The following is a 129,348-nucleotide window of genomic DNA, read 5'->3' on the forward strand; positions in this document are numbered from 1 at the left end:
GCAGAAATCCACCCTAAAGCATCCCTGACAGATGGCTGTCCAGCTGCCTCTTGAAGGCCTCTAGTGTGGGAGAGCCCACCACCTCCCTAGGGAACTGGTTCCATTGTCATACTGCTCTAACAGTCAGGAAGTTTTTCCTGATGTCCAGCTGGAATCTGGCTTCCTTTAACTTGAGCCCATGATTCCGTGTCCTGCAGTCTGGGAGGATCGAGAAGAGATCCTGGCCCTCCTGTGTGACAACCTTTCAAGTATTTGAAGAGTGCTCTCATGTCTCCCCTCAATCTTCTCTTCTCCAGGCTAAACATGCCCAGTTCTTTCAGTCTCTCTTCATGTTTGCCCCTGGCTGCAAACACCCCTCCATGAACGGTGATGAATTTTCACGCGTGCCCATGAATACCAAAGGTGTGACTTCTAGTGTGGCAACTCTACTTTGGTTAAAGCCAAAAATCTAAGGCGGATCTGATTCCCTGCATCTGGGAATCACCTCAGGAACTTCAAGACGAGCAAAAATAGGGAGCAGAGCAGAAATTAAGTGTCATGCTTCTGCACACCTCACTTCCTGGGACACTCAGGAGTTCCCCACCTCTAGCACCAAGTCATGCTCCACATAAAAATGCAAAAGCGACGATGTTATCATAGAATAGAAGAGTTGGAAGGGGCCTATAAGGCCATCGAGTCCAACCCCCTGCTCAATGCAGGAATCCACCCTAAAGCATCCCAGACAGATGGTTGTCCAGCTGCCTCTTGAATACCTCTAGTGTGGGAGAGCCCACCACCTCCCTAGGTCACTGGTTCCATTGTTGTACTGCTCTAACAGTCAGGAAGTTTTTCCTGATGTCCAGCTGGAATCTGGCTTCCTTTAACTTGAGCCCGTTATTCCGTGTCCTGCACTCTGGGAGGATTGAGACAAGATCCTGGCCCTCCTCTGTGTGACAACAACATCCCACCCCCGATGGATACAGAGCTCCTGAGGAGCTCTGTGCCCCATGCCTGGCTCCCGGCTCCTCACGGTTACTCGTGAGGAGCCAGGATAAACCGCAACGCCCAGCCACACGTTCCACGGTCTCAGGATGATCCTAAGACCATGGAAAAAGCAAGTAGAAGTGTAGGGCAATATCCCAGGGAAAGGGAGGGACCATCTCTCCCTGCTTCCGGGATCCCCTGTGCGTCATGTGAACGCACAGGGACAATCCTGGGCTGATCCCCAGGATATAACCTCGTCTAGCTATGGCCTCAGAAAACATCCATGCTGGCTATTGGTCAAGCCAGATGGTCAGTGTAATCATCTATCAATCCCGCAATAGCTCTGGGATTTTGGGGGAATTGATGGCTGGTGGATAAAAGTAGAGCACCCTACTCAACGTTGCTCAAAGTGAAATCATAGACTGCTAGAGTAGGAGGGTCCTTGTGAGGCCATCAAGTCCAACCTCTTGCTCAGTGGAGGAAATCCAGAGATTGAGCCCTGGTAACGGATGGCCTCCAATAAAAGAGAGGCCAACAGCTGCCTGGGAGATTAGCGGTATCATTGAGGGGGAGTTGGAAGTCCTTCAGGAAGAATCATCCCTCAGTTGTAGACCATGTGCTTTGCATAGCGGATGCCCCAGGTGCAATCCTTGGCATCTCTAGTTAGAAGGATCATGGGGCAGGTGAGGGTCTACCTGAGACCCCAGAGAGATGACCTGGATGGACCAATGTTCAGACCTGGTGTACGGCAGCTTCCACCAGTGGAGGCTGGTGGCTCCAAGTTCGGATTTCAGTCAGAACCAGTCAAATCTCTAAAGGAGCTAGCCAACGTGCTGAATAGACTCCTTTAGAGACGGAAACCCAGAGCAGGTTCACTACCACATTGACATTGGAGCCAACAGCCTGGCCTCCACGGCTCACAATCCATGGTTGAAGAGTTCCAGAGAAAGCAAACTTTCGCAAAGACAAGTGAAATTCCTCTGGAGGTCCTCCACATCTCTAGAAAGTGATGCTCAACCCACATCTGGCGGTCCTCTGGAGGTCCTCCACATCTCTAGAAAGTGATGCTCAACCCACATCTGGCGGTCCTCTGGAGGTCCTCCACATCTCTAGAAAGTGATGCTCAACCCACATCTGGCGGTCCTCTGGAGGTCCTCCACATCTCTAGAAAGTGATGCTCAACCCACATCTGGCGGTCCTCTGGAGGTCCTCCACATCTCTAGAAAGTGATGCTCAACCCACATCTGGAGGTCCTCTGGAGGTCCTCCACATCTCTAGAAAGTGATGCTCAACCCATATCTGGAGGTCCTCTGGAGGTCCTCCACATCTCTAGAAAGTGATGCTCAACCCACATCAGGAGGTCCTCTGGAGGTCCTCCACATCTCTGGAAAGTGATGCTCAATGTTCAGGCATTTCTGAACATGGTGTGTACTTACCTTCTGTGCCGTGAGAAGTCAAGACGAAAGATCTCGCTGCATTTCAGCCATCAACAGTGTGGGAGGCATATGGGGGTTCCCTGGCAGGGTCAGGGGGACCCTTCAATGCTGCAGAGCTCGGGGCGGCTTGGAAAAGCTGCACACACATTGCATCACCTACACTGTGCAAGTTGCACACCTCTCTTTGACGTGGATTGATTCCTTATGGATCTGTGCCCAGGACAGTTCTCTGCCCTGAGAGGTCTACGAGTCGAAACGTTGATAGCAAGAGGCGATAACAGAGGAAGAGCAGGGAGCAGAAAGCCACAGCTGACTACGGACGATGGCTGGGTTCTTGCAGCATGGAAGCAATGACCTCAATGATATTTTTTTGGGAGGTGGGGCAGGATTGAATGCCCAAATGATTCTCCCTGTTCCTTTCGTGCTGATTCCCTGCTGCTAACCAAGAAGTGGATTTAATCAAGGCTATATGGTAAGGAAACTCCTCAAATAACTCCTCAAATAGCTTCACCCAGGACTTGCTTCGCGTGGACAACCTTCGCAGGTCAAGGGCCACTAATAGGTCCCCTCCCCCCTTCCTCAGAGGCAACGCTTTGAGAGTGGGGTGGGTCCCTTCACACACCGAGAGGCAGAAAACGGTGGCGTCGCCACTGACCTTGGCCCAGATGGGTCAATGGCCTCTCAGAAAAACAAGATGGCGGCCCAACTGGCACTTCCAGAGGAAACTAATCCATAAGGGCCTCACTCACGTGCACGGCTGAAGCCTCCAGTGGTTTTGTTGAGTATTGACATGCCAATCATCCTCTCCTGTCAACGTTAGCTGCAAAACAGAGGCAATACAGTCCCAGGAAGCCACGATCAATTGCAACTCAATGGACCGAATCACGGTTGCTCCCAGTTACAGACACTCTGTTTTAAACATTTTTTTAACCCAACATCAACTTACCCCCCAGAGTTTTGAAATAATTAGCAGGAGAGGCAGGTAACCCTGCCCACGAAGCTCCACCTCCAGATGGTCAGGCCACACCCCCTTTGGGAAGAATTCATTTCCCCTCCCCCTCCGAGGACAGAGCCAATCAGAAATGGGTCTGAGAACCATATTGTATTGTTCTTGTTAGGAGTGCAATATGACAGGACGAAACACACACACACACTCATACACAAAAACACGTTTCACATTACTGGCTGCCTCCTGAATGGAGGCTCAGCGTGACAGCATGACACACATTTCTATAACTATGGGGGCGCAATGCAGCATTGTCATTTCTAGCAGGTTACCCACATTTCTTATAATAAGTAGTCCCATCCACAGTCTTTCCTTGTACTGGGATTTATAGGCGAGAGAGAGAAAGAGAATTAAAGCAGAAAGAAAGATTAATTTTGGACAGAACGGAAATACCTGAGTATGGCAGAAATGAGCCCAGGTGACATTTTCAAGATACCACCAAAAAGCCCCGACCGAATAACGTTTAGTGATAGCAATGGGTACATTCCATTTAGGATTTTCAAACTTGTGGGACAGAGGGGTTTTTTTTAGCCTCACTTTTGCAATCGAAGAAATCTTTCACATTTTAAAAGGGCCAAATTTCGAAACGGCCAAAGTTTGTAGCCATTCCTTTAGAAGCAAAGGGACTCAAAGTACATCTGAGGGAGGAGGTGAAAAAAATCTGGTGTGGGGGGTTTCGTAATGCCCCATTCACGAGACCTGGAATTTTGGCAATGGAGTCCATGTTTTGTCCGCCAAACCTGTGCTGTGCAATTCAAGTTTTGTTCCTTGGGGTGTGGGGGGGGGGGTGTGGAAGCTGGCCCTAGCAACATAGATGCCCAATTTTAAAGTTATGTTTGTCAGAAACTGACTCAGCTTTTTGTTCTGACATGGATCACAAGTTTTAATTGCCATTTCTCTTTTTTGGTGTGGTCTGAGGTTTTGTTTCATGCCCTTGGTAACATGCAGTGGCTATTCTTCAGTGTCTTTGCAATTCTAGACTTTGGTTCTTTTTAAAACATTGGTTTAATTTATTAGTTTTTCGCTTCTTTTTTTTTAATGACATGTGTTGGGCACTTTATGAAAGCCAAAACCTAAAAACCAAAATAATAAAAGTTGTCTGCGTTGTTTGGAGCATTCGGTAGCTTTGCTACGTCCGTCATCTTGACCAATTTTTGAAAGGCATCCAAAACAAACACACACACCCAAATCAAATCTCTTTATTCATGTTGTTATCTACTGTTCCATGACTGTGTTGTACGTTCCTATAGCTTTCGGGTTCTTCAATAAATTATTTTTTGTCATTCACCTTAGCTCCTGCACCCTATGCATGTCATCAATCTGCTGCAAATGCTACTCTTAGAATTCCCCACGTTTCTAAATGTGAAGGTGCATGTCATTCTCGTTAATGGGAAAGGTTTCTCTGAATGAATTATAGAATCATAGAATAGTAGAGTTGGAAGGGGCCTATAAGGCCATCGAGTCCAACCCCCTGCTCAATGCAGGAATCCACCCTAAAGCATCCCTGACAGATGGTTGTCCAGCTGCCTCTTGAAGGCCTCTAGTATGGGAGAGGCCACACCCTCCCTAGGTCACTGGTTCCATTGTCGTACTGCTCTAACAGTTTTTCCTGATGTCCAGCTGGAATCTGGCTTCCTTTAACTTGAGCCCATTATTCCATGTCCTGCACTCTGGGAGGATTGAGAATCATAGAATAGTAGAGTTGGAAGGGGCCTATAAGTTTTTCCTGATGTCCACCCGGAATAGGGCTTCCTGTAACTTGAGCCCATTATTCCATGTCCCGCACTCTGGGAGGATCGAGACTCATAGAATAGTAGGGTTGGAAGGGGCCTACAAGGCCATCAAGTCCAACCCCCTGCTCAATGCAGGAATCCACCCTAAAGCATCCCTGACTGGTGGTTGTCCAGCTGCCTCTTAAATGCCTCTAGTGTGGGAGAGGCCACACCCTCCCTAGGTCATTGGTTCCATTGTCATACTGCTCTAACAGTTTTTCCTGATGTCCAGCTAGAATCAGGCTTTCTGTCACTTGAGCCCATTATTCCGCGTCCTGCACTCTGGGAGGATCGAGAAGAGATCCTGGCCCTCCTCTGTGTGACCACCTTTTAACTATTTGAAGAGTGCTGTCATGTCTCCCCTCAATCTTCTCTTCTCCAAGCTAAACCTGCCCAGTTCTTTCAGTCTCTCTTCATAGGGCTTTGTTTCCAGACCCCTGATCACCCTGGTTGCCCTCCTCTGAACGTGCTCCAGCTTGTCTGCGTCCTTCTTGAAGTGTGGTGCCCAGAACTGGATGCAATACTCTAGTTATGGTTACTTTTGAAGTATGGGAAAAGTCAAGAGCGCCAAGCCTCAAAGGAGACCTTCACTAATCAGACGCTGGGCTAAAAATCCTCCAAGCACAACAGGCAAACGAGAGGGGCAGGGGGGGATTTGTAGACAAAACCGCCCTCTGCTTTTTCGCCATCGCTTGGTCTTTTGCTACTGTTGTCCATTTTGCAGGAGTAGCTGTGATGCTTCTCCTGCAAGCCAGAAGCCATTTTGCCCATTTGGAAGATGCTACGAGCTTCATCACACCAGCGTTACACTGTGCAATCACTGCGAATTGCATGCAAAGGACTCAGAAGTTTCCCACTTATAATCTGCTTTGATTGTGAAGGATTCCCAGGCATTCTGCCTTAATTGTGCTTCAAAGCCAAAAGATTCGCCGTATTTAGCCCCTACTTTTTGAGCGCATCTCCCGAGCCGCCGCTGGGGCGCAGGAGCAGGATTTAAAAGAAATGCTTACATCTGCGTAAGCTTTAAAGATAAAGACACCAAAATTGGCACAGTAATAGATATTAGGGAGAGCTTTAAGCACACCAAATTTGAATTGAAGTGAGTCATCCGTTGATTTTTTACATTCCCTCCCCTTCAACTCACTTCCTGGTATGCAAAGGATCGCTGCCTCCCGGTAGCAAAAACAACAACAACGGTGAAAGCTTGGCGCTACGAGGATAATCCGAAAGAAGCAGGTAGGTGGGATGAAGCTTTCTGTCACTACGGCAAAGTGTTCCAGGCTTCTGAAGACCAGACACACCCAATGGACCCCTGCTCCTTCTCTCTACAATGATTGTTCACTAGGCCAGAGAGAGACGGCTGTTTAAGCAGGCTACCACGGCAAAGAGGACAAACTTCAGCAGCCCCGGATGGGGTGCGGGCCCTCGATAGGTGCCCAACCAGGCTTATTTTTGACGCTGGTCCTGGTACCGAGGGGCATTTGGGAAAGAAACAGCACCTAATAGTCAGAAGTTGGGAGCCTCAATCCCCCACTTCCACCCCAAATCATAGAATCGTAGAATTGGAAGGATCCTATAAGGCCATCAAGTCCAACCCCCCCTCAATGCAAGAATCCACCCTAAAGTAGGGTGACCATATTTGGGAAACCAAAAAAGAGGACACCTAGTGTGTGTGTGGGGAAGCAGCTTTCTGAGTCCTGCAGAAAGTACGTTATTCCCCCGCCACCTTAAAGAACCCGATTGGAGTGGAGGAGGGGAAAGGATTTCATTCTGCACCACCACCATCCACTCCAATTGGGGCCTTTTCTATAATGTCCACGAATGACCCACTTTCCCCTTTAAGACCTCAATTGGAGCTCGGGGTGGGGGAATGATGTGCCTCAAGAAAGCATGTCATTCCCTCCTGCCATGCTAATGGCAGCCTTAAAGGGGAAGGTGTGTCGTTCCAGGACATTATTGAAAATTATAGAAAATCCCCCCTCACACCATGGAAAGAACAAAAACCAGAACAAATCCGGGGAAATCCTGACAGTTGGTCACCCTAAAGTTAAAGCATCCCTGATAGATGGTTGTCCAGCTGCCTCTTGAAGGCCTCTAGTGTGGAAGAGCCCACAACCTCCCTAGGTCACTGGTTCCCTTGTCGTACCGCTCTAACTGTCAGGAAGTTTTTCCTGAAGTCCAGCCGGAATCTGGCTTCCTGTAACTTGAGCCCATTGTTCCATGTCCTGCACTCTGGGATGATCGAGAAGAGATCCTGGCCTCCTCTGTGAGACAACCTTTGAAGTATTTGAAGAGTGCTATCTGCCCCTCAGAGATGCTATGTTATGACCATCTCCTTTTAAAAAACGAAGTGCATAGCAAATGACAATCAGCATATCCCCTAAGATTGACGCTGAGCCTGAAAACAAGCAAATTGTCCCCTAACTGTGAATGGGGTCCCACAATGGGCCTGTTCAGAAGACCCCTTAAACCATGGCTTTAACCATGGCGGTTAAGCCAGAAAGCCAGGCCGTGTTCAGAAGACACTTTAAACCATGGTGAAGAAAGCTTTTTGCTTTATTCACCATGGTTAAAGCGGTGGTTTAAGGGGTCTTCTGAACACAGCCTGGCTTTCTGGCTTAACCACCATGGTTAAAGCCATGGTTTAAGGTGTCTTCTGAACACAGCCTGGCTTTCTGGCTTAACCGCCATGGTTAAAGCCATGGTTTAATGCGTCTTCTGAATGGGGCCATAGCCTGATTCAACAAGCAACCGTTATTTTTAGTTAAAGCCGAATGCCCAGAGGTGTCTGTGCGTGTGTTGGGGAGGAGGAATCATTAGTTTTTGTGGCTGCTGCCATTCTCTCCCCCAGTCCCCCAAACATCTCCGAGTTTTGGGAAAACCCAAATGGGGTCCACTGTCTGGTCAGAGTGGCAAGGAGTTCCCCACTGTTAGCACCAAGTCATGCTCCACATAAAAATGCAAAAGCGACGATGTTATCATAGAATAGTAGAGTTGGAAGGGGCCTAAAAGGCCATCCAGTCCAACCCCCTGCTCAATGCAGGAATCCACCCTAAAGCATCCCTGACAGAGGCTTGTCCAGCTGCCTCTTGAAGGCCTCTAGTGTGGAAGAGCCCACAACCTCCCTAGGCCACTGGTTCCATTGTCGTACTGCTCTAACAGTTAGGAAGTTTTTCCTGATGTCCAGCTGGAATCTGACTTCCTGTAATTTCAGCCCGTTATTCCATGTCCTGCACTCTGGAAGGATCAAGAAGAGATCCTGGCCCTCCTCTGTGTGACAACCGTTCAAGACTTCGAAAAATGCTATCATGTCTCCCCTCAATCTTCTCTTCTCCAGGCTAAACATGCCCAAATATACATCCCATCTTTCTTGCAGCAAGGAATTCAAGGCGGGCACGCAATAATGAGAGTTAAATTAATGATTAAACTAATGATACAACTGCGACATAAATTTATTTGTTTATTGATTTATAAAAGCCACCTGAAAATTATGGTATAGAGCAGCTTTTCCCAACCTGATGTCTTCCAGATGCTTCAGACTCATGTAAGTCCCATCCAGCTGGTAGGGAATGAGTTTAGTTCTTCAGTGCTGCCAATATCAAAAGAATGAAGGGCCATAACTGTGAAATGAATCAAGGCAATCTACCTCAGATCACAAGGTGCTGGGAAAAGCGGTGTGTGGGGTGTGTGTGTGGGGTGTGTGTATGTGTGTGTGTCTTCACCTTTATGCCTGGCCTCTCTTTGAAACAGGATACTGATCTTTGAAACGGGGACAGACTGAACTTTGGTCTGAGCTACCAGGGCTCTGACATCAGTCCTAGCTGAATGGAACCTCCAGGTTCATCTGCAATCTACCCCCGAATGCCGGTTGCGGAGAAACAACGAACAGAAGGGCTCCTGCCTTCCATGCTTGCCTGGCGGCTTCTCAGAGTCATTTGCCGTTGGTCACTATTAGGAGGCAGAAACTCGGCTGACAATGTTTGGGGTGGGGTGGTGGGGTGAGACATAAAATAGCACCAAGACTTGGCTTTGAAAGTTAATCCAGGACTCACACCCTTGAAACGTGTATAAGCAGCCCTTTCCTTGATCTGAATGCTCGCTGTTTGCCCCACCTGTAACTGGAATTTGGGGAGCAGGGCTTTGGCACCCCCTCTTTCAGCCAGCCCGGGGTGCTGATGTCTCCCACTTAAAAACGCGAATAACTAGCCTCTAGGCTGCACATTGGAAGACCCCGGGTTCGCCTAGGGGAGGAAGTCTTCCGCTCAGTCCTTCCAAGCCTTCTAAATGCAGGCGCACGGGAACAAAGACTATGATGGTAAGAGCATGGCGGATATGGCCATGCCACTAACTCCTTCCCCTAAACCTACGCAAAAAGGTTGGCACTTGTGAGAGTAGCACAGAGTCCTGTTCAAAGACCAGGAGTTCAACTGGAGGCACCAATAAGTAAAACAGTGGGGCAGAACCACAGGCCTTGGTTCCAATCCATTTCCACCCAGAAGGCCCTGCCCCCTTCTCCTGGCCCCACCCCCTTTCCCCAAGCAGCCAATGGTTTGGCAGTGAGGAGACCGCTTAAAATGAGCTCTTGGGGACTGTGGCTGTGCCGGGTCTCACGAGTCCTCTTCAGATGCTGAAAAGGAACAGTCTCGTCCGACATTAGTCCCTAAGACACGTTAGCACAGGCCACATCTGGGGTAAATACTGGGAGCCTGGCTGTCCCCTGGTCAACAGGGCTGGCCGTTTTGCACTGCAGAAATTTCAGGAGTGGAAGGGTTGGATTCGGTTGGCACGGGGCTTTCTTTGCTGAGCAAAGGACCTCTCGGGAAGCCATTCACTTGGCTGCGGGAGCAGGGGGCCTTGATCCGCAAGCTGGCTCCTCTGGAGATGAGGTCGGCGTAACCTTCCTTGTGAGAGAAGGCGTAATTGGAGTGTCTCTGCAGGGTGGTCCTCTGGATGTGAGATGTCAGCTCCACGGTCTTTTCCTTGGCTTGCATGTCTCGAGCCAGAAACGTCTGGAAAGAAAGGAAAGCAGATAATAATAATAATAATAATAATAATAATAATAATAATAATAATAATAATAACAACCTCATCGACATAGCAATACCGAATGACAAAAATGTTGCTGAAAAGGAAGAGGAAAAGAGAGAAAACTATACACCACTGGCCATGGAAGTCAAAGAACTATGGCAACAGGAAAAGGTCACAGTTCTTCCGTTAGTCATATCGGTCACCAGCATCCCATCAAAAAAACGATGCAAAAAACCTTCAGGAACTGGGCCTCCCAAAATACACCCACACCAACATCCAGAAAGCTGTCATACTTAAAACATGCTCAATGGACAAGAAATTCCTGAATCTGTAAAAAGACGGCATGACTTGGCAATGCCCGTCATGTCCGTCTAGAAAAAACGCCATGAGTGAGAAATAATTATTATTAATAATAATAATAATAATAACAATAATAATATATTGATTACCAGCCTCTCCCTATAGATGAGCGCGCCAGTGTGTATCTGATATAGCAGCCATCTCCAATCAGGTGGCCTTCACCTCTGCTGGACTACAACTCCATTACTCGGTCCAACGACACTCCCCAAACCATACCAAACTCACTGATCTCCGTCTCCAGTTAACAAATCTCCCCAACATGGCTCCGCCCAAGCCTTCGCCCTCAGGCCTCAACCCGTCCACACTGTGGAGCCTTAAACTGAGATGGTTCAAACGACCTTACCTCCGACATGGTGGCTGAGCCCAAGGTGCCGTGCACGAAACGGATGACAAGGGAGGGCACCATGTTCACCACCACGCAAAGCAAGACGACAAGCAGAGCCAAAGGGTCGGTCAATGCGTTCCTGGTGGCGTCTGGGGGCGAAAGGAAGAAGGTGGAAGACGGACCGACGGGTTGGGGCATGAGTGGGAAAGCAGGGGTGTCAGTACACGGGACAGCAGAGTCGCCCGTGCCTATTGGTCTTCAAAAGATTCCATGATAAAGCAAACCCACATGGTGCACTAGGGAGAATGGGCATTTCAGAAAATAATATATCACAGAATCATAGAATAGCAGAGTTGGAAGGGGCCTACAAGGCCATCCAGTCCAACCCCCTGCTCAATGCAGGAATCCACCCTAAAGCATCCCTGACAGATGGCTGTCCAGCTGCCTCTAGTGTGGGAGAGCCCACAACCTCCCTAGGTCACCGGTTCCATTGTCGTACTGCTCTAACAGTCAGGAAGCTTTTCCTGATGTCCAGATGGAATCTGATTTCCTTTAACTTGAGCCCATTATTCCGTGTCCTGCACTCTGGGAGGATCGAGAAGAGATCCTGGCCCTCCTCTGTGGGAGAACCTTTCAAGTATTTGAAGAGTGCCATCATGTCTCCCCTCCATCTTCTCTTCTCCAGGCTAAACATGCCCAGTTCTTTCAGTCTCTCTTCATAGGGCTTTGTTTCCAGACCCCTGATCATCCTGGTTGCCCTCCTCTGAACACGCTCGAGAAGAGATCCTGGCCCTCCTCTGTGTGACAACCTTTTAAGTCTTTGAAGAGTGCTATCATTCAGTGGAGTAGTATTTACAGAGAAAGCTGGAACCTTATTCTTAACCAAAAAAACCTTCTCCCCCATTCCTACAAATTCCTTCCTTGAATCCGGGAAATGGACAGGTATTTGGAGACAATAGCCCTTCTCTGACCTTAGCTAGACCTCAGGATTATCCCAGGCAAATGGAGGGGTCGTCCCTGCCTGCTCCCGGGATCCCCTGTGTGTCATTTGGATGCACAGGGATGATCCCGGGACAATCCCATGATATAGGCCTGGTCTAGCCATGGCCTCTGTTGTTAGTTCCTGGCATTTACTACTGAAAGGAATAATAGCTCCGTTTAGTGATTATGCTTAATTCCCAACCTCCGTATAATCATAGAATCATATAATAGTAGAGTTGGAAGGGGCCTACAAGGCCATCAAGTCCAACCCCCTGCTCAATGCAGGAATCCACCTTAAACCATACTTGACAGATGGTTGTCCAGCTGCCTCTTGAAGGCCTCTAGTGTGGGAGAGCCCACAACCTCCCTAGGTCACTGGTTCCCTTGTCGTTCTGCTCTAACAGTCAGGAAGTTTTTCCTGATGTGGAGCCGGAATCTGGCTTCCTGTAACTCCAGCCCATTATTCCGTGTCCTGCACTCTGGGAGGATCGAGAAGACATCCTGGCCCTTCTCTGTGTGACAACCTTTCAAATATTTGAAGAGTGCCATCTTCTCTTCTCCAGGCTAAACATGCCCAGTTGTTTCAGTTTTTCCTCATAGGGCTTTGTTTCCAGAGCCCTGATCATCCTCTGAACACGCTCCAGCTTGTCTGCGTCCTTCCTGAAGTGTGGAGCCCAGAACCTCTAGAGTATTGCGTGAATTTGTCTAACTGTTACCATGGGCAAAATGGAACCGTGGAGGTCACGTTGTGTTTCATAGAACCTCATTCATCTCGATAGGAGGAAGTTGTGCGCATGAGTTGCTATGCGCAAACTTTGTAGCCACTGGCTCCAAGGTTTGGAGATTTTGGCCCAGACCTTGTCCAAGAAAGATGGGCACACGCACACAGGATTGTGATTGTACACTGCCCTGAGTTCCAAACAGGACGAAGGCCAGCATAGAAATGATGTAATAAGGTGATGCCCAACTAGAATCCTTGTGAATCTCTTGAGGCCATGACCATCCTCATCACCCTCTGGAGTCCGCCTCAGTTGCAGTCTGAGGTTGCATGTGCCTAGAAATAACGGAGTATTAAACTGGGGATAGTGCAGAAAAGGGCAACAAAAATGATTAAGGGGCTGGAACATCTCCCCTATTAGGGAAGGTTACATCAACTGGGATGGTTTAGCTTGGAGAAGAGGAGGCTGAGGGGAGACATGATAGAGGTGGACAAAATGATGCCTGGTGTGGAGAATGTGGACAGGGAGACATTTTTCTCCCTCTCTCAAAATACTAGAACCCATTGAGGTCATCCCATGAAGCTGATGGGTGGGAGATCCAGGACAAAGAAAAGGAAGGACTTCTTCACACAACACACAGTTACATTATGGAACTCACTACCACGAGATGTAGTGATGGCCACCAATCTGGATGGCTTCAAAAGGGGGTTGGATCAATTCCTGGAGGCGAAGGCTATCCATGGCTACCAGCCCTGATGGTTGTGTGGTACCGCCAGTATTTGAGGCAAGAAGCCTGTGTGCACCAGTTGCTGGGGAACATGGGCGGGAGGGTGCTGTTGCACCATGTCCTGCTTGATCCTCCCTGGCCGATGGCTGGTTGGCCCCTGTGCGAACAGAGTGCTGGACTAGATGGACCCTTGGTCTGATCCAGCGTCAGGGCACTTCTGATGTTCTTATCTTGAAGCATCTTACCGAAGAATGGGAAAATCACAGGAGACGTTTGGAAGGCCTGGATGCTTTGAGTAACGTTGCTGAACAGGCAGTAGAACACCAGGCTGACTAAAATAGCCAGCACCGAGAAAATGGTCCAGAATTTGATCTCCATCATGATCTACCCCAGGAGACAAGGAGAACAAGGCTGTGAAACAACTACTGCTCAAACCTGCAACCACAGCACCCGCTTTTTCCTCTTGGTGTCTTCCGGCACCCACAAGCCAGGCAATCATTTATCATTTTATTTTATTAATTTCATACCTTTAAAGAACACTCATCACAGCTTTCCCCAACCTGGTGCCCATCAGATGTATTGAACTACATTTCCTAGAATCCCATAACCAGACATTCAGGTGGCAGGATGCCGGAAGTTGTAGTCCAACACATCTGAAAAGCACCAGGTTGGGATAGACTGGCTTCCCATATCTTAAAAATCACATAATTAACAAACTGGGCAGCTAAAGTGATGGGTCTCTAACAGGTGATGAAAACTTCCCTAATAATCATTGACTTCCCTAATACCAGGAGAGGATACTCCATAAGGTGGGTGCCACCACAGGGAAGGCCCTGCTGGTAAGATGATTAAGGGGCTGGAGCATCTCCCCTATGAGGGAAGGTTGCAACAACTGGGATTGTTTCACTTGGAGAAAAGGAGGCTGAGGGGAGACAGGACAGAGGTGGACAAAATGAAGCATGGAATGGAGAATGTGGAGAGGGAGACATTTTCCTCCCTCTCTCAAAATACTAGAACCCATGGGGGTCATCCCATGAAGCTGATGGGTGGGAGAGCCAGGACAAATAAAAGGAAGGACTTCTTCACACAGCGCAGAGTTAAATGACGGAACTCACTGCCACAAGATGTAGTGATGGCCACCAATCTGGATGGCTTGAAAAGGGGGTTGGATAAATTCCTGGAGGAGGAGAAGTCTATGCAAGCCTGTGTCCTTTTGTATGGGCAATGCTCAAGGGGTCCTCCTGCCCCCTGCTGTCACCACCCTCCTCTCCCCCCCCAAATGTATTTCCTATCAGCAGTCCCACCAGCTGATTTCATAGAATCATAGAATAGTAGAGTTGGAAGGGGCCTATAAGGCCATCTAGTCCAACCCCCCACTCAGTGCAGGAAGAATGTCGTATTTTCATATTCCACCATATCAAGACCCATCCAAGCATCCCCCATTGCTCATCACTGTCCTCACAGTGTTGTTCCAGAAAAGGCTCCTCTGCCCTCAGCTGCCGCCATCGGCAGCCGTTCCGGGAGGCTGTATGGAGGGCAACGAAACAGTAAAGTTTTGTGAACCGCCCAGAGAGCTTCGGCTATTAGGCGGTATAAAAATGTAATAAATAAATAAATAAATAAATAAATAAATATAAAGCAGAGCCATGGCACCAGCCCTGCTGAGATACGTTTCTTTTTTCCTCTTCCCTCCCCATTCCTTTTTCCTTGTGTGTCGTGTCTTTTTTAAGATTCTAAAAGCTGGAGGCAGGGATCCACTTGTTTTACTAATTCCAGTTAAGCAGCTCCAAGAGGCTTTTTGGCTGGGAAGCAGGAGAAAAACACAAGAAAGGAAGGAAGGAAGACAGACAGACAGACAGAAAGAGAAAGAAAGGCAGGCAGGCAGGCACTAGGAGAATGCACGGTTGGAGGGAGGTCCCAATTCAATTTGGGAGAAAACTGACACAACCCCACATTATCTCATTCCCTGAGATTGCCCCCCCCCCGCCCCCCAAACTCACCTCAACAATGACAGTCAATATGGCCGAAGTGGCTATGGTTATGGCAACAGACTGCAAGTCACCAATGACCCGGATGCCGGCTCCGTCTCCCATGGCCCACAACGTGATGTAGAAGTTGGCCAAGGAGACGAGGGAGCCGTGAATGAACGAGAGGAAGAATATCCGGAAATTGAAAAGCCGGTTTTTCTGACCAGCCTTGTAGAGCTCGGGAAACTGCAAGCTTTTCTTGGCGGTCACGTCCTATTCAGGAAAGAAACAGAGGGAAAGTGGAGGAAGGGTCAAGCCCCATCCACGTCAAGCCCCATCTGAGCAGGTGGCAGCGTTGTGGCTGCCTTAGGCAGGCTGTGATGGTTATGCCAAGGTGAAAACAGAAGAAATATATTCAGGATACGCACTGCTAGGCTGTGAGCTTACTGATCATAGAATCATAGAATAGTAGAGTTGGAAGGGGCCTACAAATGCACAGTTACAAGATGGGGGATACTTGGCTCAGCAATACTACAAACGAGAAGGATCTTGGAATTGTTGTAGATCGCAAGCTGAATATGAGCCAACAGTGCGATATGGCTGCAAGAAAGGCAAATGCTATTTTGGGCTGCATTAATAGAAGGAGAGCTTCCAAATCGCGTGAGGTCCTGGTTCCTCTCTATTCGGCCCTAGTTAGGCCTCATCTAGAGTATTGCGTCCAGTTCTGGGCTCCACAATTCAAGAGGGACACAGACAAGCTGAAGCGTGTTCAGAGGAGGGAAACCAGGATGATCAGAGGTCTAGAAACAAAGCCCTATGAAGAGAGACTGAAAGAACTGGGCATGTTTAGCCTGGGGAAAAGAAGATTGAGGGGAGACATGATAGCACTCTTCAAATACTTAAAAGGTTGTCACACAGAGGAGGGCCAGGATCTCTTCTCAATCCTCCCAGAGTGCAGGACACGGAATAACGGGCTCAAGTTAAAGGAAGCCAGATTCCAGCTGGACATCGGGAAAAACTTCCTGACTGTTAGAGCAGTGCGACAATGGAACCAGTGACCTAGGGAGGTTGTGGGCTCTCCCACACTAGAGGCAGATGGACAACCCTCTGTCAGGGATGCTTTAGGGTGGATTCCTACATTGAGCAGGGGGTTGGACTCGATGGCCTTGTAGGCCCCTTCCAACTCTGCTATTCTATGATTCTACGATTCTATGATACAAGGCCATCCAGTCCAACCCCCAGCTCAATGCAGGAGCTTCTAGCTTCCAGCTTCCACAATCCACTATGGAGCAGTTTTACTGGAGCAGGCCAAAAACCATTAACTAGTTGGGAATTGCCCCCTGCCCGGGAAATCCCGGAGGGGGCTCAAACCCCCCCCCCCCATAGTTTACACCCCTGCACTGATGATGGAACCCTGCACAAGTTGGAGAGGGAAAATGTGTTTTGTTGCACACGGAACAAACCTAAGAGCCACCTATGGAACTTCACCAATTCAGGGCTGTGGCTACCCCCACAGTAGGATATAGCATCAAGTTGTTAAAGGGCTGTCGCCTAGAAGAGGGCAAAGGTGTGTTTTCTGCTGCTCCAGACAACAGGGCTTAAGTTACAGGAAGGTAGATTTCTGTTAAACCTTAGAAGAAACTCATAGGCCCCCGTTCAGAAGACACCTTAAACCATGGCTTTGACTATGGTGAATAGAGCAAAAAGCCTTATTCACCATGGTTAAAGCCATGGTTTAAGGTGTCTTCTGAACACGGCCTGGCTTTCTGGCTTAACCACCTTCGTGAAAGCCGTGGTTTAAGGTGTCTTCTGAACACGGCCGGGCTTTCTGGCTTAACCACCATGGTTAGCCATGGTTTAAGGTGTCTTCTGAACACGGCCTGGCTTCCTGGCTTAACCACCATGGTTAGCCATGGTTTAAGGTGTCTTCTGAACACGGCCTGGCTTTCTGGCTTAACCACCATGGTTAGCCATGGTTTAAGGTGTCTTCTGAACACGGCCCGGCTTTCTGGCTTAACCACCATGGTTAAAGCCATGGTTTAAGGTGTCTTCTGAAAACAGCCTGGCTTTCTGGCTTAACCACCATGGTTAGCCATGGTTTAAGGTGTCTTCTGAACACGGCCTGGCTTCCTGGCTTAACCACCATGGTTAGCCATGGTTTAAGGTGTCTTCTGAACACGGCCTGGCTTTCTGGCTTAACCACCTTCGTGAAAGCCGTGGTTTAAGGTGTCTTCTGAAAACAGCCTGGCTTTCTGGCTTAACCACCATGGTTAGCCATGGTTTAAGGTGTCTTCTGAACACGGCCTGGCTTTCTGGCTTAACCACCATGGTTAGCCATAGTTTAAGGTGTTTTCTGAAGACGGCCTGGATTTCTGGCTTAACCACCGAGGTTAAAGCCGTGGTTTAAGGTGTCTTCTGAACACAGCCTGGCTTTCTGGCTTAACTGCAGTGGTTAAGGTGTCTTTTGAATGGGCCCACCGAAAGCTGTCAGTTACGTGTAACAAGGATGGGGGAATGACGGATTGCAGAGGGAGGGGGGGTTTCTAAATACATCTGTTTGAACCCATGAGATGTCGGCAGGCGCCGAGGCTTACCTGTTCAAACAACCCCAAGCACAGCACTGGATACGAAGTGTAGAAAACGTTGTAAAGGGCAAGAAACCAGCCCTCCAGCAGAGGCTGAAAAGTAAAACCACAAGGTTAGCGTTCTTGGGTCTGTGTAGCCCATCACTGAAGTGGAAGCAATGCACCAAGACCCCTCCATCGTCCCTTTGGAAAACACGCACACGAGCCAACCTGAATTTTGTACCATGCACCATTGCCCGCACCGTTTGGCACCGTGATCAGCTCTTTCAATTCATAGAATCATAGAATCATAGAATAGCAGAGTTGGAAGGGGCCTACAAGGCCATCGAGTCCAACCCCCTGCTCAATGCAGGAATCCACCCTAAAGCGTCCCTGACAGATGGCTGTCCAGCTGCCTCTTGAAGGCCTCTAGTGTGGGAGAGCCCACAACCTCCCTAGGTAACTGATTCCACCGTCGCACTGCTCTAACAGTCAGGAATTTTTTCCTGATGTCCAGCCGGAATCCGGCTTCCTTTAACTTGAGCCCGTTATTCCGTGTCCTACACTCTGGGAGGATCGAGAAGACGCAGCCTGGACCAGTGGGGCGATTTCCCAGCTAGGAGTCAGCCCTCTCCGGAGCTTATCTCCTCAAGGCCAAATCCTACACACTCGGTGGGAAGTGAGCCTTCTTCCAGAGGAGAACACCCCAACAAGCTAGCTGATGCTAGGGTCCACCGGAAGCTCAAACGCACAGGGCGGAAGGAAGGTGTGAGAAAGTCAGTTCGATTACACCACAACCTGCCTCCGCACCAGGCTCTCAGAAGTTACAGGCATTTGGGAAGTGGCTTCCTAGTCTTCTTGAGTGGACAATTGTCTTGCTTAATTTGCATAGTTTTAGCTAGGGGGACGTTTCCAAGAGTTTAGACTCTTTTCAGGTAGAAGAGACGTTTGTTGCTTAATAAAAGCTTTGTGGATTACTTAGCAAGCCGCGTCATTTGCCTCCCTTCGAAAACAGGAGTTTTGCTGAGAAACGCGACAGTTATGAAATGCAGGAGGGGAAAACACACACCACACTTTTAAAGTCACCTGTGCCGTGAAGCCTGTATAGAAAGCAAACCAGATCTGCACCATCATGCCGGCAAAGGTCTTGAAGAAGAAATAGCGGAGGAACTTGCAGATCCGGAGGTAGGACCATCGGCCGTGGACGAAGAGCAGCCGCTGCAGGTAGCGGAACTGGGCCAAGGCGTAATCGCTGCACTGCACGGCCTGCATCCCCTCCTGCCCGCTGATTCCAATCCCAATGTCAGCAGCTAGAGAGAGAGAGAACAAGAACAGAGGGTGGAACGGAGCAAAATTCTGGCCCTGGCATGAGGAATCCAACCCTTTGCCATGGAGCGAAAGGCTTGGGAAATTTCGTGGAAGGGTGGGGCAGGAGGTGGGCCACAAGCCGGGGGTCCCTAGGGCTGGTTTTGCAGCTCCTCAGCCCGTTCCTCCCAATTTAAGAACATAAGAACATCAGAAGTGCCCTGATGCTGGATCAGACCAAGGGTCCATCTAGTCCAGCACTCTGTTCACACAGGGGCCAACCAGCCATCGGCCAGGGATGAACCAGCAGGACATGGTGCAATCCTCCTCCTCCTCCTCCTCCCCCTCTCCTCCTCCCCCCTCCTCCTCTTCCTCCAACCCCCTCTCCTCGTCCCCCTCGTCCTCCTCCCCCCCTCTACTCCTTCTCCTTCTCCTTAAGAACATCAGAAGTGCTCTGATGCTGGATCAGACCAAGGCTCCATCTAGTCCAGCACTCCGTTCACACAGTGGCCAACCAGTCATCATCCAGGGGTGAACAAGCAGGACATAGTGCAAGCCTTCTCCTTCTCCTTCTCCTCCTCTTCTTCTCCACCTCCTTCTCCTCCTTCTATTTAAGAACATAAGAAATGCCCTGATGCTGGATCAGACCAAGGGTCCATCTAGTCCAGCACTCTGTTCACACAGGGGCCAACCAGCCATCAGCCAGGGATGAACAAGCAGGACATGGTGCAACAGCACCCTCCCACCCATGTTCCCCAGCAACTGGTGCACACAGGCTTACTGCCTCGAATACTGGAGGTAGCACACAACCATCAGGGCTAGCAGCCATGGAGAGCCTTCGCCTCCAGGAATTGATCCAACCCCCTTTTAAAGCCATCCAGATTGGTGGCCATCACTACACCTTGTCGTAGTGAGTTCCATAATTTAACTCTGCGCTGTGTGAAGAAGTCCTTCCTTTTCTTTGTCCTGAATCTCCCACCCATCAGTTTCATGGCATCACCCCAGTGGGTTCTAGTTTTTTGAGAGAGAGAGAGAGAGAGAAATGTCTCCCTGTCCACATTCTCCACACCAGGCATCATTTTGTCCACCTCTATCCTGTCTCCCCTCAGCCTCCTCTTCTCCAGGCTCAACAACCCCAGCTGATGTCACCTTCCCTCGTAGGGGAGATGCTCCAGCCCCTTCATCATTTAACTTGCCCCTTTCTATATTTTTTCCAGTATAGGGCAGCTTCCTCTGTTCCTAAGCTGAATCTTCACCCCCTTAATGGGAAGCGATGAATTGTGGGGTCAAGCAGGCCGGCAACGAAGGGAGAAAAGCTGGTAAATATATGGACCCCACATGCCCTCGTTGGCCAAGATCTGCTCCCACCATGCCCCCAACCCATCAGGTCCCTCCCATAACTGATCCAAACCCAGCAGGGTCCATCCCATGACCAGTCCACACGCCACGAGGCCCATCACCCAACCAGATCCAACTGACCAACTGCCCCCCTAGACCTCCCAACAAGAGACCTCACTTTTAATCATGTTGACATCGTTGGCTCCGTCTCCGATGGCCAAGGAGATGGCATCCTTGTGTCTCTTCACCATCTGGACGATGAGGGCTTTCTGCTTGGGCGTCACCCGGCAACAGATCACTGCTTGGCAGTCAGTGGCTAGCTCCACAAAGGCCTTTTCCACCAAGCTGCGGTGGTCCTTCTCAGTGTCTGTGCCACGGCAGCGAAAGCGCTGCCAGAGGTCCTTCGCCCTCTTCGCCTTCGTCTCTCCCTCCGTGTGAAAGATTTTGTCCTGTAACGAAAGCGCCAACGCACCCAGTCTATTTATGAGGGACAGTCCTGAGTTTAGGGCACCAGAGACCCACGTAAAAATCTCTGCCCCAGCTTGGCCTTTGGGAAGGATTTCAGGGGTACCTGAACAAACAGTGGGCACTGCACCAAATGTTGCCGAGTGAAGCAACCCTTTTCAGGGTTCCAGCTGGCGTGGACATCGGTGTGGGTGGAACTCCACCGTTCCACACGCTGGCCCCGTTCAGAAGACACCTTAAGCCATAGCATTAACCATGGTGGTTAAGCCAGAAAGCAGGGCTATGTTCAGAAGACACCTTAAACCATGGCTTTAACCATGGTGAATAAAGCAAAAGGCCTTATTCACCGTGGTTACAGCCGTGGTTTAAGGTGTCTTCTGAACACGGCCTGGCTTTCTGGCTTAACCACTGTGATTAAAGCCATGGTTTAAGGTGTCTTCTGAACACGGCCCGGCTTTCTGGCTTAATCGCCATGATTAAAGCCGTAGTTTAAGGTGTCTTCTGAACACAGCCCGGCTTTCTGGCTTAATTGCCATGATTAAAGCCGTGGTTTAAGTTGCCTTCTGAACACGGCCCGGCTTTCTGGCTTAATTGCCATGATTAAAGCCCTGGTTTAAGGTGTCTTCTGAACACAGCCCGGCTTTCTGGCTTAATTGCCATGATTAAAGCCATGGTTTAAGGTGTCTTCTGAACACGGCCCGGCTTTCTGGCTTAATTGCCATGATTAAAGCCCTGGTTTAAGGTGTCTTCTGAACACGGCCCGGCTTTCTGGCTTAACCAGCATGGTTAAAGCCATGGTTTAAGGTGTCTTCTGAACACGGCCCGGCTTTCTGGCTTAATTGCCATGATTAAAGCCGTGGTTTAAGGTGTCTTCTGAACACGGCCCGGCTTTCTGGCTTAATCGCCATGATTAAAGCCATGGTTTAAGGTGTCTTCTGAATGGGGCCACTATCTATTTATCACTAATATTTATATACCGCCTTATTTGTTTCTTTTTAAAAGCCACAAGGCAGCCTACCACAGTTTAAAACAATAAGACCTCAACACAATAAAAAACAAGAAAAGCAGTAAAAGCATTAAAATAGCGACATCATTTAAAAGGCTACATTAAAAACAGGTGTCTTCATTCCCTTTCTAAAAGCCAGGAGAGCTATTTAAATAGTATTTATTTAGGGTGACCCTATGAAAAGGAGGACAGGGCTCCTGTATCTTTAATTGTAGGATGACCCTATGAAAAGGAGGACAGGGCTCCTGTATCTTTAATTGTAGGATGACCCTATGAAAAGGAGGACAGGGCTCCTGTATCTTTAACAGTTGCATAGAAAAGGGAATTTCAGCAGGTGTCATTTGTATATATGGAGAACCTGGTGAAATTCCCTCTTCATCACAACAGTTAAAGATGCAAGAATATGGCTCGGCGGGGGGGGGGGGGGTTCTACACTACTGCTTTAAAGCGCTTTATAACAGTTTTGACAACTATTAGGGCCCAGGACACACTGCATATACAGGTTTCAAAACGTTTTCAAAGTGCTCTAAAGCGCTTTAAAAGCAATAGTGTAGATCCCCCCTCTAGTGTGTCCAGATACAAAAAGGGCGGGGAACCTGCAGCTTTAACTGTTGTGATGAAGAGGGAATTTCACCAGGTTCTCCATATATATAAATGACACCTGCTGAAATTTTCTTTTCAATACAGCTGTTAAAGATACAGGAGCCCTGTCCTTTCATATGGGCACCCTAACTCACCCATCTAATTGGGACTCTGAAATGGCATTCCTATCAACATAGAGTGACCATATGAAAAGGAGGACAGGCAAAAGGCGGGATACAAATTATTATTATTATTATTATTATTATTATTATTATTATTATTATTATTATTATTTCTGCACTGCCACTGATTTTATCTGAGTTGTGCTTTTATATTGTATTTTATGGGAATTTCAGCAGGTGTCATTGTTATGCATGCATCTGGTGAAATCCCCTCTTCCTCACAACAGTTAAAGCTGCAGGAACTATACTAGAGTAACCAGATACAAAAGAGGACAGGGCTCCTGCAACTTTAACTGTTGTGCTGAAGAGGGGATTTCTCCAGGTGCTTCATGCATACAAATGACACCTGCTGAAATTCCCTTTTCTACACAACTATTAAAGATACAGGAGCCCAGTCCTTCTTTCCATATGGTCACTCTATTTGAACGTGCCTGGGATTGGGCAGCCCTCAGATTTCAGTAGTAGAGCCTGTGCATAACTGCACCTGCCTATGCATAGGGTGACCATATGGAAAGGAGGACAGGGCTCCTGTATCTTTAATAGTTGTATTGAAAAGGGAATTTCAGCAGGTGTCATTTGTATATATGGGGAACCTGGTGAAATTCCCTCTTCATCACAACAGTTAAAGCTGCAGGAGCCCTGCCCTCTTGACCAGATACAAAGGACAGCAGGGCTCCTGCAGCTTTAACTGTTGTGATGAAGAGGGAATTTCACCAGGTTCCCCATATATACAAATGACACCTGCTGAAATTTCCTTTTCATTACAACTGTTAAAGATACAGGTTAAAGTATTTTCATAGGGTCACCCTGCCCTACACATAAGAGCAGGTTTTAGGGTGACCATATGAAAAGGAGGACAGGGCTCCTGTATTGTATTGAAAGGGGAATTTCAGCAGGTGTCATTTGTATATATGGGGAACCTGGTGAAATTTCCTCTTCATCACCACCGTTAAAGCTGCCCTCTTTTAAATCTGGTCACTCTAGTATAGCTCCTGCGTCTTTAACTGTTGTGATGAAGAGGGAATTTCCACCAGGTTCCCCATATATACAAATGACACCGGCTGAAATACCCTTTTCTATGCATCTGTTAAAGATGCAGGAGCCCGGTCCTCCTTTTCATAGGGTCACCCTAGCAGGCTTCTTACCTGGAACTGTGGTTCTTCAAGTGGTCATCTGTGCAGTCACACATCTGGGCTCTGCGCCTGGATGGAGCTAATTTGGGAAATCTTCCATAGCTGGGATTTTTTGGGGGGTGGGGGGACCCTCCCTCACCATCCCACTGCATATGTCTAGGAGGGTACCTGCCCCATCCCTCCCTCTGACCAAGGTCCAGTGTGCCTGCTTTGAAGCAGGGGTTAGCACGGCAAAGCTTCCATGTTTAGGGGAAAATATGGTACGTTTCACCAATAAAGTACTGGATACTAGGAAAGAAGGAAGAAAGGGGGTAGAGCGGAAAACCATCTTACTAGGAAGTCCCCAGTGACCACCAATGCTGTCTTCCCATGCCTTGACGGTGCTTGGAACGGTAAGAAAAAGCCTCCATTACAAAGGGCTTCTCCACTGCCCTCTAAGCTGCTATTGCCGCACCAGGACAGTTCAAGGATCTCACTGAAAAATAAGGAGGGTGGAACAAGCCACACAAGTCAGCTTATAAACACAACGGGATAGAGAGACTGGTTTAACACTGTCCAGTTATAATACTCCCTTCCCTGCAGCTGCTGTGATGCCAAAGAACGTTCACTAACACTCTAACTTCTACGTGGGAAGGGTCAGGGAAAGGATACAGGCAAATGCTGTGCAAGAGAAACTGGGAGGAGATGGCCGAAGTATGCTGGGAGAGGGACCTCACCTAAGGGGTGGAGAACATACTTGGCACACAGAAGTCAACTAACTTAAGTTCCATTGATTTCAATGAGCCTACTATTAAGCATTCAAGAGGCAGCTGAACAACCATCTGTCAGGTATCCTTTAGGGTGGATTCCTGCATTGAGCAGGGGGTTGGACTCAATGGCCTTAGAGGCCCCTTCCAACTCTACTATTCTATGATTCTATGAAGTATGACTATGTCTGAATCCAGCCTCTCTGTTACTTAAGGCCCATTAATTTCAATAGCTTTACTCTGACTAGGTCTGGCTCTGCCCATGCTCTGAGATCTTCTAGGGAGGCCTTTCTCTCAGTCCCACCAACATCCCAGGCATGCCTGAGGGGTACGCGGGACAGGGCCTTCTCGGTGGCTGCTCCAAGGCTCTGAAACTCCCTTCCCAGGGAGGCCAGGCTGGCTCCTTCTGTGCTACACTTTCAGAGGTAGGCAAAACCGTTTTTGTTTCAGCAGGCTTTGGGAACTATACTGGACCTGTGTTAATGTATTGGTCCCCCCCACCTTTTTAACCTGTATTTAATTTTTAAAAAACGTGTTTTTAATTTTACTGTAGGTTTAATTCTATTTTAACTTTTGCAATTTATATTTGTATCTTTTAATTATACATATTTTAAACTTGTAAACCACTTTGAGTCCCATTACTGGGAAAAAGGTGGGATATTATTATTATAAATCATCATCATCATCATCATCATCATCATCATCATCATCATCATCCAGAATTATTTCAGAGTCTAACCAAGATCAAACTCTATCCTCTGTCCCTCCCCCACACCCCAAACACACCCCTCAATACCTGATCTCACTCTCCTCCATGATGGTCATGTCGTCTGAAAGGAGTTGACAGGCGAAACCAATATTAACAGCAGTTTCTGCAAACACGGTGAAGACCAGAAATTAGATGCCGAAGTCAGACAGGGTGGAAATAACACCGGGGCTTGCCTATACTAGGGTGACCCTATGGAAAGGAGGACAGGGCTCCTGTATCTTTAACAGTTGCATAGAAAAGGGAATTTCAGCAGGTGTCATTTGTATGCATGTAGCACCTGGTGAAATTCCCTCTTCATCACAACAGTTAAAGCTGCAGGAGCTATACTGGAGTGACCAGATTTAAAAGAGGCCAGCTTTAACGGTTGTGATGAAGAGGAAATTTCACCAGGTTCTCCCTATATACAAATGACACCTGCTGAAATTCCCTTTTCAATACAACAGTTAAAGATACAGGAGCCCTGTCCTGCTTTTCACATGACGCAGGGACATTTTGAACGGCCACCGGGCCGGATCTACACTATTGCTTTGAAGTGGTTTATAACAGTTTTATAGCGCTTTAAAGCAGTTAAAGCGCTTTATAACTGTTATAAAGCGCTTTAAAGCAGTAGTGTAGATCCGGCCCTGGTGCCAATGGTCAGGAATGCATGGAATTGAAGTCCAAGACATCTGGAGATCTACTTTCTGCCCACTCGTGCCCTATACCCTGCCCTGCCACACCTTGCTTGTCTCCGGTCAACATCCAGACTTTAATGTCTGCTCTTTTGAGCAGGTGGATGGTCTCAGGGACTCCGTCTTGCAGCTTGTCCTCTATGGCAGTGGCACCCAGGAGCTGAAAGAGAAAAAGCAGACCACAGGGTTATACAGCTGAAATTAAACTTTGTACACACGAGGAAAGGTCTTACTCATAAACTAAGTCTTTACTCACAAGAAGTCTTTTTTTACACCAGCCAATTCAGCATCTTTAAGGTGCCTGTATTCTTCTGTAGGGTGACCATATGACCAGATTTGCCCGGATTTGTCCAGGCTTTTGATGACAAATCCGGGAGGGGGAGGGAAATCCGGATTTTTCCCCAAAGAGCAGCTCTAATGGGAATTAACAAAAATGCTTATAACTCCATCGTTTTTTAAGATAAAGACATGAAACTTGGCACGATGGTAGCTCTTAGGAAGGGCTTCAGCCATCCCAAATTTGAAACAGATCCGTTCATCCATTGATTTTTTTAGGATTTTTTTTAAAAATTGAGCTTTTAAAATTATTATTTTTAAAATCGTCATTTTTAAAGATAAAGAGATGAAACTTCGCACCATGATAGGATTTAGGTAGAGCTTTAGTCACACCAAATTTGAAACAGATCTGTTCATCCATTGATTTTTTAGGAATTTTTTTAAAATTGAGGATTTTAAATTATTATTTTTTAAACCGTCATTTTTAAAGATAAAGAGCTGAAAGTTGGCACCATGATAGCTTTTAGGTAGAGCGGCTCAACTTCTGTCCCTAAATCAGAAAGGGGGCTCTCCTTGCCACCGTCTCCTCCTCCTCCTCCTCCTCCTCCTCCTCCTCCTCCTCCTCCTCCTCATCTTCAGGACTTCTTGGTCCATCCTCTCATCCACTATATTACACTGACTCATAAATAGATCTGAATTTTGAACAATAGGACCGATTTCATTCCAGTTCCCAGGGAAGTTCTCCAGGGAAGTTCTCCAGGGAAGGCGGCACAACAGGTCTCTTGAACACCCGTAGACTCGGCCAACCGAAAGAAACTCTTACCCTGAGATCCTTCTCAATCTCCTCGTACACCCGGTCAAGTTCTTGGGCACGATCCTGCAACAAGACGCTGGCATCATGGTGCTTCTTGCTCCATTGGGCGTATTCCTGTTCATTTACCTCTTTGGTAGCCAGGCACAAAGTCCTCAGGGTCTCTGTAGCAAAACTCTGGGAGAGAACGCAAGATTGGGCTGTCATGGGGAGGACATTGCAACAAATTTAGGCAGGGAGAACCCGTGGGGTACTGGATAGAGCAGCCATTGCTAGAGCCTGCACTAGGATTCTGCCATAAATAAGTTATTATTAAGGAGTAATACAAATCAGACTTCCCAAATTTGGTGTGTTGGGGTTTATGAGAATTGTAGTCCAGTACATCTGGAGGACACCAGGTTGGAGAAGACCGAGAGAAATAATTAATGCTATTTAAATAATGATCAATAATAACAATCCATGCTAATTAACTAATAATTAATGTTAGCTAGTGAGTAATTATTTAATTAATACTTAATACATACTAATCAAAGAATCATAGAATCATTGAATAGTAGAGTTCGAAGAGGCCTACAAGGACATCGAGTCCAACCCCCTGCTCAATGCAGGAATCCACCCTAAAGCATCTCTGACAGATGCTTGTCCAGCTGCCTCTTGAAGGCCTCTAGTGTGGGAGAGCCCACAACCTCCCTAGGTAATCGGTTCCTTTGTCATACTGCTCTAACAGTCAGGAAGTTTTTCCTGATGTCCAGCCGGAATCTGGCTTCCTGTAATTTGAGCCCATTATTCTGTGTCCTGCACTCTGGGAGGATGGAGAAGAGATCCTGGCCCTCCTCTGTGTGACAACCTTTCAAGTATTTGAAGGGTGCTCTCATGTCTCCCCTCCATCTTCTCTTCTCCAGGCTAAACCTGCCCAGTTCTTTCAGTCTCTCCTCATAGGGCTTTGTTTCCAGATCATCCTGGTTGCTGTATCATCCTGGAGAAGAGAAGATTGAGGGGAGGCATGATAGCAGTCTTCAAATACTTAAAAGGTTGTCACTCTGAGGAGGGCCAGGATCTCTTCTCGATCCTCCCAGAGTGCAGGACATGGAATAACGGGCTCAAGTTAAAGGAAGCCAGATTCCGGCTGGACATCAGGAAAAACTTCCTGACTGTTAGAGCAGTGCGACGGTGGAATCAGTTTCCTAGGGAGGTTGTGGGCTCTCCCACACTAGAGGCCTTCAAGAGGCAGCTGGACAACCATCTGTCAGGGCTGCTTTAGGGTAGATTCCTGCATTGAGCAGGGGGTTGGACTAGATGGCCTTGTAGGACCCTTCCAACTCTGCTATTCTATGATTCTATGATCCTCTGAACCCCCTCTAGCTTGTCTGCACCCTTCATAGAATCATGGAATAGCAGAGTTGGAAGGGGCCTACAAGGCCATCGAGTCCAACCCGCTGCTCAATGCAGGAATCCACCCTAAAGCATCCCTGACAGATGGTTGTCCAGCTGCCTCTTGAAGGCCTCTAGTGTGGGAGAGCCCACAACCTCCCTAGGTCACTGGTTCCATTGTCGTACTGGAATCAGAAAAACGAAATCAGTTTTTCCTGATGTCCAGCTGGAATCTGGCTTTCTTTAACTTGAGCTCATTATTCCATGTCCTATACTCTGGGAGGATCAAGAAGAGATCCTGGCACTCCTCTGGCACACCTTCTTGAAGTATGGTGCCCAGAACTGGACGCAATACTCAAGATGTGGACTAACCAGTGCCAAATAGAGGGGAACCAGTACCTCGTGAAATTTGGAAGCTATATTTGTATTAATGCAGCCCAAAAATCGCATTTGCTTTTTTTGCAGCCACATCACATGGTTGGCTCCTATTCAGCTTGTGATCTACAACAACTCCAAGATCCTTCTCGTTTGTAGTATCGCTGAGCCAAGTATCCCCCATCTTGTAACTGTGCATTTGGTTTCTATTTCCTAGATGTAAAACTTGGCATTTATCCCTATTCAATTTCATTCTGTTGTTTTCAGCCCAGCGCTCCCCCCTATCAAGATCCCTTTGAAGTTTGCTTCTGTCTTCCAGGGTATTAGCTATCCCACCCAATTTTGTTTCGTCTGCAAATTTGATAAGCAGGGGGCTCTCCCTCGCTCTCTCTGCCCCCACCTCTGAGTCATGTCCTAACTGCAGTTCAGGACTTACATCCAGCGCCTTGATGGTGCAACCCTCGGTCGCCCGGTCACTGTGAAGCCTCTCCAGAATCATGGTGTCTGCCCCTTTGGTGTAAAGCTTGATACGGCCTTCGTGGTCTCGCACTGAAGGGAAGAGACAAAAGCCTTTGAGCAGCCTTGTACCAGGAATCGTAAGCCATCCTTCCTCATCCAAGCCAAGCAGGCTGCCAGAGGAGGGAAGCCCACTCCTCTGCCTCCATGCAGGCTGCTGTGGGAGGCGGCTCCGGGACTGAGGCCCCCCTGAGCAAAGGGCTCTCCTTTGCCAGTGAGCCCCGTGAGCCCCAGATCCCATCTATATGACAACGGGATTGCTCCTCATTAAATACAAACCTGAATTTGCGTTGATTCGAATCTACGCAAAGAGCGTCACGCTGCAATAGCAGCAGCTATTTATTTCCTGATAATTATTTTTTATAGTGCAGTTATAAATGCGCACGTGCGCATCTGCGCATCTACGATGCTTCAGAGTAGAGACGATGGAAACTATAAATTTTATACGCGGAGCTCCACAGATTCATATAACAGACAAACCGGTAGCGGCAGGGTGGAGAGAACAAGGCAGCAGAGAAGGATGCCTGTTTGCCCTCTTTGTTTTAATAAGCTCTCTCTCTCTCTCTGCAGAGCTCCGCAGAATCAGAGAATTCAAACTAAAAATGTCACGAAGGGACGAGGCAGCTGATTGGTGGGAAATCGGCCAATCCCGTTGTCCTGCCCTCAAAGCTCCGCCCACATGTCCAAATGCGATTTAACTCCCCCAAGGACACATCGCCGTAACGCGGTGCAAACTCAGACGTGACCTAAAAGTCGCGGTCAATCGCGGATGCGAAGACGCGCATTATCGCGGTTAAAACCCGGCGTGGCGACGAATGGACGGCTGCGTCAGGTGTCCTGAAACGTGAATCTGTGCATTTACTTCGGGGAAAAGAACCTGTATAGACAAGCCCCCAGACCTAGGGCGCTGCTCCGAGGACAGAAAAATAAAACATTAAAATTTTAAAAAGGTAAAATTAAAGGAGGGCCCCAGGACAGCCCTCTCAGCTCCCGAAAAGTGCCCGGTGTTGATAAGAACATCAGACGAGCCATGCTAGGATCAGACAGCACCCTCTGCTCATAGAGCGGCCAACCAGATGCCCCCATGGGGGAGGAGTGCATGAGGGCAACAGTGCCTCCCTGCGTGTGTTTGCGTTCAGCAACGAATGCCGCCCCCGGCTCTCCAACCCTCCCCTGCAATTTCCTAGCAGACGAGCCTGTTTTCGTTTATTTATTTATTGCAGGCTATTAACGTTTGCAGGCTCATTTGAAGTTGGGGTAAACACCCTCCAACCACAAGCACGAAAAACAAATAGTCACAGAAACTGTTTAAATCTTGTTCTCATTGGCAAGTTACATTACACTGCCCCAAATTCTATTTCACAAATCTGTAAGTGCATATATATCCATGTAAGTGGCGTGTAGCATGTGCGTAAATAACGCTGACAATAAAGTACATTGAAACCGATCATACAATATTTGGTAACCATTCAGTATATGTATATAATATGGTTATTTTATATATATATATTTATGTTCTATAGCGTGTTCCTGAGGAAGCAGTCCCTGGCGAAACAGGTTAATGTACCGGACTCCTGTTGTTATTGAATTTTTCACGCTGCAAAATTGTTTTGTTATTGAACGATTTTGTTGTTTATTTGTTCAGTCATTTCCGACTCTTCGTGACTTCAAAGACCAGCCCACACCAGAGCTTTCTGTCGGCTGTCGCCACCCCCAGCTCCCCCAAGGTCAAGTCTGTCACCTCCAGAATATCATACATCCATCTTGCCTTGGTCGGCCCCTCTTCCTTTTGCCTTCCACTTTCCCTAGCATCAGCCTCTTCTCCAGGGTGTCCTGTCTTCACGAACAATTACACACTGCAAAACTGTTGTTATTGAATTGTCCTATGTTACAAAACTGTTTTTTTGTTACTGAATGACTACCAAACTTATTGTATAATTGGTTTCAATGTACTTTGTTGTCAGCATTATTTACTCACATGCTACATGCCACTTATATGTATATATATCATAGAATCATAGAATAGCAGATTTGGAAGGGACCTACAAGGCCATCGAGTCCAACCCCCTGCTCAATGCAGGAATCCTCCATATGAAAAGGAGGACAGGGCTCCTGTATCTTTAACAGTTGCATAGAAAAGGGAATTTCAGCAGCTGTCATTTGTACATATATGAAGAACCTGGTGAAATTCCCTCTTCACCACAACAGGTAAAGCTGAAGGAGCCCTGCCCTCGTTTAAATCTTGTCACTCTAATATAGCTCCTGCAGCTTTAACTGTTGTGATGAAGAGGGAATTTCACCAGGTTCTCCATATATACAAAGGACACCTGCTGAAATTCCCTTTTCCATGCAACTGTTAAAGAGACAGGAGCCCTGTCCTCCTTTTCATAGGGTCATCCTACAATTAAAGATACAGGAGCCCTGTCCTCCTTTTCATAGGGTCATCCTACAATTAAAGATACAGGATCCCTGTCCTCCTTTTCATAGGGTCATCCTACAATTAAGGATACAGGAGCCCTGTCCTCCTTTTCATAGGGTCACCCTACTATTAAAGATACAGGAGCCCTGTCCTCCTTTTCATAGGGTCACCCTACTATTAAAGATACAGGAGCCCTGTCCTCCTTTTCATAGGGTCATCCTACAATTAAAGATACAGGAGCCCTGTCCTCCTTTTCATAGGGTCATCCTACAATTAAGGATACAGGAGCCCTGTCCTCCTTTTCATAGGATCATCCTACAATTAAGGATACAGGAGCCCTGTCCTCCTTTTCATAGGGTCATCCCACAATTAAGGATACAGGAGCCCTGTCCTCCTTTTCATAGGGTCCCCCTAAGTAACGAGTGTGTGATAAAATGCTCGTCTGACGGTGCTCAAAGTGTTGCAACGTGGAGTGTTTCTTTTCAGGGTGCCAGCCAGCCAAACCCTCTTCATGGACATTCCTTTATTTATTTATTTATTTATTTAATTATTATTGCATCTATATCCTGCCTTTTTTTCCCTCCAATGAACCCAAGGCGGCGTACATAATCCTCCTCCTCCATTCCATGTTATTCTCACAACAACAACCCTGTGAGGTGGGTCGGGCTGAGAGTCTGTGACTGGCCCAAAGTCACCCGGTGGGTTTCCGTGGCCGAGTAGGGACTAGAACCCAGATCTCCCGACTCCCAGTCCAACACTCTAACCACTACACCACACTGTTAAAAATACAGGAGCCCTGTCCTCCTTTTCATTTGGTCACCTTAGATTTAATATAACATTCGCACAAATGTCCATGAGAAAAACAATTCTGGGGCTCAAAACACAGACTTCCAGAAGTATCCACAAATACTCACCCAGAATTGACATCCGTTTGCGCACGCTGTTAAAGTCCAGCAAGGCCAGCACCTTGTACGTCCTCTCCACACCTAGCTCACTAATGGTTATCGTATCTTGGGACCGGGAGAGAAAGACGTACCCCAGGTTCCTGGCTGCTGTCACCAGGGCTTCTTCATCTGGGGAAGCTGCCTGATAAACCAGCTGACCTAGGAGAGAGAAATATTTAGGGGCCATTACTAGGATTGTCCCCAAATGTTTGGGCCAGGATTGAATTTTTTATGCTATGTACCTATGTACCCTGACTTTCCAAATTTGCCAGAGAGCTTTCAAAATCTCGGATGTATAGAATCATAGAATAGTAGAGTTGGAAGGGGCCTATAAGGCCATCGAGTCCAACCCCCTGCTCAATGCAGGAATCCACCCTAAAGAATCCCTGACAGATGCTTGTCTAGCTGCCTCTTGAAGGCCTCTAGTGTGGGAGAGCCCACAACTTCCCTAGGTCACTGGTTCCATTGTCGTACTGCTCTAACAGTCAGGAAGCTTTTCCTGATGTCCAGCTAACATCTGACTTCCTTTAACTTGAGCCCATTATTCCGTGTCCTGCACACTGGGAGGATTGAGAAGAGATCCTGGCCCTCCTCTGTGGGAGAACTTTTCAAGTATTTGAAAAGTGCCAACATGTCTCCCCTCAATCTTCTCTTCTCCAAGCTAAACATGCCCAGTTCTTTCAGTCTCTCTTCATAGGGCTTTGTTTCCAGACCCCTGATCACCCTGGCTGCCCTCCTCTGAACACGCTCCAGCTTGTCTGCATCCTTCTTGAATTGTGGAGCCCAGAACTGGAGGCAATATTCTAGATGAGGCCTAACCAGGGGCGAATAGAGAGGAATCAGGACCTTACACAATTTGGAAGCTCTACTTCTATGAATGCAGCCCAAAATAGCATTTGCCTTTCTTGCAGCCATATTGCACTGTTGGCTCATATTCAGCTTGTGATCTACAACAATTGTTGTTGTTGAGCTCCATTACACCAGCCTCCACGCCACCACTCTATTCCAATGTGTGAAGAGTTGGGCCGGGCTCCGGGCTCCGAGGCGCTCGTTGGGGGCTGCCGAGGGAAGCCCTGCTCCTCGTCTTCCTTCCGCGCCCCCAGTGGCCTTTCGGAGTTCATGAAGAATCGTACTTTCCGAGGGGCAAAATACGTCGCCAAGAGGGGGAGGAAGAACCGCAATCAAAGCAGGACATAGTCGACGTCCAGGATGATCAGGGGTCTAGAAACAAAGCCTTATGAAGAGAGACTCAAAGAACTGGGCATGTTTAGCCTGGAGAAGAGAAGATGGAGGGGAGACATGAGAGCACTCTTCAAATACTTAAAAGGTTGTCACACAGAGGAGGGCCAGGATCTCTTCTCGATCCTCCCAGAGTGCAGGACACGGAATAACGGGCTCAAGTTAAAGGAAGCCAGATTCCAGCTGGACATCAGGAAAAACTTCCTGACTGTTAGAGCAGTGCGACGGTGGAATCAGCTACCTAGGGAGGTTGTGGGCTCTCCCACACTAGAGGCATTCAAGAGGCAGCTGGACAACCATCTGTCAGGGATGCTTTAGGGTGGATTCCTGCATTGAGCAGGGGGTTGGACTCGATGGCCTTGTAGGACCCTTCCAACTCTGCTATTCTATGATTCTATGATTCTATGATAAGAGCTGGCAGAAGAACTCTCAGAACCACAGTCTTTGCAGGGTGAAGTTCCAGACGACTGGAGGAGGGCTAATGTTGTCCCTATCTTCCAAAAGGGCAAAAAGGAGGCACCTGGGAACTACAGATCAGTTAGTCTGACATCCATCCCTGGGAAAATTCTGGGGCAGATTACAAAGAAGTTAATCTGTAAGCACCTTGATTACAAAGAAGCCAGCATGGATTTGTCAAGAACAAACCCTGCCAGACGAATCTGATCTCATTTCTTGTTCGGGTAACCTTCCTTGTGGACTGTGGGAATGCAGTGGACGTAATATATCTTGACTTCAGCAAAGCTTTTGACAAAGTGCCCCATGATATTCTGATCAGCAAACTAGCTAAAAGTGGGCTTGGTGGAACAACTACCAGGTGGATCCACAGTTGGCTACAGAATCAGACTCAAAGGGTGCTAATCAATGGTACCTTCTCAAACTGGGGGGAGGTAACTGCTTCCACGCTGCCGTTAGCAACGTGGAATCTGCCAGCAGCTGAGGGGAAGAAGCAACTTTAGCCTCCTCCTTCAACCAACAACCGTAATAGCTTCCAAATCATGTGAGGTACTGGATCCTCTCTATTCGGCCCTGGTTAAGCCTCATCTTGAGTATTTCATCCAGTTCTGGGCACCACACTTCAAAAAGGATGCAGACAAGCTGGAGCGTGTTCAGAGGAGGGCAACGAGGGTGATCAGGGGTCTGGAAACAAAGCCCTATGAAGAGAGACTGAAAGAACTGGGCATGTTTAGCCTGGAGAAGAGAAGATTGAGGGGAGACATGATGGCACTCTTCAAGGACTTGAGAGGTTGTCACACAGAGGAGGGCCAGGATCTCTTCTCGATCCTCCCAGAGTGCAGGACACGGAATAAGGGGCTCAAGTGACAGGAAATCAGATTCCGGCTGGACATCAGGAAAAACTTCCTGACTGTTAGAGCAGCACGACAATGGAACCAGTTACCTAGGGAGGTGGTGTGAAGCCCACACTAGAGGCCTTCAAGAGGCAGCTGGACAACCACCTGTCAGGGATGCTTTAGGGTGGATTCCTGCATTGAGCAAGGGGTTGGACTTGATGGCCTTATAGGCCCCTTCCAACTCTGCTATTCTATGATTCTATAATTGGCCTTGCTGCTTCATGCCATCACCAGCGTGCAGGGTGCAGAAGCAGGGTGCAGAAGCAGGGTGCAGAAGCAGAGCCCCTGAATGGGGCCCACACAACAGGCTTTTGGTATTTCTACGGAGCTCACAAATCATGAGCTGTACACTTATTTTACTCCTTATATCACTTCCCATGCCAAACCAAGATGTGCTTTCAAGCGACATGTGTGGTTTCCAACCGTGGCTGATTGCCACTGACAAAGCTACAGCAGAGGTTCCTCACACTCGAGCATTTAGTTGCCTTTGGAGTTTGGAAGAACGGGAGACTTTGCTTTCAGAGTTTCTGCTGAACTTTGTGCCTAATGTTAGAAAAGCAGTGCGTGACATAAACACCAACGGATTTGTGTTTACAAAGGCAAAGTAGGCATATATGCACTCAGATTTTGTCATGGAAACCTGCACTACTTTATCCCAAACAACATAATCTGTAGGATATCATTTCTAGAATTAAGATCATTCTTAAATCAGGGACGTGCCCTGAATTGCTTTGTCATAGCTTAATGGCACACTCAAAGGGATTCGAATGAAGGAGGAAGGATAAACTTTCCTTGGGTTCATTCCAATTTCAAAAAAAGATTCTTAATCCCTCCATATCCAGTATCAGGCCTTTCTGGGCTCCATCCAGTGTTTAAGAGTGTTGGCCTGGGCAGGTAAATATAACAGAACTACTCGGGACATCAGAGATGTTAGGGTGATCCTATGAAAAGAAGGACAGGACTCCTGTGTCTTTAACAGTTGTATTGAAAAAGGGAATTTCAGCAGGTGTCATTTGTATATATGGAGAACCTGGTGAAATCCCCTCTTCATCACAACAGTTAAAGCTGCCCTCTTTTAAATCCGGTCACTCTAGTATAGCTCCTGCAGCTTTAACTGTTGTGATGAAGAGGGAATTTCACCAGGTTCCCCATATATACAAATGACACCTGCTGAAATTCCCTTTTCAATACAACTATTAAAGATACAGGAGCCCCGTCCTCCTTTTCATATGGTCACCCTAGAGAAGTTAAAACAACAGCAAGCCACCATTTCTTCAGGGAGATGGGTTTCACCAAGAGGTATGCTAGTCCTCATGATTCTGAATGCCCACTGTCAAGTCTTTCATTACTCCTGTATGGTGATTTATTACCAAGCTGAATGACATTACTTCTAAAACTTAGAAGGTTCTGAATACCCCGGGTAACTTAGAACGGCAAAAAAACCGTAGTTGTCCACAGATGACTGAATGGCTGAAGGAAAGGTGGTGGGGACAGGAGGAGGAGGAGAAGGCCTATTCCCCTTGGGAACCCCAGGGGACAGGACCTGTACTCCAGGATAGGGTGACCCTATGAAAAGGAGGACAGGGCTCCTGTATCTTTAACAGTTGCATTGAAAAGGAAATTTCAGCAGATGTCATTTGTATATATGGAGAACCTGGTGAAATTTCCTCTTCATCACAACCGTTAAAGCTGCCCTCTTTTAAATCTGGTCACTCTAGTATAGCTCCTGCACCTTTAACTGTTGTGATGAAGAAGGAATTTATTTATTTATTTATTTATTTATTTATTACATTTCTATACCGCCCAATAGTCAGAGCTCATTTGTATATATGGAGAATTTCACCAGGTTCTCCATATATACAAATGACACCTGCTGAAATCCCCTTTTCTATGCAACTGTTAAAGATCCAGGAGCCCTGTCCTCTTTTTCATAGGGTCATCCTACAATTAAAGATACAGGAGCCCTGTCCTCCTTTTCGTAGGGTCATCCTACAATTAAAGATACAGGAGCCCTGTCCTCCTTTTCATAGGGTCATCCTACAATTAAAGATACAGGAGCCCTGTCCTCCTTTTCGTAGGGTCATCCTACAATTAAAGATACAGGAGCCCTGTCCTCCTTTTCATAGGGTCATCCTACAGTTAAAGATCCAGGAGCCCTGTCCTCTTTTTCATAGGGTCATCCTACAATTAAAGATACAGGAACCCTGTCCTCCTTTTCGTAGGGTCATCCTACAATTAAAGATACAGGAGCCCTGTCCTCCTTTTCGTAGGGTCATCCTACAATTAAAGATACAGGAGCCCTGTCCTCCTTTTCATAGGGTCATCCTACAGTTAAAGATACAGGAGCCCTGTCCTCCTTTTCATAGGGTCACCCTACTCCAGGAGGACCATCCCTGGCTGCCAGGCCTGAGGCTCTCCACCCCGACAGAATAGCATCCAGTTGCTTCTCTGCAAAACATGGCCCTAGGGTGGTTCTTGGCCTAATACACACTCTCTGAACGCAATATAACCAGTGGAATTTTAGGATGCTTTTAAGATTTTTTACGATGTTTTTAACAGTGTATACTATCGGCTCATCTACACCAAGCCGGATATTCCACTATGAAAGCAGTATATAAAAGGCTGGAACCACACCAAGCAGGATATAGCAGAATGAAAGCGGTATATGGTCTGTGTCCATGGGCGCCTAGAGTTGACAGAGCACTTCAATGCTGCTATAAAGCAGTCATGTGGCTCCTGCCTCTTATATACCGCTCTCAATAGTGGAATATCCGGCTTGGTGTAAAGCCCTATGTTTTAAATCAGTATTTTATGTATTTAATGGTTCCTGTTGTTCCCCGCCACGGCAGTGGTGCAAGGCAGATTAGTAGGAATTCCTCCTCATAGCACACGATTCGCGACGGCTGAATAAACCTGAAAAACTTGGTACGTGTATAATCCTGTTTCACAATAACTGCTGCTTCGGAAATTAAACGAAAAAACGCCTCAAAGACAAGCCACGCCGTGGGAAGAAGAGCAAGATGGGAGACTCTTCTTTGATTATGCGGTGTTGCTTCTCACCACAAAAGCTAATAAGGCTCACCCCACAGGCAGCTGACTCACTCGCTGTCCTGGAGGTGAGTATAGAATAATAGAATCATAGAATGGTAGAGTTGGAAGGGGCCTCTAAGGCCATCAAGCCCAACCCCCTGCTCAATGCAGGAATCCACCCTAAAGCATCCTTGACAGATGGTGGTCCAGCTGCCTCTTGAAGGCCTCAAGTGTGGGCTCTCCCACACCCTCCCTAGGTCACTGGTTCCATTGTCGTACTGCTCTAACAGTCAGGACATTTTTCCTGATGTCCAGCTGGAATCTGGCTTCCTGTCACCTGAGCCCATGATCCCGTGTCCTGCACTCTGGGAGGATCGAGAAGAGATCCTGGCCCTCCTCTGTGTGACAACCTTTTAAGTATTTGAAGAGTGCTAACAAGATTTTGTTTTGGCAGGGGTAAGGCGGTGGAGGCAGGGCAGGGAATTCTCTGAACTCAAATATGCTTGCAAAAATATAGCATCTATTCTCTGGGTCTTATCCGCCCCGCCCCGCTCTCCACCCGCCCTGGCCCTACAAACATTCTAGCTTCATTCACAGCCAGCTCCTGAGAAGTTGTGGTGACATAAGTTAGAGACAAACTTACTCTCTTTCTCCTCCACCATAACTGTGTGGCAGAGGGCCAGCAGGCGCAGGAACTCCCGCACCACAGGGTCGTCGTTTTTTTGGATGGTATCCAGGAGCAATGGATCGTAAAACTCTAGTTTCCTGTCGAGGTATTTGTTCCATTCCCAAAAAGCATCCTGGTAGAAAATGCAAGCACGGGAGATGGAACTGTCCAATATTTCACCCATCCATTTCTCAGAAGTTGTATATTTTGAACTCTCTCTCTCTCTCTCTCTCTCTCTCTCTCTCTCTCTCTGTGTGTGTGTGTGTGTTTGTATAGTTGGGGCAATTTATTCTCTATTCCTACATTGATTTCCATCCCCTAAGCTTTCCCCTGAGTTAGCAGGGAAGCTCAGAGAATGGCAACCAGGGAGAGGGCCTTTTCAGTGGTGGCCCCCCAATTATGGAATGATCTCCCCGATGAGGCCCGCCTGGTGCCAACATGGTTATCTTTTCAGCGCCAGGTCAGGACTTTTCTCTTCTCCCACGCATTTAACAGCATATGCTGAGTTTTTTAACTGACCCCAGAATAGTTGTTTTTACATGGATATTGTCTGTTTTTTGTTTGTTTTTTATGGTTTTAAACTTTGTATATTTCTTTTTAAGGTTCACTGTTGGTGAACCGCCCAGAGAGCTTCGGCTATTGGGCGGTATAAAAATGTAATAAATAAATAAATAAATAACTTCTGTAAACTGCCCAGAGAGCTTCGGCTATGGGGCGGTATATAAATGTAAATTATTATTATTATTATTATTATTATTATTATTATTATAATAGCAGCAAACTCCTTTCCTGGGCTACACTCTTTGATCAAATATTTTTGCAACTGTAAATGTGTAACACTTGAAGAGCCACTTTTTCGTGAACTCTGGGAAGTTTACGAAAAACCCCTAAAATATAAGAACATAATAAAATATAACCGAAAAAGAGGGGGGAAAGTAATATTAAAATAGCCACAGAATAAAACCAAAGTAAAGCTAACAGCAGTGCAAAGATCTGAAAAGCATAATAACTTGGGGAAAAAAACACAGGAAAAACTAAAAGGTGTGGGAGAATAAAAAGGTCTTAATCTGGTACAGAAAAGTGTGCAATGTAGGCGCCAGGCAAGCTTCTCTGAGGAGGGAATTTTCAGTGCCACCACTGAAAAGGACCTCTCCTTAGTAAAGTTTATCTAAGATAGGGTGACCCTATGAAAAGGAGGACCGGGCTCCTGTATCTTTAACAGTTGCATAGAAAAGGGAATTTCAGCAGGTGTCATTTGTATGCATGCAGCACCTGGTGAAATCCCCTCTTCATCACAACAGTTAAAGGCACAGGAGCTATACTAGAGTGACCGGATTTAAAAGAGGGCAGGGCTCCTGCAGCTTTCACTGTTGTGATGAAGAGGGAATTTCACCAGGTTCTCCATAGATACAAATGACACCTGCAGAAATTCCCTTTTCTATGCAACTGTGAAAGATACAGGAGCCCTGTCCTCCTTTCCATAGGGCCACCCTATCTAAGACAAGTAAATTGGTTTAAATAGATATTGTTGTTCTTTATGCTTTTGTTGGTATTCAATTTTTGTATATGTGTTTTTAACGCTCACTGTTTTTTAACCTTTGTAAACCGCCCAGAGAGCTTCGGCTATGGGGCGGTATATAAATGTAATAAATAAATAAATAAATAAATAAATAAATATGGAAAGAGGTTATCCTTAGGCTAGCCTGACTCGAAGCCATTTAGGGCTTTAAAGGTTAAAACCAGCATTTTGAATCAGGCCTGGAAATGGATTGTAAACTGTCTCTGATAAATCACACAGTTTTCACCAGAGATCTGCAATGCAGTCCCTGCTATTTAAATCAATGCCTCTGCACCCATAAGTGTAAGCATATAAACCCTTGGTCAAGACCTTACTAGGCAGATCCGTTCCACTGCACAAACACAGTGCAAGAGAGGACCGCCCTGTCGCCTTTATACTGGCCAGGCAGGGTCACCTGGTCTCTCATGCTCCGCCCCCTCTCATCACCACAGTGTCTTAAAGAGCCCATGTAATCTACAGCAGAAATAGGTGACGTACCGTCAAGTTGTCTTTGGTGCTCTTATCTGAACCTGTAAATATTATCAAAGGGGAGAAAACAGTTTTAAGGACAACGTTTTTGGAAGTGAAGCAGACTGAAGTCATATGAAAGCAAAAGAAAACCGACAACATAAATTAAGAACATCAGAAGTGCCCTGATGCTGGATCAGACCAAGGGTCCATCTAGTCCAGCACTCTGTTCACACAGGGGCCAACCAGCCATTGACCAGGGATGAACAAGCAGGACATGGTGCAACACTACCCTCCCGCCCATGTTCCCCAGCAACAGGTGCACACAGGCTTACTGCCTCGAATACTGGAGATAGCACACAACCATCAGGGCTAGTCTTCTCCTCCAGGAATTTATCCAACCCCCTTTTGAAGCCATCCAAATGGGTGGCCATCACGACATCTTGTGGTAGTGAGTTCCATAATTTAACTCTGCGCTGTGTGAAGAAGGACTTCCTTTTCTTTGTCCTGAATCTCCCACCAATCAGCTTCATGGGGTGACCCCTTGGTTCTAGCGTTATGAGAGAAGGAGAAAAATGTCTCTCTGTCCACATTCTCCATTCCATGCATCATTTTGTCCACCTCTATCATGTCTCCCCTCAGCCTCCTCTTCTCCAAGCGAAACAACCCCAGCTGATGTAACTTTCCCTCACAGGAGAGATACTCCAGCCCCTTCATCATTTGAGTTGCCCTTTTGATGTTTCACCCATTGGTTTTCTTCGCTGCGGTACTCTCAGACTATCAAGAAAGCTAACAAGTGATACATACTCAGTCCAAGTCACCCTGATTACTAGGAAAGGCTGGAAATGGCCCAGTTGGGTATCTAACACTCAAAACCTTGAGCATGAGGCTTAACTCCTAATAGTGGGCAGCTGATGTGCAAGCCAGGATGGAGGATGGAGCGTTCTGGATGGCGGATGGAGCACACAGGATGGAGCATTCAGTCGTACGAGTTCCATTGCCACATCAGGACAAATGGACCCTGCCAGAAGCGTAGATTTCTGCAGTGTGGGGCAAGGTTGAAAGCAGCCTACCCAAACCTGGCGTCCGACATGTGCTGGACTACAACTCACAGCACGCTGGGAGTTGTAGTCCAATTCATCTCAAGGGAACTAGGGAGGGAGGGGTTGGTATAGAATCATAAAATAGTAGAGTTGGAAGGAGCCTCTAAGGCCATCGAGTCCAACGCAGGAATCCACCTTAAAGCATCCCTGACAGATGGTTGACCAGCTGCCTCCTGAAGGCCTCTAGTGTGGGAGAGCCCACCGCCTCCCTAGGTCACTGGTTTCATTGCCGTACTTCTCTAACAGTCAGGATGTTTTTCCTGATGTCCAGGAAAAACTTCCTGACTGTTAGAGCAGTGCATTTTCTGAATGTTTAGCTAGGACTGGGGAAGACATTGGCAAAGCAGAGCCAGGGTGCAGAACCTCCAGACGTTGGCCAAATCCTGCTTTCCTGGGGTTCCTCAGTTACACGCCCCTGGCCCCTCCCCCTTTCCTCCAACTGCCAATCATTTGGTGGGTTTTCCCCCATTCTAAAATATTGAAACGCCTCTCTTAAGGCTTAGTTACTAGCAGTAAGAGCGTGAAGATCAAATAGGTTAGTATTTTTGGCCTCGCCCCTTTGCCTCCTGGCCCCGCCCACCACTTGAATGTGACCCCTCCCCTCCCAAGAACTGGTATGCCTGGTGTGGAGAATGTGGAGAGGGATTCCCTAATAATCATTGACTTCCCTAATACCAGGAGAGGATACTCCATAAGGTGGGTGCCACCACAGGGAAGGCCCTGCTGGTAAGGTGATGAAGGGGCTGGAGCATCTCCCCTGTGAGGGAAGGTTGCAACAACTGGGATTGTTTCACTTGGAGTAAAGGAGGCTGAGGGGAGACATGATAGAGGTGTACAAAATTATCCATGGTATGGAGAATGTGGACAGGGAGACATTTTCCTCCCTCTCTCAAAATACTAGAACCCAACGGGGTCATCCCATGAAGCTGATGGGTGGGAGAGCCAGGACAAATAAAAGGAAGGACTTCTTCACACAGCGCAGAGTTAAATGATGGAACTCACTGCCACAAGATGTAGTGATGGCCACCAAACTGGATGGCTTGAAAAGGGGGTTGGATAAATTCCTGGAGGCGAAGGCTGTCCATGGCTACTAGCCCTGATGGTTGTGTGCTATCTCCAGTATTCGAGGCAAGAAGCCTGTGTGCACCGGTTGATGGGGAACATGGGTGGGAGGGTGCTGTTGCACCGTGTCCTGCTTGTTCATCCCTGGCCACTGTGTGAACAGAGTGCTGGACTAGATGGAGCCTTGGTCTGATCCAGCAGGGCACTTACGTTCTCATGTTCTCATTGGGCTGAAAAAGCTTCAAACACCCCTGAACTAGGACGTGTCCAGAGGAGGTTGAGCAAGCGGCTGGACTAGATGACTCTCAAGATCTTGCCAACTCTCAAATGTTATGGTTCTATGAGACCTGGGTTCAATCCCCCATGAGGCTCACTTGGGCAACTAACTCTCTCTCTCTCTCTCCGTGTCAGTCTAATTCACGTCACAGGGTTGTTATAAGGATAAGATGGGGTGAGGAGGTAAACCAAGTGCATTGTTTTCAGGTCCTTAAAGAAAGGGCAGGATATAAATGTAATAGAACAATAAATAAACCGTCACGCTCTTACTAACAAGATTAAAAATGTGGTTAAGAGGGTCTCTGTTGACATTGGAACGCCTTGAAATTCTAAAATTTCCAACTCAGTTGCCAAAACCCCAGCCCAGGTTTGGCAAGCCGACATTACCGTAGATGGTCCCATTGATGCAACACTTCTTGAAGGTCATGATGTTCTGCGTCAAGGTGCCCGTCTTGTCTGAGAAGACGTATTCTATCTGCCCCAACTGGTCATTGAGACTCGTACTCCGGGCTTTGGCTGGAGTGTCTTTCGCTGCGTAATACATTTCCACGTCCCAGTTAATGAAACGGCTGTTGACCAGGTAGATGAACTCCAACCTTGAGGAGGGAAGGCAGCCATGATCACAGAAGCAAAGGTGACTTTAGAAACCCCCTTTGTCCAATTAAACCACTCAGGCTCTGGAAGGGTTCCAGAAGGCCACAAACAACAAAGGCACATGCTTTGGATGCTAGAAGTCCCAGGTCAAGCAAAAAAAGAGTTCGCCAATAACAATAACAGAATCGTAGAATAGTAGAGTTGGAAGGGGCCTACAAGGCCATTGAGTCCAACCCCCTGCTCAATGCAGGAATCCACCTTAAAGCATCCCTGACAGATGGTTGTCCAGCTGCCTCTTGAATAGGGTGACCATATTTTGGAAACCAAAAAGGAGAACAACATGGTCGCCCCCAAGGGGGCGTGTCCAGTACCAACGGGGCGTGCCCACCCGAACATAGCCTTGGTCACATGTCTGATTTTACAGCACGCATTTAAGACAAATCTGTTCTTCATAACATCTTAATGTTAAAATCACTGAAATAAAGAATAAGTGAGAGATTCAATGTTATTTTGATTTGTGGATGCCTAGCCTCTGCTGAGCTCCAGGTACCCGACTGCCCACCAAATCTGCAACAGGAAAGGTGCCTTGCTTGCCCAAGACTTCTTACCTAAAGACTGGAGATCCCCTTAATGCCAAGGGCTGAAACTGCTCAACGTGCAACACCCCAAAGAGGAGGTTTGACAACCTCAGTTTGAAGGATATGGCTCTAGCAGTTTTAAAACACAATAATTTTAAAACTTTGAACTTTTAAAAAAAATCCTAAAAAAAAATGGATGAACAGATCTGATTCAAACTTGGCATGGCTAAATCTCTCCTTAAGAGCTATCATGGTGCCAACTTTCTGCCCTTTATCTTTAAAAATGTCATTTTTAAAAAATAATTTTAAAACCTCAAACTTTTTTTAAAAATCCTAAAACTCAATGGATGGACAGATCTGTTTCAAACTTGGCATAGCTAAAGTCCTTGTTAAGAGCAATCATGGTGCCAAGTTTTATCTCTTTATCTTTAAAAATAACATTTAAAAAAAATCCTCAAATTTTAAAAAATTCCTAAAAATCAATGGATGAACAGATCTGTTTCAAATTTGGTATGGCTAGAGCTCTACCTAAAATCTATCATGGTGCCAACTTTCAGCTCTTTATCTTTAAAAATGACAGTTTAAAAATAATAATTTTAAAACCTCAATTTTTAAAAAATCCCTAAAAAATCAATGGATGAACAGATGTGTTTCAAATTTGGTGTGGCTAAAGCTCTACCTAAATGCTATCATAGTGCGAAGTTTCATCTCTTTATCTTTAAAAATGACGATTTTAAAAATAATAATTTTAAAACCTCAATTTTTAAAAAAATCAATGGATGAACGGATCTGTTTCAAATTTGGTACAACTAAAGCCCTTCCTAAGAGCTACCATCGTGCCAAGTTTCATGTCTTTATCTTAAAAAATGACGGAGTTATAAGCATTTTTGTTGTCCCATTAGAGCTGCTCTTTGGAAAAATCCGGATTTCCCCTCCCCCTCCCGGATTTTTCATCAAAATCCCGGACAAATTCAGAGGCTGAAAGAACTGGGCATGTTTAGCCTGGAGAAGAGAAGATTGTGGGGAGACTTGATAGCACTCTTCAAATACTTAAAAGGTGGTCACACAGAGGAGGGCCAGGATCTCTTCTCGATCCTCCCAGAGTGCAGGATGCGGAAGAATGGACTCAAGTTACAGGAGCCAGATTCCGGCTGGACATCAGGAAAAACTTCCTGAGTGTTAGAGCAGTATGACAATGGAATCAATTGCCTGGGGAGTTTGTCGGCTCTCCTACCCTAGAGGCCTTCAAGAGGCAGCTGGACAACCATCTGTCAGGGATGCTTTAGGGTGGATTCCTGCATTGAGCAGGGGGTTGGACTCGATGGCCTTAGAGGCCCCTTCCAACTCTACTATTCTATGATTCTAAGTTACAGGAAGACGGATTCTGGTTGGACATCGGGAAAAACTTCCTGACTGTTAGAGCAGTATGACAATGGAACCAGTGACCTAGGGAGGCTGTGGGCTCTCCCACCCTAGAGGCCTTCAAGAGGCAGCTGGACAACCATCTGTCAGGGATGCTTTAAGGTGGATTCCTGCATTGAGCAGGGGGTTGGACTCGATGGCCTTGTAGGCCCCTTCCAACTCTGCTATTCTATGATTCTATAAGTGTAATAAATAAATATAAATAAATAAATAAATTGGATAGAATGGACTCATGAACGAATACATGCAAAACTAAGATGGAGGAGCAGAAATTCACAGATTCGCTCATCCATCAATCTGGGGGAGGGACTTCGTTCTGGTGTTCTAGCCAAACCCCACCTCTGATCACATTTCCGTAGGAAAAAAAGAGGTTGAGACGTACGTGATTAGCATGGACATCGGAAGCACGAGGCTGAGGAGGATGAGGAATCCCCAGAACGCCAAGAACGCATGTGTGGCAGCGCTGGAGTGGGTGTAGAAAACGAAGAGGTAGCTGTGGTCCTGGTGAAACGTATCGGCCCAAAGACCACAGCCAACAGCAAGGCCAAAGGAGATCACGAAGAGAGCCGCGGTGATCTACGGAGAGAGAGAGAAACGGAAGGGACTTAATTTGTGGAGTTCAGTTTGGGAAAGGAAGGACCTCTAAGTCCCAAGTTTCATGCCTGCCTCTCCAGGTAGAGGTTGGGAACGACCCCTGCCTAAAAGCCCGGAGATCATCTGTCAGGGGCGTTGCTGATCCCGGACCGATGACGCCCCAGTTCCAAAGCTATTTTCCAGAGCTTTTTTTAATTGAGCATTCCTTCAAAAGTCGTACAGTTTTTGAGTCAATCAGGGTTAAACGTCGCACGTAACCAACGTGAACACTGATTTTACACCCTCAAATGAAATTATCTCCAAAACGAATGGAGTTAACAAAAACGTGTAAGTACAAAAAGTATTTGTCATTAAATTTGAAACATTTCGGGGGGGGGGGGGAATTCATCGCTGTAGCATAAACGGGTGAGAAGTTACGCATGTTTAAATGTGGCAACTACGTAATAGCGTGGCAGCCATGTTGATGATGTCATCACGCAACCCACCACCACGGGAATTTTGTAAGACTCAATTTTCTGAGACACTTATGTCATATACTAAGCTTTTGCACTCTTTGGGTAAATAAATCCTGCTCTGGCTATTGGACTATGTCCATTGTTGCAAATAGGAAAAGTTGCTTTCTACAGTTCATTGTCATGCAAATAATAATAATAATAATAATAATAATAATAATAATAATAATATTAATAATAATTTATTTGTAACCCGCCTCTCCCTCTGGATCGAGGCGGGGTACAACACAAATGCAAACCCCATAAAATACATATAACTAATTCAAACATTTTAAACTAACACATTATTAAAAGCAGCACATTATTAAAAAGGCATCTTAAAATTCGACTGGGTAGGCCTGCCGGAAGAGATCAGTCTTTATGGCTTTCTTAAATTCCGGAAGACTGTTAAGTTGACGAATCTCTCCCGGCCGGTCATTCCATAATCTGGGCGCGGCAGAAGAAAAGGTCCTCTGGGTAATAGTCAACAGCCTAATGTTGGCAGGCTGAAGTAGAGGGCGCTGTCCCATTCAGGGCTATGAGCAGCAAGAGGAGGTTTTCCATTATAGACCACGCGGTCATCCCTCTTTGCCCATGTAATGCAGCCCATTACAACTGTGCAATAGAAGCAGGAAGCAAAGCCCTGGTAAAGCAACACAATTTCCTCTTAATCTAAAGAAGCCCGTTACCAGTAGCACGAGACGGTCCATAAGATTGCTGAGTTTGGTTTTCTTCAGTTTGATCTTCCCACAGTTTTTCATTATTTTGGAATCAAAACCTGCATGAGAGACATTTGAGAAGCCTACGTTCAGAAGAAACAAACTCTCAGCCTTCTCCAATTGGACAGCTGGTAGAGTCACACCCATGGCAAAAACAGATTAAAGCACACGCAAGTGGCACCTGGTAGAGTCACACACTACTGCCAGAAAGGAAAACAAGCATGACGTTCTATTATTATATAGGGACATTACTAGGGTGACCATATGAAAAGGAGGACAGGGCTCCTGCATCTTTAACAGTTGCATAGAAAAGGGAATTTCAGCAGGTGTCATTTGTATATATGGAGAACCTGGTGAAATATCCTCTTCACAACCACAGTTAAAGGTGCAGGAGCTATACTAGAGTGACCAGATTTAAAGGAAGGCAGGGCACCTGCAGCTTTAACTGTTGTAATGAAGAGGAAATTTCACCAGGTGAAAGCAGCCACTGTGTCTACCCCTCTGACAGCCATAGGCATGCCCCTGCCATGGTGTACCCTTCTATTCCCCTGAGGGGACCTGCCAGTCGTGAGGGGGCTTTCTGCTCCTGGACATCCCAATTCCACACACCCCAGCTTCAAATTGTATGGACACCAAAGCAATGTGCTGATTAGGCAGCTGGACAGGAGGCAGCTGGACAACCATCTGTCAGGGATGCTTTAAGGTGGATTCCTGCATTGAGCAGGGGGTTGGACTGGATGGCCTTAGAGGCCCCTTCCAATTCTACTATTCTATGATTCTATGATTCTAGACAGTTAGGAGATCTGAGTTCTAGTCCCCACTCAGCCATGGAAACCCACTGGGTGACTTTGGGCCAGTCACAGACTTTCAGCCCAACCCACCTCACAGGGTTGTTGTAAGGATAAAATGGAGAGGAGGAGGATTATGTATACCGCCTGGGGTTCCTTGGAGGAAAAATGTGGGATATAAATGTAATAAATGAATAAATGAATAAATGAATAAATAAATAAATACAGCTCCCCAAGCAAGTGGAGACATGATAGCACTCTTCAAACACTTAAAAGGTTGTCACACAGAGGAGGGCCGGGATCTCTTCTCGATCCTCCCAGAGTACAGGACACGGAATAACAGGCTCAAGTTAACAGGAAGCCAGATTCCGGCTGGACATCAGGAAAAACGTCCTGACTGCTAGAGCAGTACGACAATGGAACCAGTGACCTAGGGAGGTTGTGGGCTCTCCCACACTAGAGGCCTTCAAGAGGCAGCTGGACAAGCATCTGTCAGGGATGCTTTAGGGTGGATTCCTGCATTGAGCAGGGGGTTGGACTCGATGGCCTTAGAGGACCCTTCCAACTCTACTAGTCTATGATTCTACAATTCTATGATTAGGGAAGTCTTCTCCTAGCAACTGAAGGGGTCACAGCAGGCTCCAACCTCAAATGAACTAAAATTAATGTATTTTTTATAAAATAAAATAACCCCAAGGTGCACCACCCTAGAGTCCCCTTAGAATGCATGCCACATGTGAGGCGCCTAGGTTGCACCCACCCACCCTTTCATGACAGATGAAACACAGGCCCGGCCATGCTCACCCACCTGCATAGATCACAAGGCCATAGCAGACCTCCGTGTTGCGTATCCTGCAGCCGCGCAACAAGACCTTCTCGCTGTCAAGAGAGAATTTCTCCCCACGCCACGCCAGCGTGCCGATAAAGCTGTGCAACCGGCAGTTGGGCTCTTCGCACGTCACTTCCCCTGGGGGGCCGACAGAAGGGATGAGAATTGGGGTTTGGCTCCTTGTCAGCTCAACTCGGGAGATGGTCTCCATTCCCCGCAACCTGGCCCCCGTCTATACGACAACGGGATTGCTCCTCATTAAATATAAACCTGACTTTTCATCGATTCAAATCTAGCTAAAGCGTATCACACTGCAGCAACAACAGCGATTTATTTCTTGATATATTTTTTGTAGTGCAGTTATAAAGGCGCGCATGCGCACATACGCAGATTAGATGCTATGGAGTAGAGACGATGAAAACTATAAATTTTATATGCGGAGCTCCGCAGATTCATATACAGTCAAACCGGGAGCGGGGGGGGGAAGGAACGAGGCAGCAGAATCAGAGAAGTCAAACTAAAAACAGTGCGCAAACGAACGTGGCAGCCGATAGGTGGGAAATCGGCCAATCACATTGTCCTACCCTCAAAGCTCCGCCCACATGCCAAAACGTGATTTAACTCCCCCCCCCCCAAAAAAACACATAACCATAAGGCGGTGCAAACTCGATCTAAAAATCGCGGTAAATCGCCACTACGAATATGCGCATTATCGCGATAAAAACCCGGCGCTGCGGCGACCGGACAGCTGCGTTGTGTGTCCTGAAATGCAAATCTGCGCATTTAGGTCAGGGTAAACAAGCCGTATAGACAAGCCCCTGCAGACTGGGGGCACACAGCACCTTCCCCCCTCAAGACTAGAGCCATGGTGGCAGGTCTGGCCGCCCACCCACTCGCCTGGGATATTGCATGAATTCAAGGTACTTCCCCTTATAAAATATCTAAAACAGTTTGCAAAACTCCAGAGAAGTTGCAAAGAAAAAGACGCTAAAACAAGCCAATTGTGGCGGCAAAAGCAATCTGAACATGCTCAAAGGCCGCAGGCAATAAGAGTCACAGAAAGTTCCAATCACCCCGAAAAGCCTTTGAGAATCAAAAGGTAAACGATGGTGGTGAACTCTCACCGTCAAAGGCAGCCAAGTCCTCCTCGCTGGTCAGCTGCTCATGGGTCACCAGGAGAGCTTGTCTGTACTTCAGATTTGTCTCTCTGAAAATGGCAGAAAAGAGGCAGTTTAGAAGTGGGGTGACCAAACTAGGATTCCGTTACTTTATTGTTCCTCTGGGGTGTTCTGCATTGCTTCCTATCCCTCCTCAATTGCAGTTTGACTTCAATTAAAGGTATGTCGAGACCTCCCAGCTTTCCGGGAGGGAAGGGGGAGGATTCATTGATAAGTACTCTTATCCATTGATTAGAGTACTTATCAATGGAACCTTCTCAAACTGGGGAGAGACACCGAGTGGGCTACCGGAGGGCTCAGCCCTGGGCCCAGTGCTCTTCAACATTTTTATTAATGATTTGGACGAGGAGCTGCAGGGAACGCTGATCAAATTTGCAGATTACACAAAATTGGGTGGGATAGCTAATACCCTGGAAGACAGAAACAAACTTCAAAGTGATCTTGATGGGCTGGAGCGCTGGGCTGAAAACAACAGGATGAAATTTAATAGGGATAAAAGCCAAGTTCTACATCTAGGAAATAGAAACCAAAGGCACAGTTACAAGATGGGGGATACTTGGCTCAGCGATACTACAAACGAGAAGGACCTTGGAATTGTTGTAGATCGCAAGCTGAATATGAGCCAACAGTGCGAAATGGCTGCAAGAAAGACAATGCTATTTTGGGCTGCATTAATAGAAGTATAGCTTCCAAATCACGTGAGGTACTGATTCCTCTCTATTTGGCCCTGGTTAGGCCTCATCTAGAGTATTGCGTCCAGTTCTGGGCTCCACAATTCAAGAAGGATGCAGACAAGCTGGAGCGTGTTCAGAGGAGGGCAACCCGGATGATCAGGGGTCTGGAAACAAAGCACTATGAAGAGAGACTGAAAGAACTGGGCATGTTTAGCCTGGAGAAGAGAAGATGGAGGGGAGACATGAGAGCACTCTTCAAATACTTAAAAGGTTGTCACACAGAGGAGGGCCAGGATCTCTTCTAGATCCTCCCAGAGTGCAGGACACGGAATAATGGGCTCAAGTTAAAGGAAGCCAGATTCTGGCTGGACATCAGGAAAAACATCCCGACTGTTAGAGCAGTACAACAATGGAACCAGTGACCTAGGGAGGTGGTGGGCTCTCCCACACTAGAGGCCTTCAAGAGGCAGCTGGACAACCATCTGCCAGGGATGCTTTAGGGTGGATTCCTGCATTGAGCAGGGGGTTGGACTCGATGGCCTTGTAGGGCCCTTCCAACTCTGCTATTCTATGATTCTATGATTCTATGATCTCGCCAGATGCTAATCGCGAGATCTTCCCCCTCAGTCCACACGTGGCACGCGACGTCCCGGGAAGATGGAGGACGTGCACCCGCCATTTTGTGTGGGTTTTTTGGTTTTTACTGAAAATGAGCACTTCGCTTGAACACCAAAGCATTTTTTTAAAAAAACAACAACCGTGCTTCTGCTCCCCCAAGAGCTCCGTGCCTCGTACCCGGTTCCTTGTGTTTACTTGCAAGGAGCCAGGACAAACTGGGACGGCCGCCCACATGTCCCGCGGTGTTCAGATCATCCCGGGACCACGGGGGAAACCGGGACAAAAGTGTAGGGCAATATCCTGGAGAAATGCAGGGATCTTTCCTCCTGGGATTCCCTGTGCATCATGTGGACACACAGGGACGATCCCCGGGATATCGCCTCGTCTAGACTTGCCCATATTCTAGGATTTTTGCACACACACACAACTGTCTGAGGCCTTAGCTAGACCTAAGGTTTATCCTGGGATCCTCCCGGGGTCATCCCTGTTCATGTAAATGACACACAGGATATCCCGGGAGCAGGCAGGGACGACCCCAGGATAAACCTTAGGTCTAGCTAAGGCCTGAATGATATGTAGGTGTATGACAGTAAAACACTGGAGAAAGGTGTGACCATAGATTGCACAAAGATCCCTTTGGCGTAGTGCTTTTAGCAGTTGTCCGCAGGGCACTGGCGCATCAGTAAAATTGCAAAAGAATTTGTTTCCTACAACGGTTGTATGGAATGAATTCACACGCACGTTGCTTGTTTGGCCACTTCATCATGCATGCGCCCGGGTGCATTAGAATGCAGAGTGGAGGGAGAGGAGTAATGAGCAAGCAGTGGAAAACCACACGTGTGCAATGCCCCGTCCCCCAACAAAAGAAAAAGAAGGAACGCCTCCTCCCATATGTACCTGCCCGGACTAAGGTCATCCTCAGAGGTCCTTCTCCGTGAGCCCCTGCCAAAGGAAGGGAGGCAGGTGGCTACCAGGAGCAGGGCCTTCTCTGCTGTGGCACCCCGGCTGTGGAACGAGCTCCCTAAGGAGGTTCGCTTGGCACCTACATTATAGAATCATAGAATCATAGAATAGCAGAGGTGGAAGGGGCCTACAAGGCCATCGAGTCCAACCCCCTGCTCAATGCAGGAATCCACCCTAAAGCATTTTTATAAGCAAGTTATAAGCATTTTTGTTAATTCCCATTAGAGCTGCTCTTTCGCTGGGGAAGATAGGAAAAAACCGGATTTCCCCTCCGCCTCCCGGATTTGTCACCATAAGCCCGGACAAATCCGGGCAAATCCGGTCATATGGTCACCCTAAAGAGGTGCCAGCCAGGATGAATTGGGAGGACCGGTCAACCCATATCTGAAAAATCGCACTTGCTTTGCTTTCCTTCCCGTGCAATTCCCGGTAGCAAAGCACCTCCATATAGCCAGATGCCTGTTCAGTACAACAGTAAGAACAGGTATAGAAAACCAGCAGAAGCAGCCACAAGAAGAATAGCAGCACACTCAAAAACAGCCTTACCCATCGATGTCCATGGTCTCCACGTAGCAGAGGCTGTTTGGCTCTGAACTGGACAGTAAGAGGAGGTCGGCCTTTGAAAACCAAGAGGAGAACACGTCAGAGAGCTCTTCTGACATATATGCACAGTACGGAGGTCAGCAAGTACCATCACAACTGGCTGGTTGGACCAAGAAGGGTAAATTCACACATCAACTTAACAGTCCTTTAGCATTTAAGAATGCATTAAAGACTGATCTCTTCCGGCAAGCCTATCCAGTGGAATTTTAGGATGCTTTTAGGATGCTTTTAGGATGTTTTAACAATGTATACTATGTTTTTAATCAGTATTTTATACTTGTTATTGTTTCCCGCCTCAATCCAGATGGAGAGGCAGGTAAGAATTATTATTATTATTATTATTATTATTATTATTATTATTATTTCTTCAGGGTCAGCTGTCACACCAGGCAGGCCATCATTGAATATGCATGGACAACTTCTTAAACAAGCATGCCACAAGACGTAGCGATGGCCACCAATTTGGACGGCTGTAAAAGGAGGTTGGATAAATTCCTGGAGGAGAAGGCTGTCAATGTAGAATCATAGAATAGTAGAGTTGGAAGGGGCCTATAAGGCCATCAAGTCCAACCCCCCGTTCAATGCAGGAATATACCTTAAAGCATCCCTGACAGATGGCTGTCCAGCTGCCTCTTGAAGGCCTCTAGTGTGGGAGAGCCCACAACCTCCCTAGGTCACTGGTTCCATTGTCGTGCTGCTCTAACAGTCAGGAAGTTTTTCCTGATGTCCAACCGGAATCTGGCTTCCTGTAACTTGAGCCTGTTATTCCGTGTCCTGCCCTCTGGGAGGATTGAGAAGAGATCCTGGCCCTCCTCTGTGGGACAACCTTTTAAGTGTTTGAAGAGTGCTATCATGTCTCCCCTCAATCCACATAGCTAGTCCTCATAGCTATGTGTTACTTCTAGTATCAGAGGCAGTAAACCAGTTGCTGGGGAACATGGGTGGGAGGGTGCTGTTGCACCATGTCCTGCTTGTTCATCCCTTGCCGAGGGCTGGTTGGCCCCTGTGTGAACAGAGTGCTGGACTACATGGACCCTCCGTCCGATCCAGCAGGGCTGTTGTGTTTTTAATTGTATGTCCATTCAGTAAATGTGTATCCATAGGTGCTTCACATTGAATGCAAAGTAGTGAATCGCACATCCAACCTACTCCCTTAGTTTCAATCTAGAGAAGGAGATCTCCATGCAGAAGGTATCTCCATACAGAGATCCTCTTTGGACCAAGACACAGGTGTGGAAATGACAGTGTCATCCTCAAAATGCAAGTTTTTGTGTGTTGTTTTAGAATCTTGGAGCTTCAGCACATGGGGCGGGGAATCACGTTTCCTTACCGTCGCTTCTCCGCCCACGTGTTTGTCCCTCATTACTTCCTCTTTCAAAAGAGGAAGTAAACAATGTGCACGTGGCCCATTCAGTGTGCCATTTTGATCGCGTTGCTTCTCCTGCACAGGAGTTAACAGCAATCTCTGTCTCAAAAAATAAGTCAGTCTTAGTGGGGGTGTTTTTGAGTGGCGCGAAGAAGGCGAGAAGGGGCAGTAGGTGTGCGGGAGGCAGACGATGTCATGAGAGGGACCCGCAAACATCTGTGAGTGCCCAGCAATGATCGTGCAATAAAATGCTCATCTGATTGTTTTTTTTTAACCATTGTTGAGATAATCTAGCCAACAAAAATAAATTAGTTTAAGGAAATTTGATTCTTCCTTCTACACCCGGTCCCCCCTTCCAGCTTGGGGAAGTGCTCAGAAGAGCCTAATATCAGGCCCTGATTCTACAAGAACTTGCCTCTTACTTAAGGTCGGGTGACCATATGGAAGGGAGGACAGGGCTCCTGTATCTTTAACAGTTGTATTGAAAACAGAATTTCAGCAGGGTGCCTGGTGAAATCCCCTCTTCATCGCAAGAGTTAAAGCTGCAGGAGCCCTGCCCTCTTGACCAGCTACAAAAGAGGGCAGGGCTCCTGCAGCTTGTGATGAAGAGGGAATTTCGCCGGCTGATGCAAGCATACAAATGACACCTACTGATACTCCCTTTTCAATACAACTGTTAAAGTTACAGGTGTTCTGTCCTCCTTTCCATATGGTCGCCCTGATTAAGGGAAGCCTTAATTAAAAGGGGGGGGGAATTCTTACCGGCACACAGCTGTCCTTGCGGAGGCAAACGATGTCACCCACACATATGTCACGCCATGTCTTCTGGCTGAAACTTGGGGGGGCAGAAGGAAATAAAGACAGATCCAGGAGTCAGTCAAATGGGTTGGCTGGAAAAGGCTTGTGTGACTAGCCGTATAGGGTGACCATATGAAAAGGAGGACAGGGCTCCTGTATCTTTAACAGTTGTATTGAAATGGAAATTTCAGCAGGTGTCATTTGTATATTTGGGGAACCTGGCGAAATTTCCTCTTCATCACAACAGTTAAAGCTGCAGGTGCCCTGACCTCTTTTAAATCTGGTCACTCTAGTATAGCTCTTGCACCTTTAACTATTGTGATGAAGAGGGGATTTCATGAGGTTCCCCATATATACAAATGACATCTGCTGAAATTCCCTTTTCTATTCAACTGTTAAAGATACAAGAGCCCTGTCCTCTTTTTCATATGGTCACCCTAGCCGTATCCACATGGTGATATTATTCACACACATACACACACACACTCATATGGGCACATGTTCCAGGAAGGAGCATGGGTTCTCACCATAGATAAGCAGTCCTGATGTTTGTGCATGTGTGTGACTGAAAGCGGCTTTCATAGAATGATAGAATCACAGAATAGTAGAGATGGACGGGGCCTACAAGGCCATCGAGTCCAACCCCCTGCTCAATGCAGGAATACCAATTGGTGAATAAAGAGATCTCTTATCAATAGTGATTGTTCTGAAACTATCCATGCACAGAAACAGCAATAAAATCTCCTTTGTAAGGCCAGAAAAAAAGTTTAAAAGTTACAATCAATTGAACAGATGGTGTTGCCTTATTCAAACGTCTTCTATAAACCCCTCCCTAGTAAAATCTCAAATATCAGAAAACCATGTTATCGAAACGCACAGCTGAAATTTCAGTGTAGCAGTGGGGTTTTTTTTCAGGCACGTGGGAAATCGGGATTAACTCCTAAATTTTAATTCAAGTGACATTCATTTAATAAAGTCACATATTCCTGTCCTTTTGGGACAGAGGAGGGGTGGGCAAAAGCAGGCTCTCATTGGGTCCATTTCCTCCTCTGAAAACGTCAGCTACAGTCCACCTTTAAAAAATACTAGAGCTGCACCAAAATTTTCAGAATACGTTTTTTTCTGAGGGGAATTTCCCCCCCCCTCACCTCCACTCTAGAAAAAGAAGCCCATTTTACAGAGTTTTTCTCTGAATGTTCTCCACAGTTGGTAAGCATGCCTGAGAAAGCATTGGAGAATTTTGGAGACATTCGGCGAATTCCCCTCCCAACCATTTCTCTGCCCACAAATAGGGTGCTGGATTTTGGGAAGCCATTAGGAAATGCTAAAAGATGCCAACAGTACAGATGGACTGAACTTTTGCAAGCGAACTTCTTCAGCATGAAAGCCAAGCTTTCAGGGCGCACAAAAGGCCCCCCAACCCTTCTTATTATTCCCCTTTTTTGCAGGTTATTTCTGTGTGTTTTCTCACCTGGCAACTGTTTTAGAGCATAGGGTGACCATATGAAAAGGAGGACAGGGCTCCTGTATCTTTAACAGAAGTATTAAAAAGGAAATATCAGCAGGTGTCATTTGTATATATGAAGAACCTGGTGAAATTTCCTCTTCATCACAGCACTTAAAGCTGCAGGTGCCCTGCCCTCTTTTAAATCTGTTCATTCTAGTATAACTCCTGCAGCTTTAACTGCTGTGATGAAGAGGGAATTTCACCAGGTTCTCCATATATACAAATGACACCTGCTGAAATTCCATTTTCTATGCAACTGTTAAAGATACAGGAGCCCTGCCCTCCTTTCCATATGGTCACCCTACTATTAAAGATACAGGAGCCCTGCCCTCCTTTCCATATGGTCGCGCTACTATTAAAGATACAGGAGCCCTGACCACCTTTTATATGGTCACCCTACTATTAAAGATACAGGAGCCCTGTCCTCCTTTTATATGGTCACCCTACTATTAAAGATGCATGAGCCCTGTCCTCCTTTTCATATGGTCACCCTGCTATTAAAGATACAGGAGCCCTGTCCTTTTCATATGGTCACCCTACTATTAAAGATACAGGATCCCTGTCCTCCTTTTCATATGGTCACCCTACTATTAAAGATAGAGGAGCCCTGGTCTCCTTTCCATAGGGTCACCCTACTATTAAAGATACAGGAGCCCTGTCCTCCGTTCCATTTGGTCACCCTACTATTAAAGATACAAGATCCCTGTCTTCCTTTTCATAGGGTCACCCTACTATTAAAGATACAGGAGCCCTGTCCTCCTTTCCATTGGGTCACCCTACTATTAAAGATACAGGAGCCCTGTCCTCCTTTCCATCAGGTCATCCTACTATTAAAGATACAGGAGCCCTGTCCTCCTTTCCATCGGGTCACCCTACTATTAAAGATACAGGAGCCCTGTCCTCCTTTCCATAGGGTCACCCTACTATTAAAGATACAGGAGCCCTGGTCTCCTTTTCATCAGGTCACCCTACTATTAAAGATACAGGAGCCCTGTCCTCCTTTGCATAGGGTCACCCTACTATTAAAGATACAGGAGCCCTGGTCTCCTTTCCATAGGGTCACCCTACTATTAAAGATACAGGAGCCCTGTCCTCCTTTGCATAGGGTCACCCTACTATTAAAGATACAGGAGCCCTGGTCTCCTTTCCATCGGGTCACCCTACTATTAAAGATACAGGAGTCCTGTCCTCCTTTTCATAGGGTGCATTTTTTAAAACCAAACAAATCTGCTTTTATTGTGTGATCCCAGCCAATCATCAGTAAATCCCATCTTGAGGGAACATGACACCGGTCCCATCACAAACTGTTTCAGAGCGAGGGCCAGTGCGATTTGCCCCCATTTTGGAATGACTTTGTGACAAGACCATGTGCAGCCAACCAGATTTAGATATGGGGTGACATCACAAAGCCAATTCAGAGCGAGGACAAGAAACGTTGTCCTCAGTGCGAATGGCTTCCAGGAAGAGAATGTGGAGGGGAACGCTGCTTCTGTCGGGAGGTGGACATGTTTGTGAAAGCCTCTCCCATTTTAGCTCAGACTTTCCTCACCTTCGCCCTGTTAAGATCTCACAGGAACGGCTGTTGATTTCCCAGTCACTCTGATGCCGTGCCTGAGAGGCAAAAAAGAGCAAATGTGTTAAACCTGGGAAATGGATATACTGGGCTTCTCCTCACCCGGGACTTCCTTTCATAATTGAACACTGGAGGTTCTCATCTCTGTATTATAATCCAGAAACAATGTCTGTTTACGCAAGGGACGCTCAAGGAATCTGTCTGGGGAGGGGGGTGATGTTCACTGAACTTTCAGCAGCTCGATCCCCCAGACCATGGCTCACTTACTGGCAAGATAGCCTGACTCACAGAATCATAGAATAGTAGAGTTGGAAGGGGCCTATAAGGCCATCAAGTCCAACCCCCTGCTCAACGCAGGAATCCACCTTAAAGCACACCGGACAGATGGTTGTCCAGCTGCCTCTTGAAGGCCTCTAGTGTGGGAGAGCCCACCACCTCCCTAGGTCACTGATTCCATTGTTGTACTGCTCTAACAGTCAGGAAGTTTTCCCCGATGTCCAACCGGAATCCGGCGTCCTGTAACTTCGAATCCTAGAATAGTAGAGTTGGAAGGAGCCTCTAAGGCCATCCAGTCCAGCCCCCTGCTTGATGCAGGAATCCACCCTAAAGCATCCCTGACAGATGGTTGTCCAGCTGCCTCTTGAGGGCCTCTAGTGTGGGAGAGCCCACAACCTCCCTAGGTATAACTGGTTCCATTGTCGTACTGCTCTAACAGTCAGGAAGTTTTTCCTGATGCCCAGCTGGAATCTCGCTTCACCATTATTCCATGTCCTGCATTCTGGGTTGATCGAGAAGAGATCCCGGCCCTCCTCTGTGTGACAACCTTTCAAGTATTTGAAGAGTGCTATCATGTCTCTCCTCAATCTTCTCTTCTCAAGGCTAAACATGCCCAGTTCTTTCAGTCTCTCTTCATAGGGCTTTGTTTCCAGACCCCTGATCATCCTGGTTGCCCTCCTCTGAACATGCTCCAGCTTGTCTGCGTCCTTCTTGAAGTGTGGTGCCCAGAACTGAACGCAATACTCAAGATGAGGCCTAACCAGTGCTGAATAGAGGGGAACCACTACCTCACGTCATTTGGAAGCTATATTTTTATGAGACAAAAAAAAGGAAAGGAACCTCTCGTGCAAAGCACTTGAATCATTGCTGACTCCTAGAGGGATGCCTGCTTTCGATGTTTTCTTGGCAGACTTTTGTAGCGGGGTGGTTCGCCATTGCCTTCCCCAGTCGCGGTTACCTTTCCCCCAGCTAGCTGGGTACTCATTTTACCAACCTCAAAGGAATGGAAGGCTGAGTCGACCTGAGCCGGCTGCCTGAGAACCAGCTGCCTTTGGGATTGAACTCAGGCCATGGGGAGAGTTTCGGCTGCAGTAACTGCCGCTTACCACCCTGTGCCACACGAGGCTCTCTATACTTCTATTAATGCAGCCCAAAATAGCATTTGCATTTTTTGCAGCCACATCACACTGTTGGCTCATATTCAGCTTGTGATCTACAACAATTCCAAGATCCTTCTCGCTTGTAGCATTGCTGAGCCAAGTATCCCCCATCTTGTAACTGTGCATTGGGTTTCTATTTCCTAGATGTAGAACTTGGCATTTATCCCTATTACATTTCATTCTGTGCTTTTCAGCCCAGCGCTCCAGCCTATCAAGATCCCTTTGAAGTTTGCTTCTGTCTTCCAGAGCAGCTTTTCTCCCATCTGAAAATAGCACCCAGTGGTCGTGATGGGCAGCTGTTTTAAGTGCTTTAAAAAAAAACAAATTTGCCTACTACACGGGATCCCAACCAATCAGCAATCACACAGTGAAGGACACTAGAGACAATGACTTCTTGTATGTAATATCCTGGCATATTTGCCTGTTCTTCAGAGGTGAATCTGATGGACATGTCCGACACAGAAGTAACCCCCTGCCCTGCCAGGGGCCACAGCCATTCACCCCTAAAATCAAACCCATACTCACGATATCATCAATCAAGTCCCGGATGCCTCTGATGCTAAGAAGGAGCACGAGGGGAAGCAGGAGAGCGAACCATGGAAGAGTGGATATCTCCGGGATGGTCTGGAAATGGAGGCAAACAAAGGCCATTCAGACATTTCTCAGAATTGGTGCTGAGCCTACAAAGGGCCCTTTTCATTAACATTTTCAGCTTTAACACTAAGCTTCTGCATTGGCCATGCAGAATAAATGTCCTATTCTGAACGGCCAAATATTTAGTTCCTGGTTCAAAGGAGGAACTGAATATCTGCCCGTACAGAATATGACATCTGTTTATTATCACGCGAGGTACTGGTTCCTCTCTATTCGGCCCTGGTTAGGCCTCATCTAGAGTATTGCGTCCACTTCTGGGCTCCACAATTATTATTATTATTATTATTATTATTATTATTATTATTATTATTATTATTATTTATATAGCACCATCAATGTACATGGTGCTGTACAGAGTAAAACAGTAAATAGCAAGGCCCTGCCGCATAGGCTTACAATCTAATAAAATCATAGTAAAACAATAAGGTGGGGAAGAGAATGCCAACAGGCACAGGGTAGGGTAAGCAGGCACAGGGTAGGGTAAAACCAAAGGAAGTGAGGCAGGTGGCTACTAGGAGGAGGGCTTTCTCCGCTGTGGCACCCCGGTTGTGGAACGAGCTCCCCAGAGAGGTCCGCTTGGCGCCTACACTATACTGCTTTCGTCGCCAGCTGAAGACCTTTTTATTCACTCAGTATTTTAACACTTAATTTTAACTTAAATTTAAATTTTACTGTTTTAACTCTGTATTTTAATCCTATATCAACTTTGCTGTGTGGTTTTATCCTGGTTGCGCTTTTTATACTGTATTTCGTAATTGTGTTTTAAACTGTTGGGTGTTTTACTGTGGTTTTAATTTTTGTGAACCGCCCAGAGAGCTTCGGCTATTGGGCGGTATAAAAATGTAATAAATAAATAAATAAATAAATAAATAAACTAACAGTATAAAGTCCGCACAACATCAAGTTTTAAAAGCTTTAGGGAAAAGAAAAGTTTTTAGTTGAGCTTTAAAAGCTGCGATTGAACTTGTAGATCTGGAGCATGTTCACAGGAGGGCAAACAGGATGATCAGGATGACCACCCTGTCCACAATCACATCCTAATACAACCCAAAGGGAACACTCCTTTGCAGAACAGGAGAGAATTACTCATAACACCATGGCATCATTCTATGTTAACAATCGAGAAGGTTTCCCAGTTTTGATGCTGTAACAATACATCCATGGCACTATTGCCCCACTCCAGTACTCTGATATGGCAGGGCGCTACTACTCTAACGCAAATGACTGGCTAGAGAAGGGAGACGCTTACCTGCAAAAAAATGATGAAGAGGAAGTACAGGTTGACCATTCGATGAAACTGCTCGTACAGGTTGAGAGGGAGAAAAGTGAGGACGTTGTACTTGGCCGTCTTGATGGCATTGCCCTGGTGGAAGATGACGCCATTAGGAGTTGTACACTGAATATACAGCAGTGGCCAAAATGGCGGACACTTTTTGAAATGTTCATGTCTTGCAACTTTGCCTGCTTACAGAAAATGTTCGGTTTCACAGAATTCCAGTGTTTATATCTCAATTGAAAGACCTGATTCGCGTAATACAACAACCCTGCTTCTTGCTCTGTTTAGGATGTATGTACGTACGCTTTTAATTTGAGAAATACTTCAAATATTCACACAATCTCCAGTCGTGCTTCAGTTATAGAACAAACAGCAAAACTAACTTTCCCCAACTTGAAACAGGATGTACCAAAGCTACTGCCATGGGATTGGTCCCCGGAACAAGGACTGCGATTGGCCAGTAGGGTTTGCAATTCCAATCCGCATCTTCACTCAATCACACCTGTGTTCGTTTTTAAACGAAAGCAAGCATAACTTTTTTATATACTGCAGGTATTTGCATTCTGTGTTTTGTATTGAATTCAGCATTAAATTCTCTTTCAATTGATATGCACGCATTTGAATTTCGTGAAACAGGACATTTTCCATAAGCAGGTAAAGTTGCAAAACATGAAATTTCAAAAAGTGTCCACAATTTCGGCCACCACTGTAACAGACCCAGATGTCTTGTGAAGTCGGACCATTGCTTCATATGGCCCACCAGAGAGGAATTGACAATTCCCAAAAGGTACGTTTCTAAGAAACTGTCTGAGATTTTTTTTCACACCCTCCCGAGAAAAGGACGCCACTTCGCAGAATTTTCTCTGAATATTTGCCCCCATTTTGGTAACAGATTCTATCCCCTCCTCCCCTACATACACACACAATGTCCCAGAATGATTTCTGGATTTGGCCTGAATGGCTTGTGCTTCCTGGGAGGAGCCAGGAATTAGTTGAGAGCAACACTCAGTGCTTCTGGCCTGAGGAGAGAGAGGCCACAACACCAGAGTGCTCTGTGGTGAAGGGCTTTTAAAAAATAAGATTCCCCATGTAACAATATGAAAGGACTGCTGGATTTGGCCTGAATGGCTTCTGCTTCCTGGGAGGCGCCAGGAATTAGTTGAGAGCAACACTCAGTGCTTCTGGCCTGAGGAGAGAGAGGCCACAACACCAGAGTGCTCTGTGGTGAAGGGCTTTTTAAAAATAAGATTCCCCCATGTAACAATATGAAAGGACTGCTGGATTTGGCCGGAATGGCTTGTGCTTCCTGGGAGGAGCCAGGAATTAGTTGAGAGCAACACTCAATGCTTCTGGCCTGAGGAGAGAGAGGCCACAACACCAGAGTGCTCTGTGGTGAAGGGCTTTTTAAAAATAAGATCCCCCATGTAACAATATGAAAGAACTGCTGGATTTGGCCTGAATGGCTTCTGCTTCCCGGGAGGCGCCAGGAATTAGTTGAGAGTAACACTCAGTGCTTCTGGCCTGAGGAGAGAGAGGCCACAACACCAGAGTGCTCCGTGGTGAAGGGCTTTTTAAAAATAAAACTTGGAAACTTTTTTTTTAATAAAGCAGAGTCTGTTTGGTTCTGTGGAACACAATCCACCAACTTTGAAACATGATGGCAGCAGTGATTGAATCCTACACAGATGAAGAAGAACTAACTGTAAATGGAGAGAGCGAAAGGACGAGAGGGTGAAAATGGAGGACCTGGAGCCACCAATCACATTAAACCTGTGAGCTCAGAATTTAGCCCAGGTAGGGTAAACCTGGAAAGAGGAATTTAATCTCTATGTGGACGTTGGAATGGGAGATAAAAGGGAGTCTGTGAAAATTACTATTTGATTGGAGAAAGCAAGAGAGAAATAAGTGAGATCATGAAACTCCCAACTATTTCTCTCCCAACAAAGGTGGCGAATTCCAAGAGGGCATTTGGTCCCAGGGAGGTTTTGTCTAGGGATGTGCTCCGCTTCTAATCGGACCGGCGAATTAGAAGCGGAGCGGGGTGCTTCGCCTCCCCTTAAGGCGGAGGCGAAGAGGATTGGGGGGCCGGCGGAGCGTGGCGAAGAGGATCGAGGTGAAGGTGGATCCTTTGCCTCGATCTGGAGCTCCGCCGGAAAGGTAAGTGGGATTTACCGGGCCCTGCCGCTGTCGCTGTCTCCCATGCGGCGACAGCAGCAGGGCCCGGTAAACCCCCCCTCCTTTCCCTTACCTGCCTCCATCCGCGGTCCCTCGGCTTCTTCAATTGAGCCCGCGGTTTGGCCCAGACTTCCTGGCTGAACCGCGGGCTCAATTGAAGAAGCCAACGGACCGCGGACGGAGGCAGGTAAGACCCCCCCTCCCCCTTGGTCCCTTACCGGGCTCTGCCGCCCTCCTCTCCCGGCCCTACCTGGCGCCACTCCCCTCCACTGCGGAGCTCCGATTCGGAGTCGGAGCTCCGCGGCGAAGAGGAGCGGAGTATGGGCAGAGCGGAGCGGGCCGATCCGATCCTGCAGGGCGGAGCGGGGGGGGGGCCGTGCACACCCGTAGTTTTGTCCTTGACATGAAACATGGAGGCTAGAGAGAACTTGAAGCCATTGATATTTTGTAGCACCTGCCTCTTCCAAGGCCCTCCACGAAGTCTTACCGTGTATTTTTTCCTCTTAAAGCACCAGGCGTAAGTTTTCTGAAACTGCTTGTGGTAAGCACGGTCGTTGGCTTTTACCACCCAGGTGAAATCTGCAAGGGGGAAAGAGTATAAATCACTGCGGTACAGGAGCACAGAGAGGTTTATAGCCCTAAAAAAATTATCAACCATGCCTGGTTATTAGGTACAAGATTTCTTTAAAAAAATAAAATGAACATGTTACAAAATGCTTAGGATACAGACACAGATGAGATTTCTGAGCTCAGTCTGTGGCCATAGCTAGACAGGGCTTTATCCCAGGGTAATCCCCGGGATTGTCCCTGGGCATTCACATGATGCACAGGGGATCCCGGGATCAGGGAGGGATGATTTCCCCCCCCACTTGCCCAGGGATCTCACCCTCCCCTATGGCCCTGGTTTTTACGTGGTCCCGGGCTGAGCCCGAGACCACGGAAGGTGTGGCTCGGTGCCGCGAGTTGACCCGGCTCCATGCAATTCCTCAAGAGGAGCCAGGAGCCGCCAATCAGGGGTAGGGTGGGTGGAGCAGGGAAAGTAATTTAGATTTATAAAACCATAGAATCATAGAATAGCAGAGTTGGAAGGGACCTACAGGCCATTGAGTCCAACCCCCTGCTCAGTGCAGGAATCCACCCTAAAGCATCCCTGACAGAAGGTTGTCCAGCTGCCTCTTGAAGACTTCGGGTGTGGGAGAGCCCACAACCTCCCTAGGTCACTGGTTCCATTGTCGTACTGCTCTAACAGTCAGGAAGTTTTTCCTGATGTCCAGATGGAATTGGGCTTCCTGTCACTTGAGCCCATTAATGCGTGTCAACTGTGTGACAACCTTTTAAGTATTTAAAGAGTGCCATCATGTCTCCCCTCAATCTTCTCTTCTCCAGGCTAAACATGCCCCGTTCTTTCAGTCTCTCTTCATAGGGCTTTGTTTCCAGACCCCTGATCATCCTGGTTGCCCTCCTCTGAACACGCTCCAGCTTGTCTGCGTCCTTCTTGAATTGTGGAGCCCAGAAGTGGACGCAATACTCTAGATAAGGCCTAACCAGGGCCGAACAGACAGGAACCAGTACCTCACGTGATTTGGAAGCGATACTTCTATTAATGCAGCCCAAAATAGCATTTGCCTTTCTTGCAGCCATATCGCACTGTTGGCTCATATTCAGCTTGCGATCTACAACAATTCCAAGATCCTTCTCATTTGTAGTATTGCTGAGCCAAGTATCCCCCATCTTGTAACTGTGCATTTGGTTTCTATTTCCTAGATGTAGAACTTGGCATTTATCCCTAATACATTCCATTCTGTTGTTTTCAGCCCAGCACTCCAGCCTATCAAGATCACTTTGAAGTTTGTTTCTGTCTTCCAGGGTATTAGCTATTCCACCCAATTTTGTGTCATCTGCAAATATGATAAGCGTTCCCTGCACTTACCTAACCCTTTAATAATAATTTTTAAAAATGATGTGCACAACGCCACTCCTTCTGCGGTCACTGCGCGTCGCGTGTAAACAGAGGAGGGATCTCGCGTTAAACACAACGCGAGATCTCCTCTCCTCCGTCGCGGGCTAACAGGTAGGTCTAGCTAAGGCCTTGGAAATGGAGTTGAAGGTTCATAGAAGGCCACCTCAGAGGAGAAGTTTTCCAAATCCTTCTCCCACAGAAATAAAAAATAATTGGGGAATAGATTGAAGTTTGGCGGCAAGCTTAAATCCAGAAAAATGCACCAGGTATCCAAAATAGGTGAGTCATTAGCCAAGCACCTTGTGTCACGCTCCTAAGGATGTATGGATGGGGCTACTATCTATGCCTCATTGGCTTTCCCAGAATTTGGGCTAGTGGCTATTGGAGACAGCTCAGCTTACCTTCCTGTGATTCGGTGTCACTCCTGTAGCTCCTGGGAGTCTCCTGGTTTGCCATTTCGGAATCTAAGAAAGCAAAGAGACCCAGTGCTATCATCTACGTAGAGTGGCCATTTCTCCTAATTCACAGAGGACTGTCTTCTATTTGAAGGGCTGTCAGAGGACAGTCCTCTATTTCAAGGTGTCCTCTATTTAAGGGGCTCTCCGGTCCAGATCCCTTACAAAGATAAAAATCCATAAGAAGAGAATATGGTGGTTAAGAGTTAGGACCTGAACAGCACGCAGGCACACTGCTCAGTTGGTCGCAATATTTCTAATTATGGTGAGATATATTGTATTTCCCCCCACCCCCACAGCATCTCAACCTTAAGGGAAATCCAGCCTGTCTGCATCCTTCTTGAAGTGTGGTGCCCAGAACTGGACGCAATACTCTAGATGAGGCCTAACCAGGGCCGAATAGAGAGGAACCAGGACCTCATGTGATTTGGAAGCTATACTTCTATTAATGCAGCCCGAAAAAGCATTGGCCTTTCTTGCAGCCATATCACACTGTTGGCTCCTATTCAGCTTGTGAACAATTCCAAGACCCTTCTCGTTTGTAGTATTGCTGAGCCAAGTATCTCCCATCTTGTAACTGTGCCTTTGGTTTCTATTTCCTAGGTGTAGAACTTGGCATTTATCTCTATTTATCTCTATTAAATTTCATTCTGTTGTTTTCAGCCCAGCACACCAGCCTGTCAAGATCACTTTGATCCTTGCTTCTGTCTTCAACGGTATTAGCTATCCCTCCCAATTTTGGGTCATCTGTCTGTGAATTTACCTTCCCACCACCGTTTTCACTAGCTGCTCTTGCTGCTCAGCCTCTTTCATAGAATCATACTATAGTAGAGTTGGAAGGGTCCTCCAAGGCCATCTAGTCCAACCCCCTGCTCGATGCAGGAATCCTCCCAAAAGCATCCCTGACAGATGGTTGTCCAGCTGCCTCTTGAATGACTCTAGTGTGGGAGAGGCCACGACCTCCCTAGGTCATTGGTTCCGTTGTCGTACTGCTCTAACAGTCAGGACGTTTTTCCTGATGTCCAGCCGGAATCTGGCTTTTTCTCATCATGGCTACCTCTTGCTTGCTTGACAGGCTGAGACCCAGGGAGCCAGGTGGCCGTGACATCTCCTGTTCCTCCTTCATACCACCATATGAAAAATGACCATGTGAAAAAGAGGACCGGGCTCCTGTATCTTTAACAGTTGTATTGAAAAGGAAATTTCAGCAGGTGTCATTTGTATATATGGAGAACCTGGTGAAATTCCCTCTTCATCACAGCAGTTAAAACTAGGGGTGTGATCCGCTCCGATTAGGAGCGTAGAAGCAGTAGCGGATTGGCCTGCTCCGCCTTACCCAGAGGCGGAGTAGGAGCGGACCGCGGACCCCCTAGAAGCAAGGCGAAGAGAAGCGGCCATTTTTCGGAGCTCCTAGTTCAGGCGGAGCGCTCCGGTCGCCATCTTGAAAACATTTCGCCATAGGATTGCATTGCGGCAAATAATCGCGCATAACTAGGTTGTTTTTGAAGCTATCGTTCTAGAAATTCTTGTGCTCAGAGAGTCGTGGATGGGGGTCATTTTGAGACCACTCTCACCTCTCTGCGTTGTCTGGGTCGCGTGCTATATTTTTGTGAAAATCGGGTCAACCGCGCGGCTCAAACGGCGTTTTCGGCTTTTCGCCCATAGGATTGCATTGAGGGAAAGAAAGGGGGATAACTGGGGGGGGTTTAAGCTATCATTCTGAAAATTCTTGTGCACAGAGAGTCGTGGATGGGGGTCATTTTGAGACTACTCTCAACTTTCTGCATTGTACGGGTCGCACGCTAGAAGTTTTTAAAAAATCGGCGGGAAAAATACCTTTTTCAAAGGGCTGAGGGGCAGAGTCAGCTCCCGGTCATGATGATCCCAAAGTTGGAGGAGGGCATAGGCAAAACGGGTAACTTGGGATTCTGGGAAACTTCTCTTTCTTCATCTGAACGGGCTTTTCCCCGTGTTTTTTAACACAGTAGCCCCACCAAATGCACAAACACAACCTGAAATCATATACTAAGCCAAGAATAAGAGATAGAAACACAGCACTGCTCCCCACCCTAACCTTGGTGAACAACTGAATAGATGTGGTGCAAGGGGATGAGCTCCCCTAGGGCATCTCATCGTGGACGTGCCCCCACTCTCTCCTGCACTGGAAGGCCATTAGAGCCTTCCAAAGAGAGTAAAACGGTGGAGCAATGCCTATCATGAGTTGAAGTGAATGCTCACTTTTCAGTGGTGGAGCAATGCCTGTTATGAGTTGAAGTGAGCGTTTTACTTCTTCTCAGAGCTGTTGGTGGCTGTCCTGAACTGGCAGCTACTTCCCCCTCCCCCGGGCACGTCCCCCTATTGCTGGTAAAAGACAGATATAGCCTTTTTAAAAAAATTCTTCTTGCTGTTTATTGAGCAACACTGCTGCTTTTAATTCCACCCCTCCTTTGTTTATTTATTGATTTATTCCATTTTATATGCATTACTGGCTTATCCTTGGCTCACTTCCTTATGCCCCCAGAAATGCCAGCTGCATGCCTGCCTGCCTTCCCTCCCTCCTCCCCTGCCCACCTCGCAGGGATGTTGTGTGTGGGGTGCCCGATTTTCAAAAATTCGCCAAAAATCAGGGGATGATGGGATTGCTTTGAAACTTGGCGTGCGTGTGTATATCCCCATGAGGTGTCATGGTGCCAAACATGAGGTTTCTAACTTGAACAGAAAAAAAGTTGTATAATTTTTTAGCTTTCAATGCAAGCCTATGGGGGGGGGAAACGGAGCTCCGGATCCGGATCCGGAGCTCCGGGCGGAGCGGAGCAGAAGTGGGCGGAGCGGGGGCGGGGCGGAGCGGCCCGATCCGGAAAATGGCGGATCTGCAAGTGAAGCGGAGCGGGGGGTCCGTGCACACCCCTAGTTAAAACAACAGTAGCCCTGCCCTCTTTTAAATTTGGTCACTCTAGTATAGCTCTTGCAGCTTTATCTGCTGTGATGAAGAGGGCATTTCCCCAGGTTCTCCACATATACAAATGACACCTGCTGAAATTCCCTTTTCTATGCAGCTATTAAGGATACAGGAGCCCTGTTCTCCTTTTCATGGGGTCACCCTGTTGTTCAGGCCACAACAAGAGGCGGGATGAGCAAGTACGCTACAAAGGTGAAGGAACTCCAGGGAGGTCTTGTCAGTGGGTCGCTACATCCATGCCTTCCTATGAGGCTGATCCTGGTTCTGATATGTTTTGTCCTTCTCCCGCGTGCACTGGCTATTATTATTTTTATTAATCATCCATGCAAGGGCTGAATACGTGGATAACGTCAGTGTCTAGTTGAGAAGACCGGATTTTCCTCCAGGGGCCAATTAACGGAGGAAAATGAAGCAGCTGTCTTGGTAACCAGCATCTAAGGACTCTGGCCTCCTGCCCGAGGGCTTTTCTTTTCAAAGTGACCCAACCTGTATTATTATTTTTTAGAAAGGAAGCTGAAGATTTCACCTGATAGCACCAAGCACACTTAAGAGGTATTATTTGTTCCCTGTATTAATATCTGACCCGGTTCGCTCCATCCCTTGGTGACGACCGTTCACTTTATGCGAAGAAATTGCATCGAACAGAATGCCATAAGAACTGCAACTCTGCAAATCATAGACCTTAGAAGGCGGAGGGAAACATTATCCAGCCCGTGGCCAAATGAATACGGAGTAGGGCTGTGCTCCGCTCCGGATTCGGATCCCTGAATCGGGAGCGAAGCGACAACTTCTGGAGCACAACTTAGCCCCACCTAAGGATTTTTCAAAACAGAAGCCTTTAAATTCGTGATACAGAATGACAGCTTCTGTTTCAAGAACAAGAACGTTTTCTTCTTTCTTTAAAGAATAGGAAAATGCCTTCCTCTTTAAAAAAAATAAAATTAAAACCTGGCGCCTACGGGGGACATGTGTCCTCTTTTACAGAGGACAGTTCTCTATGCAAAGCGTTGGTCATTACCTTTAAAGCCCTACATGTTTGCGTTCAGGTTACCTGCGGTAACTATGCCTTCTCCCGTACAATCCGCCCTGCATACTCAGGTCCTCTGGGAAGGGTTTATTAGGGAGACCCTATGAAAAGGAGGACAGGGCTCCTGTATCTTTAATAGTTGCATAGAAAGGGGAATTTCAGTAGGTGTCATTTGTATATATGGAGAACCTGGGGAAATTCCCTCTTCATCACAGCAGTTAAAGCTGCAGGAGCTATACTACAGTGACCAGATTTAAAAGAGGGCAGGGCTCCTGCAGCTTTAACTCTTGTGATGAAGAGGAAATTTCACCAGGTTCTCCATATATACAAATGACACCTGCTGAAATTCCCTTTTCAATACAACTGTTAAAGATACAGGAGCCCTGTCCTCCTTTTCATATGGTCAGCCTAGTTTACTGGTCAGCTGTTACCCAGAAGACCGTTTCTTTTGCTGCCCCCAGACTGTGGAATGGCCTGCCGGAGGAGATTCATCAACTTAACACTCTGTTTGAGTTTAATTCAGCCATAAAGACTAGCCTCTTCCAGCAGGCCTAAGCAGATGGATGTTAAAACAAGAATTTTTAAGATCTGTTGATTGTTATTTTGATTTTATATGCTCTTTTAATTAATTTTATGTGTCTGATTTATACTGTATTGTACTTATGTTGTTCCCAGCCTCGATCCAAATAAATAAATTATTATTATTATTATTATTATTATTATTATTATTATTATTATTATTCCAATTTAAAGATAAGGAACTTCAAGTTGAATTTCTGTTTAAATAATATTTTTTCTACATTTTCATCTATACTTCTGAATTTGCCTATGCCAATTTTATTTATTTATTTCATTTCTATACCGCCCAATAGCCAAAGCTTCTGTGCTCTTCTCTTTCCCATGAACAATATAAGAATACATGATCGAAAATAAAGAACATTATACAAATGTATAAAATATGCATAAGTTATACAGAAATAGAATTAATTTTAATTTTTAAAAATATGTTTTCTTTTCCATTTGCAGCCGTTAAGGACTAGAAACTTTGTAGTCATTAATGGCTGCAAATGCAGAAAGAAAGAAAGAAAGAAAGAAAGAAAGAAAGAAAGAAAGAAAGAAAAACTTCCCAGTTGTTGTCAAGAAAGTTGAAATCTTCATTTTAATTTGTGTTTGTCATCTGTCACGTGTTCCATTTCCTAAGGAGGTGTGGTTGGAAAAGACCTGAGACAGGGCCTTTTCGATAGCAGCGCCTGGTTGGCTCCCTTGTTATTGGCTGTTAGACAGCTAAACTTTTAGTAACTGATACTGCTCTTTCATTTTAGAAGGTGCCCCTGTTTTATTGTAGTAGGGTGACCATCTGAAAAGGAGGACAGGGCTCCTGTAGCTTTAAGAGTTGCATAGAAAAGAGAATTTCAGTGGGTGTCATTTGTATGCATGCAGCACCTGGTGAAATGCCCTCTTCATCACAACGTGTGGGTTTTTGTACACGAGTTCCTCTGACGTACACTTTTTTGTACGCAACTTTCCTCCATATATGCATTTTTGCATGCACCGTTTGAGCTGAAAAGTGTGCTGCAAAATTCGGAGAAGTCCGCCATCCAAAGGATATCTGTGTTCCAATCTGCATTTTAGTCTAGGAAGTGCCAAACAGATTAATTTGCTTAAAAATGCAAACTGGACAAAATTGTCCTCTGTCCCTATCAAGGAACATATCATTTCTTATTGGAATGGTGGGAGATCACAAGCTGAATATGAGACAACAGTGTGATGTGGCTGCAAAAAAAGGAAATGCTATAGCTTCCAAATCGTGTGAGGTACTGGTTCCCCTCTATTCGGCCCTAGTTAGGTCTCATCTAGAGTATTGCGTCCAGTTCTGGGCTCCACAATTCAAGAAGGACGCAGACAAGCTGGAGCGTGTTCAGAGGAGGGCAACCAGGATGATCAGGGGTCTGGAAAAAAAGCCCTATGAGGAGAGACTGAAAGAACTGGGCATGTTTAGCCTGGAGAAGAGAAGATTGAGGGGAGACATGAGAGCACTCTTCAAATACTTGAAAGGTTGTCACACAGAGGAGGGCCAGGATCTCTTCTCGATCCTCCCAGAGTGCAGGACACGGAATAACGGGCTCAAGTTAAAGGAAGCCAAATTCCATCTGGACATCAGGAAAAACTTCCTGACTGTTAGAGCAGTACGACAATGGAATCAGTTGCCTGGTGAGGTTGTGGGCTCACCCACACTAGAGGCCTTCAAGAGACAGCTGGACAACCATCTGTCAAGGATGCTTTAGGGTGGATTCCTGCATTGAGCAGGGGGTTGGACTCGATGGCCTTGTAGGCCCCTTCCAACTCTGCTATTCTATGATTCTATGCACAATTTATACAGGTAGCACTCTGATTAAGCGCTGCTACCTGGAAGCCGGTGGAGTAGAAAGAAGGAAGGAAAGAAAGAAAGATAAAATAGCCATTTGCTCCTATCCCCAAGTAAGTCCTGGAATTTCCTTGCATAGTTATTACTCAACAGCCAAGTAATTTAAAACAAAACAGAGACTGTTATGGTCAGACAGGCTGGCTCAGACTCCGGCTATTGGCTAGAAGCGTCATCCAGCCTTTAGTTGAACCTGAGACTGCAGAGATGGCCCATCTGTGCAGGAAACTCAAGCCATTACTTGGTGCATTAGAGTTTTTGAAGAGATCGACAAAGTATGTACTATGCAATGGACAGTACATAAAACTAGCGGATCTTTCAGTCCCTAATGGGACAGCCAAAGACATTTTGCTTCACCAAGAAAATGGACTCTCTATACACCTCCATCTCCCAGAGTGTTTGTGGCAGGGACTGTACCACATCAGACTAGCATGCAGAATATTCTATCTATCATCTATCTATCCATCTATGCCTTTGCATTCAGAAAGCTAGCATGTTGTGGGAGAAGCGAAGTTTGAATCCTCCTACCTGGTATATGAAATGCTAGATTTCTATGCAATTGGAGAACATTTATCACCTGGAGGAGCATTTAATCATGGGGTTGGATGTACCTGTAGTCCGGAGTGGTGTAGCTCAGACATACAATGACCACCTCCAAGAGGGTTAGACTGATATCCCAAGGAACAAAAGACTCCTTTTAGAGTATGTGTAAGACGCTGCTGGCAAAGGAAAGCTTCCTTGAAGGTGGCAGAGGCTGACTCTTAAAGCTAAGTCTGTCCTTGTACTAGGGTGGCCATATGAAAAGGAGGACAGGGCTCCTGTGTCTTTAACAGTTGTATTGAAAAGGGCATTTCAGCAGGTGTCATTTGTATATATGGAGAACCTGGTGAAATTTCCTCTTCATTGCACCAGTTAAAGCTGCAGGAGCCTTGCCCTCTTTTAAATCTGGTCACTCTAGTATAGCTCCTGCAACTTTAACTGTTGTGATGAAGAGGGAATTTCACCAGGTTCTCCATATATACAAATGACACCTGCTGAAATTCCTTTTTCAATACAACTGTTAAAGATGCAGGAGCCCTGCCCTCCTTTTCATATGGAGGGTATTCCATATTCTTACATAACTGTGTACATTACATTCTTACATAAATATTCTTACATAACTGTGAAGTCTTTTGTTTCATGAATTGTTGTTTTAATTGTTATTTGCTGTGCTTCGTTGTTTAATCTGCTGGGTTTTTTAATCTGCCCCTGTCTTAAACTCTGTTTTTATGACGACTGTGCTTTTAGGGTTGTATTGTTTTTAATCCTGAAAACGGCTTTGTGTGACCACAGACAGAAAAGCAGGGTAGAAATAATGAACCACTTGAAAAATCAAAATGGGTATGGATGATGTTGTATCGCACAAGAGCAGCAACGATAATACTTGTCATCACAGCACTGTATAAATCTCAGAATTATATTTTTATTTGGCGTGGGGGGGGAGTTTTCAGACACTTGCATATCCTTAAAAACCAGTTGTTGTTTTTGAAGCAAAGTACAGACTTCTGAAAACATACACCCACCCAGGTGCCCACAGTCTGGCAGACACATAGGGCGGCTTCTACCATAATAGGATTCTAGTGTCCTTGCCAAGGGCATATTGAAATCTGCCTTTTCAAACCATTGGACAGACATCAAAGTAGAGGATTATCTAGGACAATCAGCCTGCATACCTTTTTAGCCAACCAGAATCTTCCTGGACCTGATGAAATTCCCTCTTCATCACAACAGTTAAAGCTGCCCTCTTTTAAATCTGGTCACTCTAGTATAGCTCCTGCACCTTTAACTGTTGTGATGAGGAGGAAATTTCACCAGGTTCTCCATATATACAAATGACACCTGCTGAAATTCGCTTTTCTATGCAACTGTTAAAGATACAGGAGCCCGGTCCTCCTTTTCATAGGGTCACCCTAGCGGTACATAAAAGGCAGGAGCCACACTCCTGCTTTATAGCGGTATTGAAGTGCACTGACAACTGTTGAGGCCCACTGACACATACTATATACTGCTTTCATACTGCTACATCCTGCTTGGTGTGGCTCCTGCCTTTTATTAGGGTGACCATATGGAAAGGAGGACAGGGCTCCTGTATCTTTAACAGCTGTATTGAAAGGGGAATTTCAGAAGGTGTCATTTGTACACATGCAGCACCTGGTGAAATTACCCCTTCATCACAACAGTTAAAGCTGCAGGAGCCCTGCCCTCTTGACCAGATAGCAAAGCGTGCAGGCCTCCCGCAGCTTTAACTGTTGTGACGAAGAGGGGATTTCACCAGGTGCTGCATGCAAACAAATGACACTTGCTGAAATTCTCTTTTCTAAACAACTGTTAAAGATACAGGAGCCCGGTCTTCCTTTTCATAGGGTCATCCTACTTTTATATACCGCTTCCATAGCGCAATATCCTGCTTGGTGTAGATGAGGCCCAAATTCCACCCCATTCAACAGGGTCGCCTGGCAGTCAGAATTTTCAGGGGTCTGTAGGAGTTGGCGGGGAAGTCTGTTATTATTATTATTATTATTATTATTATTATTATTATTTATTTATTTATTTATTTATATAGCACCATCAATGTACATGGTGCTGTACAGAGTAAAACAGTAAATAGCAAGACCCTGCCGCATAGGCTTACAATCTAATAAAATCATAGTAAAACAATAAGGAGGGGAAGAGAATGCCAACAGGTACAGGGTAGGGTAAGCAGGCACAGGGTAGGGTAAAACTAACAGTAGAAAGTAACAGTAGAAGTCTGCACAACATCAAGTTTTAAAAGCTTTAGGAAAAAGAAAAGTTTTTAGTTGAGCTTTAAAAGCTGCGGTTGAACTTGTAGTTCTCAAATGTTCTGGAAGAGCGTTCCAGGCGTAAGAGGCAGCAGATGAAAATGGACGAAGCCGAGCAAGGGAAGTAGAGGCCCTTGGGCAGGCGAGAAACATGGCATCAGAGGAGCAAAGAGCACGAGCGGGGCAATAGTGTGAGATGAGAGAGGAGAGATAGGAAGGAGCTAGACCGTGAAAAGCTTTGAAGGTTAACAGGAGAAGTTTATATTGGATTCTGAAGTGAATTGGAAGCCAATGAAGAGATTTCAGAAGCGGAGTAACATGGTCGGAGCGGCGAGCCAAGAAGATGATCTTTGCGGCAGAGTGGTGAACAGAACCCAACGGACTGATGTGAGAAGAAGGAAGGCCAGAGAGAAGAAGGTTGCAGTAGTCCAACCGTGAAATAACCAGTGCGTGAACAAGCGTCTTGGCAGAAGAGACAGACAAAAATGATCGGATCCTGGCAATATTATACAGGAAAAATTGACAAGATTTAGCTACTGCCTCAATATGAGGAATAAAGGAGAGCGAGGAGTCGAAGATAAAGCCAAGGCTACGAGCTTCCTTGACCGGAGTAAGCGTAACATCATTGACAGTAAGAGAGAAAGAGAGATGAGGAGAAGGTTTAGGAGGAAAAACAAGCAATTCAGTCTTTGCCATGTTAAGCTTCAAGCGACGATGAAGCAGCCAAGCTGAGATATCTGAAAGACATGCCGAGATACGATCGTGAACATCAGGAGAAAGTTCCGGAGATGACAGATATAGTTGTGTATCATCGGCGTACAGATGATATTGGAGGCCATGAGATTGAATAAGCTTGTCACTGGCACAGTCGATACACTTCCAAATTTGGATCCAACCCAGTAACCAGATCAATAAAATAACAATCAATACATAATCATTTTCATCCCTGTTTTTGTTTTGCTTGGGTGCGGGGAGGTGTTGTTTAGTTTGAGTAGCTATTCATGGTTCATTGCCATCCTCAAAGTCTCTAGAAGAATCCCTGAGTGAGAAATTCATTGGTCCTGCCACCTCAATGTGCACGCATGAACTCTTCAACATTACTCAGTGCGTAGCCCCTATGCATGCGCTTGAACACTACCACATCACACAGGGACCAGGTTTGCATGTAACAAAAAGCCACCGGGTGGATTTCCCCGCAGGACTTGTCACTGCGAAGTTGGCCACCATTTTGAATATTTGGGGACATGCGTTAGCCTCTCGTCATGTGCAAACCCAGCAAGATCGGATGGTTGACAAACCACACAGAACCCACCGACAGTTTTAGAGTTGTGGGTGGCTTGTCAGCCACCCTAAAAGCACCCCCCACCGGCTTCCTCGTGAAACAAGAAGCTATGGTGAGCCCCCACCATGCACTAAATTTTCAAAATGGCAGCTGCCGTCCCCACAACAAGAAACCTCACAGGGAAATTCATCCGCACTAGCTTCTTGTTATGTGCACACGGGTCAGTTTGAAACCTCAATTCATGCACATGAACTCATAGAATCAAAGAATAGTAGAGTTGGAAGGGCCCTATAAGGCCATCGAGTCCAACCCCCTGCTCAATGCAGGAATCCACCCTAAAGCATCCCTGACAGATGGTTGTCCAGCTGCCTCTTGAAGGCCTCTAGTGTGGGAGAGCCCACAACCTCCCTAGGTAACTAGTTCCATTGTTGTACTGCTCTAACAGTCAGGAAGTTTTTCCTGATGTCCAGCCAGAATCTGGCTTTTTGTCACTTGAGCCCGTTATTCTGTGTCCTGCACTCTGGGAGGATCGAGAAGAGATCCTGGCCCTCCTCTGTGTGACCACCTTTTAAGTGTTTGAAGAGCACTATCATGTCTCCCCTCCATCTTCTTTTCTCCAGAACATGCCCAGTTCTTTCAGTCTCTCTTCCTAGGGTTTTGTTTCCAGACCCCTGATCATCCTGGTTGCCCTCCTCTGAACATGCTCCAGCTTGTCTGTGTCCTTCTTGAATTTAGGAACCTTGTGGTTCTCTTTGTTTATCCTGTTTAATAGCTGTGCATCGACCCAGTCTCCACAAGGACATCAGTGAAGCTTTACCGATGTCATGTATTCCCCTACTGCTCCAGTGTTGGGAGCAGGTGACGAAGGGTAACTTGATTTTGTTCTGACTTTATACTGTTAGTTTTACCCTACCCAGTGCCTGTTTACCCTACCCTGTGCCTGTTTGCTTTCTCTTCCCCTCCTTATTGTTTTATCATGGTTTTATTAGAATGTAAGCCTATGTGGCAGGGTCTCGCTATTTACTGTTTTACTCTGTACAGCACCATGTACATTGATGGTGCTATATAAATAAAATAATAATAATAATAATAATAATAATAATAATAATAATAATAATAATCAGAAACAGATTCTGATTCAGAAGATGCCAAGCCAGTGGGGGAGGAAGTTCACACAGGAGAGCCTCCAGCTACGAATGCGCCCCCTCCAGAGTCTGTCTCCTCAAGGCCAGATCCTATGTTCTCAGGAGACAGGGAGTCAACTTCCGGGGGTGAACATTCCAAAACATTACTGGATGTTTAGCGAGATTAGCAGCAAAGAGACTGTCGGAGAGATTGCATGAGAAGGCGTCTACGCTTCCTCCTCCATCTTGAAGCTTGGGACATTTGAAAAGCCTTTTCTTTCCTTTGAATGGTCAGTTGTTTTGTTTAGTTTGCATAGCGTTGCCTATGGGGGACTTTCCCATAAAGGCGCCTAGCTTGTGTTACAGAAGTGTTAATTGTTTGCAATAAAGCTTTGTGGATTGGGCTAGGAACTTTCCTTGGTTTTGACTCCTTGGGGACGCTTGAGCAGCTACAGCCGCTAGTGTGGCTCCTGCCTTTTATATGCCACTTTCATACCACTTTCATAATGGAATATCCAGCTTGGTGTAGATGAGCCCTTATTCAGAATCCTTTTGTGTGTTTTTTCTGATAGTAGCCAAACAGAGGCCCAAATGGGAAGCAGAACATGAAATCAACACCTCTCTCCCCCCATGGCATCAAAGGTAGCCTGGCTCTGACCATGGAGGTTTCATATGACCACTATGTCCCAATATCCATTGATAAACCTAATATCCTCCGGTATACAATTCCCTAGCCCTTGTTTAAAGCCTGTAAATAGCATCTATCTTGGGTAAACAGAGAGCTTCGGCTATTGGGCGGTATAAAAATGTAATAAATAAATAAATAAAATAAATAAATTCGGACAGGCGCACTGGAGAGAAGACAACATTGTTGGCTCAGGCCAAATATCCATCTAGCCTCCTGGCCTTTTCTGCCCACCACCGCTTACATTTTAAAAAGCACCTTTAGGAGAAAAACAGTTTACTGCCAAATTTTGGCAGTGTAGCTTCAGCAGAAGCTATGCAAAAGCTACACAAAAGCAAAATATCCCCCTTTTTTTCTTTTTCTTTTTTTCTTTTTTGCTGCTGCACTGTCAAAATTCGGTGGCAAACTGTCAATTTTTCTTCTAAAAGGTTCCCCCTGCCCCCTGCCCATCCCTGATCTGGCCCAACAAGTTGCCAGCCAGCTGCCTCCTGCATTGAGCAGGGGGGTTGGACTGGATGGCCTTAGAGGCCCCTTCCAAGTCTACTCTTCTATGATTCTATGAAGCCAACCGGCAGAGCACCGAGACTTTGTATTCAGAGGCAGAAGGCAAGAATTCACGTGCAAGACTGCCTTTCGCTATAAATAAGAGCAGAAGAAAACACCCTGCTGGATGAGGCCATAGGGCCACCTAGTCTGCTAAGAGCCCTTTATTTTCCTCTCATTCAACAGCATCTATGTTAAATTGCACAGAGGGCATCAGAAGTACCCTACTGGATTGGACCCAAGGCCTACAAAATCCATCTTCTTGTCCCCTGAAGGGGCCAGCCAGCACCTGCTGCGTGCCGCTGACTGAGCGCTGCCTCCTCCTCCGTGAAAGTAGGGTGACCAACTGTCAGGATTTCCCCGGATTTGTCCTGGTTTTTGTTCTTTCCATGGTGTCAGGGGGGATTTTCTATAATTTTCAATAATGTCCTGGAATGACACACCTTCCTCTTTAAGGCTGCCATTAGCATGGCAGGAGGGAATGACATGCGTTCTTGAGGCACATCATTCCCCCACCCCAAGCTGCAATTGAGGTCTTAAAGGGGAAAGTGGGCCATTCGTGGACATTATAGAAAAGGCCCCAATTGGAGTGGATGGTGGTGGTGCAGAATGAAATCCTTTCCCCTCCTCCACTCCAATCGGGTTCTTTAAGGTGGCGGGGGAATAATGTACTTTCTGCAGGACTCAGAAAGCTGCTTCCCCACACACACACTAGGTGTCCTCTTTTTTGGTTTCCCAAATATGGTCACCCTAGTGAAAGCATCTAATCCCCCTTTAAAGCGATGACCCCATCTTGTAGCAGTGAGTTCCACCGGATGTGTGAAGAAGTCCTTTCTCGTGCCTGTCCTGAATCTTTGTTGAGTCACACACAGACACACACTTGCCACATTCTTTAGGAAAGGCCGCTGGGAATTGTGGTCCAATGCACCTGGGGGGCACCGAGATGGCTAAGGCCGCTCCATGCCTAATACCTCCTTCCATCTCTATGCGCCTTTATCAACAACAGTACACCAGGGCCTCCTGGCTCCATACAACGCCTCTCCCTGCCACAGCCTTAGGAACAGCTGAATACTTCGTTAGAAGCAGCCCGGTCCCGGATCCCCCGTCTCTTGCCCCAGGGGCTCGTTAACGACATCTCTGCAAGTCCAACCCGTCCCGCGCGTTCCTAGCAACCAGGATCTAACACTTCTGCTTACCTGCCTGCGTCAGATCAAGTACCCTCTTCCAAATACCTGACAAGCCTCCGACGCCCTTGAGCGACGTTGGAGCTGTGGCAGACAAGCTCTGGAACTGCCAAGGCACAGCAGGCTCTTAAAAGCAACGCAAGGTGGCTGGGAGTGCCACATTCCACCCACACCTCCTTCCCCCCCCCTTTGGAGCCTTTCCCGTGACAATACACCTGTAAGACATGATCACCTGTCCTTCGGAAGAGAAACCCTTTCAACTCGCTGCCAGGTGTAGGTATCCTTTTCCAATTCATCCTGGCCTGTCAGGCATTTGGCCAGGAGCTGTCCAAACACACCAGCAGCCCCCCCAAAAAAATCTTTCCCCTCCTCCTCTTTACCTCCTTCCCCCTTCCGTCTCTTCCTTCAGTTTTGCCAATGGGTCTTGACCAGGGCGGCAAGGAGACTTCATCCACCACCAATAGGGTTGCCATATTCTAAATCCGCAAAACTGGGACAATTTTTTATTGGGGGGGGAGCTAGGATTTTTTAAAAAACTGAGCAATATGTAAGAAAGAAAGCTACCTAAGCTTTAGCCATTCCACACTGCAATCCTATGTGTGTCTACTCAGAAACAAATCCTATGAAGTTAAGTAGGATTTATTCCCAGGTAAGCCTAAAGTTATTTCAGCACCTGCAAATAAATAATAGGCAAAGAGCAGTTTAAGCAAACAAACAGGAAAAAACGACACTAAATTACATTTCTCCACTAGTTCTCAAAAGCTAGCGGAGACGTCAGTATGGAGGCTGACACTCCACTGAGCAGGCTCAAGGCACCATTTCGGAGGTTGGAATTTCTCTCCCACACTAGAGGCCTTCAAGAGGCAGCGGGACAAGCATCTGTCAGGGATGCTTTAGGGTGGATTCCTGCATTGAGCAGGGGGTTGGACTGGATGGCCTTGTAGGCCCCTTCCAACTCTGCTATTCTATGATTCTATGATTCTCCGGCCGGCTGGAACAGGAATCCGGGATTCTTGACTGACTGGCAGGGACATTTTGGAAATGCTTGGAAACTGTGACGTTCCCGGATTTCCGGGACGTGTGGCAACCCTAGCCACCAGCCAATGCTCGTCCTCATGGGTTCTCAGTCACTCACGTTCCTGGCGATTGTCCACTGACAAACTCCCCACCCCACCCCGTTCACCCCCCACGTCCAATTTCACATCATGGTATCCAGGACGCCCTGAAGGAGATCCTCCCTGCCGACGAAAGACCCAGCATTCCCCTTACTTCTGTGTGGAATTGAAACTACAGCCCACCCCGGTCTTAGGTTACTTCCATGTAATAGTCCCTTAGCATTGCAAGGTGTTGCTTTTCCAGTGAAAGCAGGAGCATAAAGAAGGGACATTCCTCACGGTTGTATTCTCCAACGCCGGAGCGAAGGTGGAGACAGCCAGGGACTGTATGTATGTCTGCAAATAGGGTAAATCTGTGTGTGTACTTTTGATGTGCACTCCTAGAATCATAGAACAGTAGAGTTGGAAGGGGCCTACAAGGCCATCGAGTCCAACCCCCTGCTCAATGCAGGAATCTACCCTAAAGCATCCCTGACAGATGGTTGTCCAGCTGCCTCTTGAAGGCCTCTAGTGTGGGAGAGCCCACAACCTCCCTAGGTCACTGGTTCCATTGTTGTACTGCTCTAACCGTCAGGACGTTTTTCCTGCTGTCCAGCCAGAATCGGGCTTCCTGTCACTTGAGCCCGTTATTCTGTGTCCCGCACTCTGGGAGGATTGAGAAGAGATCCTGGCCCTCCTCTGTGTGACAACCTTTCAAGACTTTGAAGAATGCTATCATGTCTCCTCTCCATCTTCTCTTCTCCAGGCTAAACCTGCCCAGTTCTTTCAGTCTCTCTTCCTAGGGCTTTGTTTCCAGACCCCTGATCATCCTGGTTGCCCTCCTCTGAACACGCTCCAGCTTGTCTCCATCCTTCTTGAAGTGTGGAGCCCAGAACTGGATGCAATACTCTAGATGAGGCCTAACCTACTTCCCCCTGAGTAGATGTAGCTCTTGGGTCTTGGGATAGAGGTTCCTCACCTCTATGCTAGAGGAACCCTCCCCCTGTGGCTGAGATCCTCCTATAATGTTTTTTGTGGACCGCCCAGAGAGCTTCGGCTATTGGGCAGTATAAAAATGTAATAAATAAATAAATAAATAAATAAATAAATAAATAAAGTCTGGGCTCTCTTTGGTTTTGGACGCAAGGGCACCATTTCCCGGTATCTTTGGTCTTAAGCTCGCAGGATGGCAACAAGGGAGAGAGCCTTTTCAGTGGTGGCCCCTCCAATTATGGAATGATCTTTTTGTAAACCGCCCAGAGAGCTTCAGCAATGGGGCGGTATATAAATGAAATAAATAAATAAATAAATAAATAAATATCTCCTAGACGAGGCTCGCCTGGCGCCAACATTGTTATCTTTTCGGCGCCAGGTCAAGATTTTTCTCTCCTCCCAGGCAGTTAATAACGTATGCTGAGTCCTTTAGCTGACCTCAAAATAGTTGTTTCAAAAGATATTGCTGTCTTTATGCTTTTAAATTTTTGTGTATTTGTTTTTAATGTTCGCTGTTTTTAACTTTTGCAATCTGCCCAGAGAGCTTCGGCTATGGGGCGGGATATAAATGTAATAAATAAATAAATAAATCAAAGGGGCCCAGAGCGTGTTGATAGAATTCCACACACACACACACACACACCCCACCTGGATCTTGGACTTCCAGATTACCTGGGATAGGAGACTTCCATTTCTCCTCTGAGCTTTGGTTCCACCTTGTCCCCAGGCAATTTAACGTCAATATGAAACTACTTGGTAAGGTCATCCAGAGGTTCTGGGTGGAAGTGTTATCAATATGCAGATATCAGAGAGCTCTTGGTTTCTATTGTCTAACCCTACACAGGCAGTGCAAAGCCTGAGTAGGTATCTGGAACAGTCTGGTGGTGGATGAGAGCTGGAACTCAATCCAGACAAGATGGAAATATTGTGGGTTGGGAGTCGGCTGAACTGGGGATGGGTGTACGCCGGGCTTGTACTGACACTAAAAGGCCAGGTACACAGCTTGAGTCAGCTTTGGATTCTGGGGAACACAGGTGTCGGCACTAGCCCGGAGCACTTTTTACTAGGGATGTGCTCCGCTTCTCTTCAGTTCAGAGAAGCAGGAGCGAGGCGGCCTAATTCGCCTCCGGAAAAGGCGGAGGCGAAGAGAGTCGGGGGGGGCTGCGGATCGAGGCGAAGAGGATCGCCTCAATCTGGAGCTTTACCTGCAGGTAAGGGGGGGGGAGGGGGGCGCATCTGGTGCTGCCGGCGGTGCCATCCATGCTGCGGCGGCGGCAGCGCCAGGTAAGGGAGCAGGGAGGCGGAACGCTTACCTGCGTCCATCACGGGCTTCAATTGAGGCCCCGGTTGAAGGCGGAAGTGAAGGCAGAGGCCTCTTCCGGCTTCAACCGGGGCCTCAATTGAAGCCCATGACAGATGCAGGTAAGGGGGCGGGGGATGGCTTATCTTGCACCACCACCGCTGCCACCGTCCACGTAGCAACGGCGGCGAAGCCGGATCTCGCTCCGCAGAGCAGAGCGGGAGACAGGCGGAGCGGCGCGAAGAGGATCGGGCCCGATCCGGATTTTCCAGATCGGGCCACGAAGTGGATTGGGGGGTCCGTGCACACCCCTACTTTTTACCAGCTGCAGCCTTAGAGAAAACCATTTTTGTAGCTACCACCAGGAGCTTGTCTATACGGCTTGTTTGCCCTGAACTAAAAGCGCATATTCACGTTTCGGGACACATGACGCAGCCGCCCATTCGCCGGGTTTTAACCGTGATAACGCGCACCGTCGCATTCGCGATTTACCATGACTTTTTGATCACGTCCGAGTTTGCACTGCGTTATGGCGATTCATCTTTGGGGGAGTTAAATCGGATTTTGACATGTGGGTGGAGCTTTGAGGGTAGGACGACGGGATTGGCTGATTTCCCGATTTCGCACCAATCGGCTGCCTCGTTCGTTCGCACCGATTTTAGTTTGAAGTCTCTCTGCGGAGCTCCGCAGAGAAAGCTTCTTAAAACACATTTATTTATGTATTTATATATTTAGTGCGTTTCTGTACCGTCCGATATGCGAAGCTCTCTGGGCGGTTCACAAAAAGAAAGAGGGGGAAATGGGCAGCCAGGCAAAGGAGATGTGTTCTGCTGCCTCGTTCCTTTCCTTCTGCTGCCTCGTTCCTCCCCCCTCCCCCCATGCTCCCGGTTTATCTGTTCTATGAATCTGCGGAGCTCCGCATATAAAATTTATAGCTTCGCTCCTCTCTCCTTCATAGCTTCGTCTATGTGATAATTCGATACTGCGCACGTGCGCATTTGTAACTCACTATAAAAAAATAAATTCAGGAGATAAATTGCTGTTGCTTCTCCAGTGTGACGCCTACATTCCCTACATTCAAACTACGAAAATTCGGAGTTGTATTTAATGAGGAGCAATCCCGTGGTCTTATAGATGGGGGCCAGGCTAGATTTCTGCAGTGCTCTCTACGTGTAGCACTGTCCTTAAAGACTGTCTAGAAGCAGAATGCAGCAGCATGAGCAGATGTAGGAGCTGCACATTTCAATTATATTACATTTCAGATAAATGCCCAGGTAATCTGGAAATCCAAATTCTGGGGGAAGGGGAGAATTCAGAAGCATCTCTTGTTATGCACACTGGTTTGAGGACTAAATCCCAAATTATGGACTGCCAGTTAATTTTTAGCGTGCTACAAGAAAAAAATAGATGGAATAATAGCCTTCACCGTCCCTTTCAGATGGATTGAACGGCAACTCCCATCATCCCCAAATGGGGAAGGCTGCGTTAAATACTGAAAGGCTGACTTGTGCTCAAAGGAGCAACCTCCAGAGGAGGTTGCCATCTGTGTCTCTACATGACCTACTGTTCCAAGCTTGACCCCCTTCTGACCTGCCTGTGCTGGGAGTGGGTCATCTCTGCACTAGGCGTGGTCAGAGCCTTCCTTCCTTCCTAGGGCAGAGAAACTTCCATCTTACTTCTTTCATAAGAAGTTGCGTATCGCCTCTCAGTGTGAGTCACCGCTCCCAGTTTGCCTCCTTCCAATCCAGATACACCTCGGGGTTTGGGCACCTTGCAAAGACCTGTTCTGGATGAGGTGGCACGCCCTCTGAAGGAGCAGGTGCGTAGCTTGGGAGTACTCCTAGATCCATCATTGTCACTGGAGGCCCAGGTAGACTCCGTGGGGTTAGCTTCAGCTGATCCGTCAGTTACAGCCTTTCCTGGACAGGGACAACCTTGCCACAGTTGTGCTCGCACTGGTAACTTCCCAATTAGACTACTGCGATGCACTCTACATGGGGCTGCCCTTGAAGACAACTCGGAAGTTGCAGCTAGTGCAAAATGCAGCAATTAGACTGCTGGCGGGTACATCTTTTAGAGACCACATAACTGCACTGGTTACCTATATGCTTCTGGTCAGAATTCAAGGTGTTGGTAATGACATATAAAGCCCTAAATGGCTTGGGACCTCGATACTTGAGGGACCGCCTTTCCTTATATATGCCTGCCGGAGACCTGAGATCTGTTGGAGGAGCCCTTCTCCACATCCCACCAGTGCAACACATGCGCTATGATGGGACAAGGGAGAGGGCTTTCTCTGTGGTGACCCCCCGACTGTGGAATGCCCTCCCCTTGGAGGCTCGACTGGTGCCAATGCTGATTTTATTCTGGTGGAAAACATGGCTTTTTAACAAAGCCTTGAATGGTTAAATCCATAGAATCATAGAATAGCAGAGTTGGAAGGGGCCTACAAGGCCATCGAGTCCAACCCCCTGCTCAATGCAGGAATCCACCCTAAAGCATCCCTGACCGGTGGTTGTCCAGCTGCCTCCTGAAGGCCTCTAGTGTGGGAGAGCCCACAACCTCCCTAGGTAACTGATTCCATTGTCATACTGCTCTAACAGTCAGGAAGTTTTTCCTGATGTCGAGCTGGAATCTGGCTTCCTTTAACTTGAGCCCGTTATTCCGTATCCTGCACTCTGGGAGGGTCTAGCCCTGCTCCCCCTGGGTTGGAAGAAGGTGTTTCAGGTGATCAATCAGAATCAGACTCTGAAGTAGAGGAATGGGCGCCAGACATAAGCCAGCCTGGACCAGTGGGGGAGAAAGCTCTCATGGGCTCTTCACCAGCTGGGAGAGAACCTTCTCCAGAGCTTATTAAAGCCCCACATGGTTTGGGTCCAGGTTACCTGCGGGATCGCCTTCTCCCATACAGTCCGCCCCGCACACTCAGGTCCTCTGGGATGAACTGACTTCAGTCAGCTAAAACTAGGCTGACATCAGTTTCCCAGAGGACCTTTTCTTCCGTCGCCCCCAGATTGTGGAACGGCCTGCCGGAGGAGATTCGTAAAATTAACACTATGTGTTAATTTTAAGGCAGCTTTAAAGACTAGCCTTTTCCGGCAGGCCTATCCAGATCAATGTAAAATCAAGAATTTTTAAGATGTATTAATTCCTTTTATTATTATTATTATTATTATTATTATTATTTATTTATATAGCACCATCAATGTACATGGTGCTGTACAGAGTAAAACAGTAAATAGCAAGGCCCTGCCGCATAGGCTTACAATCTAATAAAATCATAGTAAAACAATAAGGAGGGGAAGAGAATGCCAACAGGCACAGGGTAGGGTAAGACTAGCAGTATAAAGTCCGCACAACATCAAGTTTTAAAAGCTTTAGGAAAAAGAAAAGCTTTTAGTTGAGCTTTAAAAGCTGCGATTGAACTTGTAGTTCTCAAATGTTCTGGAAGAGCGTTCCAGGCATAAGGGGCAGTAGAAGAAAATGGACGAAGCCGAGCAAGGGAAGTAGAGGCCCTTGGGCAGACGAGAAACATGGCATCAGAGGAGCGAAGAGCACGAGCGGGGCAATAGTGTGAGATGAGAGAGGAGAGATAGGAAGGAGCTAGACCGTGAAAAGCTTTGAAGGTTAACAGGAGAAGTTTATATTAGATTATATACTGTTCTAATGTTCCCCCCGCCTCAATCCAAAGGGAGAGGCGGGTAAGAAATAAATAAATAAATATATTATTATTATTATTATTATTATTATTATTATTATTGTTGTTGTTGCTGTTGTTGTTATTATTATTATTATTATTATCTCCTTAAGGACAAACAATACACAGTCAGTGGGAAGCCAATAGTCTTTCGAGGGGGAAGCACAGAGAGGTTAGCGGATCCTAGAGTACGTCGCAGGCTAAAACATGTGGAGCTAAAGGAAGGTGAGAGAAAGTCAACCCAGCTAGCATCCCGTCAGAAGTTGCATCACAACTAGTCTCTCTGAAATTAACACATCTTGAAAAAGAGCTTTCCATTCTTCTTAAAAACAACAACAATTGTCTCGCTTAGTTTGCATAATTTTACCTAAGAAAAAGTTCCTAAAAATTAGACTCTCTTCAGGTGGGAAGAGATGTTTATTGCTTGAATAAAGCTTTGTGGATTACTTAGCAGGCCTTGTTATTGTCTCCCAAGAAGGCAGGAGGTTTTTTGGGAAACATAGAATCATAGAATCACAGAAATGCTAACTAGTACCAAGTGGAGCCAGGTGCCAAATAGTAGTTTAGATAGAATCGGTTATCTCCCACACCTCATGAGCCATACACTTGGATGGCCCACCTTGACAAATTCACAACAGCGCATTTCGGATCACAGATTGTAATACCCTAGTTTAGAAAGTGGGGGGGGGGGCGGGGAGGAAGTTTGTGTTGCTGTCCTTATTGTTAAAAAGCAGGGAGTCAAAAACCCTTGCCAATTTCCCCCAAATCATCCAGTGACCTATCAGTAGATCCATGGTGGGCAATCTCTGCATTATTCCTGCACTGAGCAGGGGGTTGGACTCGATGGCCTTATAGGCCCCTTCCAACTCTACTATTCTACGATTCTATGATCTCCAGTTCACAGACATGTGGGCTCCCTCTGCAGGCCACACCCATGCACCTCCCCAAGCCCTCCCATCTGACCTGGGGACTACCGGGGCCTTTTGGAGGAGGTGGGGAGAGGAACCCCCATCTAAAGGGGAATTGGGGGAGTGGCAGGGGCCGCTGTGCGTTTGTCTAATAGTTCCAGGAGCTCCTGCAAATCCCGGGTAAGTGTGGTGTAGTGGTTAGAGTGTTGGACTGGGAGTCAAGAGATCCGGGTTCAAGTCCCCACTCGGCCATGGAAACCTACTGGGTGACTTTGGGCCAGTCACAGACTCTCAGCCCAGCCTACCTCACAGGGTTGTTGTTGCGACGATAACATTATGTACACCGCCTTGGGTTCCTTGGAGGGGAAAAAAGGCAGGATGTAAATGTAATAAATAAATAAGTGAGCTTTGAGCATCCTTTGTTTTCCGGATATGGAGACAAGAGAAGGCTTTGACCCCTACAGAGGGCTGAGTAGGGGGTCACCTGCCCCCCCACCTACCTGATTTTGGATGCTGCAGTGCACCAACCTTCTGCGCCCCCCCCCCCCGTTCTAAAATGCAACCTTCAGAAGTGAGCTGGGCGCCCCAATTTCATTTCCCCCCCCCAAGGGTGCTTTGCTCTCAGAAATGTGGGAAACGTAGAAATGTGGGTCCTACAGAGAAAAGGCAACGGATCTTTGCCTGCCCCACCTGCAGAAAGCTAACTGCCGTGTCAAAGTTGTCTCTGGATTAAAAGAGCAGAACGAAGGATCTTTGACGTGACGTGGGAGACATTGCTTCTTCTCCTTGCTTCAGCTGCCTCTGCCTGCGGTTGCATTTCATTCTATTATTATTATTATTATTATTATTATTATTATTATTATTATATCCTGCCTTTTCTCCTCCAAGGAACCCAAGGCGACGTACATAATCCTCCTCCTCTCCATGTTATCCCCACAACAACAACCCTGTGAGGTAGGCTGGGCTGAGAGTCCGTGACTGGCCCAAAGTCACCCCGTGGGTTTCCATGGCCGAGTGGGGACTCGAAACCAGGTCTCCCGACTCCCAGTCCAACACCTTAGCCACTACACCACACCGGCTCTATGAGGAGAGGGAGCTGTCCTAGGCTGGATCAGAACTTGACTACGTCAGAATTGAACTAAATGTATTTATTTAGTCATTTATCGCTCGCCTTTCCTCAAAAGAGCTCAAGGCAACAAAAGTGCAATAAAACTAAGAGGGTTTCACCCTTCAAGGCAGCCCAAACTATAATTAAGAAGCAATCGTTTAAAACAGCAATTACAATACAATAAATACTATTGCGTCGCAAACGTTTTGTAACTGCAAATGGGCTTTACGGGGGGGGGGGCTCTTTTTGATGCTAATCTGTATCACCTTATTCGTTTCAAAATATGGAAAGCCAGATTTGCTGTGTTCGGGGTCCTCCCTGCTTAGAATCATAGAAGAGTAGAGTTGGAAGGGGCCTATAAGGCCATCGAGTAAATAAATAGTTGTGCCTGGCTGTGACAATGGACTGGATGAGGGCTAATAAACTGAGACTCAATCCAGACAAGACTCAGATGCTGTTAGTAGGTGATTCCGCTGACAGGATGGGGGGTGTTCAACCGGTTCTGGATGGGGTTGCACTCCCCCTGAAGGAGCGGGTTCGTAGCTTGGGGGTTCTTTTGGATCCATCATTGTCCCTTGAGGCTCAAGTGACCTCAGTGGCACGGAGTGCCTTCTACAAACTCCGGTTGGTGGCCTGGCTACGCCCCTATCTGGACAGGGATAACCTGGCTTCAGTTGTCCATGCTCTGGTAACCTCCAAGTTAGATGACTGCAATGCGCTCTACGTAGGGCTGCCTTTGAAGACCGTTCGGAAGCTGCAGCTCGTGCAAAATCCAGCGGCCAGATTGATTTCGGGAACCAGAAGGTTTGACCATGTAACACCTGCTCTGGTCCGCTTGCACTGGCTGCCTGCACGTTTCCAAGCCCAATTCAAGGTGCTGGTTTTGACCTATAAAGCCTTACATGGCTTGGGACCACCATACCTGATGGAATGCCTCTTCCGACGTGAATATACCCGGTCACTACATTCAATATCTAAGGTCCTCCTCCGGGTGCTCACTCCAAGAGAGGCTTGGAGTGTGGCAACGAGGGACAGGGCCTTTTCGGTGGTGGCCCCCAGACTATGGAAAGATCTCCTTGACGAGGCTCGCCTGGCGCCAACGCTGCTATCTTTCCGGCGCCAGGTTAAGACTTTCCTCTTTGCCCAGGCATATGGCGGCACATCTTAATCACCCCCATGTTTAGTTTTTTAACGGTTTTTAATGCTTTATGTGTGTATGTTCTGTGTTTTAGAGTTTTAAATTTTGTGTACTTGTTTTTATCTCAATTTTAGAATTTCTGTAAACCGCCCAGAGAGCCCTGGCTATGGGAGTGGAATATAAGTGTAACAAATAAATAAATAAATAAATAAATAAGAAGAAATTATGCACATTAGGAAGGAATCCCACCTATCGACAGACCAAGGTCCATAGAAAGAAGCGTGTTCCATTTGCCTCCATTTGTTACCAAGGGTGCAAACGCTAATGCAATTGTTCTGGGTAGTCACAGTCTAAAACTGAACTGTATTTCCCACTCTGACTTCTAACGGCAGGACATAGCATTTTCACCCTAGCGATACCAAGGCCTGGAAGGAAAGGACTTCCAGCCTGCAGGCCCTCAAGGGCCTCCCCATTCGGCCTCTGGTCTCCCCTCAACTTTCCTGTTAGAGAATCATAGAATAGTAGAGTTGGAAGGGGCCTCTAAGGCCATCAAGTCCAACCCCCTGCTCAATGCAGGAATCCACCTTAAAGCATCCCTGACAGATGGCTGTCCAGCTGCCTCTTGAAGGCCTCCAGTGTGGGAGAGCCCACCACCTAGGTAACTGGTTCCATTGTCGTGCTGCTCTAACAGTCAGCACATTTTTCCTGATGTCCAGCTGGAATCGGGCTTCCTGTAACTTCAGCCCGTTATTCCATCTCCTGCACTCTGGGAGGATCAAGAAGAGATCCTGGCCCTCCTCTGTGTGACAACGTTTTAGTATTTGAAGAGTGCTATCATGTCTCCCCTCAATCTTCTCTTCTCTAGGCTAAACCTGCCCAGTTCTTTCAGTCTCTCTTCATAGGGCTTTGTTTCCAGACCCCTGTCATCCTCATAGAATCATAGAATAGCAGAGTTGGAAGGGGCCTCAAAGGCCATCAAGTCCAACCCCCTGCTCAATGCAGGAATCCACCCTAAAGCATCCCTGACAGATAGTTGCCCTCCTCTGAACACGTTCCGGTTAATGAGGGCTTCCTTTAAAATCAAGTCCAGTGTTGCATCGAAGTATAGTTAAAAGCAGCCCTGGTGCCCTCCAGATGTGTCGGACTATGACTTCCAGTTCCCCCGTCCTACACATCTGGAGGGCTGCAGGCTGTGGAACACTGGGCTATAATATCTGGCTTGGAGCTGCCTTGATTTGGGGGGTTGTTCTCCCCTGATTTCCCTGCGGCCGTTACTGCAAACGCTTCCCATGCCTGCGATGACGAGAGAGACGCCCGCAGGACCTGGAACGCCAGAGACCAATTGAGAAAGATTGATGACCTTGCTCTACTGTACATATTGAATGCGTTCTTTGATCTCCTTGATTAGGCAACTCGGTTTTACGGAACGTTTTCTTCCTTCTTAATTGTAGTGGGTGGCCAGAAGTCAATCGCGGCAGGATCAGAACTGGGGTGGGGAATCATATTTTGCCAAACGTGTTTTGTCTTTCGTAAATGAAAGGGTAGCGTTTGTTTCCGGAGAGGGGCCCACAGCTCCATGGAAGAGAACCTGCTTAGCGTGCAGAAAGCTTCAAGTTTGGTCTCTAGTATATCCAGGCCAGGCTGGGAAACTTCCATTTAAAGATGATGGAATTCGCTTTCCGGACCTTGCTATGTACCATCGGGGCTCTTCCACACGTCGTACTGAGAGCGCTTCCGCTCTCCACCCCGCCTTCTTCCGCCGAGCTCTCCGACCCGGCCGGCGAGGAGGGAGGTCGGTGGCGGTGGCGGCAAGGACGCCTCTTCCTCGTCTCTTCGAACAGGCAAGTTACACGATCGCTTTGGGGGGCGCACTGGGGGCGCATGGAAGCGCCCTCAGTACGACGTGTGGAAGAGCCCTCGGTCTTATTTGCTCCCCTGTGCCAAATTTCGGTCTTCCCCATTTAGATTTGATTTTTCCTCCTCAGTCAGTTTCGGAATCATCCTGACTTTCAAAATGGGTGGCGTTAGGTTCTCGGCATTTTAAGGTGGAGACTGCTCCTCCCACAAGCTTAGCAGTTAGAGTTGTGTGGCATATAAGGTCATGCCAATTACATCTTGACCCATTTTCTCATGCTAAACTAACTATATGGGGCAATCCAGATTTAAAAATAGGAGAGAATCAGAGAATCAGAGAATAGTAGAGGTGGAAGGGGCCTATAAGGCCATCCAGTCCAACCCCCTGCTCAATGCAGGAATCCACCTTAAAGTACCCCTGCCAGATGGTTGTCCGGCTGCCTCTTGAAGGCCTCTAGTGTGGGAGAGCCCATCACCTCCCTAGGTAATTGATTCCATTGTCGTACTGCTCTAACAGGAAGTTTTTCCTGATGTCCATCCGGAATCTGATTTCCTGTAACTTGAGTCTGTTATTCCATGTCCTGCACTCTGGGAGGATCAAGAAGAGATCCTGGCCCTCCTCTGTGTGACAACCTTTTAAGTATTTGAAGAGTGCTATCAGGTCTCCCCTCAATCTTCTCTTCTCCAGGCTAAACATGCCCAGTTCTTTCAGTCTCTCTTCATAGGGCTTTGTTTCCAGACCCCTGATCATCCTGGTTGCCTTCCTCTGAACACGCTCCAGCTTGTCTGCATCCTTCTTGAAGTGTTGTGCCCAGAACTGGACGCAATACTCTAGATGAGGCCTAACTAGATGTTTTTGTGGTGGACTTGGACAGACAGAATGATCTTTACCCTGGATCAATTCTTGGATGCAAACAATGTGTTTTTTGTTGTTTTCAGCTTTGCGAGATAAATTTAAATTACCTGCCACAGCTGGTATTTGCAGCTGCAACATTTCTTAGAATCTAGACTTGGTCTTGCGACTTTTACTGCTTCAGAATCTCCCTTGCTATTGGAAGCACTTATTGAGGTTGACCAGGTAAATCAACCCACGATTCATGTTGATAAATACTTATTATCTGTCAATAAATACGATATAATGGGCCTTCAGGAGGAATGGAATTTGGAATTGGAATGTTCTATTTCATTGAATCAATGGACCACTGTTTTGGCATTGGTATCTGATAGGTCCAGTTACGTCTTATGCAACAACAAAAATTGTTTTGTGTCTATTGGGACAGCACAGCATCTGTTTAATAAAGGTTGTTGGAGGTGTCACACAGCTAATACTTCTCTTGTTCATATAAGAACATCAGAAGCGCCCTGATGCTGGATCAGACCAAGGGTCCATCAAGTGCCGGAACTCTGTTCACACAGTGGCCAACCAGCCACCAACAAGCAGGACATGGTGCAACAGCACCCTCCCGCCCATGTTCCCCAGCAACTGCTACACACAGGCTTATTACCTCGAATACTGGAGATAGCACACAACCATCAGGGCTAGTAGCCATGGATAGCCTTTGCCTCCAGGAATGGATCCAACCCCCTTTTGAAGCCATCCAGATTGGTGGCCATCACAACATCTTGTGGTAGTGAGTTCCATAATTTAACTATCTATCTCTCCCTTTTACACACACATACTTAGTTTCTAGAGGTATGCTGGAGGCTGGAACCTAAAAGGAATGTCAACTCTAGTACAGGACTCATGGACGTTAGCAACCTTTTTCCAACGCATTCCTCAAACCGTTCATCAAAGTCAGGACAGCATGTACCAGGCCATTGAGTCTGTCTCTGATAACTCAGGAAATCCAGTATGCACAGGGTTATCTACATCACTGGGTCTGCGTGGTAACCCACATGTTCAAGAACATGCTTAACCAGTTTCTGGCCATGAATTGGCCCACATGGCAGGTCCACACCCTTTGCCATCCACCCCCACACGGGGCTGGCCCACGACTGCCTCCTCTTCTTGTCTGACTTGGCATATTTTTTCTAAGTTACAAGTTTGCCAAAACAACCTTTGAGGGATGTGAAGGGACAGAGTTATTTCACCTATCGCTCCCGCTCCCCAGTTGTGAAGATATTATAATTTCGGAGTTTTGCAGTCTGCAACGATCCCACATGAGTCTACATTCAGTTTTTCAGAGCTTGAAACAGTGGTGATGTGAAAACACCAGGGCTCACTTTATTGAATAGGTATGTTAAAGAAAACAGAGAGATGAAAGAAAAAAATAGGGGTGTGCTCCACTCCGTTTTGGATCCCCAAATATGAAGCAGAGCAGGCTGATCCAAGCCTCCTAAACCCCGTTCTGGAGTGGGTCGGGGGAGGTCCGGATCAACCCGAAGCGGTTCGGAATGGTCCGAATCTGAAGCTTCGGAGACAGGTAAGGGGGGAGGGGGGCTTACCTTGCTCCGCCATCTGTCGCCACCATGGTCTGTGCGGCAGCGGACAATGGACCCAGGTAAGGGGGAGGGGGGCTTATTCAGATGCCATTTTGTCCCCCTTTCCCACTTACCTGCCTCCATCTTCCGCCACGGAGGCAGGTAAGTGGGGAAGAGGGGGCAAAAAGGCGTCCGAATATCGATCCAGATCTCACTCCAGATCTGGTTCTGGAGCAGGTCGGGGGGGGGGGGTCTGAATCGACCCGAACTGGTTCGGGCCTGGTCTGGAAGGTCCGGATCGGGACATGAAGCAGTTCGGGGGCGTGCACAGCACTAGAAAAAATGTTAATTAGATTAATGTTAACCGCCACGAGGCAATTAATAGCAGGCAATTAGAAGACAGCTCAGATGCTGACAGTATCACTGTGGAGAAAGAAAATCTGGGACATAGCGATAAACGAGACGTTGACCCAGAAGTTAAGAACACATAGAGGGATAAAGAAAAGAGATACTTTCAAGATGGACTGGCAAAAATATATAGACTACATGAAAAAGGAATCAAACAGAACAACTTTGGCAGACGCCTATAGAATTCTGTGGGACTCATAAAAACCAGATAATCAACAATCTTCTTGCAACCCTCTCTCAAAATATTAGAACCCGGGGTCATCTCATGAAACTGATTGGTGGGAGATCCAGGACAAATAAAAGGAAGTCCTTCTTCACACAGTGCAGAGTTAAACTATGGAACTCGCTACCATAGATCAACCAGGATGATCAGAGTTAAACTATGGAACTCGCTACACAGAATAACGGGCTCAAGTTAAAGGAAGCCAGATTCCGGCTGGACATCAGGAAAAACTTCCTAACTGTTAGAGCAGTGTGACGGTGGAATCAGTTACCTAGGGAGGTTGTGGGCTCTCCCACACTAGAGGCCTTCAAGAGGCAGCTGGACAACCATCTGTCAGGGATGCTTTAGGGTGGATTCCTGCATTGAGCAGGGGGTTGGACTCGATGGCCTTGTAGGCCCCTTCCAACTCTGCGATTCTATGATTCTATGATTTTATGACCACAAGATGTAGTGATGGCCACCAATCTGGATGGCTTTAAAAAGGGGTTGGATCCATTCCTGGAGGCGAAGGCTATCCATGGCTACTAGCCCTGATGGTTGTGTGCCATCTCCAGTATTCAAGGCAGTAAGCCTGTGTGCACCAGTTGCTAGGGAACATGGGTGGGAGGGTGCTGTTGCACCATGTCCTGCTTGTTGTTCTCTGTCCGATTGCTGGTTGGCCACTGTGCAAACAGAGTGCTGGACTAGATGGACCCTTGGTCTGATCCAGCATCAGAGCACTTCTTATGTTCTTACGTTCTAATTAGGGGTGTGATCCGCTTCTCCTCAGATCGGAGAAGCAGAAGCGGATCGGAGTGATCCGCCTCCGCTACAGGCCGAGGAGAAGTGGATCGGGGGGCTGGAGAAGCATGGCAAAGAGAAGCAACCATAAGCAGATCGCTTCTCTTTTCACGGAGCGCTCCACCCGCCATTTTGGATTTTTTTCGCCCATAGGATTGCACTGCGGAAAAGATTAGTGGATAACTTTTTTGTTTTTCAAGCTATTTGAAACTTGCTGTGCTTAGAGAGTCGTGGGTGGGGGTCATTTTGAGCCTATTTTCAGCACTTTGTGTGCTGCAGTTTGCTTGCTATATTTTTTTAAAAAATAAGGTAAAAAAAGCGGGCGAGCTACCTTTTTGAAGTGCAGAGAGGCAGATTCAACTCCCAGTCATGATCACTTGATGAAGCATCCTCCAATCCCAAAGTTGGAGGGTGGGATAAGCAAAATGGGATACTTAGTAACTTGGTATACTGGGAAACTTTTCTTTCTTAGTCTCTGAACGGACTTTTCCCAGTGTTTTTTTAAACAGTAGCCCCACCAAATGCACAAACACAACCTGAAATCATATACTAAGCAAATAAATAACAGATAGCAAACACAGCACTGCTATTCACCCTAACCTTGGTGAACAACTGAATAGATGTGGTGCAAGGGGATGAGGTCCCCTAGGGCATGTGGACGTGCCCAGTGCACACACTGTCCTGCCCTTGGAGGGTCATCAGAACCCTCCAAAGATAAACCAGTGGAGAAGCTATGCCTGTCATGAGTTGAAGTGTCAGGTAGCTTCTTAAAGACTGGTACTTACTTAGGGCCAGTCAAATTGGCATATCCCCCTCCCCCTGGGCACATCCACTTTCCTCTTACTGGTAAAAGACAGACATAGCCTTTTTTTTAAAAAAAATCTTGTTGTTGTTTATTCAGCAACACTGCTGCTTTTAATTCCACCCCTCCTTTGTTTATTTATTTATTTATTACATGTTATATTTATACACCCCGTAGCCCAAGCTCTCTTTTCCTCTTCAGTGAAGTCAGGTAGGCTTTCATTGTGGTTCAACTCCTTATTGTTGTTGTTGTTGTTGTTGTTGCTATTAATATTAATTAGTACTGCTATTATTAACGTTATTATTTTGTTTTTTAATAATGGCTGTGATCACAATGCAGTCAATCAACTCCGAAGAAAGGATCACAAAGCTTTACTGTTATCCTCCTAGCCTCCTAGTTATGGGATGCAAAAGAAAAGGCATCTCTCTGTGCTGCTCCTGCCTCACAGGGTTGGTTTGCATTACTTGCTTTGAAACAATCCTTGGCTCACTTCGTTGTGCACCCAGAAATGTCTGCTGCATGCCTGCTTTCCCGCCTCCACCTGGGTGCTGTTGTGGTGGGGCATCTGCTGGGACTGACTTCCCCATAGATCTTTGGCATAGTTATACATCTCTGCCTGCCTCTCTGCCCGCCTGGTGCCTGGGAGCTGTACTACATGTTGGGCTTTGTGGTTCAACCCCACAAGCCTCTGGCATGCTTGCTCCCAGTGCTGCCTGTCCTCCTCTGTGCCCGCCTCGCAGGGATGGTTTGTGTGTGTGTTGCTTTGACTCAGGGGATAAGTCCTTCCTGCGCTCACTTAGACTTTTTGAAGTTCCAAATAAATTTTTCAAGTTTGGAAGAAGATTCATATTTAGGTTTATCTACTCCCCAATTCATGGCACGTTGGGATTTCCTTTGAAATGGCCATGAATAAAGCCCATTGAGCTGTCTGCAGCTTTAAAAATCCCTGAGATACTGGGGTGTCAGATTTTCAAAAATCCCCCAATAATCAGGGGAGGCTTGGATTTGCTTGAGGCTTGGCATACATGTCTATACATGGATCAGGTGTCAAGGTGCCTAATTTGAGGTTTCTAACATGAAAATTGACGGAGTTCTAGCATGGGACTTGAATTGGGGTGAGTTAAAAGGGGGAAAAACCACCAAAAATCTTGCCATGAATGTGGATCTAGATGGCATCTGTGAGGGTGCCTGCTTCAAAGTTTTTATCTGTCAAAATGTCAGAGTAAATCCCATTTCTGAAAATGGGGTGTCAGATTTTTAAAAATCCCCCCAAAATCAGGGGATGCTTGGATTTGCTTGAGGCTTGGCATGCATGTGTATACTTGGATCAGGTGTCACGGTGCCTAATTTGACATTTCTAACGTGAAAATTGACAGAGATATCGAAAGGGGTGTGAATTGGGTTTAGGGGTGATGCTTTAAAGGTTAACCCCCCCGCCAAAAAACAGGGGGTGATGGGATTTGCTTGAAACTTGCCATGAATGTGGATCTAGATGGCATCTGTGAGGGTGCCCACTTCAAAGTTTTTATCTGTCAAAATGTCAGAGTAAATCCCATTTTTGAAAATGGGGTGTTCGGTTTTCAAAAATCCCCCCCAAATCAGTGGATGCTTGGATTTGCTTGAGGCTTGGCATGCATGTGTATACATGGATAAGCTATCATGGTGCCGAGTTTGAGGTTTCTAACATTAACAGAAAAAAAGTTGTAGGCATTTTTGGATTTCAATGCAAGTCTATGGGGGGGGGGAAGCGGAGCTCCGATCCGGATCCGGAGCTCCGCAGTGAAGCAGAGCGGACCATAGGCAGATCGGAGCAGAGTGGAGCAGACCCGATCCGGAAGTTGCGAATCTGGAAGAGAAGCGGATCGGGGGGTCTGTGCACACCCCTAGTTATTATTATTATTATTATTATTTATTTATTTATATAGCACCATCAATGTACATGGTGCTGTACAGAGTAAAACAGTAAATAGCAAGACCCTGCCTCATAGGCTTACAATCTAATAAAATCATAGTAAAACAATAAGGAGGGGAAGAGAATGCAAACAGGCACAGGGTAGGGTAAGCAGGCACAGGGTAGGGTCAAACTAACAGTAGTTCTAATATTCCGTTGAAAAAAAAGATGGCATTGAACCAGCCCTGAAACCATCCTGCACTCCCAAAATCACAGTCACCCTCCCCTATCCCCAGTGCATGTTCAGTCCACTTTGAATGTTTTGCAACACAGTTGCGCCAACAACAAAACCCAGAAGTCACATCGATTACATGTTCAAGTTCCACTGGTTAAATGAGACTTCAAAGGAGAAGCTCCAGAAATATGTGACACAATTCAGGTGAGGATTAGCAGATTTTTTTTCCCCATGACACTCCTTCCTTGTCTTGGAATTTCCCTCTGTGCTACTTTCCGTTCCTCCTTAATTTGGTTTTAATTAGGATTAATTCTGGCATTGGACCATGTGCAGACGGAACATTGCAGCAGCAACAGAACAAAAAAGGCACTCTCAGTATGATTGCATTTCTGATCACAAGCATAGTTTTTGCAGTGATTTACCAATATACACTTGAGTGCATTACTGCCAAAACACTATGCAAAAAAGAAAAGGAAAAAAGTATGAGACAATCATAGATTTGGTCACATCATATCTGATTGGTAATGTTTGGCCAATGCACGTGTGCAGATCATGAAGGGGGAAAGGCACAAAGAACTGAAAATTCTTTGTACAGTATTTTATACCTCAAAAAACCTGATTTTTTTTTTAAAAGATCAGTCTTTAGAGCTTTCTTAAATGCTAAAAGACTGTTAAGTTGACGAATCTCCTCCGGCAGGTCATTCCACAGTCTGGGAGCAGCAGAAGAGAAGGTCCTCTGGGTAATAGCTGTCAGCCTAATTTTGGCTGGCTGAAGGAAATTCTTCCTAGAGGACCTGAGTGTGCGGGGCGGATTGTACGGGAGAAGGCGATCCCGCAGGTAGCCTGGACCCAAACCATGTAAAGCTTCAAAGGTGATAACCAACACTTTATACTTCGCCCAGAAACTAATTGGCAGCCAGTGACGAGCTTTTAAGACTGATGTAATGTGGTCCCCCCTAGGTGTACCAGTGACCAGCCTGGCTGCCATATTTTGAACTAGTTGAAGTTTCCGGACTAGGCACAAATTTAGCTGAAACCAAAGGTGTTGCTGCCCTGTGGGTGTTGAGAGAAGAGAATGACTTCCTTTGTTAAGTCTCAATCAGAAGGAGACTTCCAAATTGAAAGATACAAGAAGCCGGCAATCTTCATTGCTGTGCTAAAGGAAAACCTTACCACCTACATTTTTGCATATGAGCAAAGTCAGTTAAGAAAGGTGGCAGTCAAGAAAGGTCACAGCATGTTCCAAGGCAGGTGTGGGCAGAAGATAGATTACAATCTACTGATAGGTGATTTGCAATAGATCAGCAAGGGCTCTGACTTGCTATTTAACAATAGCAACAATAAGGGGGGAAAGTCTGTAGTCCTAGTATGCACATTTACTTGCCTCTATTTGCAAAGAAACGGGCAAATTGTACAGCTCTGTACTCCAGCGTTGCCCAGCTGCAAAACAGGACTTTATGCTTGAGAACGCAACTTACTGTATCATACAAGAGCAAGTTAAAAACAGAAAGAATCACACCTCTCAGTGGGTGTCTATATGTCCTATTTACCCCGAGGGTGCTGTGCAGCGGTGCCACGTTGGTTATACGACGCGGCTGCCAAGGCGTAGCTACCAAGGGGCTTTCCTTCAGAACTGCGCTTTTAAAAAGACGTGGAGTCACTGCGATTTCCCCCTTTTCTCCAAGGTCTCCACTGCATTTCCTCTGTCTGTCGGTGAGGACCTTGATTCAGGTTGACATGGGAATTAACTAGTCCCACCCTTCAGCTGCGAAGCCGTGGGGCTTTTTTGTAAGAACGGATGGCCAAAATAGGTCCGTAAAGACACACACACCCCAAGTCACAACATCCCTCACTTGTAAAATGTGAGTCGTATTTGGTTGCCTTTGCCTTGGGGCGGAGTTTTGCCTGAGTTTTGTTTCTGGTTCTGTTCCCACGGTTATATTTTGCATTTGTATCCGGTTGGTGGACCTCCGCCTTGCAGTAAGAAACCTGAAGTAGAGAGATCCCGTACGCCTGAGAGGGTTTGCCCAACCCTGTCCTAGGGAATCAGTTTTGGGGTGGGGGATACCTGGATTCTCATACCTGGATTCTCATGCTTCTTCTTAGAAACCTCCGCTTGCATCTCGAGTTCATTCTGCATCCCAAAGCTCTCACAGCGATCACGGTTGTGCATCTGGAAAGCGGTGTTCTCCGCCTCCCTCCCCAACGCAACCCTCAGCCCTCTGTGTTGCACAACTCTTCAAAGCACGACGCTCAGCAGAATCCGTTCTTAGATGGCACCTCTTGGTAGCTATATGCTGGAGGCAAAACTCTCCCAGGGAATTATATAGCACCTCGCCCCACATTGCGTAGATGGAGGCTCTGGAATCCAGAGAAGTAGTGGGCGACCAGGAAGTGTTTCCTCCTGACATACCCAGGCTAATAGGCCTCCGAGAGTTTTTCCTTCGGTGAACCCAACATTTACATGAACCTATTTACCTGATCTGCCTATGGCAGGGTACCCACACACCTCTGATGACTCACCTCTAGGAACGCTTCCAAAACTCTGCTCATCCAAATCTCTCCACAGATTTGGGAGCAGTGAACAACCTGGCTTCGTTTCCCAAACAGAACTCAGGAGTTAGGATACTTCTCTTGTTTCCCTCTCCAGGCACCATTTGCCTTCATTTCCAGAACCTCCTCCAACCCAAACAGCTGTATCTCGGTTCAGAGAAGCTCTTGGGAGGCGTTCCATTTGCTGAAGGCAAAAGGCGCGGAGCCCCAAATACCACCCTATTGTAGCTCAAAGCTCTTACTGCCAGTAACTATGCCTTAGGGGAGGGATTTCAACATTTCTGGTGTAGTGGTTAGAGTGTTGAACTGGGAGTCGGGAGATCCGGGTTCTAGTGCCCCCCTCGGCCATGGAAACCCACTGGGTGACTTTGGGCCAGACTCTCAGCTCAACCCACACCACACAGGGTTGTTGTGAGGATAACATGGAGAGGAGGAGAATTATGTACGCCGCCTTGGGTTCCTCAGAGGAAAAAAAGCAGGATATAAATGCAATAAATAAATAAATAACAAATAAATTTAGAATGGAGGAAAATGGCACAAAATTAGAGAGAGAGAAACCCCCAAACAATTGGTGATCAGGGGTGGGGGCATGGTGCTCTGGAAAACCCTAGATTGGCTCTTCAGGGAGGCTGGGTTTAGCCCCCCAATTTTTGCCAATTCCCTTTGATATGTTTTATTTATACCGCCAGCAGATGGCGCTGTTTTATCGCACCATTTCCATTTATTGCAACATTTTGAGGTTTTTATAAAATGGCAGAAACCTCCGGGAGAAGCATCAGAGGTTGACGGCATCATGAAAAGGCCCCACAAAATTCCGGGAGTGACCAGTAATGAGTGTGCAATAAATCGCTTGTGCAGCAACAGAAACCAAATGCACAGTTACAAGATGGGGGATACTTGGCTCAGCAATACTACAAACGAGAAGGATCTTGGAGTTGTTGCAGATCACAAGCTGGATATGAGCCAACAGTGCGATAGGGCTGCAAGAGAGGCAAATGCCAGGCACTTTAATAAAACTTTTACTAATATTATTGTTGAAGATTGCTTGGTTCCACCCTTGCCTTTGGCTATTTTTTACTCCCCTACGGGGTTTCCCTTGCTTTCGCACTTATCATTGCAATAGAGAGCAGACTTTATTATTATTATTATTTATTTATATAGCACCATCAATGTACATGGTGCTATATAACATAGGTTATATAGGTTATATATATATAGGTTATATTAGTCTATATAACATAGACTAACATAGGTGGTGCAATTTTTTTAAAAAACAAACCTTTGCCTTATTTAAACCACAGGAACTAGAATTGAATCTCTTGAACTTCAACAATTTCTTGCTGAAATAAAGCGGAGTGGTGGTGTGTGTGTTTTCTTGTCGGTCTGGCTGCTGGTAGTACCAGCCTGGCCTGAATACCAGCCTTGGCTGTGTTGCTCTGTTTTTTCACTCCGTTGAGTGGGCATTGCACTCTTGAGAAATGCCTAATTTAGTTCCTTAAAGTGTGAATCTAAATCTGGGCCGGATCTACGCTACTGCTTTAAAGCACTTTAAAGCGCTTCATAACAGCTTTGACAACTGTGTATGGAGTGTGTCCTGGGCCCCAACAGTTGTCAAAACTGTTATAAAGCTCTTTAAAGCAGTAGAATCATAGAATAGCAGAGTTGGAAGGGGCCTACAAGGCCATCGAGTCCAACCCCCTGCTCAATGCAGGAATCCACCCTAAAGCATCCCTGACAGATGGCTGTCCAGCTGCCTCTTGAAGGCCTCTAGTGTGGGAGAGCCCACAACCTCCCTAGGTAACTGGTCCATTGTCGTACTACTCTAGAACCATAGAATCATACAATAGTAGAGTTGGAAGGGGCCTCTAAGGCCATCGAGTCCAACCCCCTGCTCAATGCAGGAATCCACCCTAAAGCATCCCTGACAGATGGTTGTCCAGCTGCCTCTTGAAGGCCTCTAGTGTGGGAGAACCCACAACCTCCCTAGGTAACTGGTCCATTGTCGTACTACTCTAGAACCATAGAATCATACAATAGTAGAGTTGGAAGGGGCCTCTAAGGCCATCGAGTCCAACCCCCTGCTCAATGCAGTAATCCACCCTAAAGCATCCCTGACAGAGGGTTGTCCAGCTGCCTCTTGAAGGCCTCTAGTGTGGGAGAGCCCACCACCTCCCTAGGTAACTGGTTCCACTGTCGCACTGCTCTAACAGTCAGGAAGTTTTTCCTGATGTCCAGACGGAATCTGGCTTCCTTTAACTTGAGCCTGTTATTCCGTGTCCTGCACTCTGGGAGGATCGAGGAGAGATCCTGGCCCTCCTCTGTGTGACAACCTTTTAAGTCTTTGAAGAGTGCCATCATGTCTCCCCTCCATCTTCTCTTCTCCAGGCAAAACATGCCCAGTTCTTTCAGTCTCTCCTCATAGGGCTTTGTTTCCAGACCCCTGAACATCCTGGTTGCCCTCCTCTGAACACGCTCCAGCTTGTCTGCATCCTCCTTGAAGTGTGGTGCCCAGAACTGGACGCAATACTCTAGATGAGGCCTAACCAGGGCTGAATAGAGAGGATCCCGCCCTATTGGATGAGTCTATATCATCGGGTGTGGTTGTAGATAATGGATAGTTAATGCATTGCGCTGTGACATGCCAACCATTTCCTCCAGAAACTCATGGGGGGAATTCCTGGCCTAGAGGCCACTGTGTGGCAGAGAGTTCCACAGATTAACTGTAGGTATGATGTGACCACTCCTTTTTCTCCTCCAGGAGCAGCGTGACATGCAGATAGTGAGCAGGGGACACTTATCCTGGAATGGAGATAAGGGGAGCAGAATGGGCCATAGTACAGCAGCTTAGCAAAAAAAATTTGTGCCCATTGTGATAGAAGTGTAAAATTTGGTATGGTGGTATTTATGACCATGTAGATTAAAATGAGCTATAGGGGCATCTTGGGAAATCATCATAGCGGCCGCCATCTTGGAAAATGGTGGCCCAAATCCAGTTCCCGCACAATAACTCTATTATTTGTAATCTCACAGAAGAGATCTCTCAATAAAAAATTAAAGAGCATAAAATCTGCTACAAAAAAAGTCATTAACAATCTTTTCACAGGAGCAACCCTCGTTGAGCTATAAAGGTTTTATTGCTACCCATTTGTCTGAGAAGTCTGTTTCACCCTCATTCCAATCGTGCACGTTGTGTTGCAAGCCTGAAACTTTCAGACGTCACATTTTACACATTGGTCAACATTATCAAAGTAAAGGAAAACCGATCCTCCACAGATGCAAACATGTGGAATTTCGCATTGGTTGGCTAGCAGGACAATGGCTTAAGGGGGGGGGGAATAAAAAAATCATTTAAAAAATCAAGGGATGAACCGATCTGATTCAAGCTTGGCATACCCCAAACCCTACTTAAAAGCTCTCAGGGTCCCAAGTTTCATCTGTTTATCTTTAAAAATAAGGGAGCTGTGGGCAAGGAGGGGGGTAGGGTTGGAGCAGCAAAAGTACCGTATGTTACACCGGCTCAGCCCCTTGGTTTGAAAGGTGTGGAGGAGAACCACCCCACCCTCCCCTTTCATCAGCAAGCTCTCCCTTTCAGCACACGCCCCCAACAAAGGAAAAAGCAAGAGGACAGCACTACATGCAGGCTTCAGGGTGCGTTAAATTCACTTGGGGAAAATAATCCAGACTTTCCCCATTCTAGGAAAAGACGAGAAAGGCGGGGGAAGAGGCATGTGAGTACCATGCTGCAAAACCACACACCAGGCATGGCGAGAGTGCATTAAATCATTGGTGTGATGGAGCCCTATTCTGATTCAGCATGCCAGTCTCTGATGTGGCACAGCAGCAATTGAAAACAATCGAAAAGTTTGTTATAGTAACGTATGATCGTACTAGCATCAAAGAAGACGTAAACAGGAAAGCCAGATTCCGGCTGGACATCAGGAAAAGCTTCCTGACTGTTAGAGCAGTACGACAACAGAACCCATGACCTAGAGCTTTATCACGCCAGCGTTATACTGTGCAATCACTGCGAATTGCTTGCAAAGGACTCTGAAGTTTTCCAGCTTATAATCTGCTTTTATTGTGAAGTACTCCCAGGCATCCTGCTTTAATTGTGCTATAAAGGGAAAAGTATTGAGGTATTTTGCTACCACTTTTGGAGCGAATCATTTGTTGTTTTCCGAGCGGCCACTGGGGGCGCAGGAGCAGGATTTGATATGTTTAAAGAAAATTTAAACAAATGCTTACATCTGCATAAGCTTTATAGATAAAGACATCAAAACTGGCACAGTAATAGATATTAAGGAGAGCTTTAAGCATACCAAATTTGAATCGGATTGGGTCATCCGTTGATTTTTAATGATTTTTTTACATTTCCCCCCTTAAACCCTTTGCAAAGGATCTTAGGAGCGCTGCTGCCTGGGGCATGATTTAGCAACAACAAGGACAATGACAGCTTAGCGCTGTAGTGGATAATTCGAGGGAAACAGGTACGTGGGGTGAAGCTACTAGGGAGGCTGTGATCTCTCCCACACTAGAGGCCTTCAAGAGGCAGCTGGACAGCCCTCTGTCAGGGATGCTTTAGCGTGGATTCCTGTATTGAGCAGGGGATTGGACTAGATGGCCTTAGAGGCCCCTTCCAACTCTACTTTCTATGATTCTAAAGCTAGGAGGGCAGGGTTCCTGCATCTTTTAACAGTTGCAGAGAAAAGGGAATTTCAGCCGGTGTCCTTTGTATGGATGCGTGCAGCACCGGGTGAAATTCCCTCTTCGTCACCACAGTGAAAGCTGCAGGAGCCCTGCCCTCTTTTGTATCTGGCCATGCTAGGCAGGGCTCCTGTATCTTTTAACAGTTGCAGAGAAAAGGGAATTTCAGCCAGTGTCCTTTGTATGGATGCGTGCAGCACCGGGTGAAATTCCCCCTTCATCACCACAGTGAAAGCTGTAGGAGCCCTGCCCTCTTTTGTATCTGGTTACGCTAGGCAGGGCTCCTGCAGCTTAGAAGCACGCTCATTGCATGGGGAGTGTAGCCCACCCCATGTCAAAGTGAAAGGGCATGCGTAGCAACCAACTTGAAAACAACCCCTCCGTGTTTGTCGTTTTGTAGGGGAGACGTGGCGGGCAGCAAGAGGAAAGGATTTATGTTTCCCCTGCCTTTCATCTGCAGCTTTTCCCTTCTCCCCGTACCCCTCTCTGCTGCCATCTTGACTAGTAAACAAATCTCAGGATTCCAGCTGGTAGGACGGGACGGGAGTTGGTGCATGGGGTCAGCCAGGAAGAATTTCCAATTAAGCAACTGATACAATGTATTTATTTATTTAGCCGAAGCACTCTGGGCAGTTCACACTGAAGGCTTCATCACACCAGCGTTATACTGCGAAATCGCTGCGAATTGCGTGCAAAGGACATCCAAAGTTTTCCAGCTTATAACCTGCTTTGACTGTGAAGCACTCCCAGGCGTCCTGCTTTAATTGCGCTATAAAGCCAAAAGACCCGCCCTATTTTGATACCCTTTTAAGAGCGAATCATTTGTTGTTCTCCAAGCGGCCACTGGGGGCGCAGGAGGAGGATTTGATAGGTTTAAACCACCAATGAAACAAATGCATACATCTGCGGAAGTTTTAAAGATAAAGACATCAAAATTGGCACGGTAAAAGATATTAGGGACGGCTTTAAGCATACCAAATTTTAATCGGATTGGGTCATCCGTTGATTTTTTAATGAATTTTTTTTAAGTTTCTCGCCCTTAATCCCTTTCCTGGTATGCAAAGGATCTTAGGAGCTTTGCCGCCCGGGGTGTGATTTAGCTAACAACAACGGCGACAGCTTAGCGCTGTAGGGGATTGTTCGAGGGAAACAGGTCCGTGGCATGAAGTTAAAAGTAATAGAGCTGGTGAAGTCCTCTACCTGCAACTAAGAACCACCACTTCCAGTTGGTGTGTCGAATCTCTTTCAGTCCAAGGGCCGAGTTCAATTCATGAGAAACTCTGGGGACACCTCCCAGTGGTGGACAGAGTTGACGGCAGAAGAGGCAGGAGCAGTATACCAGCATATTTTAACTTCAAGCTGTTCCTGTCTGTATCGAAACCTAAGCAGAGGCAGTCCAGCCATTTAGAAAACCAGATTAGGACCGCAGATGGTCGGATTTGGCCTGCAGGCCTACCATTAAACACCCCTGCAGTAGATGAAACTGAATTGGATGGACCAATAGTCTGATGTCAAAACCAGCCTTCCCCAACATGGCGCCCTCCAGAAGTGCTGGACCTGCCAAACCCATGTAAACCCCTGGAACATCCTGTGCCGGTGAGTTCCCCAAGTTAATACGACTTCCTCAACCTGCCGGTGGATCTACCTACTGCCAACTCTATTCATGTCTTTCTATTCACTTCCTCCTCACCATAGATAGTTCACCATACAAACCTCAGTCACATCTTTGACAACCATCTGTCAGGGATGCTTTAGGGCTGATTCCTGCATTGAGTAGGGGGTTGGACTAGATGGCCTTATAGGCCCCTTCCAACTCTACTATTCTATGATTCTATGGTTCTAGAGTAGTACGACAATGGATCAGTGACTTAGGGAGGTTGTGGGCTCTCCCACACTAGAGGCCTTCAAGAGGCAGCTGGACAACCATGTCAGAGATGCTGTAGGGTGGATTCCTGCATTGAGCAGGGGGTTGGACTCGATGGCCTTGTAGGCCCCTTCCAACTCTACTATTCTATGATTCTGTGGTTCTATGATTCCATCCCCTTCATTGCCTTTTTTTGTATACTAAAATGTCCCAAGCACCCTGATCTTTCCTTAGACGGCACGCAATTCAACCCCCGGCCGACCTGATAAATTCGCTTGTGTGGACAGCGCAGCCTAACGGGCGTCACTAAGGGCCAGGCTTCATGGGTCATGGGTAGGGAAGTCAAGATGATGTCTTAGAAGGACAATGTTTCCCCCCTAAGCAGACAGCCAAGGAGCCTGCAAAGGCAACGGTGACCCATAGCACAGTCCCAAAACCTGCCTCCTCCTGATCTCTCTCTGTGCTGATCCAACATCCAGGGGGCAAGTTCCAGGTACTCTCAAAATGTCCCCCGAAAGACATTGTAGAGGGACTTCTGCGCTATTCTTCATTACGGAGACGGCAAACCATTTTCTACCCAATGCACTACTCTTGGATGCAGGCGGGACCCAGGACCTCTGCGGATGGTTCGCTTCCATTCCATCTTCTCCTCTTGTTCCTTTCCCAGTAGCATTCAGGGACTCGGCGTGGTGGGATTTCTGCAGCGGCCCAACCTGGCCCTTACGGAATTTTGCTCGGCGGTTTTTGAACCACACCTGTAGGCAGGTTGGGTGGTGGAAGACACAAGATGCATGGCTTAGACTGATGGCATACTTGGGGTGGGGGGAGGAAAATAGACATAGGATAGCCCTCTTCAGGACTGTGCCACTTTCAAGCACAGGCAGGGAAATTGCACGTTTGAGTGCTCGAAATAACGTCTCAACCAATGGAAGGAATGTTCTACCCCAACCTAGCGGTCTTATGCAATTAGGTCTGGACCTTTAAGATTGGTTGATTCCTGTACTAATGTTGATCCCCGCCTCGATCCAAAGGGAGAGGCAGGTAAGAAATAAATAAATACATTTATTTATAAATATATTCTTTTTTCTAAAGCTTGTAAAACTTGATTTTGATCTGACTTTTATACTGTTAGTTTTACTCTACCCTGTGCCTATTTGGTGCATTCTCTTCCCCTTCTTATTGTTTTATTATGATTTTATTTAGGGTGACCAACTGTCAGGATTTCCCCGGATTTGTCCTGGTTTTTGTTCTTTCCATGGTGTCAGGGGGGATTTTCTATAATTTTCAATAATGTCCTGGAATGACACACCTTCCTCTTTAAGGCTGCCATTAGCATGGCAGGAGGGAATGACATGCTTTCTTGAGGCACATCATTCCCCCACCCCGAGCTCCAATTGAGGTCTTAAAGGGGAAAGTGGGTCATTCGTGGACATTATAGAAAAGGCCCCCATTGGAGTGGATGGTGGTGGTGCAGAATGAAATCCTTTCCCCTCCTCCACGCCAATCGGGTTCTTTAAGGTGGTGGGGGAATAACGTACTTTCTGCAGGACTCAGAAAGCTGCTTCCCCACACGCACACTAGGTGTCCTCTTTTTTGGTTTACCAAATATGGTCACCCTATTTTATTAGAATGTAAGCCTCTGCGGCAGGGTTTTGCTATTTTATTGTTTTACTCTGTACAGCACCATGTACACTGATGGTGCTATATAAATAATTATTTATAGTGTCAGCATCTGAGGCCTTGTTGGAGCCTGCGAGCCAAGGAGGCAATGTGGAGAGACAGCGTCGCAATGGCTGGGGGTGAGGTGTGGGCGGGGGCTGGCCTTCTAACGCCCCCCTGGTTCCTTGGGGTAGCATTTCTACCTCCATTCTCCTCGTCTTTTCTCATCACCTTCGCCCTCACCCAAAGAGAAAAGAAGCCAAGCGCATGAACTGCACAGCGCTGTTCTCCATGTGGACTGGCAGCATGGCCCCCAAGGCGGAAGGAAGCATTTGCAGTTCTCAGCTGGAATATCTGAAGGGCTTCAAACAGCGGTTCTCAACCTGTGAGTCAGGACCCCTTTGGGGGTCGAACAACCCTTTCACAGGGGTCGCCTAAGACCATCGGAAAACACATATTTCCGATGGTTTAGGAAACTGTATTGACTGAACTATGTCATGTATCATCTTTTGTATTATTAAAGCTATTGTTATGTATTATTTTCATTAGCAAACCATCCCATGACAATGGATCGTGTAGAGAAGAACGAAAATAATTTTATGGTTGGGGGTCACCACAACATGAGGAACTGTATTAAAGGGTCGCGGCATTAGGAAGGTTGAGAACCACTGGCTTAAAAGAAGCGCTCCTGATGCGTCAAGCCAGGGCTGTGCGGCCAAACTGTGAGCTGAGTAATCCTTGTTGTTAAGATTCAAGGAACTTTCTGTCTTGTGTTCTGTTTGAAAATCAAGAACAGATCCTTGTTTTGCATTTTGTGAACCGCCCAGAGAGCTTCGGCTATTGGGCGGTATAAAAATGTAATAAATTATTATTATTATTATTATTATTATTATTATTATTATTATTGCCAAATTTTAGGGTGGCCTCAAACAACGGCTCAGAGAGTAGCAGCAGATGAGGAGCATTTCCAGACAGTAGCTGTGAAGGTACTGAAGACCATGATGGACCGACATGATAGCACTCTTCAAATACTTAAAAGGTTGTCCCACAGAGGAGGGCCAGGATCTCTCCTCGATCCTCCCAGAGTGCAGGACACGGAATAACGGGCTCAAGTTAAAGGAAGCCAGATTCCAGCTGGACATCAGGAAAAACTTCCTGACTGTTAGAGTAGTACGACAATGGAACCAGTGACCTAGGGAGGTGGTGGGCTCTCCCACACTAGAGGCCTTCAAGAGGCAGCTGGACAACCATCTGTCAGGGATGCTTTAAGGTGGATTCTTGCGTTGAGTAGGGGGTTGGACTTGATGGCCTTATAGGCCCCTTCCAACTCTACTATTCTATGATGGACTAACTGAACCTCCAATATCTTCAGTACCACTGGGTGGATATCTCCTGATAAGCACAGTAACTCAGCAGGCTGGTAGGGGATCAGGCAATTTCTTAAATATCCTGAGTTATTTATGGCTTTGTAAACACCTTTCAAAATCTTAGACCTAGTCCAGCAGCACGTAGGCAGACAGTGCCATTCCTGCAGCAGCCCAGAGTTGATATGCTGGTGATAACCTTCTGCTGGTATTATCCTGGCTGCATCAACAGGACCTTCTAGACCAAACTTAGGAGCATTGCAATGGCCTGATAAGTGGGTAAGAATTGTATTATTTTAGTTCTGATATTCTTAGAGGAAAACATCCCATTACAAAGGTGCTCCGGGCAGTTACGTATCAGACCACATCACGATTGGACTGGAAGAAATGCATAAATAGAACAGGCTGGGGTTCAGCAGTGTACACTATGAGGCTGCTTGAGACTTTCTTGCTGTCACAGGGTGTTACAAATTATACAGGAATGTCTCTATTATGAACTGAAAGGTTGCTAAGTATGACACTCGCTTTCTGTTTCAGGGGAGGTTTTGTAAGGGGAAGACAAGCAAAGAACTGGGCAGGTTTAGCCTGGAGAAGAGAAGACTGAGGGGAGACAGGATAGCACTCTTCAAAGACTTAAAAGGTTGACACACAGAGGAGGGCCAGGATCTCTTCTCGATTGTCCCAGAGTGCAGGACACGGAATAACGGGCTCAAGTTAAAGGAAGCCAGATTCCGACTGGACATCAGGAAAAACGTCCTGACTGTTAGAGCAGTACGACAAAACATCAGGAAAAACGTCCTGACTGTTAGAGCAGTACGACAATGGCACCCATAACCTAGGGAGGTGGTGGGCTCTCCCACACTAGAGGCCTTCAAGAGGCAGATGGACAACCATCTGTCAGGTATGCTTTAGGGTGGATTCCTGCATGGAGCAGGGTGTTGGACTCAGTGGCCTTAGAGGCCCCTTCCAACTCTACTATTCTATGATTCTATGGTTCTAGAGTAGTACGACAATGGAATCAGTGACCTAGGGAGGTGGTGGGCTCTCCCACACTAGAGGCCTTCAAGAGGCAGATGGACAACCATCTGTCAGTAATGCTTTAAGGTGGATTCCTGCATTGAGGAGGGGGTTGGACTCAATGGCCTTATAACCCCTTCCAACTCTGCGAATCTGTGAATTCCTCCATCTTCACTTGAACATTTCCACCATGGGGCTGTCTTGACAAGAGGAAAGCCCCGGGGGTGGATCCACCGTGGCGCTAGGTCATTTAGAGCTCCATCACACCACCATTTTCGTCCTGGTTTGCCTCCGCGTTACCCGCCTTCGTTTCATTCGCGCGTCGAGCGCTGGTCCCTTTCACGTGTGCGCGATTTCCGCTCGTGCTCCTTTTCACCTGTGCTGGCTTGCACGTCCTCGTACTGCTGCTGTTCCTTGCGAAATCTCCTCTCGTTTTCTCTTCCGCTATTGTGCCCGCCCTGACACCTCCCTTCGCCTTCCCCCATGGCTGTGAGGGACATTGTGATGGAGGTGGGCACACTCTGATTCTTCCAGTCTAGCATTTAAGGGATTTCGGGTTTTACCGTATTTCTTCGATTCTAAGATGCCATCGATTCTAAGACGCAGTCCATTTTTAGAGCTCTTTATTTAGGGGGGTAATTGCGTCTTAGAATCGAAGAAATACGGTATCGCCCATTTCTGGCATTTGAGCCTCACGAGGTGTAGCATCTTTCATTACACCAGCTGCTCGCAAACTGTCTCCTAAAAATCCTGCGCAAATCCAACATTACGCAATTGCGGCAGCCTGAAACTGCGCAAATTACAGAAAAACAACACACGATGCCTTCCCTTAGGATCATATTAAACAATTTAAGGGATTGGGGGTTGTTGTTGTTAGCAATCGCAATCCGTGAATTCTGAGAGGCTGTTTGCGCACATGGCCTCTGCAAAGGAATTGTGTGTGTGTTTGAGGGGGGGGGGCGGTGTTACCACGATTACCTGAACCCGGGCTTCCGGAAGGTTGACAAACACCGCCAGGCGCTCCCTGGTGCCCACGTCAGGGTACTGGGTCCTCTCGAAAGTGGTCTCCAGGACTTTCAGCTGCTCCTCCGTGAACGCCGTCCTGCTCCTCCGCTGTTTCTGATGGAGTCCACAGCGCAGATCCAGCAAGACGTCTGAATGTTGTGGGTTTACGGGGGCGGTGTTAAGCGGGAGAAAAGCAGAAGCAAAGACAGATAAGACTGAACCTTCCTAACAGAGCAGAAGAGCACATCTGACATAGAATCATAGAATCATAGAATAGCAGAGTTGGAAGGGGCCTACAAGGCCATCGAGTCCAACCCCCTGCTCAATGCAGGAATCCACCCTAAAGCATCCCTGACAGATGGTTGTCCATGTTTGTCAAAGTTTATCAAAGCTTAGAGAAACAGCAGGCACCCTCTGTTGTCAACTGTACAGCTCCCAGTTCTATGCCCCGGCCTTTGCAATCCAAAATGGGGTCAGGCATGGGGGCACCCACACTAGAGTCACTCAAGAGGCAGCTGGACAACCCTCTGTCAGGGATGCTGTTGCAAGTGCGGCCCAGACTTCCTGCTGGAACCACGGGCTCAATTGGAGACGCTGACGGACCGCGGACGGAGGCAGGTAAGGAGGAGGGCGGGGGGGTTACCGGGCCCTGCTGCTGTCGCCGCATGGGCGACAGCGACAGCGGCAGGGCCCGGTAAACCCCACTTACCTTTCCGGCAGAGCTCTGGATCGAGGCGAAGGATCCGCCTTCACCTCGATCCTCTTCGCCACGCTCCGCCGGCCCCCAATCCTCTTCGCCTCCGCCTTAAGGGCAGGTGAAGCCCCCCGCTCCGCTACTGCTTCTCTGGTCCGATTAGAAGCGGAGCACATCCCTAGTTAAAGCCATGGTTTAAAGTGTCTTCTGAACACAGCCCGGCTTTCGGGCTTAACCACCATGGTTAAAGCCATGGTTTAAGGTGTCTTCTGAACACGGCCCGGCTTTCGGGCTTAACACCATGGTTAAAGCCATGGTTTAAGGTGTCTTCTGAACACAGCCCGGCTTTCGGGCTTAACACCATGGTTAAAGCCATGGTTTAAGATGTCTTCTGAACACGGCCCGGCTTTCGGGCTTAACACCATGGTTAAAGCCATGGCTTAAGATGTCTTCTGAACACGGCCCGGCTTTCGGGCTTAACACCATGGTTAAAGCCATGGTTTAAGGTGTCTTCTGAACACGGCCCGGCTTTCGGGCTTAACACCATGGTTAAAGCCATGGTTTAAGGTGTCTTCTGAACACAGCCCAGCTTTCAGGCTTAACCACCGTGGTTAAAGCCATGGTTTAAGGTGTCTTCTGAACACGGCCCGGCTTTCAGGCTTAACCACCCTGGTTAAAGCCATGGTTTAAGGTGTCTTCTGAACACGGCCCAGCTTTCAGGCTTAACCACCATGGTTAAAGCCATGGTTTAAGGTGTCTTCTGAGCACAGCCCAGCTTTCGGGCGTAATGACCATGGTTAAAGCCATGGTTTAAGGTGTCTTCTAAACACGGCCCGGCTTTCGGGCTTAACCACCATGGTTAAAGCCATGGTTTAAGGTGTCTTCTAAACATGGCCCGGCTTTCGGGCTTAACCACCATGGTTAAAGCCATGGTTGAAGGTGTCTTCTGAACGGGGCCATTGTGTTGGATGACAACAGCCATTAACCTGAACCAGCATGGGCTATAGTCTGGCGTATTGGGGCGGGGGGGGACACACCAAGTCAGCACAACTGGTATCAATGGAAGCGGACACACGCACAGCCATCCCGAAGCACGAGTCCAGTTACCTGCCAAATGATCTGTCGTGGGGACACTGCAGAGAGGTGAGGCTTGGGTCGTGGGTGCCGACAGGAAGGGGCAGCACTCAGACACCTGTTGAGTGGGCTGCAAGGTATACAGCAGCGATGGGGCAGCAAGGAGTGGATAAGCAACACGCCCACTTAGGTGGTACATGGCGCCCTGTTTCCCTGGCATAGAAAAGTGGGGGAGAGATGTAAGCACAATTTATGAAAATGAAACCACCTGCCAGTCCCTAACAGCCCTTTAAAATGGAGCAGACCTGCTGTGCTTGATGCATTCTAATAATAATAATAATAAATTTTTAACCGCCTCTCAGTTTGGATCAAGGCGGGGACCAACAGTAAGCATAAAACACATAAAACTGAATTAAAAACTATTAAAACACCCTAAAAACATCCTAAAATTCCCACTGGATAGGCCTGCCGGAAGAGATCAGTCTTGATAGCTTTCGTAAGTGCTAAAAGACTGTTAAGTTGACGAGTCTCCTCCGGCAGGCTGTTCCACAGTCTGGGAGCAGCAGGGAAGAAGGTCTTCTGGGTAATAGTTGTCAGCCTTGTTTTTGTTGGCTGGAGTAAATTCTTCCCAGAGGACCTGAGTGTGCGGGGCGGATTGTACGGGAGAAGGCGATCCCGCAGGTAACCTGGACCCAAACCATGTAGGGCTTTAAAGGTGATAACCAACACTTTATACTTCGCCCGGAAACTAATTGGCAGGCAGTGAAGAGATTTTAAAACTAGTGTAATGTGGTCCCTCCTAGGTGTACCAGTGACCAGCCTGGCTGCCATATTTTGAACTAACTGAAGTTTCAGGACTAGGCACAAAGGTAGCCCTATGAAGAGCGCATTGCAGAAGTCGAGCCTTGAAGTTACCATAAAAAGCATAAAATACAAACAAAAACAGACAACTATTCTGGGGTCAGTTAAGAAACTCAGCATATGTTAAATGCCTGGGAGAAGAGAAAGGTCTTGACCTGGCGCCATAAAGGTAACAGCGTTGGCGCCAGGCGAGCCTCGGCGGGGAGATCATTCCATAATTGAGGGGCCACCACTGAGAAGGCCCTCTCCCTTGTTGCCATTCTCCGAGCTTCCCGCAGACCGGAAAGTAGGGACTGTTCTGTGTTAAACAAGAACAGTCAGAGGGGATGCATCAGGCATGTACAGCTCGTCAATCGCCTTGGAAAGAAATTGTTAGACAAATCCAAAGGAGAAGAGCTCTACCCATGGCTATCAGCCTGAGAGCTAAAAAGAACCTCCGAGCTCAGCGGCAGTCTAGCTGTTGATGCCCGAGCCTGAAGACAAAGAACAGGGGGGCGGGCATTGCTGCCTCCCTGCTCTGCTTGTGAGCTTCTCAAGGGCATCTTGTGGGCACTGGTAGAAAACTAGTGCCTTGTACTTTGGCGGGCAGGTAGCTGGCTCCAGCAGCGCTCTTCTTAAACTGAGCTATTCCAGGGTTTTAGCTAAGTTAGTCAATGCAATTCTTTTTATTACAGTCAACAGACCAATAAAACATATGAAAACATTTAAAATACGTGGAATTAAAACAGAGTATGATTGCATGAAGCCTCCTTAAAGTTCTGTACTAGAAGCAAAAGGAAGTCCTGCTCCTCATTTCCTGCAGGTTTTGGCCAATCAATTTCAATTCCTTTTATTACAGACCAACAGACCAATAAAACATATAAAAACACATAATAAACATTAAAACGGAGTATGATTACACGAGCCTCCTTAAAGTTCTGTGCTAGAAGCAAAGGAAAATCCTGCCACCATAACTGATCTGGTAAGGATTGCGTGATTAAGTTAGTCCATTTCAGGGGAAAAGAAACTTACAACAGGGAATCTCATCACAACTTAAAGACAAACAGATTTATTGCAGCAGCTTTCCTGAACTATCAGTTCACTTCATCAGCACTGGACAAGTGCTACCAATTGGGCCCTAGTCCACGAAAGCCGCCGCCACGGTCCACTCTTTTTAGGTGCTGCAAGACGCGTACGTTAATCAGAGTCATTGCAACGAAGCAAGTTCCGATAGAACTGTGAATGGCTGTGAATGAGGTGACAGGAGCGTCATCGAAGGCAGAACTCAATACTGCCATCAGGCAGGACTTTGGAGCAGGAGTCCAGGGCGCTACTCAGCGGGGCGACCCTATGGAAAGGAGGACAGGGCTCCTGCATCTTCAATAAGGCTGTGCTCCACCTCGGACCGAGGCCCTGAATCTGAGCTGGTTCTGGCGAAGCCCGAGCCAACCCGAAGCTGAAGCAAATTGGCCCCGAAGCTTTGGGCCGCCTCGGTGCTTCGGAGCCGGCCCTCAGTGGGTCCCTTACCTGCTGCCTCCGCCTCCTGCCTCTGGTGCCACTGTACTTGTGTCCGGTGGCTTCCACTGATGCCGATGCAGAAGCCCGGAAGGGCGGCGGCGGCAGATGGAGGAGGCACCAGATAAGTGGAGAAGGGGAGACACCCAGAAAAGTCCGAGTTGCCTCGGAGGGCCCGAATTTCACCTTGGCTTCAGCGCCGAAGCGGATCGGACAACCCCCGAATCACTAACGAATCGAACCGGGACTGCTTCGGGGGCTCCGAACCAGCCTCTGAGGCAGATAGGTTGGTGGGTGCACAGCCCTAATCTTCAACAGTTGTATTAGCAGGTGGCATTTTTAGGCATGCAGCACCTGGTGAAATCCCCTCTTCATCACAACAGCGAACGCTGCAGGAGCCCTGCCCTCTTTTGGATCTGGTCACTCTAGTATAGCTCCTGCAGCTTTCACTGTTGCGATGAAGAGGGGATTTCACCAGGTTCTCCATATATACAAACGACACCTGCTGAAATTCTATTTTCTATGCAACTGTTAAAGATACAGGCCTCCTGCAGCATTAACTGTTGTGATGAAGAGGGGATTTCACCAGGTGCTGCCTGCATGCAAAGGACACCAACTGAAATTCCTCTTCCAATACAACTGTTAAATCTACAAGAGCTCTGTCGCCCTTTTCATAGGGTCGCCCTACTACTCAGCAGAAAAAGGAGGAAGGGACAAAGGCAGCGTGGCTGGCTTAATACATTTGAACAGAAAGGAAGTAATACATATTTACCCTCTGAAGGGAGTGGGGGTGTACGACTATGAAGCCCTATGGAGAGAGACTGAAAGAACTGGGCATGTTTCGTCTGGAGAAGAGAAGATTGAGGGGAGACATGAGAGCACTCTTCAAAGACTTAAAAGGTTGTCACACAGAGGAGGGCCAGGATCTCTTCTCGATCCTCCCAGAGTGCAGGACACGGAATAATGGGCTCAAGTTAAAGGAAGCCAGATTCCAGCTGGACATCAGGAAAAACTTCCTGACTGTTAGAGCAGTACGACAATGGAATCAGTTGCCTGGTGAGGTTGTGGGCTCTCCCACACTAGAGGCCTTCGAGAGGCAGCTGGACAAGCATCTGTCAGGGATGCTTTAGGGTGGATTCCTGCATTGAGCAGGGGGTTGGACTCGATGGCCTTGTAGGCCCCTTCCAACTCTCCTATTCTATGTTTCTATGACTATTAAGTCCAGAGTAAAAGTAGTAAGTGCATTGCCACATAAAGACACCCTGCCACCGCCTATAAGACCATTAAAACTAGAGTCTTAAATAGCCCAAACTAAAAGAATGTCTCTGAATTTGGCACTTTCCTAAGAATTCACACTCATCCCCAGTCCAAAACCCGATTGCTGCCCGTTCCTCTGAGCACCCCGAATTTACTCACCGGATCCAAGAGACGTTCTTCCCCTGGCGGCGTTGTGAAACTGGCTCCCGTTTCTCTTCTCCTCTGCTATTTAACAGATTTGGGGTGGGTGGGTTTGTACATGTCAAACCCCCACCCCCACGCCATCCTCCCCACCCGCTCTTCTCCAGCCCCCATCGAATACGAATTTAACCAAAGATCAGCTGGATTAAAAGTTACTTTTTCCTCTCCAGAGGGACTTGAGAAGGCTTAAGCTTATTTCTGTCCGTCCCTGTTTGTCACCATTCAGAGTGTGGATTAGGCTAAAAGAATGCCTTGGGTTGAAAGGCTGCCTTCCCCCCCCCCCCACTCCATTTGCAGCCTCAGCACCGACCCCCACCATTCTTTTCCCCCCAAATCTGGCATTATCTTCGGGGCAGAATAAAATGGAGGAACCGAGGCACCAGCAAGTTATCAGGGGGAAATTCCCCACGTTGCCATTTTTCCTTGTCTAATCCTATCAGCAATACTACAAACGAGAAGGATCTTGGAATTGTTGTAGATCACAAGCTGAATACGAGCCGACAGTGCAATAGGGCTGCAAGAAAGGCAAATGTTATTTTGGGCTGCATTCATAGAAGTATAGCTTCCAAATCCCGTGAGGTACTGGTTCCTCTCTATTCAGCCCTGGTTAGGCCTCATCTAGAGTATTGCGTCCGGTTCTGGGCTCCACAATTCAAGAAGGACGCAGACAAGCTGGAGCGTGTTCAGAGGAGGGCAACCAGGATGATCAGGGGTCTGGAAACAAAGCCCTATGAAGAGATACTGAAAGAACTGGGCATGTTTAGCCTGGAGAAGAGAAGATGGAGGGGAGACGTGATAGCCCTCTTCAAATACTTGAAAGTTTGTCCCACAGAGGAGGGCCAGGATCTCTTCTCGATCATCCCAGAGGGCAGGACACGGAATAACGGGCTCAAGTTAAAGGAAGCCAGATTCCGGCTGGACATCAGGAAAAACGTCCTGACTGTTAGAGCAGTACGACAATGGAACCAGTGACCTACTGACAGTAGGGTTGGAAGGGGCCTATAAGTCCATTGAGTCCAACCCCCTGCTCCATGCAGGAATCCACCTTAAAGCATCCCTGACAGATGGTTGTCCAGCTGCCTCTTGAAGGCCTCTAGTGTGGGGGAGCCCACCACCTCCCTAGGCAACTGGTTCCATTGTCGCACTGCTCTAACAGTCAGGAAGTTTTTCCTGATGTCTGGCCAGAATCTGGCTTCCTGTCACTTGAGCCCATGATTCCATGTCCTGCACTCGGGGAGGATCGAGAAGAGATCCTGGCCCTCCTCTGTGGGACAACCTTTCAAATATTTGAAGAGTGCTCTCATGTCTCCCTTAAATTTTCTCTTCTCCAGGCTAAACATGCCCAGTTCTTTCAGTCTCTCTTCATAGGGCTTTGAGATCTTCCGGGCTTCCTCAGAAGATCTGAAAACACGGGCAGGCTCATAAGGGAGAATACGGTCTTTCAGATAACCTGGACCCAAGCCAGAATTGGAGGGGGGGAGAGAGAGAGAGAAAGAGAGAGAGAGAGAAAGAACTCGCACTGTCTTGTTTCTGAAGTGGAATGAATGCATTATGAGAGAGGAGGGACATCTTTCTTGTATTTACAAACCAAGAAACAACACGCCCGTGTAAAAACCAGCCCCAAATGGGCAGCATCAGAAATCCGGTGGTGGCTATTCACATTGGAAAGGGGTTGGACTCGAAGGCCTTATAGGCCCCTTCCAAACTCTACTATTCTATGGTTCTATGAAGCTACATGCATGAGTTTGGATGGCCGATATAAAATAACCCCAGGTGAAGCTTCACCTGGGGATGCATTTGCCTGCAGGTTCCCTGAGGAATGAGTACACAGGCAATGAAGCTGCAGGACCCAGCTCTGGCCGTCTGAGGAAATGGCCTTCTGCACATGCTCAGAAACCTCCGTCCTTGCAATGCCCACAATGTCCCAAACATTGGGGCAACAGATCCATTGTACCCCGCATTCTCACCCCTTCCTTCAGCCCTTACAATTCGCCCCGAGACTTGGAGGAGATTGTTGCATCAGAGCGGTGCAGCAGGAGGGGAGAGGAGGGGCAGAGCCCTTCTGGGCTGTGCGCTCCGGCGTCCTCCTCCCGAGGAGTTCCATCTCAGCATGAGGCCGAGGGTCCCCCGCTGTGCGGCATTCACGGGGCGTCTGTGCAGCTTAGAGCTCCGAAGCCATGGGGTCAGGGGTGATCAGGAATGATTGATCCTGCCTTTTGAACGGCCTTTTTTTAGTTTAATTTTGTGCAGGCTTGTCGACAGCCGAGGCAAACAAGAGGGCACCCCCCCGGCTGGCCAAAGGCGTGGGGCACGGGAGGAGGGGGGGCTTAGTGGCCCACATATTGATCAGGAATTGGGGAACGGCTCAGAAGACGGGGTAAGCTGTTTAGCGAGCAAGATCCAGATGACCCAGCCACATTCTTCTGCCATCGATTGGTAACATCGCTGAGCGCATCTGTCCTGTCTTTGCACTCCCGGGATGACCCTACTTATCAGGGCCAGCACAGGCACGGCTTTAAAATGTGCCACATCTTCTTTTCCTGTGCAGGCCCCCTGATAAAGATTTTAAATGCCTCCCCTCAACCCTCGTACTCAGGGCCAGGGCCAGATCAGGGGCCCTTACACATGCGCTAGAGTAAAATGGGAGACACACATTTAAAGTAATGTATGTTTGAGCCCAGAGATTCCTGTTTTCTGGAAGAATGAGGCGGACGTTGCTTGCTAGTTCCCAGTTCTTTATTCAACACGTAGATGCCTGCTTGGGAATAAGGAATGGAAGTTTACAATAGGGTGACCATATGGAAAGGAGGACAGGGGCTCCTGTATCTTTAACAGTTGCATAGAAAAGGGAATTTCAGCAGGTGTCATTTGTATATATGGAGATCCTGGTGAAATTTCCTCTTCATCACAACAGTTAAAGCTGCAGGTGCCCTGCCCTCTTTTAAATCTGGTCACAGTGTAGCTGCAGTATAGCTCCTGCAGCTTTAACTGTTGTGATGAAGAGGAAATTTCACCAGGTTCTCCATATATACAAATAGCGCCTGCTGAAATTCCCTTTTCAATACAACTGCTAAAGATACAGGAGCCCTGTCCTCCTTTTCATAGGGTCACCCTAGTTTACAGTGGCGGCCAGAATTGTGGACACTTTTTGAACTTTTCACGTTTTGCAACTTTGCCTGCTTATAGAAAATGTTTGGTTTCATGAAATTCCAATGTTTATATCTCAACTGAAAGACCTGATTCGCGTAATACAACAACCCAGCTTCTTTTCCTGGGTGTCCAATCAACTCTTTTCTTTGGTGCCATGGCTTTATTTAGGATGGACGTACGTACACTTTTCATTTGAGAAATACTCAAATTAAAAGTGTACGTACGCTCCACAATTCAAGAAGGATGCAGACAAGCTGGAGCGTGTTCAGAAGAGGGCAACGAGGATGATCAGGGGTCTGGAAACAAAGCCCTATGAAGAGAGACTGAAAGAACTGGGCAGGTTTAGCCTGGAGAAGAGAAGATTGAGGGGAGACATGATAGCACTCTTCCAATACTTGAAAGGTTGTCACACAGAGGAGGGTCAGGATCTCTTCTCGATCCTCCCAGAGTGCAGGACACGGAGTAACGGGCTCAAGTTAAAGGAAGCCAGATTCCGGCTGGACATCAGGAAAAACTTCCTGACTGTTAGAGCAGTGCGACGGTGGAATCAGTGACCTAAGGAGGTTGTGGGCTCTCCCACACTAGAGTCCTTCAAGAGGCAGCTGGACAACCATCTGTCAGGGATGCTTTAGGGTGGATTCCTGCATTGAGCAGGGGGTTGGACTAGATGGCCTTGTAGGCCCCTTCCAACTCTGCTATTCTATGATTCTATGATACTTCAAATATTCATACAATCTCCAATTGCGCTTCGGTCACAGAACAAACCGCAAAACTGACTTTCCCTAACTTGAAACATGATGTATCGCAGCTACTCCCATGGGATTGGTCCCCAGAAGAAGGGCTGTGATTGGCCAGTAGGGTTTGCAGTTCCAATCCATGTCTTCACCCAATCACACCTGGGTTTGTTTTTAGACTAAAGTAAGCATAACTTTTTTTGTACTGCAAATATTTAAATTCTTTTTTTTTTGTATTGAATTCAGCATTAAATTCTCTTTCAATTGATAGATAAACATTTGAATTTCGTGAAACAGAACATTTTCTATGAGCATGCAAAGTTGCAAAACATGAACATTTCAAAAAGCGTCCACAATTTTGGCCACCGCTGTATATTTCTCTACCCCAAGGGCCTCCAAAAGGCTCGGACCCATGGGCTCATTTAGAAATCTGAGATACTGTCGTGGGCACCACCGCAAAATGGCTGGCGTAGGGGTGTGCCTAGTCACAAGGGACAAGTAACTTCCTCAAGAAACTGAGTAAAAGGCAGAGGTTAGGTTCACACACACCACACATACAAACCGCCCAATTTCAATTTTATTTCGATGCCAAGTAAAAACATGGCTTTTTAACAAAGCCTTTGATGGTTAAACTCACTGGCACATGGTTTTATCTGTTTGAATTGCTTTTACTGCTTTTAAATTATATATTGTTTTAACTTGTTCATGGTTTAATTTATTGTTTTATACTGTATGCTTTTATCTGTACGCCGCCCTGACATCCTTGTAATATAAATAAATAATAAATAAGTCAGGGGTTTGACCCCACATAATACGGCAAAACACTCATTTCACAGAAGGCAAACTGAGGAGGGCAGACTGTTAAAGCTCAGTGAAGTTAAAAATAGTGAACATTAAAAACAAGTATACAAATTTTAAACCATCAAGAACATAAAAACAACAATACCCTTTTAAACAACTATTCTGGGGGCAATTAATTACAAACAACTCAGCATATTCACGGTTGGACTACTGCAACCTTCTTCTCTCTGGCCTTCCTTCTTCTCACATCAGCCCGTTGGTTTCTGTCCACCACTCTGCCGCAAAGATCATCTTCTTAGCACGCCGCTCCGACCATGTTACTCCGCTTCTGAAATCTCTTCATTGGCTTCCAATTCACTTCAGAATCCAATATAAACTTCTCCTGTTAACCTTCAAAGCTTTTCACGGTCTAGCTCCTTCCTATCTCTCCTCTCTCATCTCACACTATTGCCCCGCTCGTGCTCTTCGCTCCTCTGATGCCATGTTTCTCGCCTGCCCAAGGGCCTCTACTTCCCTTGCTCGGCTTCGTCCATTTTCGTCTGCTGCCCCTTACGCCTGGAACGCTCTTCCAGAACATTTGAGAACTACAAGTTCAACCACAGCTTTTAAAGCTCAACTAAAAACTTTTCTTTTTCCTAAAGCTTTTAAAACTTGATGTTGTGCAGACTTCTACTGTTACTTTCTACTGTTAGTTTTACCCTACCCTGTGCCTGCTTACCCTACCCTGTACCTGTTGGCATTCTCTTCCCCTCCTTATTGTTTTACTATGATTTTATTAGATTGTAAGCCTATGTGGCAGGGTCTTGCTATTTACTGTTTTACTCTGTACAGCACCATGTACATTGATGGTGCTATATAAATAATAATAATAATAATAATAATAATAATAATAATGTTGTTAAGAGAAAAGTATTAACCTGGCACCGAAAAGTTAACAATGTTGGCACCAGGCCAGCCTCGTTGGGGAGATCATTCCATAATTGGGGGGCCACCACTGAAAAGGCCCTCTCCCTTGTTGCCATCCTCCGAGCTTCCCTCGGCGTAGGCACTTGGAGGAGGACCTTAGATGTTGAGCGCATTGTACGGGGAGGTTCATGTACAACAGTGCTGTCCTCCTCATTGCCCGAGGGGCCGTTGTTCAACAGGTGGAGCACCCAGGAGGCCCCAGGATCTTGGTCAGCCCTTTCCCGTCAGATTAGACGCCACTGGTCTGACTGGGGCTGCTTCTTCCTGGGTTCCTTTCTCTCCCACAGCATCGACAAGGTGTCCCACATCACCTCCCCGGTCCTCTTCATCCACAGCAGTTTTGGGGAGTATGTGAGAGGATGCAATGGTTGTGGGATGCAATGCCGCTGATGTTAGGGTGACCGTATTTGGGAAACCAAAAAAGAGGACACCTAGTGTGTGTGGGGGGGAAGCAGCTTTCTGAGTCCTGCAGAAAGTACGTTATTCCCCCGCCACCTTAAAGAACCCGATTGGAGTGGAGGAGGGGAAAGGATTTCATTCTGCACCACCACCATCCACTCCAATGGAGGCCTTTTCTATAATGTCCACGAATGACCCACTTTCCCCTTTAAGACCTCAATTGGAGCTCGGGGTGGGGGAATGATGTGCCTCAAGAAAGCATGTCACTCCCTCCTGCCATGCTAATGGCAGCCTTAAAGGGGAAGGTGTGTCATTCCAGGACATTCTTGAAAATTATAGAAAATCCCCCCTGACACCATGGAAAGAACAAAAGCCAGGACAAATCCGGGGAAATCCTGACGGTTGGTCACCCTAGCTGATGTACACAGGCCAGTACTAGCAGGGGGTGGGGAGGTGACGTCGTCCCACCTCTGTAAATGGCTTTGTCTGGTGGACACTAGTAAAAGAGAAAGGAGATTCTGCAGTCTGCCTGCCAGAGCTCTACAGCACGACGGACTAAATCACCCCAAAGCATCCAATTCAGGGATGCAGCTCCGTGATTCAGGCCTGGAGAAACAGATTGGAAGGACGTGAACACAAAGCGATAATGGACCACCTCCCCTGAAAGCAGGTAATGTTGCCAAATCTGCACTGGGGCCGAATCGAACCTGACGCAGACGCACAGCACAAACATCAGGGATTGCTGCCAGAGCAGGAACTCATTCAGAGACATAGACCTGGTCCACACAATCGCGGGGGCACCGTGCGTGCCAGTGGCACGCTGGCGGTTTCCGTAATTACGCTTGCTGGTGCGGCTTGCCATGTCATCCAAACCTGGGCGGCATGGTTTGTTTGAGGGAGTAACAACCCTCAAATAACCCATGGGTTGCTATTTGAGGGTTGCTGTCCCCCCCACCTCCAAACAAGCTATACTGCTCATGTTCAGACAACACAGTAAGGTGCACCAGCAAAGGTCATTATGGAGTTCTGGCTTGTACCTGTCCAGCACGTGTAGCAGGGAAAATAAGTTTGTTTGTTTATTTATTTATTTATTGCATTTATAAGTTGCCATGGCTTATTGCAACTGGGCATGTTTAGCCTGGAGAAGAGAAGATTGAGGGGAGACACGAGAGCACTCTTCAAATACTTGAAAGGTTGTCACACAGAGGAGGGCCAGGATCTCTTCTCGATCCTCCCAGAGTGCAGGACACGGAATAACGGGCTCAAGTGACAGGAAGCCAGATTCCGGCTGGACATCAGGAAAAACTTCCTGACTGTTAGAGCGGTACGACAATGGAACCAGTGACCTAGGGCGGTTGTGGGCTCTCCCACACTAGAGGCCTTCAAGAGGCAGCTGGACAACCATCTGATCTGTCAGGGATGCTTTAAGGTGGATTCCTGCATTGAGCAGGGGGTTGGACTCGATGGCCTTAGAGGCCCCTTCCAACTCTACTATTCTAGGATTCTAGGATTTCCGTCACTGCAATTGTACAAACTGACCCATAGTGTCTAACGGCCAAACTCCAGTTTAAACAAAGCACATTTAAAGGTAACCATGGAAGAGGCAAAGTTGGGATCAGTTGCCCATTTAAGGGTAAAGTTAGGTAGGGACGGGGGAGAAATTATTCCCGTTTGCATTTTATCGCTTTGGAAACACTATTTGAATGGAAACTCAGATCTATTTATTTATTTATTTATTTATTTATTAATTACATTTCTATACCGCCCAATAGCCAGAGCTCTCTGGGCGGTTCACAAAGTACTTTCAAGTACTTCAAAATTTACACTTCTCTGAATTTTGCAATGGAGTTCTCCAATCAGAAAATACATACAATATGCATATATTAGGGGAAAGAAAGTTCAAAAATGCATTGTATAAGGCAAATGGCTTGCAAAAAAATAAATAAATGTGTCGAATAGACAAAAGTTCATCGATTAGGAGAAATGTATACAAAAATCTTTATGACTTTCCACGCAAGTTCAGGATGAAACAAACTTAAACCTGGAAGAATTCTCAGAGTTTGAGATGAACTGGATTTAAGACTGGAAAAATGAAAAGCTGAAACTGAAATTGATGGATTTGTCCACCCCTAATCCTAGAAACTCATTCTGCAACCTCATTGTGGGAGATAAGATATTGCCAGTGAAATAGGCGTACTCGAGACCAGTTGTCAATTTAGGAGCGCGTTTCAATGCTGGGACACTTCCCAGCAAGCCCCCTTGCACGTCACCAGGCACAAATTGGTTCTGACATGTCTGTCAATATCTCAGCGGGACCCTTGCCGCCTGACAGCCAGGCAGCCATCCAGCCACCCTTCCTCCCGCTGGAACCCAGTGTCCCGAATTAGCTGGTAAAGAGCTTACACTAGGAAATTAACTCAAGAAGAGCCTTTAATGAGGCCCAGCATCTTGATCGATAAGGCAGACAATGAGAGGCTTTGGGGGTGGAACAGGCATCGACCCCCACCAAGAGCCAAGCCCAGATTTTGTTCAGTGAGAAACAAGCATACTCTTGTTTCTCCAGCGTCTAAAGCCAGCAGCACCTGCTTGCTTAGAGAAAACCTGGTTTGCAGGTTGCATGACGCAGAGCTGGGCCCACGTCGGCAGCCTGGCTGGGAGCAACATCTCCGGGTGCTGTGAGTGAGGAACCCTTTGCCCTGCACAACGGGACGCCGCGTTGGGGATCAGTGCCTGGGACCCTCAGCTGCCTCCCGTCAGGCCCTCGCCCGGCCTGGTTATCATGTTGGGTGGAGGGCACCGTTGGTTATTTCCTTGGCCACGGAGTTGTAAGGCAAGAGCGGTCAAAGCGGAGTCTGCCACTCTAGTCCAGCTGGTGGGACAGATTTTCGGCAGCAATGGCTGATGGGATACTATCAGGAGGACTGAGAGGGGAGAGGGCGGGGGATGAGTGAGTCAGCTCAGCGTGGACTAATAGTCAACTCAACGCTGATCCTAATCGACACCATGGTTGATCGTTGTGTTGTGTAGGGAGCACCTCCTAGATAAACAACTGTTGAGTTGGTCACTACCCCACCATTGACTATCGCGTTGTCTGAACGAAGCCAATGTGTGACTGGTCCAAGGTCACCCAGTAAGTTCCATGTCCGAGTAGTGACTTGAACCTTGGTCTGACAGTAGCCAAGCTGGTGGCTTCCAGCCGTGTTGGGACCCAACTCCAGCGATGGCCTTTGCTAGGAATGAAACTCAAGGTTTTGTGCCTCCTGGGAGGATGTTGTAATCGCTCCACACTTTGTGGAATTGCCCTTTTTACAAAAGGTCACACAGCGCAGAAAGCCAGAGTGTGCGTGTTTGATCTTGAAAAGGCAAATCAACGTAAAATTCCGTTTCTGCTGGGCGACAAGGGATTTATGACTGAGGTGGGGCCTCTGTGTGGCTTAAGACACACAATTCAAGAAGGACGCAGACAAGCTGGAGCGTGTTCAGAAGAGGGCAACCAGGATGATCAGGGGTCTGGAAACAAAGCCCTATGAAGAGAGACTGAAAGAACTGGGCATGTTTAGCCTGGAGAAGAGAAGGCGGAGGGGAGACATGATTGCACTCTTCAATACTTAAAAGGTTGTCACACAGAAGAGGGCGAGGATCTCTCCTCGATCTTCCCAGAGTGCAGGACACGGAATAACGGGCTCAAGTTACAAGAAGCCAGATTCCAGCTGGACATCAGGAAAAACTTCCTGACTGTTAGAGCAGTACGACAATGGAACCAATGACCTAGCAAGGAGGTGGGCTGTCCCACACTAGAGGCCTTCAAGAGGCAGCTGGACAACCATCTGTCAGGGATGCTTTAGGGTGGATTCCTGCATTGAGCAGGGGGTTGGACTCGATGGCCTTAGAGGC

The 129,348-nt window shown here is 47.1% G+C and overlaps 2 protein-coding genes across 2 annotated transcripts; both read right to left on the minus strand.

Moving 5' to 3' along the window:
• Positions 1–10,848: 10,848 nt before the first annotated feature.
• ATP8B3 (ATPase phospholipid transporting 8B3) lies at positions 10,849–66,761 on the minus strand. Its single transcript, XM_063147325.1, has 27 exons — positions 66,707–66,761; positions 64,833–64,924; positions 62,144–62,257; positions 60,766–60,864; positions 58,781–58,842; positions 55,689–55,761; positions 53,504–53,574; positions 50,649–50,731; positions 49,504–49,662; positions 47,878–47,966; positions 46,486–46,679; positions 43,892–44,105; positions 43,358–43,363; positions 42,324–42,344; positions 39,019–39,175; positions 38,444–38,455; positions 32,728–32,916; positions 29,315–29,427; positions 27,175–27,309; positions 26,094–26,205; positions 25,402–25,477; positions 20,670–20,968; positions 18,935–19,158; positions 17,879–17,962; positions 15,318–15,557; positions 13,563–13,701; positions 10,849–11,039 (listed from the first exon to the last, which is right to left on the minus strand). Exons 1-27 carry the CDS (start codon positions 66,759–66,761, stop codon positions 10,849–10,851), a joined length of 3,303 nt encoding a protein of 1,100 aa, XP_063003395.1.
• Positions 66,762–109,155: 42,394 nt separating this feature from the next.
• Positions 109,156–120,643, minus strand: LOC134413196 (diencephalon/mesencephalon homeobox protein 1-B-like; the record flags this gene model as incomplete). Its single annotated transcript, XM_063147326.1, has 3 exons — positions 109,156–109,533; positions 113,797–113,937; positions 120,635–120,643. Coding segments are annotated over 3 exons (528 nt in total), but the record flags the coding sequence as incomplete, so codon positions are not given.
• Positions 120,644–129,348: the final 8,705 nt, after the last annotated feature.

This window comes from Elgaria multicarinata, chromosome 23, assembly GCF_023053635.1.
Source record: "Elgaria multicarinata webbii isolate HBS135686 ecotype San Diego chromosome 23, rElgMul1.1.pri, whole genome shotgun sequence".
Taxonomy (NCBI): Eukaryota; Metazoa; Chordata; class Lepidosauria; order Squamata; family Anguidae; genus Elgaria; species Elgaria multicarinata.

What these genes read in the sequence shown, in the direction of transcription:
- ATP8B3 (XM_063147325.1), bottom strand. Translation starts at nt 66,761, where the DNA reads ATGGCAAACCAGGAGACTCCCAGGAGCTACAGGAGTGACACCGAATCA. An exon ending in TGACACCGAATCACAGGAAG is followed by an intron (nt 64,925 to 66,706) that starts GTAAGCTGAGCT and finishes TCCCCCTTGCAG; the next exon opens with ATTTCACCTGGGTGGTAAAA. An exon ending in GCAAGGACAGCTGTGTGCCG is followed by an intron (nt 53,575 to 55,688) that starts GTAAGAATTCCC and finishes TGGTTTTCAAAG; the next exon opens with GCCGACCTCCTCTTACTGTC.